Genomic DNA, 110,755 nt, shown 5'->3' on the forward strand with positions numbered 1-110,755 from the left:
ATTAATCTGTTCATGCAGCTTTGGATTTTCAAATGCAAATTTGGTGTGGAATTTTCTTACCGAATACCACGCGAAGTCAAATTAATATCCGGAAATTTTTTTTTGGTCAAAGTAAATCCTCGTCTGCGACTCGGGAAATTTTCAAAATATTCATGATCTCAAAAAAATTTCCGGAAATAATTTGACCTCTAGTGGTATTACTAGTGAAAATTTGCATGAGCATTTATTATAAAAAGAAGTACATGTAAAATAATTTTCATAAAAATTTTTCGAAAATTAAACGATTTATGCGCCATCTACTTGCACCGTGAAAATAAAAACATAGCTCCACTGCTGCAGTAATTGGGACTAATAGAGACCCTGAAACATAAAATTTCAAAGTTATTATTGAAATATAAGTTATTTTCTATACCATTAACTAGGGGTATTTGTGGCCGGCTACAGTTGCTCGTCTGTGATGCAACGTCCACGCCACATAAGAACCCACGGTCAATCATCGGAAACTATTTTTGTGGATCCACAGAGTGCCCGGCCACAGTTGCCCGTCTGTTATGGCGCTAACGGAATAAAATACCACGAATATTTTTTTACATTTTTTATTTTCGGGAAGCTACAGGGAGTTTTGCTTCAACATATTTTTTTTGCTAAAATTTTTCCAGAATATCGCCCCCCTAAGGCCTGCGCCCCAATGCACCGCATTGGTTGCATTGGCGTTAGTTACGCCACTGTTTGAGGGAGCATAGAGAATAATATATTAAAGAACCAGCTTTCTTAAAATTCTTCCTCGAAAAAGTTGCTTGCTCTTGGTGTTATGACCATATTATGTTCAAATAATAAATTGTAAAATTGGTGTATCAAAATAAATTTGCTTTTAATTAATTTTAGCAATTAATTTGATTTGCTTACCTCATTAGTCTTTCTGGTTTGAAATTTATCCAATAAAAACATTAGGCTTTTAAAAGCAAACCACTTCGAACCCTCTTTTTGTCTTTCTCGTCTAAATGATACCAGAAGCTAATTCATTTTTTTAGTTCAGAAACATCACAACCCATTCCTATAGAAATGTTATAACAAGCATCAGTTTTTCTGTTTATTATTTTATATAGCTTCGATTTCGGGTTTCATAGGCATTCTTCATTTCTATATAACTCAATTAATTGAGGTATCTTTTCATTGGTCCATTCCATATTGCAAAATTATATTTTCACGACTACACAATAAACAACCCTCTCAAACTAAGGTTTGTAAATAAATTAAATCAGTACTTCTAAACGAATTCGTTCGCTACCGTCTATCCACTGTCCACATTGAACAACGATTTCCTTTGATGATTCGCTAACTTACCGACATCGGTTGGAACATGTGCGAATGCGAACGAATTCGTTCGGTCGTGCTCGATTCGCTGTACAAATACAAGAAAGTTAACGAACGAATTCGTTCGTTCGTTCGTGTTCGCTTTGATTTAAGTGCGCACATAGAGAAATAAAAAGAAGTTTCATTTAAATAGCAGGTTTAAAAGAAGTTTTTTGCTTGGTTTTATTTCTCTATGAGTGCGCCTTAAGGCGGATCTTCAATGCCAATTTTAGGTGTCTGTTTTATACACACAACTAAACTTATATGGAATCATCTTTTGCGAATTTAAAAAAACGAACTCATAAAGTCAAACAATATTTATATTAAAGCAATTTAATAACAAATACATACAGTCGGAAAAATGAAAGAATACCCATGAACGAACATATAAAACACGCTGTATTTTCCTGTCACCGTGTCGCAAAGAAAATTGTCCAGTGCAAGTACATGTAACAATAATAAATTATTACATGTACTTGCGCTGGCCAATTTTTTGTCTGACACGGTGACAGGAAAATACAGCGTGTTTTATATGTTCGTTCATGGGTATTCTTTCATTTTTTCTACTGTAACAGATAACAATTAAATAAAAAATAAAGTATTTAAAAAACAAATTGAAACTAGTTGTTTTAAAGTCAATAACATAAAAAATTTCAATATAAAACGAATAATGTTTAAATTGTTTTTATTTTTTTTCGTTTTTTTTTGGTAGTCAGTGTTACCACCTCTAGTCCTTATACAAGCTTCAGTTTGCGTGGCCACTCTCCTAATCAAATTATCAATATTTTGTTGTGGTAGGTTGCTCCATTCTTAAAGAGCAACTTGTACTAGCCGTGCGGTGTTTTGTGAATAATCCCGGCGAGCTCTAATTTTTTTAAGCATATCTCACAAATACTCTATACGGTTAAACTCGGGTGAGCAAGCAGGCCACCCGAAACAAGAGATACATTCAGCTTTAATGATGTCTCTAGTCACTCTAATGGTATGTGGAGGTCCATTATCATGCATCAAAATTAAATTTTCTCCTGTTGCACCTTCCCAGAGCCTAACTACAGGTTATCAACATACCGGTGATCAGTTAAAGTTGATTGGATGAAAATTAAAAGGAGTTTTTTACGGATTACAAGTCCTCTCCAGAACATTACACTTCCACTTATATTTGTGAACAGATCTTCCTCGACCTCTAAATACACGATATTTCGTGGGTCATCTGATTTTACACAACTCCTGACTTTTTCTGAAAATAGCATATTTTGTCAATTCCCAATGTTCCAGTTTTGGGAATGTGCTGCCTGGATAACTCGGGAACCCATAACTGCCTTCTGCTGTATACTTATTGTCACCAACTCTTCTTCTTATCATTTCAACTGAAACAGTTACACCTGTAGAATCCAAAACCTTCCTTTGAAGCTGCAGATGAGAAATGGTTGGGTGTCTTCCAGCTAATTGGACAATTAAACAAACGTGGCGAGCCGTTATTACTCTTTGGTGACTTTCTCTTTGCTTTATTTTTGATCTTTCCTAGTTAATGTTACCCGGCATAGGTTTTGGACAGAAACATTACTTGCTCCACAAGACCAATAATATTTCCCCGTTGTAAGTTCTACAACCCCAAATGAGGCATATTTTTGGTTTTGGTCGCAAAAGTTAGTTTATTTATTTTCCTTCAACTTGCAACTCAAGCAAAAAACCTGTACCGCGCCGAGCTGTACTATCTTATTGTCTTATCGATTTGTTAATTTTCAATAAAAAGCTTTATACTTCGCAACAATAACAAGTTTTTTCAAAAGAAATAAATATTGCTTTGAAATACATGGTGATTCCATATAAGTTTGGTTGTGTGTATTATCTTGGATATCATTCTAAAAACGGCAATGGCCTGCTCTATTCTGAATCTAGTTTCACCGTGATTCTCTACGTTACAATTTAAATGATATCCAAGGTAAACAATTTGTTTAACTTGCTCACAGGGCCTATTTTACCACTAGGCCCATGAGGCCCCTGCCTCAGGCCCGCATTTTAATGGGACCCGAAAAGATCACCAAAAGAATATTTTTATTGAAAAAAACAAATTAAATTTATTTTTTTTTTTAATTTTATGAACAGGAAATGATAAAAAATTTGGTTAGTTATATTCATAAAACATAAACCATTCTTATCATAAAACTGCAATAAGAGTAAGTAGATTGTCTTGTCGGCATTTTAAAAATAAGCCAAATTTAAACACCCCTCCGAAGGATTAACAAGAGGTACGATTTACAAGAGGTATACTCACGTATTTGTCATAATATTCAAAATGCACTTTTAAATTTAATATATAGTTTGATATTTGATGCTTGTATTAGTTTTCAGTTCTGTTCTTTTTAAGTTAGCTCAACTAAACCGAAATATATGGAAGAGGGCAAAATAAGTTCTGTTTGCCTGTGTTATTCTCCTCCGTATTTCTCTATCTTCTAATCCATCGGCTCTACTCCCAGGTATGTAAACTTTCCAACCGTTTCAATGTCATCTTCATGTATAATGTTTTGTAGGACTATATTATTTCTTCTCGTCTGTATCATTATTTTTGTTTTTTCTGTGTTAATTTCCAAACCTAGCCTTTTCGTTTGCGTTTTTAACTCTGCCTATGTTTCTTATTCTCCTGTTGATGTTCTACTCATAATATTAATATCATCGGCATAAGCGGCCAGTTGAAAGGTTCTGTTGGTCAGTAGGTTTCCTCGTCCAGTCTGCATTTGCCTAACCGCATACTCCAGTGCCAGATTAAACAATGTTGGGGCTAGCCCATCTCCTTGCTTCAATCGCTGCGAGATTTTGAAAAAGTCTGTCAGGTGGTTTTGTGTTCATACACATGCCTGAGTTTCATCCCTTGTGTCTTTAATGAGCCTAATTTGCTTGTGTGGTATTGCGAATTCACCCAAAGTAGTTATAGTCTCTTCCTTTCGACTAAGTCGTATGCCTGTTTGAGGTCTACAAACACGTTGCGAACATCAATGTCGTAATGTCGTGTCCCGATGATTTGCTAAAGACCTGCTTGACTGTAAATAGTTGGTCCATTGTAGAGTTGTTAAATTTAGCGATAGTAACATATAGATTGACATTATATTGATTGTTTCCCACCTTTAGACTTATCCGAGGAGTATGTCAACTAAAACTGTCACTGTGACAGTTTTAGTTGACAAACTCGTCCGATACGTCCTAAGGTGGGAAACAATCAATATAGTGTCAATCTATATGTTACTATCGCTAAATTTAACAACTCTACTAGTTTTATTTCTTTTTATCTCACAATTCAATTTGTTTTCTATCTTTTGCGTTATTTTGCCGGTTATTAGTGCGCTCATCACTGTATATGAAATATTAAAAATTTTATTAATTAAAAATTGCAATTTTAAAAATTTAAATTTTTGGTAAAACTATATTTCTATTAATAATTAATATATTTAAAAAAGTTATTATTATTATTACTGGTATTTATATAAATTTTTGTTAGGGGCCCGAAAATTAAGTACTGCCTCGGGCCTGATTTAAAGTAAAATAGGCTCTGCTTGCTCAAGTTTGGTATATAGAGGATTTTATATTCTGTTGCTTCCTTTTTACGAGTATTTTGGTTGTCCGTATGTTCAGATCCAGACCTGCTTCTTTAAAGCTTGTAACGTTTCAATCAACCGTTTTAGCGCTATACCAAGATCCGCTTGGTATTCTTCCCTTACTATATTTCTACAAGCGATCATCTATCTAACTAATCAGCCCTAAACATCCATCCTTGGATATAGGCCTCCTCTTCCTTCTTCCATGCCTCTCTATCTTGGGCAATTTGCATCCATTTTGACCCAGTGTGTTTCTTCAGGTCATCTGACCATCGCATCTGTGGCCTTCCCCTTTTTCGTTTGTGGTTCCATGGTCTCCAATGTATTACCATCTTAGTCCATCTTTCATCCTTCTGCCGTAGGGTGTGTCCGGCGAACTTCCATTTAAGCTTTGCTACTTGGGTAGAGACGTCTTTCACTTTTGTTTTGTTACGGATCCATTCGTTTCTTTTCCTGTCTGATAATTTAATGTTCAGCATTTGTCTTTCCATGGCTCTTTCTGTCTTTGCTATTTTTTCCATATTCTCTTTTGTAAACGTCCATGTCTGAGAGCCATATATTAAAACAGGGAGTATACATTGATTGAAGACTTTTGTTTTTAGGTATTGCGGGTATTTTCTGTTCTTTAGAATATAAGACAGTTTTCCGAATGATGCCCAGGCCAACCTTATTCTTCTCTTTATTTCTTCGGTCTGATTTTCTTTATTTAATCTAGTGATTTGTCCTAGATATATATATTCTTTTACTTGTTCTATTCTTGTTTGTGCCACTGTAATTACTAGTTCTTCTTGTTGATTGGTCATGGTTTTTGTTTTACTGTAATTCATCTTCAGTCCTATCTTTGTCGATTCTCTATCTAGTTCTTCCATCATTCTTTGTAATTCTTCACTTCTTTCTGCTATTAATACAATATCATCAGCATATCGTAAGTGATTCAGATATTGCCCCTTTATGTTTATACCCAAACCATCCCAGTGCAGTTGTTTGAACACATCTTCTAGCGCTTGGTTGAATAGCTTGGGCGAGATGGTATCTCCTTGTCTTACTCCTCGGTTTATTTTAATAGGCTCCGTTTGTTTCATTAGCTTGATAGTTGTTGTTGCCTTATCATATATATTTGTAATTAAGTCGGTATATCTGTAGTCTATTCTGCTGTTTTGTAGGGAATTCTTTACTGCCCAGTGTTCCACACTATCAAATGCTTTTTCGAAGTCAATAAATGCCATGTATAACGGGATATGATATTCGTTAGCTTTTTCGATTAATATCTTCATCGTTAAAAGGTGGTCACTTGTACTGAAGCTTTTTCTAAATCCGGCTTGTTCTCTTGCCTGGTATCCATCTAATTTAGTTGTTAATCTGTTTGTTAATATCTTGGTTAATAGTTTGTACATCACATTTAGTAAAGTTATGGGTCTGTAATTCTTTAGATCCTTTTTATCTCCTTTCTTAAATAGTAACAATGTTACTGCTTCGTTCCAAGGGTCCCTTGTCCAGGGTTACGGATGAAGTCCACAACGGCAGCCATGGCGGAGAAGAACACCTTCGGTACGGTATGGATGGCGGACGTGGCAACCCCTTGATTTTAGGGTTTGTATGGAATCAAAACAGGGCCCTGATTCTAATTCATTTCGACAGTCGCAATTTCATTTCGACACCGCCATGACAGCCGCAGAATATAGCGATTCTTATTCATTTCGATATTAGTTACAACTGGGGATATTAATCTTATCATGTTGAGACTGCTCAGAATTTGGGTTGGCGCTCCCGTTTATTGGAACTTGTTGATAGTCTGGGAAAATTATCGAAAAAATGCCATTTTTGGGAAAAATTATTTACCAGCTATTTTATTGCTAAAATCGAATCTTAAGATTGCATATACAGTGCGTCCATAAAGTAACGCATAAATTCATTATTTCGTAAACCAGCGACATTAATGAAAAATCCTGAAACGGGTCGATTTTTATTTTTAGATTCAGATTTTTTGGCATATATATCATACTAGTGACGTCATCCATCTGGGCGCGATGACGTAATCGATGATTTTTTTAAATGAGAATGGTCATGTGATAGCTCATTTGAAAGGGTATTCAATTCTCTATTCACTAATATAAACATTTACCTAATTATTTATACAAGGTGTTCAAAAAACATTTTTTTAATTAAAATAATTGAAACAAAAAGAAGAATGTACGTAATTTATTTAATTCAAAATACGTTTTACTGTTGTCCGAAAACAGGAAAAAAATGTTTATTTGAGAAATAAATATTGTTTTTTGCTTAAATTCAATGTTAAAGCTGCCACCCACCTGTCGCTTGGCAGTTTGAACATTTCGTTTAAGCGAAAATCAATGTTTATTTGTCAAATAAAATTTTTTTCTGTTTACTGACAGTAGTAAAATGTATTTTGAATTAAATAATTACATTATATTCTTCTTTTTGTCTCACTTATTTTAATTAAAAAATGTTTTTTGAACACACTGTATAAATAATTATGTTAATGTTTATATTCTTGGATAGAGAATTGAATACCCTTTTAAATGAGCTATCATATGACCCCTATTCTCATTTAAAAAAATCATCGATTACGTCATCACGCTCAGATGGATGACTTCACTAGTATGATATATATGCCAAAAAACCGTAATTTAAAAATAAAAATCGACGTGTTTCGGGAATTTTCCTTAAAGTAACCAGTTTACGAAATAACGAATTTATGCGTTACTTTATTAGTAATATGGGGTATGACAAGTCCGCAGAAAGTGTGTTATTTTATTTATAAACAAATTAGCACTTCTAAATCTTCTTTATTTTTCAATTAGTGGTCTGTAACTCCTAAAATTTTTCCTTTGAGCCAAAAACACTCAAATAAAAATTCACCGTAATTTAGTTCTGCACAAAGTTATTTTTTTTTCCGATTTCCTTCAACAAAAATTTTACTCAGAAAATCCGAGTTTTCCCAAAAAATCTGCAATTTTCAATTAAAATTTTAGGGAAGTACCTAATTATTTATCAATAATTAAATAATTAATGACATGAAAGATTTATTATAGTAGATTATACAGAGGGGCTAAATTATGGAATAAATTCATTTCTTTAAAACGGACGATTTTGGAGCAAAATCCCGAAAGAGGTCGATTTTTATTTTTAAATTACAATTTTTTGGCATATATTTCTTACTAGTGACGTCATCCATCTGAGCGTGATGACGTAATCGATAATTTTGTTAATGGGAATAGGGGTCGTGTGGTAGGTCATTTGAAAGGGCGTTCAATTCTCTATTCAGTAATATAAACATTATTATCATTAGGTATTTATACAGGGTTGCCAAAAAAAATTTTTGAATTTTAATTTATTTAACTCAAAATACATTGTACTGCGGTCAGAAAATAGAAGAAAAGGTTTATTTCACAAATAAGCATTTCTTTTCGCTTAAATTAAATCACAAACAGCCTCCCTCCTACCTATTGGCAGTTTGAACATTTAATTTAAGCTAAAAGCAATGTTTATTTGCAAAATAAACATTTTTTTCTATTTTCTGACAGCAATAGAATGTATTTTGAGTTAAATAAATTACATGCATTCTTCTTCTTGCGTCAATTAATTTAATTCAAAAATTTTTTTGGCCTCCCTGTATAAATAATGATATTAATGTTTATAATACTGAATAGAGAATTGAACGCCTTTGTAAATGAGCTACAACACGAACCCCTATTCCTATTTAAAAAAATAATCGATTACGTCATCACGCTCGGATGGATGACGTCACTAGTTTGAAATATATGCCAAGAAATTTAATTTAAAAATAAAAATCGACCTGTTTCGGGATTTTTCTCTAAAATCGTAAAAAATTTTAGAGAAAATGAATTTATTCCATAATTTAGCCCCCCTCTGTATATCAGGAGACCGGCGACAATCTAACCAATAGTTTAGCAATAATTAAAATGTTAATTAAAAAATTTCGGTCGAAATAATAACCAGAAAGATTATGATACACCAGAATAACTATGATTTTCGTATAAAAAAGCACTATACCTATTCAACGTTCCTTACAGGATTGAAATTGGACCATTTGAGCGGTCTCAGGAATGTTATAAAGAAACAATTTTTTGGCTTATAAACAAATAGAACCCCTCAGAAAATATTAGATTTAATTAAATTAAGTTAACGCTGTTGAAAAGGGCACGGCTTCTGTGTCCTTTTCGAAGAAAAACAAATTGAATTGCGAGGAGTGATTCCAGGTATAACCGGTCAAATCTGACCGGCATTTGTGACAGAGTTATAAACAACAGGATTTTAATCTTTGAACCATTAGATACCTTTTAATTCCGGTCCTCTGTGTACATACAAATTTTCATATCTTCAAGACACTTATAACAAAAAAGATTTATGTCACTGTCACCAAATTATTTAATTATTGATAAATAATTACTTCCCTCAAATTTTAGTTGAAAATTAAAGATTTTGTTTGGAAAACCCGAATTTTCCGAGGAAAATTTCCGTCGAAGGAAATTGGAATAAATTATCAATGTGCAGAATTACTGTCAATTTTTATGTGAGTGTTTTGGTTTAAAGTTAAAATTTTCGGAGTTATAGAGCAATAATAAAAAAAGATTTCGGAGCGCTAATTTGTTTATAAACAAAATAGCACACTTTCTGTGGACCTTGCACAGCTATATTACTAATATAGGAAGTCTTAAGATTTGATTTCAGCATGTCCAGCAATAAAATAGCTGGTAATTAATTTTTCTTGTTTTTTACTAATTTTCCCAGATTATTACCTTACATCTTTCATTGAGTTGATGATTCATGTTGTGGACATTCTCAATTATTATATTTCTAATTTAATACTATTCTATCTAATTCCTCAAAACAAGCAAATTTCAATTAAACCCAGCTATATTATAATACCTTTTGCTTTAGTTTTCCTTGCAAGAAATAAACAAAACACATCTAAACTAAACCTAACCTCGCTTTTGGCCAATCGTTCATCCCCGTGTCAAATAATTTCGACAGTCGAAATTATAATATCAACACCCTTTTTAAAGTCGCTATTAATTTCGATAGTCGCTATTTCATGACGTCACTTCGTTAGTTCAACTAAAATCCACAAGGCTCGCACAATCGCATTTCAACCGTCGCCATATTGAAAGCGACTTGTTTAGTGTCGAAATTTGATTTAGAATCAGGGCCCAGAGCAGCGTCTGACTCAGAATGAGCGGCTGACAACAACGTCTGACCCAGAATGGGCGGCTGAATGAAAACTCACCAACCCGCCTGACAAGCGTGGCGTTTTAATGTCAAAAAACCCTCTTCAAAGAAAAACATGTCGAATCACAAAACAAACGGAATATTACCCCAGGTGGGTAGAGATAACAACTCACAGTCCCACACCGACAAACCGGTCCGCCTCAAGGATTCTGGGGGAGGCAAACATTCGACTAAACTAAACGTAGGTACATATAACATCAGATCCATGAATGAAGACACTAAACTCCACGAATTAGAAGAAGAACTAACTCATATACAATGGGATGTCATCGGTCTGTCAGAGATAAGAAGAAAAGGAGAACAAAAAATACTATTAAACTCGGGAAACATGCTGTACTACAAAGGTAATGAAGATAACACCAACAACGGAGTTGGTTTTATAATAAACAAGAGAATTGTTAGATACATATAATCCACCAAGGGTATATCAGACAGAGTAGCCTACATTATGCTTAAATTAAAAAGAACGTCGTTGAAAATTATACAGGTATACGCACCAACAAGCACATATAAAGATGAAGATATTGAAAACTTCTACGAAGAAATAACACTCGCTGTGGAAGAAAAGAAAACTAAATTGACGCTAATAATTGGAGACTTCAATGCCAAATTAGGGGTAAGAATAGACGAAGACGAACACAGAATATGACAATATGGATACGGCGAAAGAAATAATAGAGGACATACATTAATGAACTACTTGGAGGAAAGACAACTTTTTGCTATGAACTCGTTTTTTAACAAAAAACCGCAAAGAAAATGGACATGGATAAGTTCCAACGGCAATACTAAAAACGAAATAGATTACATCCTTACAACAGAAAAAGCCATCATCAAAGATGTTACAGTGCTGAATCGTTTCTCAACCGGTAGTGATCATAGACTTGTCAGAGCCAAACTCAGCATTAATAGCCAATTCGAAACAAAAAAAAAAATGGAAAATATATCGAAACTAAATATGGGAAAACTTAAGAAAGCAAAAGAGGAATATAAACAAAAAATAAGGGAAAGTATACCGGCCACTAGAGATTTGGAAAACAAAAATATCGATGAAATAAATCAGCTATTAACCGATACATTAGCAAAGGCGGGAAAAGAGGTAGCACAAACAAGAATAAAAAAGGAAAACTATATATCCCAGGAAACAAAAAACCTCATGAGCAAAAGAAAAACATTAATAGAACAAGATAAGAGAAACACAGTAGATTACAAAGAGGTAAACAAAGCTATCAGAAGGAACATCAAGGAAAGTCAAAGGATAGTACAGGAAGAAAAAATAGAAAAAATCATTGAACAAAATAAAAATATGAAGTGCTTAAAACCACAGCTTGGAAGCATACAGATTAATAGTATAAAGAACAAAGAAGGCATAGAGACAAATAATATAGAAGAAATTATACAAATAACACAAGAATATTATAAAAACCTCTACAACACAAAACAATAACCAACACAAGAAATCCTTAAGCAATTACAAATAAAAATAAAAAATGTCAATTCCGACTTACAACCATAAATCAGTAAGAATGAGATAAAAAGAGCACTCAAGGAGATGAAGAATAATAAATCGCCAGGAAAAGACGGGATAACTGTAGAAATGCTAAAAAATGGTGGGAAAACAACTAGAGAAGTTTTGTACACACTTATGAATAAAATATTAATGACAAAGCGATCATACTATCGTCAAACTAATTTGATCAATTATTTTAAGCCGTTCAAAGGTATTCAAGTCGATACATATTTGTAATCGCTTTTTTTCCATCATTACCACGCAAATGAGCAACAATATCCGCACAAATTGTGTTTGTGTTTAGGCCGTTAAACATACGGGTAAGTTTGATTATCTAGTTTTACTGATTTATTTTACATAGCAAATAATTTCTTCCTTCAATTAAAGCTAAAAACTTTTTGAATTTTATTTCTTTTTATTGGTATTTAATATTTTACTTTATTTCTTGTACATAGTTATAATATTTTTTTCTACGAGCGTGCAAAAATGTCTACTTTCGCGCACGCATTTTAGTTTAGAAAGTTTCACTTTTCCGCACGCGTGTTACTTTTCCGCATGCGGTTTTTACTTTTCCGCACGCGTGTTAATTTAGGTATGTTAATATGGCCTTAAAGTAATTATAATACATGCAATACACTAATATTTAGATATTATTTACTAATTTATTTCAAATATATCTTATTGTGCTCCTGTTTTAATGAAATTAGCGCGACAATTCGATGAAATAAAATTATTTTGACATAATATTCGAAAGTCAAATCGGTATACAATAACAGTCGTTTTGAATCATCGTCATGCAAACCAAGATCGTCGTCATGCTAACTAATTATATTGAGAGTTTGGTTTTGACAACCTTGTCAAAGAATTAATTTGTGTATGTATTTTCATATTAATTAAATTAATGAAAACTGTCAAAGTTGAATGATATACTTATATCAGAGTTCTCTGAAAAAGCCGTTTAGTTGAGACAGAAAAAGTAATACTGCAATAATTTTTGTCACGTAGCTGCAAGAACTATATTCCGAAGTTAATTCTGAGAAAATTTGGATAAAAATAGCTAATAATTTGGAATTTAAAATTTGATTGATTTTTTGACAAGGTAGTGGTGTCAGAATTTAAATTGCTGTCTGCTTTTGAAAGTCAGGTATTTTAATAATATCCTTTATAAATTATAATTTTAATAGCCTAAATTAAAACACTTTAATAGAATAATTAAAAAAAAATTAAATAAATAAAGCAAACTAGTTTTAAAAATGGGGGACATGTCTGGGGGTGATAAGCTCCCAGATTTAAATTTAGTCGAAAAAAATGATAACTTTGATGTTAAAATGACTACAAATACGAGTTATATAGGCAATCTAAGTAATAATAATTTAAGAAATAACAAAAAACAAATAATTGTGACTGATAAAAAAGAAAGTATAAATTTAAATAACATCCCATCTAGATATGATATTTATGATAAAGGTCCGTTTGAAGTCTATATAGAATCCAATAATGAAAATTTGAATATCGGGAAATATAATTATTTGGTCATAGCTAGAGAAATCTATGATCTAAAATTAAATGAAATCTTTAAAACTCATAAAAAGGGGATAAATAGAATTAGTGTGGAATTTAAAAACAGAAAAGCGGCAAATGATTTTTTGGATTCAAATACCTTAAAAGATAAAGAATATGACTTGTTCATCCCTAATAAGAATGTAACCTCTAAAGGTATTGTGAAATTTATCAATAGAGACTTCACAGAGGATACCCTGTTGAAACACTCAGAACCCAATACAAAAAATTGTAAAATTATTCATGTCAAACGTTTTAATAGAAGAATTAAGCAAAAAATGGATGAGATATCTCAACAGGGCAGCCAAAGTGAGGAGGTGGTTACACTTCTCCCAACTGGAACTGTTTGTTATACCTTTACAGGGACTACTTTACCGAGGGGAGTATTGATCTGCGGTATTGAACATAGAGTCTTGCCATATATAATGCCAGTGATACAGTGTTATAACTGCTTAAATTACGGGCACACCAAAAATCTGTGCAAAACAAAAAATAGTAAATGCATCAACTGTACTAAAATACATGGACCAAATGAAACGTGTGTTATGAAATGTGTTCACTGTAATAGTATTGAGCATAATAGCACAAGCCATCAATGTCCCGAATTTACGAGACAAAAAAAATTAGAGAGATGATGTCTTTAGAAAATCTATCTTTTTTTGAGGCTTCTGAAAAAATTCCAAAAACAAAAAACAATAATTTCATTAACCATCCGAGTGATTTCCCTGCCTTTCAAGGCACTAAAAACCTGGAACCACAAAGTATCCCATTAAACTCTAGACGAACGACACACGTCAGTAATCAACAAAAATCCAGCACTTATAGTGTCACACTTAAAGGAAATAAAAGGCGAGCACAAGATAATGGGACATACGATAAAGATCTACACAACGAGAATATATTAAACCCCAATGGTAGGTTGCCATCCACTTCCTCCATGGCATATAGTACCCCAAATTCACCAAATTTTAATAAAACCAATAATCAAACCTCTGAAAACGTTTTCAGAGAAAGCTCTCAGTCCCTTCAAGATATTATGAATATGGCTAGTAAATTAAATAATTCAGACAGAGAACATGTTCTTAATTATATTGCACAAATTTGTAATTTTAAAAGCATAGGCTCACCTACGTTTGACACAGGCTATTTAGATATTAACTCATCACCCCCATCATTTTATGGATCAAAATAAAAATAAAAAATTCCAAATGCAAGGCTGTCTCACTCTCATGCAGTGGAACATTAGAAGTACTAAACCAAATTATGATAATTTAAAAATCTTCATTAAAGAACTTAAACCAGATGTAATCTTATTAATAGAAACATGGACAAATAACACGTATATATTTAATATAAAAAACTATTTCATATACAGGGAAGATAGATATGATGGATATGGTGGCATTATGATCCTAATTAAAGATAGTTTTGAACACACTAGTATACAAGTGAGCAACTCTGACAGAACATCAAATATGCAGGTGATAGGTATAAACTTACCAAAATTTGACCTAAATATAATTAATATCTACAACCCTTCAGGTCAGCAAATAAAACAATCAACATGGAATAATATTAAAAAAGATTTTCACAAACCTTATATAATCATCGGAGACTTAAATGCACATGATCAGGTATGGGGATGTGCTGGTAACAACCATAATGGGAAAATAATAATGGAATTCGTTGATGAAGAACAATTAGTTATAATGAATGATGGTACCTCCACCAGAATGGTACAACCAGGGCAGAATCCATCAGCAGTTGATCTTACCATAGTAACTCAAGATTTAGCATCTAAGTGTCATTGGTGGGTACACCCAGATAGTGGACAAAGTGACCATTTCCCAACTATATGTGAAATTAACCAAACACAATCCTCAAATGGAAGCAGCATATTAGGTACCAGAAGAAATTTCAAAAAAGCAAATTGGCCAAAATACATGGGCAATATAGAAACTAAGCTGTCTGATCGACATGACGTGGATTATAATGAATGGCATAATATTGTCAATTCTAGTGCAGAAGATAATATCCCTTACATAACAGTTAGAGATAAAACTAAGGGGACACCATGGTGGGACAACGAATGCGATGAGTTAATAAAAAATAGACGAAAAGCAATCAGAACCTATGTAGATAACCAAACCGTGGAAAATTACATAAACTGTAATAGAATTAAAGCTTTCGTTAAAAGACAATTACAAATTAAAAAAAAAATCTAGTTTTAGACGATTTTGTGGATCACTTATGAGGGAAACTCCAGTTAAAAAAATTTGGAACACAATTAAAAAATTTAAAACTCATTTTTCTAATAGCCATGTAACTTTTCCCAATAACGAAACGTCGATAAAAATTCTAAATAATTTAACTTCCTGCAATGTAGATCCCTGGTTTAAACTTCTGAGCCCTAGCAATGAAATTGTTGAGCAAATAACCTACACTGAGTACACTAATATAATATACTCAAAAAAAGATAAGGCCACTGGTATGGATAAGGTATCTTATTCGATGTTAAAAAACATACCCACAATAGCAGAATCCCATTTGGTAAAAATTTTCAATAATATATTAAAAACAAGTAAGATACCATGGCAGTGGAAACAAACACTAATATTACCTTTCCTAAAACCTACTAAATGTCCAAACAGTCCAGAAAGTTACCGACTAATCGCCTTAACGTCATGTGTAGGTAAAATTCTAGAAAACATAATTAAAAATAGAATAGAATGGTTCGTAGAGCATAATAGTGTTTTACCCAGCTATCAGCTGGGCTTTCGCAAAGAAAGTGGGTGTAGTAATGCGCATGTAGCGCTTTCCCACATAGTACTTAATGCTTTTACTGAGAGAAAAGCGGTTTTAACGGTCTTCCTTGATCTAAAAGCTGCTTATGATAATATAGATATCTACCTTTTTTTATAGAAAAATGGCGGATTTTAAAATACCATATACATATAATAACCTAATTTTTGAATTCTTAAATAACAGGAATATTTATATCCGAGATAGGGAATACCAAATAATTGGACCCAACATCACTGATAAAGGGCTGGCTCAGGGATCGCCCCTGAGCCCACTACTATTCAACCGGCGGGTGTAATTTCCTCACCAAAATAATTTTTTACCTGCGTTTGGAAGGGTATGTTATAATCCTACAGGTATTTTCCTCACCAAAACTGAAATGGTTGTTCAGGTAGATTTTACTAAAAGGCATTCAGGGAATTATTGATCTACTATAAAATTACGGTAATACCTATAATAATTAATTAATTAATTATTGTATTTTATTTTTAGTCATTATTGGAATTTTGACGAAAATGGCATGTTTAATAGAAAGTAATCGCGGTAAACCTTTACTGGTATTTGAAAATTTTATTTTTTATAAGGTGAAAGTTTTAAAAAGTGAAGTTTTCTGGAGGTAATAAAACAACTTGTAGTATGAAATTGTTTATTATTGGGGCAAATACAATGACTAGAAGTATTATATGACATAATCATGAACCAAATCGTCAGAAGATAGATCGAAAAATTGTTTCTAACTCTTTAAAGGTAAAGCCGAAAAGAATATACCTACTGAAAAACCAGCAAAAATTATTCGTAAAGAGCTTGCAGCTAATTTGCCTTAAACAATTACTACTTACTACGATTGATGTCAGTTACATAAAAAAAAATATATATACATTATCGACGAAAAATGATGCCTGGTTGACTTCCTTCCAATATTGATGAGGTTCAAGAATTTGTGAAGAGCTGTGCTCAAAAAACAACCAAGGGGGAAAATCTTCTGTTTATAAACTGTGTCAAAACTAAGATAACTGTATTTAGTTGTGAAACAAATATAAGACTTTTATAGCCACATTGAATTTTATACAGAGGGGCAAAATTGTGGATTATATTCATTTTCTCTAAAATGGACAATTTTGGACATTAATCCCTAAACTAGTCGATTTTTATTTTTATATTCTTTGGCAGCAATAATATTTTGAGTCAAATAAATTAAATACATTCTTCTTTTTGCGTCAATTAATTTAATCAAATAATTATTTTTTGGCCACCCTGTACAAATAAGTATGTTAATGTTTATATTACTGAATAGAGAATTAAATAACCTTTCAAATGAGCTACCATACGACTGATATTCCTATTTAAAAAAATCATCGACTACGTGATCACGTTCAGATGGATGACGTCACTAGTATGAAATATAGACCAAAAAATTTTAATTTAAAAATAAAAATCGACCTGTTTCGGCATTTTTCTCCAAAATCGTCCATTTTAGAGAAAATGAACTTATTCCATAATTTTGTCCCTCTCGTATGTATGTATGGCACATTTTTTACTGTACCACATATTATTTGCAATTATTCAATAGTCATGGGCTAATTAATGGGCATTATATTTCTTTATTATACTGTTTACTGTCAAACGAAAAAACAAAAACTTACAACAATTTTTTTATTTGTTAAAATCAGAAATTTTTAAAGCTCTCAAATTGAGTTTAATTCTAGTAAAATTTTTATAGATTTTGAAAAGGCTATACATAATGCAATCATTCAAATGTGTCCGAACACTGAAATACATGGTTGTAGATTTCACCTACACCGAGCTTGGTATAGAAAAATTCAGTCTCTTGATTTAACATCAGAATATACAAAAATGATTCTGAAGTAGGTAAGTGGCTCAAACAGACTTTTGGCCTTACATACTGTATATATATATATATATATATATATATATATATATATATATATATATATATATATATATATACAACCAGAAGACGTATCAGATTGTTTTGTGTTTGATTTTATGTCATGCAAACCAGAAAATGAAATTTTAAATAGATATGTTGATTATTTAGTTGAAACTCATATAGACGAAAATACCACATTCTCCCAATATTTGTGGACAGAGGCAAATTCTTCTGTTATTCGTACTACGAATGCTTGCGAATCTTTTCATTCGCATTTTAATTCATCGTTTTATAATACGCATCCATCCATATAATATAATCTTAGAACAAATTAAAGAATTTCAGATATATACGTATGTTAAAATTTAAAGTTTGCATATTGCAAAACCTATCAAAGATAAAGAAGTTAAAGTGAAATTGAAAAATAAATGTATTAAAGATATCAGTCTAATCAAATGAAATGGATTTTGTAAAGTGTGTCTCTTAGTATAATAATAGTAAATATTAAATAATAATTTATACATTTTGAATATTATCTATATTATAAACTATTATTATAATTTAAGGAATTTAATGTCTTTTATTCGGATTTCGGATGCTTACATAATAATCATTCTTAAATTACATCTATATTTTTATTTTATTACCTGAGTGAGTTGGTGAGGAAAATACCTACCGGATTAACAGAAACCCTTAAATTTGGTGAGGAAAATACCTGTCGGATTATATGTTTTTACTGGTTGGTGAGGAATTTACCTCCGCCCTATTCAACATTTACTGCCGTGCTAAGCCCAAAGGCGGTAACTGATTTTTTATCGAAAATGAGATTGTTGTATTTCTACGTAGAACAGGGTATTTAGAATATTTTTTTCAAGTCCTTGGAGTTGTAGAACTATTATAATGGGTATCTAGAATATATTTACAAAGTCTTTGGAGTTGTAGAAGCATTATAATATAATGAAACCTACCTAGAAATACAAAAATGTAATTTTCGATAAAAAAATCAGTTACCGCCTTTGGGCTTAGCACGGCAGTATATACCAAAACGCTACATGACATTATTCCATCTAATTTCAGGCTAATTCAATATGCAGATGATCTAGCCCTCATAACAGTCGGTGAAGATATAAATAATCTTATAAGATTAACTAATATATGTCTTACTCACATAACTCAATGGTTAACAGAAAATAAACTACCCTTGTCCCATGGTAAATCCTCTGCAGTAATCTTTAACAAAAAGAAAAACATCACCAATAATATTCCGTTAAAAATAGAGGCAGAGATAATTCCTATTAGAGAATCAATTAAGTATTTAGGGACAATATTCAATAATCGACTTAACTGGATTGAAAATATTAAACGTATCGAAACAACACCAGCTCAAAAAGGTTTGAATATAATGAGGGCAATATGTGGGACCTGGTGGGGAGCAAACCCCCATACACTCTCATTAATTTATAAAGGAATCGTAAGACCCCATTTTTGGATTATTCATGTGCAATATTAAAACCCAGTAGTAAGTCCCCACTCTTAATATTAGACAAAATTCAGTTTAAAGCTTTACGAATCATCACGGGCTGTATGAGATCTACCCCCACTAATGCTTTGTTAGCAGAAAGTGGAGAAATTTCATTAGATGCAAGAAGAAAAATACTGTGCGCTAAGTTCTATCTGAAAATCCTAGCTGATCTGAAAATTCCACTGAACGAAATCCTGTCAGAGTTGAGAACCAAAGTAAATTATAAAATAGGATTTTGGAAATCACAAGAGCCACCATATTTGATTGAAATCAAAAATAATTTTGACAAATACCTCATTAATCTATATAAAGAGAACATTAAATCCTGCTTTCAGATCGAACTGAATTATCTTACGGGAACATTTCAGACAATTTTCTCAACCCACAAAAAAATGGAAACCTATAGATACTCATCAGGAATTTCTTAATGAATTTTCAGCTTCATATGGAAATTATACATGGGTATTTACAGATGGTTCTTTAGATCCCGAGTCGAGGACAGTAGGTTTTGGGGTACACATACCCTCAATCAATTATAACTACGCATCCAGATTACATGAGCACACTCAAATATGCACTGCAGAAATTATTGCAATTAACAAGGCAGTATCTGTTTGTATTGAAAAAAATATTAAAGAAGCAATAATTTTTTCAGATGCTAAAAGTGCTATCCAAAAATTACATAACACCACCTGGGGGACAAACAACCATATTGTAAACCTAACTAAAAGACTTATTACTGAGTCAATGAAAGCAGGATTTAATATAATCTGAGCTTGGATTCCAGGCCATACTGGAGTAAAGGGGAATACAGAGGCTGATAAATTGGCAAATATAGGCAAGACTTTAAATGTTCCTGCAGACATTAAAATAGATAAATTTGACTTTTTGCCTTTTATTAAACAAAAAATTGTAAATGAGTTTAAAGTTGAATGGACAAAGCAGTTTAAAACTAAAGGGAAATGGTATCAACAATGCCAAAGTGATTTTTCTATAAACCCTTGGTTCCACAAATTCACATTTGTGGATCGAAGGCACTTGACATCAATTATTAGAATGCGAACGGGCCATTGTCACACACCAGACCACTTGTTTAAAATTAATTGTAGTGATACTCCTTTTTGTGAATGTGGACAAATAGGAAGTATAACTCATATGTTACTTGAATGCCCAATTAACAAAACAAATCAATTTGACTTGTATCAGGAACTAGTTAATATTGGAAGTCCAACCCCCATTTCAATACAAAATCTCCTACATAATATTAATGACCAAACCTTAAGAAAGATCAATCAATTTTTAACAATATTTCAAATTAAAATATAAAATAAAAATAGTTATTTGAAAATCATATCACAATGAATTTAAAGAAGGGAATATGGAAAAATCCAGACCCTTTGAAAAGAGGATTCCCTTCCAGTTAGTCTAAATACGAGCACTGGCCAAGTACTTAAGAGGTGGAGGTCATGAAACTACAAGAAGAAGAAGAAGAATTAAATTAATTGATTAAGATTTGATAATTTTTAAAGACTCTTAGAAAAAATATTGTTCCTAACTCTTGCAGAAAGTCTCTTTTCCGCACTCGACTGCTTGCCGAACTCCCGCTTCGCGTCGTTCGGCAAACTGCAGTCGCGTGCGGAAAAGAATGACTTTCTGCACTTGTTAGGAAAATAACTATATTAATTAAATTCTTTCCGTTTCTATTTATTTTTAATAATGCCACGCTGCGATCAGAGATTTTATTGGGATCGTTTTTCTTTGACTCAGCTTTATTTCTGATCAGGCTTTTCTTTTGGAAGAAAACTGATCTTTGTATGAATTTTTCTAGACACTACCTTGAGAAGAAACCTGTAGTCAAACACTACCTTGGAAACAAAGCTGTAGCCAAACACTACCTTGGGGAGTAAAACTGACTTGCAATCGCCCACAGTACCTTGGGTCCAACTACCGATGCATCAGAAGAATGATTTCTACAAGATAGCCCTAGACTTCCCCATAACTATCGGCAGTAACAAGTTCTAAAAAGATTGGAACCCTCCCTTAAGAACTGTGTGACTCCTAAAGGAAGATTTAAAGCTGAGTACTATTATATCTTAATCATTTTCATGCCGGTAACCAGCAAGGTCTCTGTCTCAGTTTTGGAAAATTAATTTTGTTGCCTATACATAATAATAGTATGATTTTTGTTATTTTTTTATTGATTAAATATAGTGTATATAGCATGATTTTGTAAACTTTTTATTTCCTGTACCTTTCTGGGTTGAGTGTGAACGGAGAATGAACAGGGAACGAACCCAGGGCTGAGCAGTCGGGCAGAGCACCATTCTGATGGATGGAACGGTGGGCGTTTTTCTTTTGAATATCCTAAGGGATGTTCGAGGAATTTCTCCCCTCGTTTCTCCCAGCAGTGTGGTGTTGTTTATTGCCCTCGTCTTGCTACGATCGGGGTGTTACAAGCTCTCAACGACACTATCAAGTAATGTTTGCAGTTCTTCTTGAGTAGAAGCTAGGAGTACTCTGTCGTCCGCATATCGTAAATTATTAATGACTTCCCGTTCTTAATTATTGCTTTTTGTTGTTCAAAAAATGCATTTCTGAAAATTCTTTTGGAGTAAAGGTTGAAAAGTATGGGCGGCAAGGATGCACTAAAAGCAGATCTACATACAATGTAAGTATCAATAGGAGATAACTGCATAATAGTGGCAATAGTGGGGAGAAAAATAGTAAACGCGGTGGGGAGAAATAGTTACTCAGAGTTGTAGAGCCGTTGATGATATAGTGATGAAACGTACGATACTCATTGTGAAATATATTATTTTTATATGTATTAAATAGTTTGTATTCATTAAAATATTTGCGTATGCTAGAATCCATGTAAAACATGGTCGAGACCAACTTTATTTACCTAGTATTATCATTTAGAACTTTCAAGAAGAGTGTGTTTTAAAGAGCAGGGGAGACCAAAAACGTTCTGGTCTCGCACCTTTCTTAAAATTATTTCTGATTAAATTACTCTGTCCAAAGACATCCAGTCCCAAACCACTGGACATGGTTACTAGATATAGAATATTCTAACTATCTGTGTGGTATATTTGCCTAAAATTTCTTGACCTCATAAGAGCAATCAAGAAATGAATGATCAAAAGAGCAAATCAAAAAATGAGACAAAAACTATGGTAATTTATAAAGATCCAATAAGCTGCAAGCTGGAAGTGGACAGCAAAATAATCCAGCAAGAAAGAAGTATCAGCTACCTGGGAGTACTAATCCACATTTATGGAGATACAGTAGCGGGAGTGGCCCAACAAATAAATAAAGCCAACAGAATAGCAGGATGTCTTAAACACACTACAGGGTGTAACAAAAATACAGGTCATAAATTTAATCACATATTCTGGGACTAAAAATAGTTCGATTGAACCTAACTTACCTTAGTACAAATATGCACATAAAAAAAGTTACAGCCCTTTGAAGTTACAAAATGAAAATCGATTTTTTCCAATATATCGAAGATTATTAGAGATTTTTTATTAAAAATGGACATGTGGCATTCTTATGGCAGTTGTAACTTAAGAAAAAATTATAGTGAAATTTGGACACTCCATAAATATTTTATGGGGGTTTTGTTCCTTTAAACCCCCCAAACTTTTGTGTACGTTCCAATTTAATTATTATTGTACTACCATTAGTTAAACACAATGTTTTAAAAACTTTTTTGTCTCTTAGTACTTTTTCGAAAAATCAGTTTATATCGAGATATTTTGAATAATTTTGTCAAATCCACCACATATTTGCATATGGTTAAGTACGACTATGGAGACTTGGTAATAATATGAACATTTATTTATGATTTACATTTTTAGGTATATTTTGAACCATATTAAAAAAGAAGCCACATCTCGACAAAAGATGCCTTATCGAAAAAATACAAAGAAAAAAAAAGTTTTAAAAACACTGTGTTTAACTGATGGTATCGCAGTAATAGTTTAATTGGAACTTACACAGACATTTGGGGGGTTTAAAGGAACAAAACTCCCATAAAAATTTTTACTACTACTACTATCGGTTTACAGCGTTCTCCGACGCCTTCCGACTCCTAACCGCCATTCTTCTCTGTTTAACCATAGACCTGGAGGGATTTCTCTTTCCTCTAGTTCTTTTTCAATTCCCTCCCTCCAGCTTCTTCTCGGCCTTCCTCTTTTTCTTCTCCCTTGTGGTGTCCATGCCAAAATCTGTTTAGGGATCCTGTCGTCTGGCATTCTCTGTACATGGCCGTACCACACCAGTTGTTTTGTTTTTATGTCATCAATTATTGTATGTGTTACTCCCATCATTTCTCGTATTCTCTCGTTCGGTATCCGATCTCTTCTTGATTTGCCTGCTGCTCTTCTCCAGAAGTCCATTTCTGTTACTAGTAACATTTTCTGAGCTCTTTGCTTCAGTGGCCAAACTTCACTGCCATATGTGATTATACTTTTAAGTGTGCTATTGTATATGAGCTGTTTGTTCGCTTTAGATATTGTCTGGTCCCACAGAATGTCGTTCATCATGGATATGGCTTTTCTACCCTGTATGTTTCTGTCTTTTATAGCAGCGTCGAGTGTTCCATCTTGAGTTATCTTCATGCCCAGGTACTTGTATTCATCGCAGTGTTTAATTTCTACCCCATCGTCTAATGTAATGGACTGCTTTGTTCCTCCAATACACATGGCTTCAGTTTTCTTAATGTTGACTTCGAGACCCCATTTGTTATATTCTTCTATTAGCTTCCGCGTCATGTAACTTAAGTCGTCATGATCTTGAGCAATCAGAATTTGGTCATCAGCGAAACATAAAGTGTACAGTGTTGTGTCGTCATTGAGAGGGATTCCCATGCCATTACATTTTCTTTTCCACAGCTTGAGTGCTTGTTCCAGATAAATTTTAAAAAGGGTAGGCGAAATACAACAACCCTGCTGTTGTGAAAACAACAGTTATTTACATTAATTTGCTTTTATAAAAATATCTCTCTGTAAATCTGTTGGGACAATCTGTATTGTGTTTAAAATATTTAATTCTCTGAAAAACTTGAGTGTAGCGTTGTGTGTTTCATAAAATAGACATCTGCATTTTTATGGTTTCGGGGTAAAAGCAGGTCATGTTGCCAAAGAAGTGTAACATGTGTTTTGCCCTTTTCAGGGCGAATAGTGTAAACTAAACTATAAAAGATAATAGTGCAGAGATTTGAATAGAATTTCAGTAGTCTCTTTCTGCTCTCCGAGTTGAACACTTTGTTCGCTTGTGCGTCTCTCTTCGCCGTAAAAATACTCTCTCCGCAATAATTAATAGATTAAAAAGACTCTTACTCTCTCTCGTTCGCTATTAAGAATATCATTTATCGTTAAGCCGCTTATTTGTTAAATTCGTTGTTTTTTTTTGTTAATAAATGTTTTGTTCGCCGGATACCCTTATTTATCGCTAATACACAACCCTTTCTATCGTATTAATTAGCACCTTTAAAACCAGACCAAATTAAATCTTAGAACCAGTTCTCCTAAAAGTTCACTATTTTGTTTATATCGAAGGACGGGACATACGGGTGTGGTCCTAAAATATTCACCTATGTCCAATTAGGCAAAAGGTAATAATTAAACCATTTTTGCCACGGTGGGGTGAGATTGAATAAAAACTCACACCATTTGATGGTCTACATCGACCCGGATTTTTGGTTGGTTTTCGCGTTTGTGCCGCTTTTTCGGACATTTTTGTGTGTAATACCTCTACAAGACTTGTTAGTTCGCGTCGCGATAAACTCTAAGTGAAAGGAAGTGAAGTTATTGTGTGTGGTTAGTAGCTGCCGCCTGTTGCTTTATCAATTGGACTAATTTGGTGAGCTTTTTCCATTTTTTAAAACTTTTATTGCTGATCCAAGGTAAACTCTGCTCAAAGACATTTTACGGTCAAAAACACTTTTGTAGACATTTAACGTAGACGCTGTATCTCTCTGTGAAACTTAGACTCTTATTCTCTCGCCGCGCTTGTTAATTGACAAAAAACTCTCCAGTGTAATTTAGATTTTGCCGCGTATCGATAGACTCTCTCTCGCCGTGTGTTCAATCGAATTCGAGATAGAAATGGAAGACCTCAAGAAAAAAAGGACGCCTTTGAAGGCTAAAATTACAAGAATCGAAAACTGGCTCTCACAAAAGGCTAGTACGGAAAAGGATGCGCTACAATTTCAATTTCGACAAACAGAATTAAAAACCTGTTTTTTAAAATATGAAGAAATAATGGATCAGATAGACGAGATTGATGAAGCCGGTACTGAAGCAGAAGACAGGGTAACAACTGAGCAAAAATATTTCTCTATTCTCGCGGGCCTACAGCGTAAGATGGACGAGTTATTGTTGGGCCCCCCTCCTCTCAGATCAAATAGCACTCAGTCAACTGTGGCCACTGCTAAGGTTAGGCTTCCGGAGATCACCATGCAAACGTTCTGCGGGTCATTCTCTGAGTTCAACTCGTTCTACCAGCTCTTCGAGACGCTAATAGTGAACAATGAAGAACTCAATAATGTGCAACGATTTATTTACCTTAAATCGTTCCTGCGAAATGAACCCCTCCAGTTGATCGACAACATCGAAGTTATCGACGAAAATTTCGATATAGCTGTAAAAACTCTCAAAGATCGTTACGAAAACAAATCGCGAGTGATTAGCTTACACATTCAAAAATTGTTAAAGGCTCCATCTCTAGTTAAAAGTAATTCAAAGGCGTTACGCGAATTTTTAACTCTAGCTCAGCAGACGCTGCTCGCTTTGAAAAATATGTCCGTACCAATTGAGCATTGGGATTTACTATTAATTGAAATATTTTTACAAAAATTAGATTTTTCTACACATAGGGCCTTTGAATATGATATTGGGACAAAGACCTTACCTACCCTTTCACAGTTTTTTAAATTTCTCGAGAAAAAGTGTGATATTCAGGAAAAATTAAATGTTTCAGATCATGATAAAAAGGTTAATAACAGGTCTCAATCAAAAACATCTTTCTTCTCATCAGTTGACCAACCATCACACTCTTTCTCTGATAATAATTGTACTTTTTGCAGAAGTAATGCTCATAAGGTTTATCAGTGTAATGATTTTAAATGCCTCTCTTTACAGAAAAAATTTAATTTTGTAAAAGGTAAGAAACTGTGTTTTAATTGTTTGGGTAGTAAACATTTCTCTCAAGATTGCGGCTCTACTCGATCATGTACTTTGTGTGGGGGTCATCATCACTCATCCCTCCATGGAACCTCTGAAAATGTCTCTTCCTCTAGGAACATCAATAGGCAAGCTCTCTCTCGTGAGCGCAATGCTCAAACTCCTCAAAATTCTCAAGGTGCTTCTCGTGTTGTCGCTCCCATATCTACTCAGCATTCTTTTAATAATCGCAGCCAAAATGAAGCTTCTACTAGCTCATTCAGACCTCCTCTAGATATGCAAAACTCTCCAGATTCTCAGGCAGCCACGTCTCTCTCCGCTTTATCAGTGAAAACTGATGTATTGTTGGCTACCGCTTTAGTAACCGTTTATTCGAAAGACGGCAGACCCATGCATGCCAGAGCGCTCCTAGATAATGGGAGCCAACATTCGTTTATCTCTCGTGATTTGGTTGAGAAGTTAAAACTCATCCCTTATTTTAAACAGCTACAGATATCAACCATATCCGAAAACACCTCACTCTCAAACGAAATGTTAAACTTAGAATTTTTCCCCTATAATGTAAAGGACAGAAGTTTTAAAACTTCTTTCGCTGTACTCGATAGTATAACTTGTAGGCTTCCTAGAGCTACTATAGATAGAAGTAAAATAAAAGTCCCACAGGATCTCACTCTCGCAGATCCCTCGTATTCTGTTCCGGGTAAAATTGATTTGCTTCTGGCTGGTGATATCTATAGTGAATTATTGACGGATGGATTTATACGGTTAGGAAAAAATCTTCCCATTCTTCAGAATACTCACTTAGGCTATGTTATTTTTGGTACAATTAATCCTCAGGTTTTTCACCGTAATTCACATTTGGCTATCTCTCAATCAAATGTTTCTCTCTTTGTTCAATCCGAACCCGAAGAAAATCAGTTGGATAAGTTGCTTCAACAATTTTTCGAAATTGAAGAAGTTCCCCTCGTTAGTAAATTAACTCCCGATGAAGAATTAGCGGAACAAATATTTAGCAAAACTACTCTTGTATTACCTTCAGGCCGCTTTCAAGTAAATCTTCCATTTGTCTCTGAAAACGCTAATAAAATGTTAGGTGAATCCTTTAAAATGGCCTTTAAAAGATTTATGAATTTAGAACATAGGCTCTTAAAAAACGAAAGTACATACGCTCAATATAAATCTTTCATTAATGAATATCTTCTTCTCGAACATGCGAAAATAGTGCCTCTCTCTCTAACCAACGAAAAGTTAGAAAGTAAATATTTTCTACCGCATCACTGTGTGTTTAAGGAAGAATCTTTAACAACAAAGCTTAGGGTTGTTTTTGATGGTTCGATGAAAAGCTCTAGTGGTTATTCGCTCAATGATATTTTACTCAAAGGTCCTACTCTTCAACCGGAACTTTTTGACATTTTGCTACGGTTTAGATTGTATTCCTTCGTTTTTACAACGGATATACAAAAAATGTATAGACAAGTTAGAATAAATCCTGCTCAAACCTCTCTTTTAAATATTCTCTGGCGTGACTCCCCTGAAAAAGACATTGAGTGTCTTGAATTGCAAACCGTAACGTATGGAACTAAAAGCGCTAGCTTTCAGAGTACTCGCTGTTTAATGGAACTGGCACAAACTTATCAGACTGAGTATCCTCTGGCCAGTGATGCTCTTCAAAATAGTTGTTACATTGATGACATTCTCTATGGCGCTAATGATGTACAGACTCTCCTTAAAGCTCATAAGGAAATAACTAGTTTGCTTGGAACCGCTTGTATCTCTCTCCATAAATGGTGTTCTAACTCAGACTTGTTTTTAAAAAATATCTCTTCTCTCTCTTCGAACACTACTTATGTAATAGCTCCAGATAATGGCTCCAATAAGGTTTTAGGTTTATGTTGGAATCCTATTCTTGACACCTTCTCAATCTCTCTCCCAAATTTTACCTTAAAGGACTCGTACACCAAGAGAGAAGTACTGTCAATGATTGCCCAAATATTTGATCCTCAAGGCCTAATTAACCCAGTTAGAGTTGTCGCTAAATTAATTATGCAAAAAATTTGGATTTCCAAAATTAATTGGAACGATATCATAGATGCAGATACGTTGCATGAGTGGCTAAATTTTGTTCGCAGTCTCTCGCATTTTAAGGATTTAAATATACCTCGGTGTCTCTTCTTAAGTCAAGAAATCACCAGTGTTGAGATTCACTCATTCTCGGATGCAAGTTTAAAGGCCTATGGAGCTTGCATCTACCTACGTGTGATTTATAGATCTGAACAAGTATCTTGTTCACTTTTAGCATCTAAGAGTCGTGTCGCTCCGCTAAAACCCTTGACTCTCCCAAGATTGGAACTCATGGGTGCGCTATTGTGTAGTAAGCTCACAGCAAGGATTGCTAATATTATTGAAGAAAAACTCTCTCGCTTAGACTCTATAAATATGTGGTCGGATTCAGAAATTGTTCTCGCTTGGCTTCGTTCGCATCCCTCTCGTTGGACTCAATTTGTAGCAAATAGGGTTGCACAAATTTTAGATAATTCTCCTAACGCTCATTGGAGGCACGTACGATCCAAAGAGAATCCTGCCGACATACTCTCCCGAGGAATGCTACCCGCTGAAATACTTAAATCTTCTTTGTGGTTTCATGGTCCTCAATTTTTGAATCAATCTCGGTTGGATTTGTTGAAATACAATCCAAAAGTTTATACCTCCAAGTTACCCGAAGAAAGGAAAGTAACTCTTCACATTCGAAATGATCAAATAGATTTTTTCACCTCTCTTTCTGATAGGTTCTCTAATTTTTCAAGGTTTGTAAGAACTTTAGCATTTATATTCAGGTTTGCCAATAATGCCAAATCGCCTTCTCGTAAGTTATCAAATTCTCTTGAAGTAAGCGAACTTCAAAACGCTGAACTGAAGATTGTTAAGATGCTTCAGTATTCTTCTTTCTCGCTTGAGATTTCTGAGATTAAAAAAGGTAAAACTCTATCCAATAAGTCTATTTTACGCTTAAACCCCTTTTTGGATGAAAATGAAATGCTGCGTGTAGGAGGTCGCCTTGGTAACTCAGACGTTACATTTGATCAAAAATATCCTCTTCTCCTTCCCTCAAAAAATCGTGTAGTACGTCTCTTTCTTCAGAGAGAACATATCAGACTTTGTCACTCTGGTCCTCAAAATACTTTATCTCAAATTCGACTTAAATATTGGCCTTTAAATGGACTACGTGAAGTTAAAAAGGTCGTACACCAATGTATGGTTTGTTTTAGGTTTAATGCCAAACCCGCTATTCAGATTATGGCAGATTTACCAAAGGAACGTTTGCAATCCTCTCGAGTATTCGCTCATGTAGGATTAGATTTTGGTGGCCCCTTTCAGATTAAAGCTTCCAAACTCCGCAAAGCTCCCTTGATAAAATCTTATATTGCTCTTTTCGTTTGTCTATCGACTCGAGCTGTTCACATTGAAGTCGTGTCCGGCCTTTCTACAGAGACGTTTCTTCTCGCTCTAAAACGTTTTATTAGCCGTAGAGGCCTCCCTCAGACTATATTCAGTGACAACGCCACGAACTTTTTGGGAGCTCGTAATCAGTTGTTTGAACTTTATAAGTTTTTAAAAGAAAAAGAAAACTCTCGCTCTATTAATGATTTTTTGGCATCATCGCATATTCGCTGGAAAACCATAGTTCCTCGAGCCCCTCATCATGGTGGCATCTGGGAAAGCGCTATAAAGAGCGCAAAGCATCATATCCGTAGACTCATGGGTGATATTAAGCTCACTTTTGAAGAATTTACCACTGTTCTCACTCAAATTGAAGCTGTGCTCAACTCTCGACCGCTTTGCTCCCTCTCAAATGATCCCTCTGATCTAACCTATCTGACCCCTGGACATTTCTTGATTGGACAATCTCTTACGTCATTTCCTGAAAGGGATGTAATCCACATTCCCGAAAATAGATTAAGTTTATGGCAACATCTCTCTAAACTCCAGCAAATGTTTTGGAAAAAATGGTCAATTGACTACTTGAACAGACTCCAAAATCGCCCTAAATGGTTTCTTCCTCATAAGAACCTAGAGCCCAACGATCTCGTCTTGTTGATTGAAGATAACACTCCTCCTCTTTACTGGGCTCTAGCAAGAGTGATTGATGTCTTTCCCGGAAAGGATGGCCGAGTAAGAGTTGCATCGGTCAAAACTAAAGATGGAGTCTTCAAGCGCTCTATTAATAAATTGTGTCCTCTACCAAATGACTGTTAAAATTAAGTTAAGTTTAGTGTTTTCGCTTAAGAACGTTGTAAGTTGATTTATGTTAGGTTAGGTTTATGTTAAAGCCAGTGCTTCAACGCGGGGGAGTATGTTGTGAAAACAACAGTTATTTACATTAATTTGCTTTTATAAAAATATCTCTCTGTAAATCTGTTGGGACAATCTGTATTGTGTTTAAAATATTTAATTCTCTGAAAAACTTGAGTGTAGCGTTGTGTGTTTCATAAAATAGACATCTGCATTTTTATGGTTTCGGGGTAAAAGCAGGTCATGTTGCCAAAGAAGTGTAACATGTGTTTTGCCCTTTTCAGGGCGAATAGTGTAAACTAAACTATAAAAGATAATAGTGCAGAGATTTGAATAGAATTTCAGTAGTCTCTTTCTGCTCTCCGAGTTGAACACTTTGTTCGCTTGTGCGTCTCTCTTCGCCGTAAAAATACTCTCTCCGCAATAATTAATAGATTAAAAAGACTCTTACTCTCTCTCGTTCGCTATTAAGAATATCATTTATCGTTAAGCCGCTTATTTGTTAAATTCGTTGTTTTTTTTTTGTTAATAAATGTTTTGTTCGCCGGATACCCTTATTTATCGCTAATACACAACCCTTTCTATCGTATTAATTAGCACCTTTAAAACCAGACCAAATTAAATCTTAGAACCAGTTCTCCTAAAAGTTCACTATTTTGTTTATATCGAAGGACGGGACATACGGGTGTGGTCCTAAAATATTCACCTATGTCCAATTAGGCAAAAGGTAATAATTAAACCATTTTTGCCACGGTGGGGTGAGATTGAATAAAAACTCACACCACCTGCTTCAATCCTTTCGTGACCTTAAATCCCTCAGACATCCTTAATCCAGTTTTAATTTTTGCAGTCGTTCCATTATACAGACTTTGGATTGCTTTGATAAGACCATGTTTAATGTTGGTTTGATGTAGGGTCGACCATAGTTTCCTGAGGGGCACACTGTCATATGCTTTTTGTAAGTCTACGTATACCAGGTGAACTTCTTTATTGACGGCTGTTTTTTTCTCAATAACTTGCGTAATAGAGTACAGGTGGTCTACTGTGGACCGCCCAGCTCTAAAGCCAGCTTGCTCCTCTGCTTCGTAATCTCTATAGTCATTTTCTATCTTGTTCTTAATAAGTTTCCCATACATCCTACTTATTGTGCTGTTTACCGCAATTCCTCTGTAATTTTCACATTGATCCTTGCTGCCCTTTTTGTGGATTGTTGACATGATAGATAATTTCCATTCTTTTGGTAATTCGGCACCATTTAAGCAATCTTGGAAGAGTTTTCTTAGCTGTTCTTGGAGTTTGTCTGTGCCGGCTTTCACTAATTCTGCAGGGATGTCACCAGGACCAGGGGATTTTCCATTTTTCAGGGATTTGGTTATTTCTTCCATCTCTGATTTACTTATTTGTAATGGTGATGAATTTATATGTATACCTATCGTGTTCTCTTCTATGTTAACAAATTCTGGTCTTTGTTCTGTTAGTAATTTTTTGAAATATTCTTCCCATTTTTCAGTTTGTTATGGTGATATAACGTCTTTTTTCTTATTAGTTCTCATATTTTTAATTAATCTCCAACTCTCTGTACTTCTTCTACCTCCTATGTAAGTGTTGATTTTTTGGCAGTTCTTTTCCCATGATTCGTTCTTTTTTTGAGTTATCTTCTTTCTTACTTTGGCTTGGGCTTCTTTGTAAATCATTTTATCGTTGTCTGTTTTTGTTGATAGGAACGTTTGGTATTTCCGACGTTTATCTGTAATTTCCTTTTCTACTTCTTCATCCCACCAGTACGGTTTTATTCCTTTATGGTTTTCGTCAAATTTCCCCAGTGCTTCTTCTGCTGCCAAATGAATGGACTTTTTGATGTGTTCGTAGTGTTCTTCGGTATTTTCAAAACTACCACTTTCTAATTTTTCGTCTAAACGTTTTTTATACAATAGCTTTACACTCTCATGGTTTAGACTGTATAGATTGTACCGTACTTGTTTTATTAACTGATTTGCCTCGATGTGCTCTTTTTCTTTTTCATATCTGTTTGGGAGTACCGCCTTAACTTTTAGCAGGTGATGATCGGTGCCACATGATGGCCCTCTGGCTGCTCGCACATCTTGTATTTTAATTGTACTTCTCTGTCTTACAACGCTATAATCTATTATAGATTTCAGGTTTCTGGTCTGTTGCATCCAGGTGTACTTATGTATATCACGGTGTGAATAAAATCCATTTAATATTTTTAAGTTATTTTGTGTGCATGTTGATATTAATCTGGTTCCATTATCGTTTCTGGTATTTTCACCGTGTGCTCCTACCACTTTGTTGTTCAATTCCCGTCCAACTCTGCTATTGAAGTCTCCTAGATTTGAAGTCTCCCAGATAAAAATTTTTATGTAAACATATTAAAAAGAAGCTGCAACTCGATAAAAACTGCCTTATAGAAGAAATACTGGGAGTCAAAAAAGTTTTAAAAATATTTAATTCAACTAATCGTACCACAAAAATAATTTAATTGGAACGTACACAAAAGATTGGGGGGGGGGGTTTAAGGGAACAAAACACCCATAAAATTTTTATGGGGTGCACAAAATTTCAATATAATTTTTCTTTAAGATGCTCCTGCCATAAGAATGCCACATGTCCATTTTTAATAATACATCACTAATAGTTTTCGATATATTCGAAAAAATCGATTTTCATTTTGTAACTTCAAAGGGCTGTAACTTTTTTTATGTGCATATTTGTACTAAGGTAAGTTAGGTTCATTCGAACTATTTTTGGTCCCAGAATATGTGATTTAATTTAAGACTTGTATTTATGTTACACCCTGTATATGGCGCAACACACATCTACGGAGAGAAAGACCAAAATTTATAGGACAGCAGTTAGGTCATTTAGGACTTACACTGCGGAAACAAGACCTGACATCACAAGGCCAAAAAGACTGATGGAAATGTGTGAAATGAAAATAGTCTGAGATATCACAGCAAAATCATTATGGGACAGACAACGTAGCACAGACCTCTGGCAAAGCTGTAATATAGAGAACATAAATGACTAGAAACTGAAAATAAAAAAAAATTAAATATATGGTTTTGCTTGTTTCTCGATTCAGAGGGTTGCATAATCGCTGGACAGCTATTTCCACCATTTCAGGCTTCCTCAACAGCGCTAGCATGCACTTCTCTGAATCGAAAAACAGCTCAACCATCAATTTGCGGGGAACTTAAAAATCGTTGAATTTCCCATTGGGACGCAATACAGCGATATCTCTTAACAAATTCTTCTTCTTCTTCTTGTGCCACTCCTATCGGAGATTGGAAATCATCAAGGCTACCCTGACTTTGTTTACAGCTGACCTAAAAAGTTCATTAGTGGTGCAGCCAAACCACTCTCTCAAATTCCGCATCCACGACATTCTTCTACGGCCTGGATTCCCTTTTCCTTCTATTTTTCCTTGCATTATATTTTGAAGTAATGCGTATTTATGACCTCTCATCAGGTGACCCAAATACTCGAGTTTTCTTCGTTTTATCGTTAATAAAATTTCTGGGTCTCTTCCTATCCTTCGTATTACTTCAAGATTTGTGATTCTTTCAACCCAACTTATCTTCAGCATTCGACGGTAGCACCACATCTCGAAACTTTCAATATTTTTTATGTTGTTCTGTTTGAGAGTCCAGGCCTCTACACCGTATAATAGCGTGTTAAATACGTAGCCACTTAGCATTCTTAATCGTAGAGGGATGCTTATATCTCTGTTGCAGAAGAATTTTCTCATATTTATGAAGGTGGCCCTGGCAATTTCGATACGTCTTTTTATTTCATTGTTTTGGTCTCCAGTTTCGTTTACTAAAGTTCCCAAGTATTTATAACTTGATACTTTTTCAATTTGAATGCCGTTTATACTAATATGTGCTGGTTGTGTCATGATTTTACTGAAGACCATATACTTGGTTTTTTTGATATTAATGTTTATGCCATAATTGTTGCAAGCAATATTTATGTTTGTAAGTAATCGTTGTAATTCTTCTACTGTTCTTGCAACTAGTACAGTGTCGTCTGCGTATCGAATATTATTTACAACCTCTCCATTGATTACGATTCCTTAATTTGCTTGCAAAAGGGCTTCCTGACAGATGCTTCCACTATATACATTAAATAGCAGTGGTGACAAAATGCATCCCTGTCTTACTTCTCTACGTATTTCTATTGCTTTTGATATCTCGTTTTCTATTTTGATGTTAGCTTTCTGATTCCAATATAAGTTGAGAATTATTCGCAGATCTTTATTATCTATGTCTTTTCTTTCAAGAATGTCTCTTAGCCTATCGTGGCGTACTCTATCAAACGCTTTTTCAAAATCGATAAAACATACATGTACTTCTTGATTAACGTCTAGGCATCTTTGTGTAAGAACATTCAAACCGAAGAGAGCTTCTCGAGTACCTAGTCCTTTTCTGAACCCCATCTGTGTATTACTAATATCTGACTCCAACTTTTGATAAACTCGGTTGTGGATAATTTTTAGAAATATCTTTAGTAGATGGCTCATTAAAGATATTGTTCGATGTTCTGAACATTCTTTTGCATTGGATTTCTTTGGCAGTGTAACGAATGTAGACAGCAGCCACTCTTGAGGTATAATACCAGTATTGTATACTGTGTTAAATAAGTGCAATATTATACCTATTGATTCATCATTCAAGAGCTTTAGTAATTCAGTAGGAACCTCATCGGGTCCATTTGCCTTTCCAATTTTGGAATTTCTAAGTGCCATTTCTACTTCACATTTTAGGATTTCAGGTCCCGTTTCACCATTTACCTTGTCAATGTTATTTCTGTTGTCCTCAAACAATTCTCTTATGTATTCACTCCATCTATTAATTTTTTCTGTTAAGTCTACAATAATATTTCCGTCTTTGTCCTTAAGCAAACTTATTTGATATCTTCTTTGGGTTCCTGTAAGTTCTTTTACTTTTTTATGTATATTGAATGTGTCATACTTTCTTTCATAGTCTTCCATTTCTACACATTGTTCTGTAATCCATGATTCTTTGGCCTTCTTTATTATTTGCTTTATGTTCTTATCAACCTCTCTGTATTTTTCTGAATTATTCTTCAATTTGCGTCTTTCATCCATTAGTTCTAGTATGTCTGGTGTCATCCACACCTTATGTTTCTTTGGAGATTTGGTTAGGTGTTTCTTTCCCGTAGTTCTTATTATAGTGTTTATATACTTCAGTTTTTCATCTATGTTGTCTGTTCTGCGGATTTGGTTTTCTGCTACACTGAGGTCGGTGTTGATTTCTTCGCGCACTGTTTGTCGTCGGTGTTCACTTTTAAGCTGACTCAAGTCCAACGTTGGGATGATGGTTTTTCTCATTTTCTTTGGTCTAGCTTCTAACACAGATACTACTGGATTATGATCCGAACCGATATCAGTTCCAGGGTAAGTTTTAGTAGATTTCACGGCATTACGGTATCTTTTTGTCACCATTATGTAATCTAATCATTATGTAATCTTAACAAATTGAAAAGTCTCAAATGCAGAATTCACCACTCAATAAAGTTAAAATGGTAAATAGTTATTTAAATCTGAGACTCTTCGTGTTGAAAGTTCTCTCTGGTACATCCATAATCTGCCACTTTTACAATTTATAAGACCGCAGACGACGAATATAGAAAACAAAAAGGACTCCTTGCAATCACATTCTGTTTTCGTTCGTCTAGGAAAAGGACAGAAGAGGAACTTTCTACTACTCTTCTTCTTCTTAGCCTTCTATCGTCCACGTTTGGACATAGGCCTCTCCCAACTCCTTCCATCGGTCTCTATCCTGAGCAACATATTTCCAATTCGTTCCGGCTACTCTTTTAATATCATCAACCCATCTCATCTGTGGTCTTCCTCTCGGTCGTTTACTTTGGTAAGGTCTCCAATGTTGTATCGTGGCATTCCAACGTTGGTCTTTTTGTCTAACAGTGTGGCCTGCAAAGCTCCATTTAAGTTTGGCAACTTTTGTTGTTATGTCCTCGACTTTTGTTTTTGATCTTACCCAGTCGCTCCTCTTTTTATCTGACAGTCGTATACCTAACATTGCTCTTTCCATAGCTCTTTCTGTTGTAGCTAGTTTATTCATATTTGCCTTGGTTAGGGTCCAGGTTTGACACCCATATGTCATGATAGGAAGGATGCACTGGTTGAACACTTTGGTCCTCAAATATTGATGTATTTTGCGGTTCTTAAGTATCCAACCAAGTTTTCCAAATCCTGCCCATGCTAGTCTTGCTCTCCTATTAATTTCCGCACTTTGGTTTTCTTTGTCAAGTTTCAGGATTTGGCCTAGGTAGATATATTCCTGGACTTTTTCTATCTCACTGCCATTTATAGTTATGCGTCTGGGGTCATCTGTGTTTGTCATTATTTTTGTTTTCTTCATGTTCATTTTTAGACCGACGTATTGGGAGCTGCCTGCGAGTTCCTCTATCATAATTTGCAGTTCCTCGAATGAGCTCGCTATAATCACAATGTCGTCAGCGAATCTGAGGTGATTTAGCTTCTTGCCATTAACGTTAATGCCATAGGTTGACCAATTTGTCGTTTTGAAGACGTCTTCTAGTGCTAGGTTGAAAAGCTTTGGCGATATTACGTCTCCTTGTCTCACGCCTCTCTTAATAGGGATGGGATTTGTATTTTCGTCTAGTTGTACTATCATAGTTGCATTTTCATATATATTATGTATTTGTTGTCTATATCTCGAATCTATTCTACAATTATTAATAGCTTGTTCTATGGCCCACATCTCGATACTATCAAACGCCTTTTCATAGTCTACGAAGGCAAGAAATACGGGTAGTTGGTATTCATTTGCCTTCTCTATCAATGTTCTCATTGTCAGCAGATGGTCTGATGTACTATATCCTTTGCGGAAGCCAGCCTGTTCCACTGGTTGGTAATTGTCCATTTTGTAGGTCAACCGGTTGTTAATAATTCTCATGAATAGTTTGTATACTTGACTGAGCAACGATATCGGTCTGTAATTCTGTAGGTCACATTTGTCCCCTTTTTTGTGTAAAAGTATTACTAGACTTTCGTTCCAGTCTTTAGGGATCTTGCTATTATGGAGACATTTATTAAATAGCTCTGTTAGTATAGGGATTGTTACTGTCTTGCTTGTTTTCAAGAGCTCGGCAATTATACCGTCCTGTCCTGGAGCTTTAATATTTTTTAGTTCTTTTAAAGCTCTTTCTATTTCGAATCCCTTTATATTTGGTAGTACTTCTGATCCCACGTTTTTTATTTTTCTTTTGACGTTCTCCTTTGTTGATTCATTAGGCTGGCTTTGCGAGCTGTACAAGCTTTTGTAGAAGTCTTAGACTATTTTTGTTATTTTATATTTGTCCTTCTCTTCCTTACTATTGGCGTCTTTAATTTTAATGATTTTTTGAACACCCAATGCGGGTCTTAGACATTTTAAGCCTCTGTTGTTTTCAATGACTCGCTCTATTAAGTTCTCGTTCCATTTTTGTAAGTCGCGTTTTAGTTCTTTTCTAATTGTTTTATTAAGTTCTATGTATTCTTGAGTATGGCGTTTGTTTTGCGTTAGTAGTTGTCGTCTTTCCGTCATCAGTTGTTTAGTTTCGTTGCTTATTTTGTCTTCTTTAGTACTTGTTTTCTTTGCGACCTGTAGTCCGGCTTCGAGAAGGTTCTTATTGATGTTTTTGTTAATTTCGTCAATTTCATCTTGATTATGTGAAGGATCATATTTGAACTTATCCGCTAAGACCTCTCGGAATTGCTCTTCATTTGTTTTTACTTTAAAGGCATCTATTCGCGTTGTTTTTTTAAATATTCTTTTCCTCTCTTCTTTCATGTTAATATTTATTTTTGCTCTAACTATACGATGGTCACTACCCGTTGTTACGTTGTTTATTGTTGTTACGTCTTCGAATATTCTTTTGTTGTTTGAGAGAAAATAGTCTATTTCATTTTTGGTGGTTCCGTTAGGTGCAACCCATGTCCACTTTCTGTTAGGTTTCTTTTTGTAGAAGGTATTCATAATATACATGTTTTCTTGTTCCAGAAATTCCATAAGTTTTTCTCCCCTTGTGTTTCTTGTGCCGAATCCAAAATTTCCAATCTTGCTTTCAGAGTCTTCAATCTTACTTCCAATTTTGGCGTTAAAATCTCCCATTATTATTATTTTGGATTCTCTGTTGGTGTCTATAGCTTTTTTAAGATCTTCGTAAAAAGTATTTATTTCTTCATCAGTTGCCTTTTCAGTTGGAGCATAAACTTGCACAATCTTTAATTTGGTTTTTGGATTTAGTTTTAAAATCATGTATGTAACCCTGTCTGAGATGCTGTCAATTATTTGAATTTGTGATTTTCTCTTCTTTTTGATTAAGAAACCTACTCCACCGTATGTATAGTCTTCATTGCCTTTATAATAGAGCCTGTTGCCTGAATGTAAGTCCACATACCCTTCACCTCTTCTTTTAACTTCTGATAGTCCCATTATATCCCAATTCATATTCCCTAATTCCTCTTCTAGTTCGTAGGGTTTTTCGTCTTTTGCCATGGAACGGATGTTGTAAGTTGCTATATGGAGTTGTTTGTTGTTCTTCTTTTTCAATGTCGACTTCTACTACTCAAATCTGAGTAAAGATAGAAAAGTAAATAGATGGTTTTGCTTGTTTTTCGATTCAGAGGGTTGCATAATCGCTGGACAGCTGTTTCCACCATTTCAGGCTTCCTCAACAGCGCTAGCATGCACTCCTCTGAATCGAAAAACAGCTCAACCATCAATTTAAGGGGAACTTCAAAAGTCATTGAATTTCCCATTGGGAGTGAAAATAGAATGTGATTGCAAGGAGTCCTTTTTGTTTTCTATATTCGTCGTCTGCGGTCTTATAAATTGTAAAATTCGCAGATTAAGGATGTACTAGAAAGAACTTTTAACACGAAGAGTCTCAGATTTAAATAACTATTTACCATTTTAATTATAAATAATATATTATAATATAATAATATAATATAATAATATTATAAATAATAATTAATTAATAATAAAACAATAATAGAAAGTATTGGGTTGTACGGCGCTGAACTCTGGGAAATCAACCAAAGAAACAAGTCAAAAATCAAGGCGATGGAAATGAACTATTGGAGACGATGTTGCCGACTCACTAGACTTGATAGGGTGAGAAACGAAGATATTAGGAGACAAATGGAAATCGATCTAGATATAATAGACATAACCGAAGCCAAAAGACTTAACTGGTATGGACACCTTCAGAGAATGCCTGAAAATAGATGGCCGAAAAAAATAGAAAAATGGACTCCACCCACAAGAAGAAAACGAGGTAGACCAAGACGATCCTGGAGAGAAGATATCGAAGATGCAATGACCGCCAGAGACTTAAAAACTGAAGATTGCCTCGACAGAAATCGCTGGAAATTAGGATGCGAGAAGCGGCGACAGTTGTAGAAGACTCGCTTAGTATATATATTATATACCATTTTAATTTTATTGAGTTGTGAATTCTGCATTTGAGACTGTTAAATTTGTTTTCAATTTGAAAAAAAAAGAATGATATAGCCAGATAAGCAGAATGGGAGAAGGAAGACTGATAAAGATAGCACGAGACAGATCACCAAACGGCAGAAGGAGTATGGGAAGGCCAAGGAAGAGATGTAGTGACAACCTGGATATCCGATGAGGAGGCAGCCGAAGATGAAACAGGCGCGAGCATATTAAGAAAGCAGGAAGAAGTAGAAGAAGAAATAAAAGAAAAAGTATTTAAATGAATAAATTTTTACTTATCACTAACTTTTAACTTATCACTACAGCAGAGCACATAAATATTTTAAGCAGCACAAAATGTTTTCTAACTCTTCTACTTTGGTCTGGATGTTGGGTGCGCATTTTGGTATTCATTAGGCCACACAATGCTTTCAATCCAGTCTAGGTAATATGAAACTCTTGTGTATACTGCTGGACTCTTATTATCACCACATGATTTATCAAATGATGTGATTCCAATTATCGTGAAACCTGTATCCAAAACATCTTTATACCTATTTTTTACTTGAAGTGGACCACCTGAATTCCCCTAAAAGTACAAACAACTTTTATAAAATAATTTGACAGATTGGATATTTATCTAGTATACAGGGTGGGGCATTAGTGTGACAAAGTCCAATTACTCGTTTGTCGTAAGAGATACGAAAAAAAGTTATTAACATAAAAGTTGAGGTACAGATAGGACCATAATATAAAAATATTTTCAGATATATACAGGTTCACCCGTATTGACAGGGTGACACAAACTTATGTTTTTTTAAATGGAACACCCTGTATGTTTTTACATTTTTCGATTGTCCTCGATGTCTTCTTTCTCAAAATATAGGGTTTTGTAATATTATACAATTATATAAAAATCGAGGAACAATCAAGAGAACTTAGCGAGATGCGTAGAGAGCAGAAAGAATATAGAGAAGAAATAAGAGAGCTACGACAGGAGAATATAACATTAAGGGAAGAAAACACGAAACTAAAACAGGCAGTTTATCAAATAGAAGAACGGCTTGAAAGTTTAGAAAATCAAAAAAGGCGGAAAAATATAATTATACATGGTTTGAACATAGACACAAATGGCCCAGATATCCTAAAACATGCAATGAAAAATTTTCTGCAGATAGAATTAGAAGTAGATGTACAAATAGAGAAGGCTTTGAAGTTAGGAGAAAAAGTTTGTTTGGTTGAGCTTGAAAAGGAAGTAGATAAAAGAAAAATCATGCGAAACAAAACCAAATTGAGAAATCGCGAAGAAGGTCTAGTTTATATCAACGATGACCTATCAAAGAAGGACAGAAGTGTACAGAAACGTGTCAGACAAAAAGCGCAAGAACTAAGAAAGGAAGGGAGAAAAGTGAAAGTAGGGTATAAGAAAATATATGCCGATCATGAAATATGGCGCTGGGATGGAATGAACCAAACGTTGGTGGTAGAAACCAAAGCAAAAAACTAAGCAATAGCAATGAAAGGAAACAAATGACGACTAAAAATGCAAAGAAAAGGATTACGAACTATGGAAATAAGACAAATCAAGACAGCAATAAAAAAGAAAAGCCGAAAAATGACAAGATACAGTTTGCAACAGAGATAAAGAAGACGGAAACGACGCAGGCAATGGACAAGGCAATAAGCAAAAATAACAAAAAGAAAACTAAAGTTAACTTGGGTACATGGAATGTAAGAGGCACATACGAAACAGGAAAACTCAAAGAATTAATTAGATAAATTAAAAGATATAATGTAGAAATAATAGCTTTACAAGAGACAAAACAATTGGAGACAGAAATAGTAGAAATAGAAGACGTGGTATTTTTTAAAAGCCGGGGAGAAACCAGAAAGTTAGGAACAGGTTTTATAATACAGCGAAAATGGAAGGAAAGAGTAATGGCATTCCAACCAATATCAGATAGATTATGCACAATAAGATTAAAAGGGGACAAACGAAACATAAGTATAATAAATGTACACGCACCGATTGAAGATGCCACAGAAGAAGAAAAAGATGAATTCTACGAGCAATTGGAAAAAGACTGTGATAAATTACCAGGGTTTGACATCAAAATAATAATGGGAGACTGCAACGCCAAAGTCGGAAGAGAGAATATATACGAACACATAATAGGGAAATATAGTAAGCATGAGGTGTCGAATGATAATGGCCAAAGAATAATAGGCTTTGCAACAGAAAGGCAAATGGTGATAAGAAGCACACAATTACGCCGAAAAGATATATATAAAGGAACGTGGATTTCCCCTGATAAAAAGACAGTAAATCAGATAGACCATATTTTAATAGAGAAGAAACATGCAAACAATGTAATAAATATAAAGAGCATGAGAGGGGCGGACTGTAACTCTGACCACTACTTGGTGAGAGCAGAATACAAAATCGAGCATAACATAAAGAAAAACAATAAAACGAAAGAAAAAATTGGAAAACAATTCAACATAGGACTACTAAAAGATAACAACACACAGAAGAAGTATGAACAGGGAATAACCAACAGACTAATCAGGGAACAAGAAACGTCAAACCCAGACAAGCAATGGGAAAATATCAAAGAAGCAATCTTGAACACAAGTAAAGCAATCCTAGCGAAAACCAAAAGAAGACACAAAACAAAAGATTGGTATAATGAAGAATGTCAAGAAGTAGCAGAAGCAATAAGAAATTTAAGACTCAAAAATCTCACAAATGACGAAGAAAGCACTAGAGAAGAATACAGAGAATTGAGAAAAATCATGAAGAGAAAATGTAGAAGCAAAAAGAGAAAATACAACGAGAACAAACTGAAAGAAATAGAAGAAAAATTTCAAAAAAAAAAGAAATAAGATCATTGTACCAGGAAGCAAAAAAAATGGAAAGAGGATATCAAAAAAACAACCCATATATGAGAGATGATAAAGGGCTGTTGCTAAATGAGCCGGAAAAAATAATGGAAAACTGGCAAAACTATTTCACAGAACTGCTAAATAAGAGCAAAATACAAAAGGAAACAAACCATGAAATTGAAGATGATCAGATAGCAATAGAAATACCCACAGAACAAGAAATAAAGAACGAAATAAAGAGCTTGAAAAATAACAAAAGCCCAGGAATAACAGAAATATCGGCCGAAATGATAAAATCAGGAGGGAAAAGATTACAGAGAGAGATATATGACCTGATAAAAAGAATATGGGAAGTAGAAAAAATGCCAGAAGAGTGGACCATAGCAAGGATATGCCCTATACATAAAAAGGTGATAGAATGCTATGCGAAAACTACAGAGGCATCGCACTATTAGAAATAGTTTACAAAATCTTGGCACTAAGTATAAGAAAAAGGCTAAGTCAATATTCGGAAAAAATACTGGGAGAATACCAGGCAGGTGTTAGAAACAACAGATTAACGACTGACCAAATATTTGCCTTAAAAGAAATACAGACTACTTGTTACGAACATACAACAGTACTATAATATGCTTTGTTCATAGACTTTAAGCAGGCTTACGACAGAGTAAATAGACAGCAGATGTACGAACTGATGAAAGAATTGGGGATACCAAGTAAAATTGTCAAGATGATACAGATGACGATGGAAAACACAACAAACGAAATAGCTTGGAAAGGGTATACATCCAAAAAGTTTGAAACCAATGAAGGATTACGACAAGGAGACCCACTATCAACAACGGCATTCAATCTAACATTGGAAGGAATAATCAGGAAAAGCAGAATAAACATGGAAGAAACGATATTTATAAGGTATATGGAATAAGGGTGATATGGAATAAACGCATTTGCAGATGATCTGGCGCTATTAGCAACAAGCAAAAAAGAACTACAAAAGTTAATGAAAAACATAATAACAGAAGCCAAAAAATTCGGACTTAAAATAAATGAAGAAAAGACAAAGTATATGATAATGGGAGAGATCCAAAAAGAAAAAGAGAATAACATCATAGTACAAATAGATGGAGAAAAAACATACTCGTTCAAAAGAGCCAAAGAAATTATTTACCTGGGAGCCAAAATAGATGAAAATGGTCATGAAGAAGGGGAGATAAAGGCAAGAATAGCTAAAGGAAATAAAAAATATGGAGCATTACGCACATTATTGAAATCCAAATACGTATCAAGAAAAACAAAAATAAGAATTTATAAGACTGTTATCAGACCTACAGTATCATACACATGCGAAATATGGGTGCTCAAAAAGTCAGAAACAGACCTTTTAGAAAGATGGGAGAGAAAAATGCAAAGAGCAATATATGGAGGTGTGAAAATATAAGGTCAGTGGAGAAGAAGAACCAATAAAGAATTGGAAGAACTATATCAAGAGCCAACGATCACGACGACGATCAAAGCACAGATAATACGATACTTGGGGCACATCGAGAGAATGGGAAGTAAACGAATGCCAAAAATGGCACTCTCACGAAGAGTAATATGTACCATCTCAAGGAAGAGTCGTTTTTTATAGTTGTCAACTTGTTCCAAAATTTTTACATTATTAAAATCAAATTTATGTCCTTTATTTAAGTGGTGATCTACTAAGGCACAACAGTTTTTTCTGATGTTGCAGTCACTTTTATGTTGAGTGACGCGTTGTTAATAAACTCCAGAATCAATTAATTATAAGATTGACACTAACCATTTGAGTAATATCTACTGTAATATTCTAAGTAATTCATAACATTCTTTCCCAAAATTTAAAAAATACAAACAAATTACTCAATTAATCTACTAACAATGAATCTACCTTATTTTTATTCAAGTTCTGAATACCAGTCTTACACTAACTCATTACGTACCATCGATTACAATTTATAGTCAATTTAAAATACTTCAAGTCCTTTTTCATTTGTCTACTATTACCTTTCCACCTTAAAATTTCGCAAATACTTTCTCTTGTTTACTTTGACGTATTCACTAAAAATTTTTTTTTTCAATATTAGACAACATTCTATTAACATAAAATATATTGCAGTTACCATAACTCCCAAATATATGTCAAAATAACATCAGTCATTTCTCAAGTCAATGTTCAATATAATATGTTAAACGAATTTAAATTATCACTCTTATAGTTGTAAGTAATGAAATGTTTTGTCTTTTGTCCATATCTAATCTTAATAAATTTACAGTTTTCTCCTGAAGAAGTCACCAAATAGTGACGAAATATTGAGACCTAGAACAAATAGAGTTTTATTTCATCTGACCGAATTGTCGTTATTCAAAAAATCACTATTTAACACAGTACGGTCGAAAATATTTGTACAAATATATATATATATATATATATATATATATATATATATATATATTCTATTGCCCGTTTTGATAGCTACTGTGTTATTCTTATAGAGTGCATTTACTGCTTTTAATAATCTTCGTGGAACTTCGATGTCTTCCATTGCTTCCCATAGCTTGGTTCTAGGCATCGACTCATATGACTTCTTAAGATCTACGAAAGTCAGATGGACGGATCCATTTTTGGCCGTTCTTTTTTCTATTAGTTGTTCGGCCGTGTAAATGTAATATAAGCATGCTTCCCCCGCTGTGAATCCTACCTAGTCTTCTCCGATTTTTAGACCAGAACAAAAAAACGTGTATTTTTGGATGTGAGAGGTGGCATTCGGATGTTTGCAGATAACGTTAGGTGACACCTTCAGTAATAATAATTGACTTATGCTCTTCCTCAAATATGCCCGGAGCATTAATAAAAAAATTAAAATATTTAAGAATTTCGAAAAACATCGATTTTTTTCTGCTTTCTTTGCTTATAACTTTAAAACGGTTCGTTTTGGTACAAAGTCGTGAAGAAATAACATAAAGATAATTGAATTTTGTATGATATACGACTGGTCAAAAATAACTTAAGGTATTACCTTTTCTGCAATATAGCAATAAATACAAAATAAGGGGGCAAAATACGCCTGTTGTTATTCAATGTTTCTTAACCACTTTGGTAGCACTTAGAACGTTAGTAATTCGCTTAGAAAATTCTTATAACTTACTTAAATGTTCTACCAAATTTCATTAAAATCGACCTAATAGATTTTGCATAATAAATATGCAATATAAATGTTTTTAAAAAAGTTCAAATTTTTTAAAGCTTTCTGAACAAAAAGCAGACCATTTAGAAGTTGGCTAATTTTTGTACATATCAAGAGGTGCTCTACCTATCTAATACTCTTTACAGAATTAAAATTGGATTATTTAAAGGGCCTCAGCAATGTTTTAAAATTATAAACAATTTTTTGGCTTATAAACAAATAGCTTTGTTTAACAATAAAAAAATTAATTTTTAGCAATGCAAATAATTAAAACCCGTTTAATTTGACTAAAACTTTCAACTGCTGTCAGCAGATTTGCTATTTTATTTTTTAATCAAAATTTACTCTCGTTCAAAAATTGCAATTTTTCGATTTTTTTAATGTTCCACCGCGTTTATCTCGAAAACTATGCATCCTACGAAAAAACTTGTAGGAACATTTTTTGCTTAGAATTACCCAAGAAATACAAAAAAAAATGTTTTATTTTGCGAAAAATCGATGTTATGTAATTCCTCAAGTTCTTTGTTTATAACAATCTTATCGACATCCGGATCAACTGTTACCCAAAAAATTCGTGTTCTACGGGTCAAAATACATCAAAAACTTGTGTAAGTCCATCTAAATAAAAGAGCCCGTAGCACCCACTCCTGGACACAGCACTAATTTGTTTATAAGCCAAAAAATTGTTTATAACTTTAAAACATTGCTGAGGCTGCTTAAATAATCCGATTTTTAAAAAAGGTTTGGATTGCAAAATTATTATGCAAAATCTAGTAAGTCAATTTTAATGAAATTTGGTGGACGGTTTTAGCACATTACAAAAATTTTCTAAGAGAATTAGGAAGGTTCCAAGTGTAACCTTAAGTGATGGAAAAATATTGAATAAGGACAGGCTTGTTTTGCCCCCTTATTTTATATTTATTGCTATTTTGCAGCAAGGGTGTTAAATTAAGACATTTTTAACCAATCGTATCTGATAGAAAATTTAATTATCTTTGTTTTATTCCTACACGACTTTGTTCCAAAATGAACTGTTTTAAAGTTATAAGCAAAAAAAAATGAAAAAAAAACGAAATTTTTTGAAATTTTTAGATATTCTATTTTTTTTATTAATGTTCCTGGCATATTTGAGAAGGAGCATAAGTTATTAACGAAGTTATCACCTAACTTTATCCGCAAAAATCCGAATGCCACCTCTCACATTCACCTAAAAACAGATCCTTCCTGGTCTATTTATCTTTTATCAAGATATCCAAATTTTTTAATAACAATTTTAAAGATTGATGCCTACATAAACGAAGAAGCAAAAAATTTATACCAAGAAGTTAAGAAGTCCAGGAAAACTAAAAAGAATAATACAAAGTATTGCAGAAACAAAGAAGGTTTACTCCTAGGTTAAAAACAGACCAACAAGAGAAACTAGAGGGAAATGAGATTTGTCATGAAGATTATTGAAGAAATAATAAGAGATATAAAAAATAACAAAAGGGCAAAATAAAGTGGTATACTATCTGACATGTTTAAGGGAAGTGGTGAAAGACTAAAAGAAAGAATATGCCGCTTGACATTAGCAGTTTGGTAAAAGGAAGAAATGTCGAAAAAAATAGTAACCTATGATTGTGGAACCTGGGTAATAACGAAAAGGGATGAAGCTTAACTCAGGACATTCACATGGAGAATCAGGAGAAACAACGAAGTTAATGAATTGAATGAACGTTACGATATTATACAATTTGTGAAAAGTCAAAGACTGTCATGGCTGCACTCAAAAAAATTTAGTTCGTAATATTGATTAACAGTGATTATTGAATAGTATTTCGTCGTAACAACAACTTAATTTTCTGTTTCAACGAACTTTTAGACATTGACTAATGTATTTGGTTACTGTCACAATGATTGAATAATAATTGTGAAAATAACTAGGGTACATTAATCAATAACATTCAATTTATTCAGCCAATAACTTAGTTTCGTATATTTAATAAATAATGTTATTTCTGGCAGCAACTCACTTTCATGATTTCGTAGATGACATGCAATTACCTTGGTTTATCGTGACAACGTACAGATTTCATTGAAACAATGTACAAATGTTGTTAATATAGAGTAATATGTGATTATTGTATAGATGTAAACTGATTGTTGTGACAACGAATGCATGAATCAATCTACTACTGCGTTTAGTAACCACAATCAATGCGTTCATGGTGACAATAAACGTAGTTGTTGAGAAAATAAATGTTTTGCTTGACCAGTTGAAATGTAACTCCTTTTCCTTATCGTGATACCCCTAACTTCTCTGTGTTACCATTGTTTAAAAAATAATTCTTTGTTAAACAATGCTGTTACCTCTGCCGAAGTGCCGAATAATAATTTCATTTTGTTTCCAAGTGTAGTCCGTAGTATAAGGAAGTTTTCGTGTGTCTATTATCGTGAAATTTCGGTCGAATTCTTTTTAATTTTTTTTCGAATCCTGAGAAAACTAATTAGTATTTTTGAAAATTTAAACGCAGTATAAAATATTACAGTATTATAGAGGATCTGAAGTCCCTGAGAACTTCTATAATGATGATTATTTTAATATGTCACAGGGGTGAAAAAGAGAAAATTTATTATGATTTTTAATTTCAAATATACCATTCAAAAAAAAAAAAAAATTGTTTATTCTAAGGGACTTTCAGCCCTCGGTAATAATGTAATATTTTATTCTGCGTTTAAATTTTTCAAAAATACTTATTAGTTTTCTCAGGATTCTAAAAAAATGAATGCGTTTAAAAAGAATTCGATGGAAATTTTGCACCTGCGCTCTCAAATAGGATTAAAGTGTTATACATTTTTGAAATCACTATTTCAAACGTTTTTAAATGAGCTGTCACATGATGTACTTTCCCATTTAAAAAAATCAAAGTTATGCCTGTCACCTGAAGAGGGATCGTGTAAAATTCGAAACATTGATGTTATAATATACTTTGATTATTTTAAAAATCGACCTGTCCCAGCGTTTTGCTTATGTGCTAAAAATAAATAAGTTAATAAGGTGGCAAGTGTAACACTTATTCCAGCGCACTGTATAAGTAAGTGAAATCATGATATGATTTCTCATATTATGAAAAATCACACAGTGTAAAGTCCATTAGGTTTAGGACAAAAAAGGGGGATTTAAAAAATTATTATTAATCAATATCATACATTGGGCTAATGCATTCAGTAATTATTAATATAAAATACGTTCATAGTAGGAATGAACGAAACTGATTGTAAGAATTAATAGATTTGCTTGTAAGAATAACCGTATTTATTGTGGGAATGAACGGAATTGATTGTAAGGATAAACGGAAATAATTGTAGAAATAAACGAAATACGTTAGGAGAAATAACACTGTTATTGACACAACGAATAGTCTTCGTCGGTCAATTAACGACGTTGTTGTTTCAATGAATAATGTTCGTTGACTCAATGAACAGAGTTCGTAATATCAATAAAGTGATATTATGGTATACATAATGAATGTTCATCCATTCAATAAACGTAATACATTGGCTCAACTAACTAAAATATTGAATTGATGAACATCGCTTTGCTGTTCCAATAAAACCAAGAATTGGACAAATTTTAAATACCTATTGCGTTTGTTGTCTGAACTAACGTTTTTATTGATATTACGTACCTTTTTCTTTGAGTGTGGGACATGTTCAGAGGCAAGACGACGCAAAAACAACAAAAAAAATATAACAATGGAAGCCGATAGGAAGGCGAAAAAAAGGAAGGTCCAGGACGAGATGGTTGGATGACGTATGGAGAAGAAAGGCACAAGAGAGATCCGAATGGAAAGACAGACAGGCAAAGACCCATCTAGGGTTATGATGCCAAAAGAAGAAGAAGAAGAAAAAGGAACTTACAAAAAAAATTAATAATTGAACTACTTACTTGACATGTATCTTCTCCTACTTCTCCTTTAACACATATCATCATATTACCGTTAATACCCTTTGGAAGATAGGAACCCTTGGCATCGTTGTAAGAATTGTTGCATTCTTTTGTTCTGATTTCTTTTAAATTATCTTGTAGGAAAAAGTTACTACTTTCTCCAGAATATTCTATTTTGCCCCAACCAGAAGCTATCATATTTCGTTCTACAAGAGATAGAGGGTAATATTATATAGTACGCATTGTTTATAGTTGATAAGAGCAAAGAGATAATATATAAGGACAGCTCAATGTAGACAAGACGAAAACGGCGGGTTGGTTGGGAAAAATATTTCCATAAGATTTTTTTGCATAATCACATTCGTGAGACATCCCAGAATAAGGTTCAAGAAGTCGCCCACGTGAAAAGTGGTCCAAATTTTTTTTAACAATTTTTTTTAATCAAATTGCAAAAATCAATGTTTTTGGCCAGACAATTTTTTTAGGTTTTTTGGGCCATTCTAGATAAAAAAGGTCTCTTAAAATTTTTCTTTAAAGTTGGTCATATTCGAGTTATAAACAATTTAAAATTGAAGAAAAAACGAAAAATGGCGATTTTCAAGGCTTAATAACTCAGTTAAGAGTTGTTATTATGAAAGTCAGAAAGTGACTAAATCAAAGTTTAATGCCCCCCCTACAAGATGCTGAAGAAATTTTTGTCATTATTTTATTACTAAGCTGTTATTTATAAGTAATAATAATGAGCACCATGCACGTGTTAGGCGACCGTAAATGCTGAGTGCGAGAGAGATGCCATTCCGGCAGTCAAATTGTGCATCTTACTTGCACTCACATTTACAGCCGCGTCAATACGATCTAACCGCCCATTGACCCCATTGTTATTAATTAAAAATAACAGCTTAGTAATAAATTTATAACACAGATTTCTTCAGGATCATGTAGCGGAGGCTTTAAATTTTGATTTAGTCGCTTTCTAACATTCATAATAATAATTTTTAACCGAGTTATTAAGTCTTAAAAAGGGTTATCTTCGCGTTTTTCAAATTTTAAATTGCTTATAACTCGAAAAAGATCAACTTTAGAGAAAAATTATAAGAAACCTTTTTTGTCTAGAATGGTCCAAAAAACCTAAAAAAAATTTGCCCGAGCCAAAAATAACGATTTTGGCAATTTGATAAAAAAATTGTTAAGAAAAATTGAACCACTTTTCACGTTGGCGACTTCTTAAACCTTATTCTGGGATGTCTCACGAATGTGATTATACAAAAAATCTCATGGGAATATTTTTCTCAACGGACCCGCCGTTTTCGCCTTGTCTATAAGAATAACGGTATAAAAGCTCTTTCAAATAATTAGGAGCTCATTTTGACAGGAAATTAAAATGACAGAATCATAATCCACAGAGACAGTTTCTTGGAACATTTTGGATGTGTAAAAGTATCTTTGGCATTACCCAGGTTCAGATCATAGGTAAAAGGAGAGAAAATAGAAAAATATATCAACTGAGGCACGAGTCGAAAGCTCGAAACAATTGGAAGAGATAAAATAGGATGGTACAATGGTTTCGAGAAAGAAGACTGTTGCAATATTATATTTCTTTCTTATTTCTCAAAATCAAGTTCCTGAAATGTTATGTGTATCCTGTATTACTATATGGATGTGAAACCTGGATTATGAATGCTCAGAATATCTTGGGTTCAACGCATTTCAAACAGAGAAGTCTTGAACAGAGTAGTCAAGGCGAAGGTTACTTAATCAAGATGATAAAAGCAAAGAAAACTTGAATATCTCTGGCATATAATGAGAGGTAGCAGATACTGGATGCTGCAGTAAATACTCAACGGAAAGATCGACGGAAAAGAGGAATTGGTAGGAAGATATATTCATGGCTCCGAAACCTTCGTCAATGGACTGGCTTATCAGTAGATCAACTATTACATGCCGCGCGAGGTCGAGAGGGATATCGGCAAATTATCATGGAAGCTACCCACGCCTAAAATTTGGACACGGTACTTAAAAAAGAAGAAGAAAATAATGAACCAGTACCGGTATTATAAGAACACTTTATATAATTATTAAATGTACTTGCCAATTTTTTTTTGTGTCACGGTGACAGGAAAATACAGCGTGTTTTTTTATGTTCGTTCATGGGTAATCTTTCATTTTTTCTATTATAATTTTGATTATTTTGACGAGATTTTCCGTAGGACTATATGTTTTATAGCATTAACATTTAGCAAAATCTATAAAAGTCACTATCAAGGCTGCATTCTTCTTTTTAATTTGCTCTTATAATAATTCTTGCCGTTGAAAATTGGTCGGATACAGGATATTCCAATCCTGAAACCTGCTTGTTTATTACATAACATCGTTATTTCTCTCCAGTTTTCGCATACTTATCATCATCATCATGGCTTATTCACTCCTGGCGGAGTGTTTGTCGCCTTTTGGGCTCTCTGATTCATTTGTTGCAGAGAATCAGTCCGCTGTTGTTTTTTATTATTATAGCAGCGTGTGTGACTTGGCCCTATCTACAATTTTCCTCCATTCTTTCCGGTCCTTACAGAGCTCCTTCCGATTGTAGATTCTCAGCTTCTTTATCTCTCCTAAGACTTGATCTCTCCATCTTGTTTTGGGTCTTCCCTTTGGTCTCTTTGTTGTTGGTCTCCAGCCAGTTATTCGCTTTAGCGTAGAGTCTGGGTTAGCTCTTTCTGCGTCTCCCAGCCACCTGAGCCTTTGCGCCTTCACGAACTTGATTGTGTCTTCACCCTGGATGACTTCTTTAATTTCTTCATTAGATAGTCTTCTAAATTCGCCTAAACTTATCCTCACCGGTCCCATTATTCGTCGAACTATCTTTCTCTCTAAGATTTCTAACCTCATTTCATCTTTTTGTGTTAGGCACATCGTCTCTGCACTATAGGTGATCACTGGCCTGATTGCAGTCTTGTAAATTTTTAATTTAGTTGTCTTACTAATGTGCTTTTCTTTCAAGAATTGTTGGTAGTTCCAGTAGGTTTTATTACCCAGTAGGATGCGTTCATTTATTTCATCCGTTCAATCATTTCTGCCATTCACCATAACTCCCAAGTATTTGAAACGGTGTACTCTTGTATTGATGTTCGTATTCTCTCTTGAACACTTGAGGTATTTCGTTTTGCTTTGGTTTATTACTAGCCCTCTCTTCTTTGCTTCTTTATCTAGTATTAATATTATATTCTGCATGGTTTTTAAATCTCTAGTAACCAGTGCAATATCGTCTGCATACGCTATCAGTTGGGCTGAAGATTCGACAATCGTTCCCATAATTTTGGCTACTCTTACTGCCCCCTCTATGGCAATGTTAAATAATGTTGTTGGCAGGGAGTCTCCCTGGCTGACACCTACCTCCATTTGTACTTCATTTGACGGGCCTTCCCTTGTTAAGATTCGTGCCTTGGATTCCTTCATCGTCATTTTCGTGAGACTTACTAGTTTTTCTTGAATGCCTAGTTGATTCATATCCGTAATTAGCTCCTCTCTTATTACACTGTCAAAGGCTTGCTTGTAGTCAATAAACAGTATATGTAGATCCATTCCGTGCTCGTAACTTTTTTCGACGATTTGCGTTACAATGTGTATTGCATCTATTGTTGACTTACCTTCTCTGAATCCATGTTGGTATTCACCTATTTTTGTTCTCGTTTCTTTTTCTATTCTTTGTCTGATCAAATTAGTTAATATTTTGTACATTGTATTTAATGTCGTGATTCCCCTGTATTTAGTTCATTTCGTCTTGTCGCCTTTTTTAGGGATTGGTGTTATCAGACCGCAATTCCAATCGTTCGGCATGCGTTCTTCTTCCCATATTCGTTCTATCAGCTTGTGGATTCTGTGGGCTAGTTCCTCTCCCCCTTTCTTGAAGAAGTCATTTATAATGTCATCTGGTCCTGCTGCTTTCCTTGTCTTTAATCTGTTTATAGTCGTCACTACTTCGCTGTATGAGGGAGGCTCTGATTGTTCTCCCTTGCTATTTTCTGTTTGTTCTTCATTTTGTGCATTTTCAGCATCGCCTTTACTTTTGAACAATTCTCTATAGTGTGTTTCCCATTCCTTTTTTCCAATATTTGCCGGTATCTTTTTCTTATTCTGTGATTTTATGTGTTTATATAATCTTGCATTATCATTACTATTAGCTTCGAGTTCCAGCAGTAAGTCTTCAATCCGTTTCTTCTTTTTAGTTCTGCAACATTTGTCTGACTCTTTCTTCTTCTCTTTATAGTGTAGGAGATCTTGTTTCCCTGTGGCCACCCACCTGTGTCTTGCTTTGTCCTTGTCTTTACTAGCTTGCTCGTATTCTTCATCGTACCAATCCTTTCTTTTATTGTCTTCCATTAGTACTATCGTCTCCTCTGCTGTTGTTAAGATACTATCTTTTATGTTTTTCCATGTTTCATCTATGTTCGATGGTTTTAGGACTAGTAGTTTTTCTTCCAACTTAGTGCATACTTTCGCATACTTATACACCACATTTTTTGGATCGCTTGATTAGTTGATTAGAATCCCATTATTTAATTTTCTGGTCTGGCGGAGGTTCTTCAACCCAAATATCTCCTAATAGTGGTGCTATTAGCTCCCTCTGTCCAGCTTTTCACAATTCTGTTGGGATATCATTATTTCCCGCTACTCTCTTGTTCCTCAGGTGTTGGATTGCTTCAGTGATTTCTGTCTTTGAAGGTGTCTCCACATTTACCTTTAGGTAGTTTTCATCCGGCTCTACGCCATTATCCTGTTGCAAACACAGCTCATTTTTTTCTTCTGTTATAAGTTCTCTGTAGTACTCTTGCCCCTTTCGGGGTTGATCTTCTGTTGTTGTAAGCATCGATCCTTGTTTACCTTTTAGTGGTTTGTCACTGTTATTGTAATTCTTTTTTGCAAAACGTTTAGTGGTTGTATATAGCTCTCTTAGATTGTTCGTTTTAGCTACCTATACAAAAAAAGATACTCGACAAAAATACTTACCATGACTAAATCTTTTAGATTGTAAACAAGCTGGATAGACAAATGGAGAACGAAGAACGTAATTCTCTAGTTGTATAAGTGCAATATCATTATATTTTATTGACTGCGTATAGTTGGGATGAGGTATACTCTTCAGTATTTTAAAATCTTGTGGATCAGCCTCGTCTTTATCTGAAGAAATACCAAAGTCGCCTAAATGTACCCATTTGGCTTCTCCACTAAAAAACAGTAAATTAACAGAATTAAGCTTAAAAACATGAAAGGCTGATATATATTAGGACGAGGACGTCGACGACATGGTAACGGTAACCGGTGAATTGCTCGAACGCAATTGCTCGAAATCAATTGCTCGAAATCAACTGATCGGAAACGAAAACGCCGTAAAAATGAGTGGCGCATACAATATTCTAGCTACAAAAGATCTGATAAGAATATTACGTAGCGCGAAAATGTATTTTCATTTTGATGCAAAGTAAAATGTTATTCTAGTTTTATTTTAAAGGAGTTTTTCATAATATTTGCTAAATTTGAAGTAAAACGCGCCACAAAAGAGTAACTTTGATACAGTTAATTTTAAAGCCCTTTTGTGGCGTGTTTACTTCAAATTTAGCAAATATTATGAAAAAATATTTTGAAATAAAACTATCTTTTGTAGCTGGAATATTGCATGCGCCACTCATTTTTACGGCGTTTCGCGGTTTTTTATTCTTGAATCAGGAGTTTTTCAAAGTTATTTATAAATTAAATGTATGAAGTTGAATGCAATGTGTCTCGATTACACGTTACGCTTTCTAATGGTCGATTTTGTCGCATTACCTCCCAAAAATGATCTAGTGTACATCGAATGTATATACACTAGATTTCTTTCTATTCGAAATAGATTGAAAAAAAAATATTGAGGTGGCCGGTAAATGAACTCTGATTTCCCGTTGCCCGATCAAATTTAACGTGGTAACCACTACAACTACATAAACCATTTCGGTGATAATGGTTAGTTGGATTCTACTTTTGTAGCTTAATAACTTCTAAACGGCTTAACCGATTTTGATCACTAAACATGAGTTTGAAACGTATTGACAATTAGTATCTGATGCATCTAAGGTAAAGTATGATAACTGAAGGTATTACAGGCATTATTGAGCTTAAAAACTGTTTTCCCATAGGAAATAGACTTTATCATATTTATGAAGCCTTTAACTTAAAAATTCGAATTTTACCGGATATGGGGTATACACCGTTAGATGTGCATACAGCCTGTCTACAAATGCTCAGTTATTGGCGCAATTCGTAGGTTAAAATTTTGAGTAATTGTCGAAAAACCAAAATTTTCAAAGTTTAGTTTTTCGGCTATACTGAGCGGTGTGTATGTCTGATCCTGACGGCTTAGACTCCATTTGAAAGCTTAACTTAACACTATTGATTTGTTATATTTGCGGTTCTCCTGTATTTTCTTGAACCGAAGATAATATATACCCCCAAAAAAGATGCCGTTTTGTACCTACCAAGTCCTATAGCTGGCTTATGGGTGGTCAAAAGTCACAAACTACACCGGTTCTGAATCGGCCCTGACCCCCTCTTTAAACACAGAAAAAAAAATTCAGATCGTTTTAACTTTTCCACATACATACATACATATTCACAAACATTTTCCCTTTTTTTTTAAAATAAAAATTGAGTCATATTTATGAGCTCAGTAACTTTTGAACAGTATAACCGATTTTCAAAATTAGACATGTGTTGGAAAGATAATGATCAGTACTGTGACAAGACGCAAAGGACGGACTTAAATTTTCGAAATTTTTGGAAGTTTTGGGGACGAGAACGAAAAACAGACCCTAAATAGGAAGGGCCGTAAAATCCACACCCTTGGACCAAAATGGATGGTTGACTTATGGATGGGTGAGTCTTTTGCTGAACTTTAAGGTAGGATTTGGCCCAATTTTCAATTCACTCAGATTTAGAAAATCGAAAATTTCGTGTATATATAGTGTCTTGTGTAGGGGGGTTGTGCGCCACTGGCGAGAACTGCCGTTCTCTTGGGATAAATAGTATAAAAAATTATGCTAAAAAAATATTTATTACAAATCTGAAATATCTTTGAACTTTGGAACTAAAAAGGAAAATCACGATTTTGATTTAGTCTCATTATGATAATTAGGGATTATGATAATTTCCAGGTATTAGGGAAGGTTTAAAATCATTACCTTAATTTTATCGAAGATTGGCTTCGCGGATTCCAAAATGAGGGAAATAAACACTAAAAAAATAATATTTATATGATTATCTACATTAGTGCAGTTACTGAAGGTGGATATGAGCTATTACCTCCGATTTCGTTGAACCTCCATCGATTTGCAAAAAATTTGGTGAGTGGTTAGAAGGTACCTCAAAGAACAAAGGTGACATGGTGCCAACTTGTGCTTTTACCCTGGGGGTGGACGCCACCCCTTCTAGAGGGTGAAAATTATTTTATTAAGAATAACCCGATAATTCGATATACCGACAAATTCTAAGCAAAATTTGTTATATAAAGTTATTAAAATAAATCAAAACTTTTTGAGTTATTAAAGATCAAAGACTTTAATTTTTCTTTAGAAAAATGCATGTTTTTAATTGATTTTTCACAAATAACTCAAAAACTATAAGTTTTTATAAAAAAGTTCTAATTGCCAAAATTGAAGCTAATAAAAAATGAAATAAACTACTTTCTAAAAAAACCTTTTAATGTTAACTACACAGAAGTTAGATAGGTAATTGAATGTATATTTTTTTCGGCGAGCACCCAAGTCTAAATATTCAAGCCTAAATAACGGGAAAATGATGCATTTTATGACATAAACTTATTAAACATTGGTCAAAGTACTTAGAAATATCTATCAAATGAGCTCCCGAACGAGTCGATAGCATTAAAATTTATGCTCCAAGAATTGTTCAAAATTTATCTTTTAAAAATTTTTCCAAAAATGTTGGTGTGTTTTTTAAATAACTCCGTTAGTTTTTGCGATATCAGATTCACCTAAACACCATTTGAAAGTTAGTTCCAATGGCTATTAAGCGATGTTAAATTTAATCTCTTAAACCCCTTACTTTTTTTTTAAATAAAAGGTAAAATGGACCCGGTTACATGGTTCTTGCAGCAAAATTTGAGCTTTAAACGTTTCTATCTCAGTTATCCAGGATCCAGCATCCAGGAAACATTAGATGCAAAACTAATCCCACAACAAGCAGGCTTCAGACCAGGTAAATCATGCACAGGCCAAGTGCTGAACCTAACAGAGCATATAGAGGAGGGATTTGAGCAGAGGGAGATAGTGGGAGTAACCTTGATAGACCTCACAGCGGCCTACGATACGATAAACCACAGAACCTTGCTAACTAAGATCTATAACACTGTGCTGGACTATGACCTGGTAAATATCATTAGATCATTGTTGTGTAATAGACGCTTCTACGTTGTGATAAATGGAAAGAAGAGCAGATGGAGAACCCAAAAAAATGGCCTACCTCAAGGAAGCGTTCTGGCGCCGTCCCTATTTAACATATACACCAATGACCAACCAATGCACCCTCGGACTGAGAGTTTTGTGTACGCTGACGACCTTCGTATCGCCGTAAAGGGGAAAACACTCACACAAGTAGAGTCGGCAATGGAAGAGGCTTTAACATGATGTCAGCTTACTACGAACAAAACTCATTAAAGCCAAACCCTACTAAAACCCAAGTATGTGCATTCTACCTCAACAACCATCTGGCGCATGTAAAACTAAATGTTTCTTGGGAGGGACAACGCATGGCACATACTGATAGGCCCAAATATCTTGGAGTGATACTAGACCGGTCACTAACGTATAAATTCCACTGTCAGAGCACAAGAGAAAAGGTTTCTACGAGAAACAACCTTCTCCGGAAACTTGTAGGGAGCAAGTGGGGTGCAAACCCCCAGGTTTTAAAGTCAACAGCTGAGGCCTTATGTTTCTCAACAGGGGAATATGCTTGTCCCGTCTGGGGTAGATCTAGACACGCCCAACAAGTCACCACGGCGTTAAATAAAACATGTAGAATATTTACCGGTTGTATGAAGCCTATCCCTCTACCATTACTGTACTGGGCAGCTGGATTCGCATCACCAGACGACCGTAGATGCGTCTCACAATATGTGGAGAAGTTCAGGCAAACTTTCGATGAAAGGCACCAATTATACGGGTTTGACGAACCGCCAGGAATCAGCCGACTTAAATCAAGGAAAAGGTTTATGAGAAATGTCAGCGTCGAACCACCCGAACTGTTCCCCCTACATCCAGAACGACCTAATGGAATGAACCTGGACTGGAGAACCTGGCGGACACTCAACCGAATACGCACAGGTGTTGTCCCTGTAAAACAGAACCTTATTAAATGGGACATCAAGACAGATAACGACGCACTTTGTGAATGTGGGGAAATACAGAGCGTGGAGCATCTGAGAGTATGCAGACTTTGCCCATCACAGTGTACCCTCGATGATTTATGGCTCCCAAATACAAAGGGTGTAGAAGTAGCCCGATATTGGGCAGAAAAACTGTAGTCGGATCCAGACGCGAAAAAGTAAAGTAAGTATCTCAGTTAATTTTTATCCTACTTACAGAAATAGTATAGAAGGTAAAATATTTGTTACAGAAAAATTACAGAAAAATTTGGTTACATATTATTATTTACGTATATTGAGTATTTTTGGAGTTATTATAAAAAAAATGAAAATTACGATAATTTTAAAAATTCTGATTTTTTTTTTGTTATATCTTTTTGTCAAAAATATGCATTCTAAACCGGTCAAAATTGTTGAAATGATTACTTATGCTAATAAAAAGAAATTCTTGTAAGGAGTACAATAAATTATAATTTTTGTGGAAATGACATATGTTTTATTTTTCATTTCTTACTAAAAAATTCAAAAGGGTTCTGTTATTGTCATCATAAGTTGCTTAATTTTGAAGCTATTAAATTCTTCTGGTGCTCATTTGATAGGTACTCTGCAGTGCTTTGACAAGTGTTTGGCAGATATATTTTATAAAATGCATCGTTTTCCCGCTATTTAAGCTTGAATACTTAGATTTGAGTACTCGTCGAAAAAAATATACATTCAATTACCCATAACTCACTTTGAATTAATATTATTTTAGTTCTTTTTGTGAGTAGTGTATTCAATTTCTTATTATCTTCAATTTTGGTAATAATATATTTTTTTAAAAAGCTTATAGTTATTCAGTTATACGTGAAAAATAGCTTTAAAACATGCATTTTTTTGCGAAAAAATTAAATTTTTGATTTTAAATAACCCAAAAAGTATTGATTTATGTTAATAACTGTATACTATAACAAATTTTGCTTAGAAATTGTTCCTCTATCGACTTATGGTACCTATTATTTTTAATAAAATAATTTTCACCACGAGATGGGGTGGCATCCACCCCCAGGGTAAAAGCGCAAGTTAGCGTCATGTCACCTTTGTTCCTTGAGGTATGATCTAAGTACTCACCAGTTGTCATGAAAATTGATGAAGGTTCAACGAAATCGGAGGTGAAAACCTTCAGTGACTGCACTACATGGAATATTACATAAATTGTCATATTAAACGTATCTTTCTTATGTATATTTAGGTATATATTTTGCATTATTGTGAATAAATATTTGGATAAATATGTAATTTTCTTTTTTATTCGAGCAATTTGTATTTCGAGCAATTTTCATGTCGAGCAATTCGTTATCGAGCAAATGATTTCGAGCAATTGATTTCGAGCAATTGCATTCGAGCAATTAACCTAGAATCAGACGACATGACTGTCTTACGGGGCACGTTGAAGAATCGTCTGATATAAAAAGCATTGTCTAGTTTATCATACAACGGAACGGGGCGACTCCGGGGACATGCTGCAACGTGCGCTTTCCATTGTTCTACAGCACGTATCGTGCACGACCCGTCCTAACATAAGTCAGCCTTAATTAAGTTAAAAAGGATTAATATAAGACCAAATAAAATATAAGAAAAACAAGCAGACCTACGAAGAAAAATTTCTAAGAAGCAAAACGAGTCTTGGGAAAGACACTGCCAAGAATAAATACTTATCTAGGAAGAACTAGAAGTAGAGAAAGCTGGAAACTAATACAAAATTTGAGAACAGAAAATTTTAAAGACTTAATATAAAGCATAAAAGACGAGGAAGTGTATTTCAAAAAAGTCACTCACACTCACAGAACCTGTTCCACAATTAAAACTTCCCCTGTTCCAGTGTTGCTGTGCATCAAAGTTTGTCCGACTAGACACCGTTAAGCTACTTTTTTTGGTACGCGTGATCCAGGTCTAGTAGTAAAATGTGAATGAACAAATCACTAAAGGTATTATTAAAATCTATAACATTCAAATTTACTTTTATGCAGGTTTCACTAAAATATAAAATTATATCAAAATAAACCTTAATTGGGACCATTTTCCTGGTAACACCTTCGTGGCTTCTAAAATTTGCCAAATGAATGCCGGAGCAAAGAAGGCTGACGGAAATCTAATAACAATTGCATTTCACCTCTCGCCTGTCCAACGCGCAATATTCATTTCGTTGCAAAAGGGCACCAAAAGCCGTCTTATATTTCAGTTCGTTCAAAGAGCGTCATAAACACCCCAACCGGTTTCAAACTTTCTTAGGTTCTTCTTCTTAACGTCCCATCTCCGCGACGGAGGTTGGCAATCATCATGGCTATTCTGATCTTAGATGCTGCTGCTCTGAATAGTTCGGTTGATGTGCATCCGTACCATTCCCCCAAGTTACGCAACCACGAGATTCGTCTCCTTCCTACACTTCTCTTGCCCTGGATTTTCCCCTGTATAATCACCTGAAGTATGTTGTATCTCTCATTACGCATAACATGCCTCAGGTACTACAGCTTTCGTGTCTTGCTGGTTTCCAATATTTCCAGTCTTTTGTTGACTCTTCTCATGACTTCGTTGTTTGTTATATGCTCGGTCCATGATATCTTCAGGATTCTTCTATACACACCCACAGTTCAAATGCTTCCAACTTTTTAGTAGTCGATGCGTTAAGTGTCCTTGCTTCTATCCCGTAAAGAAGAGTCGAGAAAATATAACACCTTGCCAGCCTAACTCTCAAGTCTAATTTCAGTTCTCTTGCACAAAATACCTTTCTCATTTCATTGAAGTTTGTTCTTGCTTTCTCTATTCGAACTTTGATTTCTTTGGAGTAATCGTTTTTGTGATTAATTATTGTGCCAAGATAGTTGTAGTTCTCTACTTGTTCTAAAGTTTTACCTTTAATTGTCAGGCTTTCATCATTATTTTGGGTTTTTGATATCCTCATAAATGTAGTTTTCTTGATGTTTATTGATAATCCATATTCTTCTCCATACTCAACTATCTTATTAGCTTTTGAAGGTCTTTAAGGTTGTCCACTATTATGATAGTATTGTCCGCATATCTAGTGTAGTTAATTGGCGTTCCATTTACCTTTATTCCTGCTGTTTCTCCCTCAAGAGCTCTTTTCATAATTTCTTCAGATTATACATTGAATAGTAGTGGTGATAGTACACACTTCTGTCGCACTCCTCTTTTAATTTCGAACTCTTCTGATGTGTGTTCGTTAATGCGTATGTGTGCTTGCTGTTTATAATATAGATTTGTTATAATTCGAAGGTCATTGTATTGTAATTGTTTTGCTTTGAGGACGTCCATTAGCTGTTTGTGGCGGACTTTATCGAAAGCCTTGTTGTAATCTATAAAACAGACGTACATATCCTGGTTCACGTCCAAGCATCTCTGCATTAGTACGTTGAATGTAAAGAGAGCTTCACGGGTACCTACGCCTCTACGGAATCCAAATTGGGTTTCTTCAATATCCATATCAAGTGTTTGGTAAATGCGTTTATGAATGATCTTTAAAAGATTTTAAGTGTGTGAGACATCAGGCTTATGGTGCGGTGGTCGGTGCATTCTCTAGCATTTTTCTTTTTTAGGAGACAAATAAATGTTAAGGTCAACCATTCATTGGGTATGTCACCCGACTGATAAATTTCATTAAAGAGCTTTAAGTGGACATCTATGTACTCATTTTCTATTATTTTAAGGTTATCAATAGGCAGTTGATCTGGCCCCGGGCTTTTTCCGTTACTGGTGTTATTTAGTGCATACAATAGTTCTTCCTTTGTAATTTCTACACTTGTGTCTCTGTTTTCGAAAGATATGTCTTGTAGGTTTCCTCTTTCGTCGTCGAAAAGCTCTTCCATATATTCTTTCCATCGTTTTAGCTTTTCGTCAGTCGTTATAATAGTGTTTCCTATTTTATCTAAAAGAGTTGTGTTGTGGTTTCTTTTTTGCAGCAGGGCCATTTCTTTAACCTTTTTATGCAGGTTGAATATATCGTATTTGTTCTGAAGATCTTCTATCTCTTTACATTTTTCCTCACAATAAGTTTGTTTTGTCTCTCTTATCTTTTTTCTGATTTCATTGTTAATTATTTTGTAATTGTGATTGTCTTTGTTCTTGGCTTGTCTTCGTTGGTCCATCATGCCGAGTATCTGGTCGGTCATCCAGTTGTCTCTCTTTCTTATCGGTTCTTTTAATATCTCTTCGCATGGAACAAGTAGGCAATTTTTTAGTGTTTCCCATTGATGGTTTATCTGGTAGGTGTTAGTATCTAATTTATCAAGGTTTTCGTATATTTTCTGTTGAAATTTGTTTTTTATATCAACTTATTTCAGTTTTCTAACATCTATATTTGGAGTTCTTTGGGGTTTTCTAATACGTTTAAGCTTAAGCGTGACATTAGCGATTAGTGGGTTATGGTCTGATGTAACATCTGCTCCTGGATATGTTTTAACGGATTTGATGGTGTTACGATATCTCTCTTTAATCAGTATATAATCGATTTGGTTTCTTACCACTTTTTCCGGTTTATCTGCTGGTGAGCGCTATGTATATAACCGTCTCAAAGGTAATTTAAAGAACGTGTTTGTGATTATTAGATTTTGTTCTTGGCAGAATTTTATTAGACGATCACCTCTATCGTTACGTTCCCCTAGTCCTTGATCTCCCATTATGGTTCCAGCAATTCCCTTGCCGACTTTTGCATTAAAATCGCCCATAACTACCGTGATTTCCCTGCTCTTTGTCATTTTCAGTGCATCTTCTTAGGTTATCATCAGATAATGTATATTGTACAGTAAGGGAAAAACCTTTACTGTATCCAAAAAATGTATATAATTTAGACATAGTTACGTCGTTACAGAAGGTGTTGTTTCTATAATCACAAACAAAGCGAAGGTTGATTGATAGAGTTTGTTTGGGTAACCTTGCAAGTAAGTAACGATACTCACGTACCGTTTACTTTCAAAGTCCAAAATAAAGAATGATATAAAAAGCCCGAAGAGGGGCAAAATAGATTATTAAGATTACTATTATAGTAGCAGTCGTGCGAGATGGGTGTCTGAACGACTACCCCGCGAAACAATATCTTCTTAACCTTACGTTTATGGATGTTGTAAACTTTATAAAAGTATAGTTTAGAGTCAGTGTTTTCCTAAGTTCCGATAGTTGGCTCTCTTTCCGTTCCTTAAGAACCCAACACGACAATGTATGACTTTCTCTGAACGTTTTATTTGATAATTTTAACGGAAAATTATGAGATAATTGCGCTGACTGACGTGGTTGAATGAGGGTATTTACGACACTGAATTGTTCGACACAAGGTACACAGTGTTTAGGAAGGATAGGTCAGACCATAGACTGCGAGGTGGTGGTGTACTCTTAGCAATCAAAAATGAACTACCTTGTGAACCTGTTGATGTTACCTGTGATAGTGATTTTGTAATGCTTAAGGTGAATTTAAAAAACTTTTCCCTCTATGTTTCTGTTGTGTCTTTTACACCTAATGCTGATGTTATGATGTATGAAAATTATTTTAAATTGTTTGAGAATATTTTATTATCAAAAAACTCAAATGTGATGTTATTAGGAGATTTCAATTTACCCCATTTTGATAATAATAGCTTTATAGATTGTGGTAAAAATGCGCTGATGCAGCAATTTCTTAATATTAATATCTTGCAACAAATAAATAAGGTTCCTAATTTTATGAATACATTTTTAAGTCTTGCTCTGACTAATATAGATGTATGTACTGTGGCAAGGTCTGACTGTCCATTAGTGGCTGAAGATGTGTATCACCCTGCTCTCATCTATAGTGTTGTAAGTGAAATAGCTGAGTTACCAGACAACAAAAAGGTATATGCATACAACTATGCTCAAGGTAACTACTGGCATCTTTATCATTTAATTTTTCAATACAACTGGTCCTCATTATTCTTATGTCTGGACATTAGTAATGCTTTTAATGTTTTTTATAGTGAAATGTACACATTTTTGAATTGTTCTATACCTAAAACCAAAATAAGGGCCAGCAATTATACTTCTAAGTTTCCGTACTGGTTCTCTCATGATTTGATCCATAAAATTAAAAAGAAAAATAGTCTTCGTCGTTTGTGCTCGTCAACTAAGAATGCTGAATTTCAGCTGTTAAGAAGTGATATTAAAAATCAAACCAAATATGAGTATAATTTATATAAACGTTCACTTGAAAACTATCTAGTTGCTGAACCAAACAAATTCTGGACCTTCTTTAAGTCAAAATATAATAATAGTAGAATTCCTATAGAAATGACATTAAATAACTCCAAGTTTAATACACCTTTTGATATTGCAAGTGCATTCGCCAAATATTTTGCATCAGTATATGACACATCCGACTGTACACATTGTCACTCTCACAGTACTGAGTGGGGTTCATTTACCTTTAAACATATCACAGAATTGGATGTTATAAATAGTATCAAAAAACTTAAACCCAAAAAATCTACAGGCCCTGATGAAATACCACCCTATATCTATAAGGAATTGGCAGAACCCTTAGCTAAACCTCTGGCGTTCTTGTTTAATATGTCGATTGAACAGGAATATTTCCCAGATATCTTAAAAATGGCAACAATTTCTCAATACATAAAAAAGATAAAAAAATGACATCCAAAACTATAGACCTATCAGCCTGTTAAATAGTATTGCTAAGATTTTTGAAGGAATTCTTTATGAGGATATATACACTCATGTTAAGAGTAAAATTAGCAAATCCCAGCATGGTTTTGTAAGTGACAAATCAACAGTGACAAATCTCTGTGTTTTTTTCTGAACATATTACTAAGGCTATTGAGGCAAGGGAGCAGTTGGAAGTTCTCTATACTGATTGTGAAAAAGTATTTGATAAGGTCAATCACTGTATTCTTTTAAATAAACTGGTAGAGTTTGGATTCTCAAGAAAAGCTTTTAATTTATTAAAATCTTATTTGTCAGATAGGAAGAACACAGTTAAAGTAGGTAATTGCTTTTCCCACCAATTTGTGTCATCCTCGGGAGTTCCACAGGGGAGCAAACTTGGACCATTGCTCTTCATTTTATTTATTAATGACTTGCCAGACTGTATTAAATCTTGTAACAGCTTAATGTATGCCGATGATTTTAAACTTTTTAAAACCATCTCTAAAGAAAGATGTAGATAAATTGCAGGATGATTTAAGGTCAGTTACTCAATGGTTCAACAATTCGAAAATGACTCTTAACGTTAAAAAGTGCGCAGTAGTCTCATATACTCGGAAACTTAATAGTATTATTGAAGATTATTGTATTAATGTAGCAAAGATTTAACATTAGCTCTTAAAGTACGCCTAACAAAATGTTACGTATATAGTGTAGTATACTATGGACTGGAATCATGGACGTTAAATGTAGAGACAATGAGACGACTTAACGCCTTTGAAATGTGGACGTATAGAAGAATTATGAGGGTTTCCTGGGTAGATAGAGTTACGAACAATGAAGTACTGAGAAGAATAGGTAAAGAGAAGGAAGTTGAACTTACAATTAAAGAAAGAAAACTACAGTACCTCGGACATGTGATGCGGGGCGAGAAGTATGGCATCCTGCGACTCATAATGCAGGGAAAGATAGATGGCAGAAGAAGCATCGGCAGAAGACGAATTTCATGGCTGAAGAACCTGAGAGAATTGTTTGGATGCAGCTCAAAACAACTATTTAGAGCTACTGCCTCAAAAATTAAAATAGCTATGATGATTGCCAACCTCCGTAGCGGAGATGGCACCTGAAGAAGAAGAAGAAGTGGAGAGAATGAGTGTTATGAAGGATCTTGGAGTTACATTTCAAACAAACATGAAGTTCAATACACACTTTTGTGAAATAACTAACAGAGCCTATCGTGCCTTGGGTTTTGTTATTAGAAATAGCAATAACTTCAGAATAAACACAATTATAAAACTCTATAATGCCCTGGTGAGACCACATATGGAATATGCTTCAAACATCTGGTCTCCAATTGCATTTTCAAACTCAGAAAGGATCGAAAAAGTTCAAAAACGATTTCTAAGATTTTTATACCTAAGGAAAAACAAGGAATATCCATATATGTTCTCTTACAGGGTAATGTTGGAATCGTTTCAGTTGCAGTCACTTGCCACTAGGAGAAACAGTCAGGCCATTATGTTTATATACCTAATTGTTAATAGTATTAAGTACACAGACTGTGATCTAATTGAGTTTGTTTACCTAAGAGTAGGTTAAGGATAACCAACCCAGATCTATTTTATACAAGTTCTTATAGAAATATGTCACCAGTGAATAATATGTTAAAAATATGTAATGAAGTATTTAATGGACTAACTGATATAGACATATTTAATGTAAAAATCAGGGACCTTAGGACATTGCTTGCACATCAGCGCTAGGTTTAAGGGATTTCATAAAACACAAATATTTCCTTCCTTTTTCATTTACTTAGCTTATTAGTTTTAGGTTTATATTCTTAGTTAGTACTTCACTTTACATGTAACTACTATTAGTTTATAGTGTTTGTAAAGTTTTAAATAAATAAATAGATAAATAAATAATATTTTATATTTTTTTAAAATAAAACTTTCTCTTGCTTTTAGCAGATGTCGCTCCGACACCCATGCCACGTTATTTAGTTGCGATTCGATACTGTCATCCCGATATTATGCTTTAGTTGGTTCGGAGAAAGTTATATAAACATACATTCTCGGACTCTGATGATAACCTAAGAAGGTTTGAAACCGGTTAGTGTTTATGACGCCCACTAAACGAACTGCAATATAAGATGGCTTTTGATGTAGTTTTGCAACGAAATGATTATTTATTACTCTTATGAATTTTTAAGTGAACAATAAACTAACATCTAATAACTTACTATTCACGGGATTCAAGACAATGGGCTGCAGTTAAGACAAAATTATCGCTGATCAGTGCACCAGCACATAACCATTCCTTACTATCTTCAGGTCCATAACCTATAAGGGCCTAAAAATAATTTTAAAGCTAAATATTGGTCTAAATACACTAAGCGGCAAAATTAAAGGAACACTTTAAAAATGGGACATGTTAGATGTCTCGAATTTCCTAAACCTGTTGTTAGATTTGAGTGATTTTTTTAGTATGTTATAGCCTTATTATTTCAGAAAATCGATATTGTTGCCAGAGAGGCAAGTGTCATTTTATACCGAGTGTAACAATCATACTATGTTTTTTTCTTAAGGCTATCGGTACATAATTCGCAAATATTTTACGGCTATCCCTACTTTTTCTGTCTTTACATGGCAAATTACGTGTAGTAAAACTCACACTGGTATGGATATGTAAACATTACTAGAATGTCATCCTACTTGAAAATGTCATCATTAACATAAAGAGATGGCTTTTGAATGTTCTTGGATATCTGTTATATTTGTATAATTGCAAATTATTAATTCAGTTAATAAATGTGATTATTTCATTCATAGGAGATTCTGACCAATAGAAAGCTACAGAAATCTAAATTAAATCGATTATTTTTTAAAGATTTTAACTTTCAATCGTATAGTAAGATATTTGATCACGTGTTTAATTCTGTCCAATCAGATTAAAATTATACTGAGAATTATCTACTGTAGAAAATTACCGATAGAATTTTTTTAAGTAGATTGTTTCTGTTTAATGGCAACCAGTTTCCTAGTTTTGGCAACAGTCCCATTTAAGAAAATATCCATAATATACGTATTAAAAAATAATCTTACGAATATCACACGATAGTAAGAATAAATAAGAAAATAAATGCTTCATTTTTACTCAAATTGGTTGGCATTGGGCAATAGCCACTCGAGCCCTGCGGGCTCTCGTGTCTATTGCCAGACAACAAATTTTCGAAAAACTGTCGTATTATATTCAATTTATTCTCACTCTCTTGTGATATTATACCCGATTATTTCATTCATAGGAGATTCTGACCAATAGAAAGCTACAGAAATCTAAATTAAGCTGATAATTTTTGATTATTTCATTCATAGGAGATTCTGACCAATAGAACATGACCTACAGAAATCTAAATTAAATTGATAATTTTGGATAATTTCCCGTCGTAAAGTATATTACGTTAGATCCCCTTCGTTGCTACGAAAAAATACATTCAGTGATATTAATAACAATTAATGTTTTAAACATTATAAATGTGATGACTTTCAACCGTAAAATATTTATAACATCTGTATGTGTAATTGTACTAATTTGTACTTACATAAATAAATTACAATAAAATTTTGGTTTTGAACAGTTTTATTCATGAAATAATCGCAACAAATTGCACTTGATCTCTAAAATTTATATAGAATTTTAGAGATCTTGTGCAATTACTACTGATAATTTCCCGTCGTCAAGTATATTACGTCAGATGCCCATCGTTGCTACGAAAAAATACATTCAGTGACATTAATGAAAATTAATGTTTTAAAAATTATAAAAGTGATGACTTTCAACCGTCAAATTAATATTTATAACAACTGTTTGTTTAATTGTACTAATTTGTACTTACATAAATAAATTGAAATAAAATTTTGGTTTGAACAGTTTTATTCATGAAATAATCGCAACAAATTTTACTCGATCTCTAAAATGAATATAGAATTTTTGCCCTCGTGACACTTTAGACATAATTTCACTCGCCTTCGGCTCGTGAAATTAAAACTGTCAAAGTGTCACTCGGGAAAAATTCAATAATTGTAGAGCTCTTGTGCAATTACTACTGATTATTTCATTCATAGGAGATTCTGACCAATAGAAAGCTACAGAAATCTAAATTAAACTGATAACTTTTTTGATAATTGCCCGTCGTCAAGCATATTACGTCAGATGCCCTTCGTTGCTACGAAAAAATACCATTCAGTGACGTTAATGACAAATGTTTTAAAAATTATTAAAGTGATGACTTTCAACCGTCAAATAGATATTTATAACAACTGTGTGTTTAATTGTACTAATTTGTACTTACATAAATAAATTACAATAAAATTTTGGTTTTGAACAGTTTTATTCATGAAATAATCGCAACAAATTGCACTCGATCTCTAAAATTAATATAGAATTTTAGAGCGCTTGTGCAGTTACTACTGATTATTTTTTTCACCTGTCAAATTCTGACGTTTTTGCTTTTTCAGCCAATCACCACGCGTCGTTCTAGCCAATCATTGAGTGTAATACTGATAAAACAGCCTCTTCCTTGATAAAACAGTCTCTTCCCTGATAAAACTTAAGGTACCCTAAATTTTACATAATACGTACATACCTGTGTTTACTAACTTAAAAAATTTATTATTTTTTTTTCTTTTTTGGCTTGGACTATGGTCATTCAGCCAGTCTCAATCAAAAGTAAATGTATTAAAGATATTGCCAATTAGTGAAACTTGGTTGTTATAATATTATTACAATTTTTTACTTCTTATTTACCTACTCATTACAGCTAATGTACATACTATGTTAATAAATATAAATATATTATACTACTTAATGTTTATCAAGAACACATAGTGTATACATTTTACAAATAAAAATATTAATCTTAATATTAAAATAAATGCATTCTTTTTTGTATTTTATTTTAGTTTTTTTTGTTTTGTTTTTTGTTTTGTTTTTTGTTTTGTTTTGTTTTTTTTTTTGTCACTACGATAGGATGTCAACCCGGTTCATCCCCGCGGAGGTTTAAATCCTCTTAGTGACTTTTTCTTTAATTTTTTTATTTTATTTTTTTTTTACTAACTTAATTTATGAACAGCCCTGGTACATAGATATTTTAAAAACACTAACCACGATATACTCAGATTTTCTACAGTTTTTATTTTCAAAATAAATATTTCTAAACTTTTCATAAACGTCAAACAGAGCCGATGTAAACCGTACACAGAACACAGAACTAATTCTTCTATTTTGTTGCCGATTTCAACAAACCAGTGTTATCACATAAAAGGATTCGAATATTTACAGCGTAATATTTTGGAACAATAGTTACTTTTAAAATACACATTATATTAGTAGAATTAGTAAAATAGTTCTAAAATTACGTGTGTTTTTAATAATTGTTCATTTTCGATTTAAACAGTATTTTATGTATGAACAATATAATAAATAAATTGGTTCATTTTTAAATCATAAAATAATTTATCTATAACGTACTTAAGACATTGATCCTAGTTGTCTTAAAAATATTTCACAGATGCCCGTATTTACTAATAATACATATTGGTTCACAAATTAATCTTTTCAAATACCACTCGTCCTCTAAATTTTGCTTGATAAATTTTTTCGTTTTCATACTTAAACTTCTTTATTTTGGGTAAAATCACTCAAACAAACCGAAATGGATAAAATCACTCGTCCTTCAGACTCGTGATTTTATCATTCGGTTTGTTTTCCTAATTTTACCAAATAAAGAAGTTTTCGTGAAAACAAAAAAAATTATCGATAAAATTTAGAGGACTCGTGGTATTACCTTTGATAATTTTTTCACTAACTATGTATTCAGTGATTGTAATAATTTATATGTACAAAAAAACCAATACTCAATAGAGAAAAAAAGAGGAAAAGTGTTAAAGTGATTTTTTAATAATATATTGTTACTTTGGAACACTTACAATTTTGAACATCTTTAACAACAAAATACTTGGATTTGGATTACAGAATATATTATTCTGATGTATTCTCTGCTTGGATCTTCCACAAATAATACACAATAAATAACATTTTATTAAGTTCACGTCTTAAATCAATTATTTATCAAATACACAAATATTAATATTATTTAATCAATAACTCAAAATATTCCCGATGCCATGTCAAATATTTAAAATTGTCACTGCATGATTGTCACTGTCTGACTGACATTATATTCGACTGAGTGCGTTGTAAGACAAATACAGATTTGGAAAATATTACCACGGAAATTGTGTTCATTTTTTTCGAATCCTGAAAAAACCAATAAATATTTTTGAAAAATTTAAGCGCAGAATGAAAGACTAAATTATTACCGAGGCCAGAAAGTCCCTTAGAATAAATAAAAAGTTTATTTTGAATGAGATATTTGAAATTAAAAATCACACTAAATTTTCTCTTAGTTTTTCACCCCTGTAACTTATTAAAATAAACATTATAGAAGTTCTCAGGGACTTTCGGCCCTCGCTAATAACGTAATCTTTCAGTCTGCGTTTAAATTTTTCAAAAATATTATTAGTTTTCTCAGGATTCGAAAAAAAATGAATCCCCATTTGAATAGGATTGCAGCCGAAAATACGTACCCATCCTCTTAAAGTTCGGAACATCCAATTGTACAGTTAGGCTTTCTTAACATTTTGTTTTTTAATTCATTCATTTATATTCGATAATAAAAGAGATATGTTCTTTTATATTACAATATCAATGTAATATTTTTTATTAATATAATATTCTATATTACAATATCATTCCAAATCTCTAGAGCTACTGTTTCTACCTCTTGTAAGGTTCTAGGAGGTAACAAACGCTGTCGTAATCTTCTGACAATTATGTCACATAAATGCTCGGTCGGGTTAAGATCTGGACTATGCGATAGCCAATTCAAATACCGAAGATTTTCCTGTTGTAAATATTCGATAACAGTTTGTGAACGTGAGGTTCTGCATTATCGTGCATTCGCAAAAAATTGTTACCAATATAAGGAGCCGATAGCATGGTAGCTAAGTCCTTCGCTATGTAAGATCACTGCTTGAACACACTCTCATCGCAGGTCAAATTACTTGTAGGGCGTTCCATTTCCACCAAACAACAAAAAAAATACGGCCTTAATTGAAACTTTTACAAAAAATCAAACACTTTTTGACTGTTAACAATTTGACATCTATTAAATTGGTAATTTCTCAGAGCCTGCTTTAGGCTTGTCAATTAAACTAAGCAGAAAATAAGGATTTATTCTAACATACGCAAATGAATAAAAAAAATAATAATAAAGCCTAGGGCTACAATTAAATCTTAATTTCAATATTTTATATGTGCTAGAATATTCCACAGGTTGATACGAACTTTAAGGAAAAAACACAATATGATTATTACACCCGGTATAAAATGACATTTATCTGTCTAGTAACAATATTATTACATCGAGTTTCCTAAATAATAAGGCTATAACATAATAAAAAAATCACTCAAATCGGACAACAGGTTTAGGAAATTCGAAACATCTAACATGTCCGATTTTTAAGGTGGTCCGTTAATTTTTCCGCTTAGTGTATAATTAGATCTACAGAGATGTTATCAATAACGGAGTTTTTCCATAATAAAGGCAATAGTTCTTTGATATAATTGTAAAATTTTCAAGAAAATAATTTTTTTTGACCAGTTTTTGTAGATTTGTAACAAATGGCTCCATTTACAGCTTAAAGAATAGTTTATTTTTATTTATATAACATGATAATAGTTTATAATGGTAGGGGAGCAAAGTATGCCAAATGTGCAGTCACTCGAGCGCTTTGGAGACCTATTGGGTTGCGATTATTAGGTCCTAAAACCAAGAAAGCTAAGTAAAATTTTTCATTTTGGTGAGGACTTCACATTTTTTAATTTAATTTTCAATTTCCAACAATGGTTTTTTCCGATTATAGCGCCATCTATCCATAATTCGAAAGAATGTTTCGAATAAAAGTTGCTTATTTTTATGCAAAGAATCCAAATCTGCAACAAAATATTGGGGCTCCCATTTAAGATTTTAAAGTTACCCCCCACCCAACTCTGTGGTGGATCGTGTTTGGTACCATTCGATAGATTTTTCAAAAATGTTGAATAAGTGTATTTTGCAGTTTTTCGATCTGATGTTTATTTTGCGAAATATCGCGGAATTTGTATTTAAAATTTTAAATTTACCCCCACCCCTCTCCGTGGGAGTCATGTTTGGTATCTTTTGATAGATTTTTGAAAAATATTGATCACGTATTTAGTTTTTTGATCTGACATTCATTTCGCGAAATATTCGCTTATTTTTGTGAAATTTTTGACTCGGCCGTTACCGTACGCCCCGCTCAAATCGTCAGATTTTTGAAATATACACTCTTTTGCATGTACTTAGCTTATATTATCTTAATCTGACAATTTCGAGTATTTTTAAGGGTAGATTTTTTTTTCGGGCCTCCCTTAACGGACTCATCTTTGTTAAGAGCCAATATATAGTAGATGTACTTCTGCAGGGTACCACGTTTCTACCCATATGATAATCTGACGCGTTCGGGTAACTGCAAAAATCCCCGCTTGGGCTCCCCTACCATTACATGAATCTCTAAATCTCTAAAAATCATACGAACTAGCTAAATTTTGCTGAGAATATCAGTTTGGAGACCCCAAAAATGATGCATAAAGTTTTCCACTCCAACGGGATTTCATCTAGTTAGCAATCTCTTTACATCTATTTATCAATAATCTGTACGCTGCAGAAAGAAATGTTTCAAACAAAAAATGCAGCTAAGATAATTTTGAACAAAATTATTTATTATAAGTCGGTTCGCTAAACTCAGACACAACTGGCTAGTGATTTTAGTAAGTAATTTTGCCAATTTGGTAAAATTGTCAAAAAAATTTACTAAATACTTAATAATTACTAAATAGATAGTAATTTTACCAATTGTGACAAAATTGGCCAAAAACAAAAAAATACCTACTAAAATCACTAGCCCGTTATGTCTGAGTTTAGCGAACCGACATAGCACTTTTTGTGTAGAGCCAACATTTAAAATTCGATATCTTTTGATCAGAGTGTCCCGTCGACAAAAATCAACAAGCTTTTTAAAGGTGAAAAGTGAACAGTGCAGCTTTCGTATACAATTTTTTCATTTTGCCGCAAATGAAGTAAATTTTTATAAAGCTGTTAAATAAATAAACGTTACGCGATTACTTCCATCGACTGATCACTATGGAATCTCCATTGATAGGGCCTAATCTTCAAAACTCATATAATGAAATTTTGATTTTGAGTTTTGGTAACAAATTAATAAATATTAGGGCAGTCAATGAGGGTATGTGGCTCCGAATTCTATCCTACTATATCGATTTACGTGATATTTTCACAGTAAGTAGGGAATAGCCCAAGAAACAAAATTTACTTTATGCCGATGTGTGCTTTTGTCTTGGGGGCGGTTCCCACCCCTTCTCGGGGGTGGAAACTTTTTTGATTAAATAACTACGGAAGTTGCTAGAGAACCTAATACTAAGCAAAAACTGTTCTATAATTTTTTTTCGAAAACTTAATACTTTTTGAGTTATTACTGGTTGAATATTGGCCATTTTCATTGAAACATAACACCTTTTCCAACGGTTTTTTGCGAATACCTTAAAAACTATGATCTAACTAAAAAAACTATATAAAACATTTTTATAGCTTATAAAATAACGAGATTCTTTCCTTTATGAATCTTCTAGTTATAACACAAAAATAGATATGGTAAGTGAAAAAACTTGTTTTCTTGGTGCATGCTCAAATCAGTGTATTTAACTTGAAATAACAGAGAAACGGTCGATTTTAGGTGTATAATGAATATCTTTTGTTGTGCTTGAAAAGACCTTTAAAATAAGCAATATTAAATGTCGATTACATTCAAACTATGCGAGATAAACTGTAAAAAATTTGATGACTAACGTATTTAAAAAAAAAAATGAGAAGTATATTTAACCCCTCATCCACAAGAATTTTAATGCATCGTTTTCCCTCTACAATAAATTTTACTATAGTGTTCTTTTTATGTTCAAACAGTTGGGTGGATTTAAAATGAATGGTTTTTGAAAAAAATAAAATCAAATTATTGAGCGCATTTTTAAATTTTCTTAAAAATCTTCCTTTTTCTCAATGTAACTCGAAAATGATAAGAGATGCCAAAAAAGATGCCATAAAAAATGAAGGTTTCTTCTAGATAAATATTTTGATTTTATTTTTTATAACAGTATCTCTTATCATTTTCAAGTTACATGGAGAAAAAAAGATTTTTAAGAAAATTTAAATATGCGCTCTATAATTTGATCTTATTTTTTTCAAAAACCATTTATTTTAAACCCGCTCAACTTTTTGAACGTAAAAACGACACTGTAGTAAAATTATGATAGTCCAGGATTACTAGGGCTCTCTTCTCCCGGTAAGGGTGGTTAACCCTTATCCGAGGGGTGGAATGATTAATAGTCGTTTCACTGTTGAAGTTGTTTTATTATATTCGCATGAGTACAAGCTGGTAGCAACCTACGTAACGTCGTCTCGCGGAGTGTAGATGACACTATCTTTTAATGTGAATAATCTTACGTCTAATAAAATAGAATGACGAATGTGGAATGTGTAATGAGGATTCCCTTATTATGTTTTGGTTGTATAAATATATTTAAAAGTGCAAAGTCAGCGTCGACCCTGAAAAGTGTTTATAGTGGCTGTATGTATAAGTACACCTCACGATCTAGGTCAACAATGTTTATGTAACGAAAGAAGGTTGGAATTGTTTATGATGACATTTAAATAACCAAAAGAAATTAGCGTAGATAATTAAAGGGTGTTTTTAAAAGATATCTAATGAGTACAGATGAATTCTTGTACACCTTTCCCTCCTAAGAATTTTCTGACTACGGGCAGAAAATTTTGCAAGTAGTGCTACCAACCCATACTGTGTTGTAATCAATACAAAAAATTTATTTTATATACAAACTTCCTAAAACTACGTAAATACATAAATAAAAATAAAAATGTTCGTTTAACAACATTGTTTCATCACACTTGTCACTCACTGTGTTTTCGGATTGTAAGCATATAATCTATTCTTATGTATTTCCTTGATTTTATTGTTTTCTATTCTGATTTTACAATTAACGTTATTTACTTCTGTTATTGTGAAAGGACCTACATAAAGACTATCAAACTTACCATTCTCTTCCCTTTTTACCAGGACTAGGTCTCCTATTTTAAAGTTTTGAGGTGTTGCTTTGAGCTTATTCTTTTCTTGCCGCTCTTTTTTGTGTTTTAATAAGAAGGTTCTGGCTCTCTCGTGTGCGCTTTGTAGTTTGTATCGTAACTCATTGTAGTAGGCATCTATATTGTAACATGGTTGAATCTCCTGTGTAAGGTCTTCCGGTAGGTTAAACTTCCTGCCATATAGCAGTTCGAACGGTGTGTATCCATGATACGCGTTAGGGGTTGTATTGTAGCAGTATGTGAACATTCTGCAACACACATCCCAATTTTCTCTGTCTTCGTCTATGAATGCTCTTACGTACTCGTTCAACGTTCTGTGTAGTTTTTCGCAACTTCCAATGGACTGTGGGTGGTATGCCGTTGAAAAGTTGTGCTCTATTTTTAATAGCTTTGTTAATTCCTGCATTACTTCGTTCTTATACTCTGTGCCTTGGTCTGTTCTTATTTGCTTCATGAGTCCGTATGTTGGTATGAAATGATCAAAGATTCCTCTTGCTATTGTCTCTGCTTCTTTATTGCACACTGGTATGCTGACCGCGTATTTTGTCAGTTCACACAACATTGTGATACAGTATCTATTACCTTCATTACTTCTAGTGAATGGACCTATTGTATCTATGTATACTATGTCTCATGGTTTGGAAGATGTGTCCGATATCACGAACTCTTCGATATGTGCTCTTTTCGGTTTGTTAATTTGACATTTGTGGCATTGTTTAACGTATTTTCTTACGTCTTTTTCCAAATTTTTCCATCGGAATCTTACCTTTAGCTTCTTTATTAGTCTATTATTCCCTACGTGTCCTCCGAACATCGGGTGATTATGGTATTCTTCTATTAATCTGTGTTTTTCTTTGTCATCTTTTATTGTTTCTGGTACTTCACATATGTATATTTCTATATTCTTCAATTTTTTATTTCCTTCTTTAATAAATTCATCAATTGTGCACAATTTAAAAATAATATCATTTACGTATATCTTTACTTTACGTACTGCATTCTCTACCGCCAGCTTATCAAGCTGTGCCAACGCTTGGTTTAAATCGAAATGATCCAATCCTGTGGCTATGCTTTTGCTGCATTTTATTTTGTTTTTGGCCCTAATGCTCAGTCTTGGTGAGATTAGTTCTGCTCCAAAGGACAAAATTGGTAGTCTATGCGCCTCTAAATTATTTAGTACCTTCCTTACTATCTGTTTGGTGGCTTCTGGCTGTAGTGCGAGTTCACTTTCAGCCTTTGTTTGTCTTGCTTCCTTCTCCTTTTCTCTTGCTTGAGCTCTTGTTATAGCTAGTATATGGGTGTTGTCTATGTATAGGTTCTTTAGTTGATGCAATGTTATTCTTGAAAGGCTGTCTGCGTAGTTACTTTTCCCTGTTATATACTCTATTTCGAAGTCATATTCTTCTAGGTCTAATCTGATCCTCGTGAGTTTTGAGGTTGGTTCTTTCATTGCAAATAGGTGTGTCAAAGGTTTATTGTCTGTTTTTACTTTGAATGTTGGTGCTCCATATAGATAACATTTAAAATAATTAATTCCCCAATGAATCGCTAGTAATTCCTTAACGATTATAGGTTTATTACATTCTCCTTTACTAAAACTTCTTGATGCATATGCTATAGGTAGGTCTATTCCGTTGTAATCTTGACTTAGGATTGCTGAACAACTCTCATTGGATGCGTCTGTTGTTAGGATAAACTGTTTGTTGAAATCAGGATATTTTAAAATTGGTGGTTTCGTCAGAGATGCTTTAAGCTTTTTGAATGCTTTTTCACACTCCTCAGACCAAAAAAATTCTACTCCTTTCCTCGATAATCTGTTGAGTGGTCTGCATATTTCCGCAAAATTTTTAATAAAACGTCTATAATAGTTGCAAAATGCTACAAATCTCTTTGTTTCTTCCGCTGTCTTAGGTGTCGGATATTGTTCAATTGCTGCATACTTCGCTTTGTCGGGTGATACTCCCTCTTGAGAAAGATCATGTCCTAAATATGTTACTTCCCTTCTAAAAAATTGACATTTTCCTGGGTTAAGTTTCAAATTGAATTTTCGACATGTCTCAAATGTTTTTTCAGGTTGTCTAGGTGATGTTTTTCGGATATTCCAATTACTACGATATCGTCCATGTAAAGAAATGCTTTGTCTGGTGTTAATCCTGAAAATGCTATTGACATCATTCTTGAAAAGCTATTCGGGCTTACATTTAATCCAAAAGGTAATCTGGTAAATTGAAATGCTCCGTTTTCCGTGCTAAACGATGTGTATTTTCTCGATGACTTTTCTAATGGTATTTGATGAAAACCTGACATTAAGTCTATAACTGAAAACCATTTTGCTCTTCCTAGTTGATCTAATATCGAATCTATTCTTGGTAATGGGAATTTGTCTGTAACTATCTTCTTGTTCAATTGTCTAAAATCTATGCATAATCTCCATGCTTTTCCTCCATCTATAGCTTTTTTCGGTACCAGTACTACTGGGCTGTTGTACTCGGATGTAGATGGTTCTATGATTCCTTGGTCTCTTAGTTTTTGTACTTGTCGATTTAATTCCTCTGTTTGCGCATGAGGTGTCCTATAATTCTTGATATATACCGGAGTTTGGTCTTTAATTCTTAGTTTCTGTTCGTAGAAATTGTTACAGGTTAACATATCATGCCTTAGGGCGAATATGTCTGCATATTCTTCGCATAACGATACTAAGTTTTCTCGTGTATATTCTGGTATGTCTAATTTCAGTGATTCTCGTAATTCTTTTTTCCTATCCTTGCTGTCGTTGACTAGTCTATATATATTGAATAGTTTAATGTCCAACGTCCTGATTGTGCTTGCCTCTACATTTACTGTTTCGTATGTTGTGTTCAAAATTTTGATGTATGGATTATTACTTGAAATAATTGCTTTTGCTATGAATATTCCTGGTTGTATTTCTTGTTGCTCCACTATCCTGTCGTTCCTTAGCGTTTGAAAAATTTTGACTATTCTGTAAATTTCACATCGGGGTGGTATTATTATGGTAAAAAGTAATCCTGGCAGGATCGCCATATGATAGTCCAGGATTACTAGTGCTATCTTCTCCCGGTAAGGGTGGTTAACCCTTATCCGAGGGGTGGAATGATTAATAGTCGTTTCACTGTTGAAGTTGTTTTATTATACTCGCATGAGTACAAGCTGGTAGCAACCTACGTAACGTCGTCTCGCGGAGTGTAGATGACACTATCTTTTAATGTGAATAATCTTACATCTAATAAAATAGAATGACGAATGTGGAATGTGTAATGAGGATTCCCTTATTATGTTTTGGTTGTATAAATATATTTAAAAGTGCAAAGTCAGCGTCGACCCTGAAAAGTGTTTATAGTGGCTGTATGTATAATTACACCTCACGATCTAGGTCAACAATATTTATGTAACGAAAGAAGGTTGGAATTGTTTATGATGACATTTAAATAACCGAAAGAAATTAGCGTAGATAATTAAAGGGTTTTTTTAAAAGATATCTAATGAGTACAGATGAATTCTTGTACAAAATGTATTGTAGAAGGAAAACGATGCATTTAAATTCTTGTGGGTGAGGGGTTAAATATACTTCTCAATTTTTTTCTTAAAATTGGATAGTCATCAATTTTTTGCAGCATATCTCGCTTAGTTTGAATGTAATCGACATTTAATATTGCTTATTTGAAAGAACTTTTCAAGCACAATAAAAGGTATTGGTAGCATTATATACATAAAATCGACCGTTTCTCTGTTATTTCAAGTTGAATGCACTGCTTTGAGCATGCACCAAAAAAACAAACTCTTTTACCTACCATATCTCTTTTTATGTTATAACTAGAAGATTGAAGAAGGAACGAATCCCTTTGTTTTTTATGAGCTACAAAAATGTTTTATATAATTTTTTTAGTTAGATGCATTGTTTTTAAGTATTCGACAAAAAACCGTTTTGGTATTCGCAAAAAACCGTTTGAAAAGGTGTTATATTTCAATAAAAATAGCCAATTTTCAACCACGAATAACTCAAAAAGTATCGAGTTTTCGAAAAAAAAAAACTATAGACCAGTTTCTGCTTAGAATTGGGTTCTCTAGGAACTTCCGTAGTTGTTTAACCAAAAAATTTTCCACCCCCGAGAAGGGGTGGGAACCGCCCCCAAGACAAAAGCACACATCGGCATAGGGTAGACTTTAAATAGGGAGATATTTTCAGGTTATTCCTAAAATTTCATTAAAATCCATACAGTAGGATAGAATTCGGAGGTAATAACCTGTTCTTGCTCTCATTGACTGCCCTACATAATAAATAGGTAAATATAACACTACAATAGTTTTTTACTTACCATATGTGGGTATTGCTTTGGAAGGGACTTACTTCCACCTGTTTCAAATGTCCCAATATCCCTTTTTCGATAGTATACCATACATTCTAAAACACATTTCGTCTCAATAATTTAGTTATATAAATCCAAATCATACTAAACATTAAAATAATATGTTATCTATGTTATCCAAAATTAAGTTTTGGTTTCATCAAAATGGAAAGTAGTTGAAAATGCCCAAAACGGGAAAATCACATAATAAATTACCGAAATAAAATTAATACTGATTTGGAAAAAACCTTTTACAAGATCAAAAGTTAGTCTGGAGAATTAGAATCTGAATGATCATATTCTACGTTGCATCTGCCTTGTTCCATAGCTATGTGAGTTTAACAATTGACTCTGAATCACAAAAAAGATGAGATGTATATATGTATATTGTTATGCTCTGTATTTCTCTCTGTTATGAGATTGATCAGCAAATTTTTATGTTGATTAATTACTTAATTATTTTAATTATTACTTATGTAAAACAAAACCAAAATTAAATTAAATTTTCTAATAAATTTTATTTTCAGGGCTATTTTAATCTTAATGCATTACCTTCGGTGTGTGGCTTCTAGTATCTCGAGTTGCCTACTTCATCCAGGGACAAAACAGGGAAATTAAATACACTCGATGTCATATAAATGTTATACATATTTTTTATTTGTCCAATATACCGTAAATATAAGATGTAAAAATTATACTAAAATTCAATTCTGTTGCAACTATTTCTCATCTAATAAATTACGCTTTAATTCTGATATCTCCTTTGTTTTAACAACATTTTTATTTAAATAATTCGTTAGACTGTTCTTACAACACGTACTAAAATTTACTTTTCTCCTTTTAAATTGATTACTTATTTCTTCTTTAAATTTTGGAATGACTAAATTATGCTATAGAACTGTTCAATACAAAAATAAAAAAATATGGTGTGGATATAAAACAAACTCCCTCCGTTTCCCAAAAATTCTGACTAAACTTTTTGTTTCTTCTTTACTTCTTCTCCTGGATTGCGTAGTCCTCGATTCTCCCACACGTGCTCCTAGGATGTAGCGAAAGGTTCTTCTCGTCCAAACTGCTTCACAAACAAACAAACAACGGGACTTGCTCGAAATCTCTATTCAGTTTTCTCTCTGCTCGATATCTTGTGCAAATTGATACCTATCGGCTACTCGTTCTAGACAGAAACAGGAATCTCCAGACACAAAAAAAATTAACTTCTCAACTCGGTCAACGATTTCGTTTCACCACGATTCTGCTCGGAAAGGCCAATTTCACCCCTTTACACCGACTTCTCACTTTTTAAAAAACTGGACTGTACTCTCCAGATATTCATTACACAGTGATCATTTTTTCTCTCGTCAAACTCGGACTCAACATTCTCATCCCCACCATCTATCTTTCTCCGCCAATCACAAACATCCTCTCTACCCACTACATCCATATTTTCATTTCTTAACAACCAATTTATTTTGTATACAACTTTTCCGTTTTGTTAAATTCTAGGAGATACCAAATTACTTTCGCTGTTTCAAAATGCTAAACAAAAAGCCTTATATTCTAAACTCAATAAATTTGTTTACTGTCTCTCCTTCTACGAATAATTTACAAATGTCCTATTGTCGATTCCAAAGCGAAATAAAATGTACTTTCTAATCTTATCGCACAATTGTATAAGTCCGTTCAGAGAACCATTAACAAACCATCTTAACGATTTCACTTTCCGCGAAAACACTGTTTATTAACTAAATTATAATATTAACAATTTTTGGTCATATACAGGGCGATGAAAATCTATGATTTCGTAGTCTCTGATATAAATTTATTTTCTAAATTTTTCCCATAAAATTTATACAACAATATATAGACTGATGCTGAGACTTCCATGAGAACAAAGAGTTACCAACAGTGAGGTACTTTAGTGCGTTAGTAAACAAAAATAATTAATAAACATGATCAACGACAGAAAATACAGTACTTGGGTCATATATTGAGAGGTGAATGATAAGAATTAATCCGAATCATATTGAAAGATAAAGCAGAATGCAAAGAGTTAATATAAATACGTCAGAACTCGTGACTGAAAGACCTGGACAGTTAGACTGCTCATCCGCAGAAATCTGTCGTGCAGCGATTTCCAAAGCTACAATTGCCATTTGGATTACCAACCAACCTTCGAAAGGAGATGACACAATTATTAGAAGACGAAAAAGGAACTAGACGAAATAATACACTAATATTGCGATAGAGGGATCGCATTGATGAAGATGCCAGCAAGATCAGTGTTGTCAACTCGCCTCAAGCTGCAAGTAGTATAACCAAATAAAAAAGTAGGCTTAGGAAGGTCAAAGCCCAATTAAAGAAGTAATACCAACAAAAATGATCAAAAAAGTTGAGTTTTTGACTTCAAACTGAACACGTCGTTATTGTTCGTTTCTCTGAAAAGTGACATTTTATGTGGTTTTTAAGCATAATTTATTGTGTTATTTAGTATCCTCATGAAGCTCAAAAAGCAGCCTATTCAATGATGTATTGTAGTAATTAAAATTTCTTAGCATATTCTCAAAAATTTGAATAATTCATCCAGTTTTCAATATAAATAATTTAAAAGTCATTAAGGAGTATTACAAAAATCCAACAAGATAATCAAGAATCAGTCTGATATTTATTTCCAAACATGAATAATTGTTATAAATGTGATTTAATGGATTGTGATGAAAAAAATTCAATAAGTTGTGATAGCTGTATAGACCGGTCAGTATCGTCGCCCCCGCTAGCGAAATTATTCCGATTCGATTTTTTTGCACAAACTTACTCATAAAGAGGTCCTTATAACATATCCACAGGGTGCCGGGCGGTGCCGTGGTCGAAAAATTATTTAAACAATTTTTTTAAACAAATTCACAAAAATAATTTTTTCATTTCGTATAAATTTTTTTAGATAAATTGGCTTATTCTGAGCAAAAAAGGTCTCTTGTCATTTTTTTCTAAAATTGATTGTTGTCGAGTTATATGCGATTAAAAATTTGAAAAATGCGAAAATAGCCATTTTCAAGGCTTAATAACTCGATTAAACATTATTATTATGAAATTCAAAAAGTCACAAAATCAAGTTTCAAATCCTTTCTTCAATTTCCTGAAGAGATTTTTGTCATTATTTTATCAGAAAGCTGTTATTTTTAATTATTAACAATTACGCTATAGTCCAGGATTCATCGTCGCCCCCGTTAGTGAAATTATTCCGATTCCATTTTTTTGCAGAAACTTACTCAAAACGAGGTCCTTATAACATAACATATCCACAGGGTGCCGGGCGGTGACATGGTTGAAAAATTGTTTAAACAATTTTTTTAAACAAATTCACAAAAATAATTTTTTCACTTCGAACAAATTTTTTTTAGATAATTTGGGACATTCTGAACAAAAAATGTCTCTTGTGATTTTTTTCTAAAATTGATTGTTGTCGAATTATACGCGATTTATAATTTAAAAAATGCGAAAATGGCCATATAACTCGACAACAATCAATTTTAGAGAAAAAGCACAAGAGACCTTTTTTGCTCAGAATAACCCAAATTATCTAAAAACAAAATCGTTCGCAATAAAAAAAATATTTTTGTGAATTTGTTTAAAAAAAATTGTTTAAACAATTTTTCGACCACGGCACCGCCCGGTACCCTGTGGATATGTTATAAGGACCTCGTTTTGAGTAAGTTTCTGCAAAAAATGGAATCGGAATAATTTCACTAACGGGGGTGACGATGAATCCTGGACTATAGCGCTAATTGTTAATAATTAAAAATAACAGCTTTCTAATAAAATAATGACAAAAATATGTTCAGGACATTGAAGAAGGGATTTGAAACTTGATTTGGTGACTTTTTGAATTCCATAATAATAATGTTTAATCGAGTTATTAAGCCTTGAAAATGGCCATTTTCGCATTTTTCAAATTTTTAATCGCATATAACTCGACAACAATCAATTTTAGAAAAAAATGACACGAGACATTTTTGCTCAGAATAAGCCAATTTATCTAAAAAAAAATTATACGAAATGAAGAAATTATTTTTGTGAATTTGTTAAAAAAAAATTGTTTAAATAATTTTTCGACCACGGCACCGCCCGGCACCCTGTGGATGTGTTATAAGGACCTCTTTATGAGTAAGTTTGTGCAAAAAAATCGAATCGGAATAATTTCGCTAGCGGGGGCGACGATACTGCCCGGTCTAGTAGCAGGTTTATTCATCGTAAGTGTAGTGACCTTTCTCCAACAGAGTTCAAAGTAATGGAGCTAAAAAAGCAGCGTTCTTTGAAATTTTTCTGCAACGATTGTCAGGAAGGGTTGTTATTTGTTCCAAAACTTATTAAAAAAGTGAATGATCTACAATTACAATTTAATGAGCTTCGTAATGAGTTTATGCAGGCTCAAAACTTAAATACTGACGAAATAAAAATATGATTTTTAATTTACCTGAGAACAGCAATGCGGTTGATGATATTCACTCTGTCCAAGAAATTTTCAAGCAAGTTTCAGATGAAGAAATTCCGATTATAAAGGCAATCAGAATGGGAAAGAAAAATAATAGAAATGAAAAGCGGTTATTGAAAGTTATCTTATCGAATACCCATGATGTACTAGCTGTTATTAAGAATAGAAAGAATATAAATAATGACAAGAAGATTTTCGGTAATGTGGACCAAACTCCTATGCAAGTAAAACAATATAAAAATCTCAAAGCAAAACTTAAACTACGCCAAGATCAAGGTGAGGATAACTTAAGCATAAGATATGTAAACAATATTCCAAAAATTTTTCCAAAAAACTTTTAGTCAGTGTCAATTCAAACAAACGCAATATTTATTACCAAAATTTTCCAAAAAGACTAAGCAGCCCAAATTCCACAAAAAGCTTTTTAGTGTATTACCAGAACACCCAAAGCTTACGAACTAAAGTGAATGTACTTCAAAATAACTCGCCAGCTTGTCAATATGACATAATTGTATTGACAGAAACGTGGTTGCACAGTGGCATATTTGACGCAGAACTTGGCTTCGCGGATTTTAACATACATCGCCAGGATCGTTCTACTAACACCAGTGCCTTTAAGCGAGGAGGGGGTGTCTTAATTGCTGTACGCAAATCAATACCTAGTAAACATCTCCTAGTTCCTGATAGTATTGAACATGTCTTTGTCACAGTTGGATCTGTTAAATCGAATATTATCTTGTGAGCAGTGTATATTCCTCCAAATTCATGAGCACATTCATACATCACTTTTTCTGAAACATTAGATTCACTCGCTCTTCAAATGCCTAATTCTACCCTGCATATTATGGGTGATTTCAACTTGCCAAATGGTATATGGCAAACTGGCAGCCTTAGTTCGACAGTGACTACAATTGGTGCACGTTCTCAAGAAGTGTCATGTGTACAAGTTATGTCAAACACATGTAATTTCCACAACTTATTCCAACTTAACTCACACTTAACCTCACACAACAGCCTTCTGGATCTGGTATTAACACAGGATTCCTCTACCGAGTTCAAACAAGCAGACTATTTTTTGGTTCCTCCAGTTGTTCACCCACTACTATGTATTAAGTTAAATATTGGTGTTGTAGAGGGTAAAGATGGTCTTGAGTTTGATGGATTCTATAGAGATTTTAACTCTGCAAATTTTCAAGATATTATAATGTTTCTGAATCAATTTAACTGGGAATGTTTATTTTAAGGTAAGCCTCTTGAAACAATGTTAAACATTTTTTATGAAATCATCTTTATTGCAGTGGATATATTTGTTCCTTGGAAATTTTCGGCCAGAAAATTCCCGGTATGGTTCCCAGTTGAACTAAAAAATTGTATTATTCAAAAGAAAAAATTGCACAAAAGGTATAAACGAACACAGTCAGCGGATGACTATCGGGAGTTTTCTAGGTCGAGACAAATATGCAAAAATCTGACTCAGGAATGCTATGCTCAATATGCGCACTGTACTGAAAAAGCTATTAGCTTTAACATAAAAAAAATTGGTCATTTGTTAACAATAAAAGGAAAAGCAGTTCTTTTCCAAATACACTTAAATATTTGGATAAGACTGGTTGTTCTGGGGAGGAAATATCGAACATGTTTGCTGATTATTTTTCGACAGTATACTCACATGATAATATTAATATTCCCACTCATGAAATATCCACATCCAATAACCATATTCCACACCTTGATATTAAAATATCAGATATATTTAGTAAACTCTCTTCTTTGGATGTTAACAAAGGGCCTGGACCAGATGGGCTACCTACCTTATTCTTAAAAAAATGCTCCTTTATTCTTTCAAGATCTCTGTACCACATTTTCAAGCTCTCCCTCCAAACTGGAATCTTCCCTGACTACTGGAAAGAGAGCTTTCTAAAGCCCATCTTTAAATCCGGTGACAAAACCTTTGTAACAAACTATCGTCCCATCAGTATAATCAGTGCAATCCTCAAGGTATTTGAAAGTCTATTATGTGACATTCTATCCCCTCTATTTGAACCTCTACTAGTCCAAAAACAGTTTGGGTTTAGACCACGAAAATCTACAGAATTAAATCATCTTAGTCAGGTGGACTTCTTGCTGGACGCCTTGGAGAAGGTGTATCAAGTGGATACGATATACACTGACTTCTCCGAGGCATTCGACAGGGTGCCACACAATATTTTGTTGCATAAGTTAAAACTGATTGGGATTGATGAGCCTTTATTGTCATGGTTCCAAAGCTACTTATCTGATCGTAGACTGATTGTTAAAATTGGCACTTTTCTTTCTAAAATTATCCAAGTTCCAACAGGAGTGCTTCAAGGCTCTCACCTTGGGTCACTCTTGTTTTTAATATTTTCATAAACGACATAAATGAATGCTTCGCAATCAGTTTATTTTTGCTCTTTGCTCATGATCTAAAATTAAGCTGTGTGATTAAATCCCCACAGGATTGTGAAAAACAACAGTACGATTTAAATAACTTGCTAGAGTGGTGTAAAAGAAATGGCATGGAACTTAATCCAACTAAATGTAAATTGTCTTTGACTACAATATCGGTCACTATAGTATCCAAAGAACTTCCCTTTTTAAGGACTTGGGGGTCACCCTTGATACAAACTTACAGCTTTCTCATCATCTGGAGAATGTTATTAATAAGGCTTTTTAGATGCTTGGTTTTATTAAAAGGTGCACCCAGGACTTCACAAATATTACATCTTTAAAACCCTCTACTGTGCCTTGGTCCGTCCCCATCTTGAGTATGCCTCCTGTGTATGGTCTCCTTTTTATGGAGTGCATACTAATGCTCTTCAGTTAGTTGAACATAAATTTTTAAAGCAAATTGCATATAGACTTGGTATCTTGGGCAATTACAATGATGCACATATTCTTAATATCCTAAATATGGCACCTATCACTGCTCGTCATAAGAGAAGGGATCTCATCACTTTCTACAACATCCTACAGGGAAAAACTGGAACTCCAGAGCTTCTTCAAAAAATTAATATTCATATCCCACTAAGAACAACCAGGGCTACAGTTAGTTTCCATTATCCAATCCACCGTACTAACTATGCTCTTAACAATTTCCTCTCTAGAACTGCCAGACTAGCAAACCAGCACCTTAACATTGACCTTTTCCAAACTTATAGCAAGTTCCTGAGTCAGGTTTTAATAAACATTGACTAAGACTTATTGTTCTGTAAAAATAATAATAATAATAAACTCAAAAGTGACTTTTCTGCTTTTGTCCGCCGACAACAGTAATTAATGTCCTTAGGTATGATTGTTTGTGTAATTTGTATTAGTAACTTATTTATATTGATAATTTGTATTTTTTGTTCTCTTTATTGTATGTAATTTATATTTTAACCTATTGTTTTTTTTTTATATGTATGACAACATCTAAATACCCACTACGATGTAAAATCGAAATTGATGGGAAAATAATAAAGCAGGAAGCAAGGTTTAGATATCTGGGAATAGATATAACCAGTTACGGAGATGTTGAAGAGGAAGTACGACAACAAAGCTTAAAAGCAAGTAAAGCGGCGGGATCTCTTAATGACACAATCTGGAAGAACAAACACTTAAGACAAGACACAAAAGCAAGAATCTATAAAGCAGCAATTAGACCTATATTAACATACACGGCGGAGACAAGGCCTGACACATCTAAAACGAGACGACTAGAAACAACAGAGATGAAAATACTCCGACGAATATCAGGGAAAAGTCTGTTGGATAGGGAGAGGAGCGAAAACATAAGAAGATCATGCAATATAGAAGACATAAATGGATGGGTGACAAAACGGAAACAGGAGTGGAACGAACACATTAGTAGAATGGCAGAGGATAGGATAGTACGAATAGCACGAGATAAGTCACCAAATGGACGAAGAAGTATTGGCAGACCAAGAAAAAGGTGGTGCGATAACCTAAACAATTTAGGAGGATAATATTGAAGAAGAAACAGGCTTTAAAGCCTACATACAAGAAGGAAGAAGAAGAAGTTTTTTTTATAAATGGTTGTAACCGTATATAAATAAATAAATAAGTAAATAAATAAACAAATAAATAAATAAATAAATAAATAAATAAATAAATAAATAAATAAATAAATAAATAAATAAATAAATAAATAAATAAATAAATAAATAAGTAAATAAATAAATAAATAAATAAATAAATAAATAAATAAATAAGAACAATCTTAACGTTAAAAATAATTATCAAATAATAATCGATTGAAACCCTTCGAAAAATAGATGGTAAGACACTATGGGACAGAGCCAGAAGTACAGATATACGAAGGAGATGCAAGGTGTAGAACATGAATAACAGAAATAAACAGAAGAGTAGAATGGAATGACCACATAAGTCGAATGACAAAAAATAGAGTGGTAAGGAAAGCGAGAGACGGTTCCCCAATAGGAAGACGATCAGTGGGAAGCCCACGAAAACGATGGAATGACAATAATGGAACTTACTGGAGGCACATTGAAAAAACGGATAGTCACGTCTATACAAAAAGAAGAAGAATAAAAAGCATTTGAATACTGCTAGGCTAATATTAGAATGTCAGTTGTCACCTCCGTAAACAGTCTATTCTTAAATCGGCGATGAAAAGATAAAGCCCAACTCAAGAAATTCGAGAGAAAGGATACTAAGAAAAGGATAGATCCCGGTGCAAGAGGAAGACAGCACATAAAGAATCAGAAGAAACGACCAGGTTAATGAATTGAATGAAAGGTAGGGTATTTTAAGATTTGTGAAAAGTCAAAGAATGTCATAGCTGGAACTTGTCCAGAGACAATAAGTTGCAAAAACCGCAAAAAAATATTAGAGTGGAAGCCGATAGGACGACGAAAAAAAGGAAGGCCCAGAACTAGATGGTTGGACGATGGTTGAACTAGATGGTAAAAGAAGATCTGAGAACCATCAATATAAGACATAAATGGTGGAGAAGAGCACAATAGTGGCTAGGATGGAATGAAATAGTAGATAGGCAAAGACCCATCCAGGGTTATGTTGCCAAAAGAAGAAGAAGAGATTGGCGACAAGTGTTTAATTCTGTTGCCTTTACCAAATCCGATAAATCGAAAACAAAGGTTTACTTACTTTTTACACTTATTGGTATATGATTGCTTGGTAAAATAGAAATCCAAAATCCTTTTTCCGTAGAATAACTAGGTTCTTCTGGGTCTTGTTCTGGTACTCTAAAAAGAGGCGGTTCTTGATTCTGTGGTCGTTTGTGTCGTCGGTCCAGATCCTGAGGCTTAGAAGGTGTCGCAGGTTTTCGTTTTGGTTTTCTAAATTCATCAGGACAACAGATGTGATCTTCTGACCCATCAAATTCACAAAAGTTTACGTCATCTTCTGAAAGAAAATCTAATGCCTCATAGCAGACATTTAGCGGTTGACAAACGCCTCGTAGGCCTTTGAGGAAGCACACTAAAATTAATTAGAAAAACTGATTAATAAAGAAGAACACCTGATGATACTGTGAATAACCTTTCAAACGAGCTAGCACACGACCCCTATTCTCATTTAAAAAAAAATCATCGATTACGTTATCACGCCCAGATGGATTTACGTCACTAGTATGATAAATATGGCAAAAAATCATAATTTAAAAATAATAATCGACCTGTTTCTGGATTTTTCTTTAAAGTTGCTCAGAATCAGAATCAGAAATATTCTTTTTCTACAACCGTGTTAAAAATGCAATTTTTAGCACTCCATACGAGCATTAAAAATGCTACTTTAAGGCACTAGTGCTTTAAAATATTTTTAAGGCACGGCAGTTCGTATTGACCGTATAGGTAATTTTGATGCAATGTCAAAAAAATATAAAATGGAATGTCAGTCAAGTTCAAGTAAAAGCTTTTGTAGACATTGTCCTGTAATTACGTTTGTAGAAAAAATATTGTATGATATGCGTGTTAAAAAGTACATTTTTAAGGCACTCATGTGAATTGTAGAACTCGCTATCGCTCATTCTGCGAACTTTCACATGCGTGCCTTAAACGTGTACTTTTAACACTTATATCATAAATAACTATTATTGTCATGGAAAATTTTACAATTTTATAGACAAAGCTTACAAAGAATCATCAAGAAAACAATAACAAACACAATTTAATAAAATTATTAAATTGGACAATATAAATAAAAAAATAATGAAGTAAAACAAAAAACAATAACAATAATGTATTGCAAAATTAAAAAAAAAATGCAAATTGCATAATCTGCCTTAATAAGTGTAATAGTCTAGTAAAATAAAATTACACTACATGTAAATCAAAATGTAAATTCGTACAGATTGAAACAAATTTTATATCAAAGTTTAGGTGGGTACAAAAGATATTTTCAAGAAAGTATCCAAATCATACAAGGTGATCATTGTTTAAATAATTAAAAAGGGGTCATTTTTGCATAAAAATTACTTTTTTAACTGCTGAGGTCATCCAATTACTAATGAAGGTCTATGGGATTGTTTCCTTTAAAGTTGAAGGGTGAATCTTTCATATAAGACTTACTAGATTAAATTTGGCCCCCTATTTATTTAAATAATTATACATAAAACTTTAAAAACAAATTTACAAAAAAATATTTTTAGTGTTTTAAATAAGCACTATAAAATATCTTATTTTACAGGATAAGTTGCGCTATGTTATCAGTATTAAAAAAAATTGGTGCAAAAATATTTAATATTTTTTGAGATATTGAATTTGTTTATTAAATATTACTCTATTTTCAATTGCAAAAACGCGGTTGTTGCCAAAGAAATATTAACCTGTATTAAATCGTATTATTTTTATTTTTATGTATATTTTCGATACATGTATTGATAAATTCAAATTTCAATTAAACTTCCCCCTAAAATGGCATTTGAAAATTAGTCAAATTTGTTTATAATTTGTTTTTTTTTAATAGCGTAGCGGGGATTAAATAATTTGAAATGCCGTTTCGATAATTGGATTCCTGGGAATTTTTTACTAATTAAAAAATTTTTTGTCTTTTTTTCCTCTTCTTTTTTTTCTTGGAATTATATTAATATGGGCCCTTTTTAGGTTAAGTTTCATTAAGAATATCGAATCTCTAAGTTGTAGATTCTAGACCTAAAAATATTAAGATTGGTCTAAAATCACTTAAATAAAATGTGACTACTTACTGAGTTACAGGTTGTTTTATTTAAAAATTTAAAAATTATTTTTCCAAGTACTTTCAAACTATTTGACGTATCCTTATCATACTTGACAGAAAGTGTGAGTACTATACAGTCTACTAAATTGTGATAAATAAAAGTTTCTAGCTACCACCAGAGGCGTACGACAGGAGACAGTTAATGGTTGACCCTTCCCAAATTCTACGCCACTGAGGAAATTACTATTTTAGCGAAATTTTTCGATTCTCCAATACTTTCTATGTAAATAGTATACTCCTTACTGGTAACGATTAAGTCATTAGTTTTCGAGATATTGGACGTTAAAAATGAAACGGCATAGTTATTTTGATTCATTCATTCATTCATTTTAAACTTCCAATATCTCTCAAACTGATGACTTTATCGATACCAATAAAGTTATTTACATACAAAGTATTGGAGAATCGAAAAATTTCGCTACAATAGTAATTCACTCAGTGGCGTAGAATTTGGAAAGGGTCAATCATTCACTATTCCCTGTCGCACGCCTCTGGCACTATCTAGAAACGTTTATTAATCACAATTTGGTAGGGTGTAAAATAGCCAAACTTTCTGCCAAGTATGATAAGGATACGTCAAATTGTTTTAAAGTACTTGGTAACAATAATTTTTAAATTTTTAAATAAAACACCCTGTAACTCAGTAAGTAGCCACATTTTATTTAAGAGATTTTAGTTAAATCTTAATGCTTTTAGGTCTAGAATCTACAACTTAGAGATTCTACATTCTTAATAAAATTTAACCCTACAAGGGCCCGTAGTAATATAACTCCAAGATAAAAAGAAGAAGAAAAAACGACAAAAAAATTTTGTTAATTAGTAAAAAATTCCCAGGAACCCAATTATTGAAACGGCATTTAAAAATACTTAATTCTTGCGACGTTATTAAAAAAGCAATTTATAAGCAAATTTGAATAATTTTCAAATGCCATTTTAGGGGGGAGTTTAATTGAAATTTGAATTTATCAATACATTTATCGAAAACTTACATAAAAATAAAAATAATGAGATCTTAAGCAGGTGAATATTTCTTTGGCAACAACCGCGTTTTTGCAATTGAAAATATAGTAACATTTAATAAACAAATTCAATATCTCAAAAAATATTAAATATTTTTTGACCAATTTTTTTTGCTTATTACTGGTAACATATCACAACTTAGTCTGTAAAATAAGATATTCTATAGTGCTTATTTAAAACGCTAAAAATAATTTTTTGCAAATTTGTTTTTAAAATTTTATATACAATTATTTAAATAAATAAGGGGTCAAATTTAATTTAGTAAGTCTTATGTGAAAGACTTACCCTCCAACTTTGCAGAAAAAAATCCCATAGACCTTCATTAATCAGTAAATTACCTCAGCAGTTAAAAAAGTATTTTTTTTGCAAAAATGACCCCTTTTTAATTATTTAAACAATGATCCCCTTGTATGATTTGGATACTTTCTTGAAAATATCTTTTGTACCCACCTAAACTTTGATATAAAATTTGTTTTAACCTGTACGAATTTACATTTTGACTTTTTTTTATTTTATTAGGCTATAATAAGTTATGCTGCTGCATATATGACACTCAAATATAGATTAAAATTCTACTTATACACAAGAATACTGTAATTTATTAGTTATCGGTTAAGAAGCTCTGCTACTGAATAATATCGTTTTTTCAGATAGATAGACTTTTGTCATTGTACCGAACTTGGGGAAAGATGTTGCAGATTTAAGTTGTAGGGGGAGATGGTTGTATAGTATTTTTGCAGAATATAATATAGATTTCTTTACTAACTCAGTGGACGGGATCGGTAAATAGATGTCAAAGGAAGAACTTCTGGTGAAATAGTCATGACTAGGTCTTGCTGGAAAGACATGTAGATGTTTACGAATCAAGTAAACAGTTTATAAAATATATAAAGAAGGTAGTGTTACAATTCTGTGACCTTTGAAGAAGCTTCTGCTATGGGTTGCTCTTCTGAGGCCAAACAGATATCTTCCTGCTCTTTTTTGTAATTTAAAAATTACATAGGATTGGGCAGCTGTACCAGAATTTCAAAAAGGAAGACCATATCGAAGATCCGACTCGAACAGGGATGTTATTTTGGAAGAGGCTAAATTGATTTTCTTCGAAACAGATCTTATTGCAAAGCAAGCTGAGGATAGTTTCTAACTTAACACATCGATATTAAGGGATCATTTAAGGTTTCTATCCAAAAAATACCAAGAAATTTTACAGGATTAACGATACTGATCTGGCTGTTATTAAGGGGTAAGGGTTGAAGCTCCTTTATAGGATAATGCTACTGTTTTGTCTAAATTAAAAGAAAGTAAATTAGAATCGGACCAGGTTTTTATTGTGAGTAGATCAGAAGTAATAGTAGCATGAAGAGTTGCAATATTTGAGTTGCTCCAAGTGATACTGGTATCATCTGCAAAAAGAAAAATTTTTCCATCTGGCTTATAAAATAACGAATTTATTCCAAACATTTGCACCATACTGTAGGTACCTACTGTGTAGTAATGAGAAATAACGCTGAAGTCTTAAAATATAATATCTTACCTTCGTTGATGCCCTTGGCGCAAGTAATACCAGCTAGAAAAATGAAAAGCACAAACATATTGAAAACTACTTTTAAGAACTGAAAAAATATTCACTGGTTTAAAGAATATTAATAAGTGTTTATTGACGACTTATATTATAAGTGCCCAGGAGGATATGTCTTGGATTTTCCAACGCCAGTTTTATGCGAACATTCTTTATTTGCTCTAAAAACCAGTAGCGGTCCTCAAAAAAATTCCAATATTCAAAGACAAACCTCGTCTGACACATACAGTGGCTCACAGCTTAAATGATGCAGTCGCTGCTCAATAAAACTAGCTGGTGTCAGTGGCTTAATATTTATCAGAAACAAATTACATACTGAAATTAAATTACTATAAAGGTAAGCGTCCACAAACCCGCATCGTACGCATTTTTAGTAACGGCTTTTAGTTTGCCTTGTACAAAAACTTATACAGAGTGGTCCAAAGAAGACAGTCCATCTCGATATTTGGTAGTATTTATTAGATTTTAAGGAAATGACGAAACAGGTCGATTTTTGATCTAAGGGGGACACATTTTTACAGTACATACATTTGCCATTTGTCAACCCCCTCCTTTCCACATCCCCCACCCCTTATTTTTAAATAGGGAATAGGAATCGTGTGCTAGCTCATTTAAAAGGTTATTTAATTCCCTATTCAGTAATATAAACATTAGCATAATTATTTATACAGGGTCTCCAAGAAAAAATATTTTAATTTAATTAATCGACACAAAAAGAAGAATGTATGTAATTTATTTAATTCAAAATATATTCTACTGCTCTCACAAAACAGAAAAAAATGGTTTTTGATAAATAAACATTGCTTTTAGCTTAATTTCAATATTCAAGCTGCCACCCATCTGCCTCTTGGTATGTTGAATATTGAATTTAAGCGAAAAACAATATTTATTTGTCAAATAAACATTTTTCTCTATTTTCTGTCAGTAGTAGAATGTATTTTGAGTTAAATAAATTGCATACATTCTTTTTTGTGTCAATTAATTTAATTCAAAATAATTTTTCTTGCACATCCTGTATAAATATTTATGGCAATGTTAATATTACTAAATAGAGAATTGAATAACCTTTCAAATGAGGTAGAACACGACCCCTATTCCCTATTTAAAAATAACGGGTAGGGGAAATGGAAGGGTTGACAAATAACAGATATATGTATCGTAAAATGTGTACCTCTTAGATCAAAAATCGACCTGTTTCTTCATTTCCTTAAAATCTAATAAATACTGCCAAATATCGAGGTGGACTGTTTTCTTTGGCCCACTCTTTTTTTCTTCATCTTAGGACAATACAACTTCTCCGCTTCTTTAAGCGCTTTTACGATACTTTCGTTTAAATTTCGACCTGTACATCGTCGTTGATTTGTTGAAGATTCTGGTCAATGATGTTATGAAAGTGGTCTGTATTTTCTGGGGGTCTGTTACGCTTGTCTGATTTTATCATTTTTGTTTGTTCATTCTTTAAATTAAACAGAATTTTTGCTCGGATCAATCTGTGATCGCTTCCAATTCTAATTTTTTTTAAAACTTATACATCTTGTACGATGTATTTCTTTCTTATTAGGTAACGATGATAAAATCTATTTCGTTCTTTGTGAAACCGTCTGGACTTTTCCACGTCCACTTTGGATTGTGGCTTTTTTTGAAAGAATGAGTTCATAGAAACAGATGGTGCAAAAAATCTACAAGCATGGTCCCTCTTTCATCTCTTTCTCTTTCATTTCCTAGTGCGGTTTCACTTTGGTCTTCCTTATTTTCCAGCTTAGAATTAAAATCACCTGTCACCAGAGTGTAAATGGTATTAGTACTTTTCATGGCTGTTCCAATACCTTCCAAAAAAATGTCAATCTCTTCATCTGAGTGGCTTGTTGGTCCGCACACTTGTATCAATTTTAATTTATAAATCGAATTCAACTCTAAGATTAGAGTGATAACTCTCGAGCTAACACTTTCTATTATTGATATGTTTGGTACATGTTGTTTATGTACGATGAATCCAACTCCATCATTCGATGAATCGTCTTCTCCTTTGAAATAGAATAAGTGGTCAAATTTAAGAGTACATTGTTAGCTCTTCCTCCATTTCCAACAATTTTGACTCTGATAACATTGTTTTCACATTATATGAAGCAAGATGCATGGGTTGTCGTCTATGGTAGCCTAGTTTAACCCGGGGATTCTTAGTACCCTCTACTCTGTCTTTCTTCCGACCGCTACATTGGTCGAAGGTAGTGGAGCCGCAGGACACTGAAGGACGTTTATTTCCTGAATTTTCCATACATGAATAGATGAGGGGGTTTAGGCGTTTCTCTACCGCGCGGGCCAGTGCGTATGAGTAGTGGATTAGGATGTGAAATGGATATGTACGAATTTGATGGAAAAGTTTGGTTAGGACATGACTTATCCTTGGTAGGGGACTGTGGAGAAAATCAAAGCTTGCTTAAGGCAAGGTTGCGTCCCTTTAGTAGATCTGTTTTCTACCGGGATCGTAGAAGAGTATCTACTTACCACCGTAGGCTGACTGCAAAGGTTAAACACGTTTGGGCGGTGGGGTCGCCATATCCCTACGCCATTAGTCACGCCTTAACATTAAATAATTAGTAACCAACCACCAAGTTTAAAGGCGATTCTTAGGCGTTTAAAGGCGTTTAAAGACAATTTCTAGATGCGACATAGTATGCAAATTAGTGCCGTCCCAATTGACGGCACCTCTAACTGCGTCCACTGATCCGCATCGTATAGACCGCACCATCGGCAATGCCGAACCGATGCTTTCAGAGGCAACTTTTGCGATGTGTGCCGATGACGTCATACGGAATTCCGATCAGAGGACGCACCCTGTGCGCCCTGTTCGCAATTTCGCATTGTCCAGTGTGAGCTAATCTACGGCTATTTGCATTTGACGATCGTCCTGTCAACACCTGCTTTTGCATCATAGACGCATCACGACTGATCACAGTATTTGTGCAAGAATATGAAGACCTATATAACTTAGCACAATCTAGTTATTCGAACCAACAAAGAAGGGATAATATCTGCGAGAGACTTGAAAGAACATTAACCCTCAACTGGTATGGTGATTTAGTTAACCTTCTAAGATGTTGGATCACTGGTGACCCGCGAGTACCTATAAATCCTGCACAATTTTGCATATATGCGAAATATTATGATATGTTGTAATGAGTTTATTTTATTTATTAAACGTTTAGGAAACGAATAGGTATAGAACAAGAAAATAAATGGATACAGATTATACACATCATTATGAGGGGAGTGCATATAGATTTTCACTTCGGAAAAAAACAAACAAGATAGAACTTTTTATACTTTCAAACCCTTTGACTGCGGGAACCGCATATTTGCGTAATATCAGTAGTGCACGAGATGTGCGGGAAACGCATTTATGCGACAGGGCTAACCGCTTCGCTGCGGTTAGCGATTATTTGCGAATAGACGAAAAATAACGTAAACAAAATATAAAATATAATGTCATCAGATGTTTTCTTATGAATGGGCGTGAACCGCCCACCTAAAGTGCCTCGAGCGGAATGAGTAGGAGGGGTAACTGAGAAGGTGTTTAGTATTGCGAATGCGTTAGTACCGTAAAGTGAAATTGTCGCTAATTATTACGTTTTGTTTGAGATAAAAAATACTGGTAATAACTATTACATCATGCCGCTGCCACCAAAAAGGGGTAAACATTATTCGATGGCGGAATTGGAAGAACCATAAGAACAAATGAACCATATCATTTGTTTTACTACATTATTTATTATACATATATATTATAATAGTTCTAGAATTGGCAATAAATAGTTGAAATAAAATAATAAAGTAAAACAAATGATAGAATTCCAACAATTAAGTCAACTGTAACCTAAAAGCCAAAAATATTTGCTTCACTGCGGGAGACGTCTATTAGCGCCGCAGTGACGAGATGCAAATACTCTCAGTAGCTCCGCAGCGAAAGGGTTAAGAAATGTTTAATAAACATCATATCAAAAAGTTCTACTCGAGAAGTGGGTGCTCCATTTTTTTATTAAACAAATGAACTACGAAATTAGATGTTTTTTAAATAACTCCGAAAATATAAATTTTAGAAAAAAACTGACTTGACCATTGAAAAATTCAGAAAAGTTTACAAAAAAACATATATAAAGAATTTTCTAAAATTAAATCTGTATCTTCTATAATTTTTTATTTATAACGCTAAAGTCACCCTTATCACAAATATTGGCGCACTGTAAACTAGCGTACGGCGAAGTACACGGTTGAGTTATTTTAATGTAATTCTTTAACCAATGGATCAAATGAGATTTTACAAATTGATCATGAAAGAAGAATAATTAAGCTATCTTATGGTTATAATAGAAAGAAATAAAATGTATGGGCATAAGTACGGTGTGGGCGGAAATTGAGCCTTACATGAATTTTGTTTAAAAATGATTTAAAAATGTGTAACTAATACAATTTTTCTTATAAAACTCTCAATTTTGCACAACTTATCTTTCAAGCATCTTACTAAATGATGTCTCATTAAAAAAAAAACTCAAAAATTTAATTCACATGATATGACGTCTCAAAAAATGTAATTTTTGAAATCTTCGTAGTTTTATAGAATTACCACCAATTTAAAACGGTGTTACTCAAGTTTGAAGAGATCAATTACAGTTTAATAAGGGCTTTTTTAAAGCTTAGGATGTAGTCTTTAAAATACACTAAATTATTTTACTTTAGAGATGAAATAAACTATTTCTTTTTGAGAAAATTAGGAAAGATAAAAATGTAATAAAGAAAACCGAAAATTACCAGCCAAAAAATGTTTATACAAAGTGATCAAAACTTTTTTCTGTAAAACTTACCTAAAATACATTTAATAATAAGCTTCAAAAATAATAAATGTTCAGCAAAATAAAAATTTTTAAGCTCTTATACAGTATGTCTGCCTAACTGGGAACCTATTGATAACTTTTTTATTATCAGTTTTACGAAAAAAAGTTATTCTTTAGAAGATACTATGCATCGTATATAATCTAAGATGCAATCATCAAATATCAAATTTAATTAATTTTATACGAGGTATGTCAACAAATATGAATTTCACTCAAGAGTAAAGTAACTTTACATTTCACAATATCGAAAATTGTTATTAAGAATAGTTGTTTGGAATTAAAAATTTGTTTTAGTGTTCAATTATATTTTTCCAATTAAAATATTGTATAATAAGGGCACTTAACTCTTAAAGTATTGAATAATAAAGTTACTTAACTCTTAAGAAAGTTTGATATCTGATGGTTGTATCTTAGACTTTAAACCAGGGAGAGCATTTTATGAAGAATAACTTTTTTTCGTAAAGGTGATAATAAAATAGTTATCATAATTGTAATAAAATGATGATGAATATCCGTAATTTGAGAAAAAATTGAAAATTTTTTTTTCGATTAGAATGATGTAATTGTATATTTAAACATAATTTTTGATTCCAAACAACTTTTCATAATAGCATTTTTTTGATATTCTGAAATATAAAGGTATTTTATTCTTTAACGAAATTCATATTTTTGACATAACTCGTATAAAATTAATAAAATTTTATATCTGATGGTTGAGTTTTAGATTTTTTAATATTCAGAGCATTTTATGAAGAATAACTTTACTTTCTTTTTCGTAAAATTGATAATAAAACAGTTTTCCATGTGGTTTTTAGCTACGCAGACATACTGTATAAGAACTTCTGTATAAGAATTTTTAAATTGCAATGTCATATTCGGATTCAGCATAATCAGAAACAAAATAGAAACATATTTGATCAAAGTAAAATGATGAATTTAACGATATTTTTAAAATTATTTATACAAAATAATTGTTATTGTTTAAACCATTAATAAACAATTAGCGGCCAAATCTGCGAATAGAACTTTTTACTTTAACATGTATATTATAAACTAACAAAAAAAGTTTTGGAAAAAATATAAGCTTGTTTGAATTTTTCCGAAACAATGCATATTTTTGTTCTAATTGTATTCCCCTATATTATATTATTATGAATTATACATAAACATTAAACTTTCTTGCACATTGATACAAAAACTAACAAAATAATAATAGAAATATTATTATTGATTGAATGAAGTAGCATTGCCAATCCGATTGCTGATACTCGCGTCGGCACATCCGATCGCTTCCGATACAGTGGACGCAGTATGAAAAATCCGTTTTTGCACGATTGATCATTTTTGACTGTTTACCGTGACAGATTTTACGTCAGTAGGTGACATTTACTAGCAACTCGACGGTAAGTAATCCAACTCGACGGTAAGTACTCCAACTCGACGGTAAGTAATTCACTTACCGTCGAGTTAAAAAATTTCTTAATTTTAATTTATTTTTTGAAAGAATAAAGAAAACTAACGAATTATTTATTAATATTGAAACTTCTAAAATCTCTAGGGGCGGAACGCTGCATGGTCGAAAAAGGGGTGGGGGTAGGGGTGAATATAAAAAATATAAAGGGTTTTTTGCGACGTTCGTGATTGAGATAGTGCACCAACATTTGGGAATAAGTAGACCATGACATAACTATTAATATTGAAACTTCTTAGGCCTATAGCCAACATTTTTTCTCTTCAAATACGCGATCAAAGTTGAAAACCGCATCCGTGCGATACGGGCCTGTGGTCGCTTGCCTTAATGCTTATAAAATAGCATAATAATTAATAAGCTATTTTTTGGGTTTCAAATACACCAGACTTAATGAACAATAAATTTTAAAATAATTTATGTATGATTTTGATGTGACACCTAAAATGGTGCAGATAACATGAAGCATTACACAACTTATTAATTTAAAATTTGCAAAGTAGGCGTTGCAGTAAATTTATATTGCAGTTATTATTTTTATGTCTAATTTCGCATTTCAAAATATTTAATCGGCAAATAACAATATTATTTAACCCTAGAAAGATAATCATATTTTAATGTACATAAAAGATAATGATTAACTATTTAGATGGGAAATAAGCCACAATTAAAGTGAAAAAATAATTTTATTATCGTTTTTAAATAAATTTTAAATATTGGCGACATCATTTTAAAGTCTTCTACTTTAAAATGTATAATAATATACGTCTGAATTGCCAATATAAATGAGTCAGATTAAATAAATATTAGAATAATTTTTTTAATTAGCAACAACATTTTTGTTTAATTTAGTAGTATTTTGTTTTGTAAAATTGTTTTTTCTACGAGCGTGCAAAAATGTCTAGTTTCGCTCACGCATTTTAGTTTAAAAAGTTTTACTTTTCCGCACGCGAGTTACTTTTCCGCACGCTTTTTACTTTTCCGCACGCGTTTTACTTTTCCGCACGCGTGTTAATTTAGATATGTTAATATGGCCTTAAAGTAATTATAATACATGCAATAAACTAATATTTAGATATTATTTACTAATTTTGGAAATAAATCCCGAAACAGGTCAATTTTTATTTTTAAATTACGACTTTTTGGCATATATATCATACTAGTGACGTCACCCACCTTAACTTAAAGATGGCTTTTAAATGTCGTTATCGATGATTTTTTTAAATGAGAATAGGGGTCGTGTGATAGATCGGTTGAAAGGTAATTCAATTCTCTATTCTGTAATATAAACATTAATAAAATTATTTATACAGGGTGTCCAAAAAAAATTTTTTTTATTAAATTTATTGACATAAAAAAAGAATGTGTGTAATTTATTTAATTCAAAATACATTTTGCTCCTAGTAGTCGGAGAGATAGAAGCGGATTTTGTGCGTGATAAGTAATATGGAAAAATTATACGGGGCTATGTTGAATTAGTTGTGTACGTGACTTTCCCCAACGCCTGGAAACCAGAGAGGGGGACGAGGGTAGTTATAAGGGGCCAAAGTCGCGGTTTTTATTATTTTTTTTGTGACGCCCATGATCGAGATAGTGCACCAAAATTTGGAAATAAGTAGGTCATGACGTAACTAAGTAAAATCTCTAGGGGCGGAACGCTGCATGGTCGACAAAGGGGTGGGGGTAGGGGTGAATATAAAAAATATAAAGGGTTTTTTGCGACGTTCGTGATTGAGATAGTGCACCAACATTTGGGAATAAGTAGACCATGACATAACTAAGTAAAATCACTAGAGCCGGAAACCAGAGTGGGGGACGCGGGTAGTTATAAGGGGTCAAATTCGCAGTTTTTATTATTTTTTGTGACGAATCACAACATTTCTCCCCCACGCAGCGTTCTGCCCCTGGAGATTTTACTTAGTATTGTCATGATCTACTTATTCCCAAATTTTGGTGCACTATCTCGATCACGAACGGGAAAAAACCCCTTATATTTTTATACTCACCCCTGCCTACCAACCCTTTGTACCCCAAGCAGAAGATCCTTTGTACCCCCCGGAGATTTCACTTAATTACATCATGACCTACTTATTCCAAAATTTTGGTGCACTATCTCCAAAATGAGCATCACAAAAAAAATAATAAATACCGCGAATTTTACCCCTTATAACTACCCTCGTCACCCACTCTGGTTTCCGCCTCTGGGGATTTTACTCTTTTTTAGTTATGTCATGGTCTACTTATTTGCAAATTTTGGTCCACTATCTCAATCACGCACGTCGCAAAAACCCCTTATATTTTTTATTATCACCCTTGCCCACCCCTTTGTCGGCCACGCAGCGTACCACCCCTGGAGATTTTACTTAGTTACGTCATGACCTACTTATTCCCAAATTTTGGTGCACTATCTCAATCATGAGCGTCACAAAAAAATTAATAAAAACCGCGACTTTGATCCCATATAACTACCCTCGCCCCCACTCTGGTTTCCGGCTCTAGGGATTTTACTTAGTTATGTCATGGTTTACTTATTCCCAAATTTTGTTGCACTATCTCAATCACAAACATCGCAAAGAACCCTTTATATTTTTTATATTCACCCCTACCCTCACCCCTTTGTCGGCCACGCAGCGTTCCGCCCTTAGAGATTTTACTTAGTTACATCATGACCTACTTATTCCCAAATTTTGGTGCACTATCTCAATCACGAACGTCGTAAAAAACCCCTTATATTTTTTATATTCACCCCTGCCCACCCCTTTGTCGGCCACGCAGCGTGCCATCCGTGGAGATTTTAGTTAGTTACGTCATGACCTACTTATTCCCAAATTTTGGTGCACCATCTCGATCATGAGCGTCACAAAAAAATTAATAAAAACCGCGACTTTGACCCCCTTATAACTACCCTCGTTCCCCACTATGGTTTCCGGCCGTTGGGGAAAGTCATGTACACAACTAATTCAACATATCCCCGTATAGTTTTTCCATATTACTTATCACGCACAAAATCCGCTCCCAGCTCGTAGACTATAGCGACGACTTAGATGTCCTAAACGCTCAGCGACGGATTCACGCTATTTAGAAAGAGCGTCAATACTTTGAAAATGCATGCGTCAATTTTACGCAGATTATCTTTCTAGGGTTAAAAGTGTAGGCGCAAATAGTTGAAGGCTATCTCTACTATTTCTTTCTTTACACGGCAAATTACGTGTAGTAAAATTCTCACTGGTGTGGAGATTAGTTAACTATGACAGTGTCATTAACTTAAAGATGGCTTTTAAATGTTCTTGGATAACCGTTACTTGTTTAATCCCTTAAATTATTAATTCAATTAATTAATATTTAGATTATTTCATTCATAGGAGATTCTGACCAATAGAAAGCTGCAGAAATAAAAATTAAAGTGATAATTTTTGATAATATCCCGTCGTCAAGTATATTACGTCAGATGCCCTTGGTTGCTACGAAAAAATACATTCAGTGACAATAATGACAATTAATGTTTTAAAAGTTATAAAAGTGACGACTTTCAACCGTCAAATATTTATAACAACTGTGTGTTTAATTGTACTAATTTGTACTTACATAAATAAATTACAATAAAATTTTGGTTATTTTATTCATGAAATAATCGCAACAAATTGCACTCGATCTCTAAAATTATTATCGAATTGTTGCCCTCGTGACACTTTGACATAATTTCACTCCCCTTCGGGTAGTGAAATTAAAACTGTCATGAAATATTAAACTGTCATAAAATATTAAACTGTCAAAATCAAAATTTTGGCAAAAATTCGATAATTTTAGAGCTCTTGTGCAATTACTACTGAATATTTTTAATAATTTTAACTTCTAATCGTGTAGTAAGATTTTTCATCAACTGTTTAATTCTGTCCAATCAGATTATTATTACATCGGTCATTTTCTACTGTACAAAATTAGAGTTGGATTTTTTTTAAGTAGATTGTTTCTGTTTAATTGCAACCAGTTTACTAGTTTTGACAACTGTCGCAATTAAGAAAATATCCATAAAAACATTTAGTTCTGCATTTAATGTCAAATTTTCACGAGGAGAACACAAATGGGCAATTTTAAGCGCTCGAGTTTACTTCGGTAAGATTATTTCATGAATAAAACTGTACAGCTGGTTCCTAATTGAATGTGGTAAAATTATTTAATTAATTAGAAATTACCACTTGACATTTAGTGTCGCTATTTTAGCGAAAACTTACAAAGAACAATAAGAAGCTCCTTGACAACTAGAGTTAGTTTTTAGCATTTGTAGATTAAAATTGCAGGTTAATCAAATATAGCTACTAACAATTTCCTGTAAACAGAAATAAAAAATATGAATTGTATTTAATAGCTATATTTAGTACTACTAGCCTGTATGTGTATAACCAAAGTTCAAAATCTTTTATGAAGTTTAACAGTGCTGTGATTAGGGTCCATATCTGCACCCTATATAAAACACTTACCTAACCAGATACAAGATTTTAAATATTTTGTATATAATCAGGTCTACGTTGGTACTTTCAATGACCTTTATTTCCCTATATCTATCAGTTAGGAAGAAGCTTCCTTAAGAGTAAACCTTAAATAGGAGGGGAGACAACATACATTCCTGTCTCACACGTTTTCTTAAATTATTTTCCGATTACATTTAATATGTCCAAAGAGAGTCAGTCACAAACCACTGGGCATTTTTATTGGATATACAATACTCTAATTATTTTGTCTGATTATGTTGTATAATTGCCACCAAAAAACTTTTTTTTACCTTATAAGGACTGTCTAGTGATGTGAGTCGAGAATATTTCCAAGCGAATATTCGCGAACATTGGAAAGTTTCCGAGAATATTCGCCTATAAAAAATGGAAATATTCTCCCGACCGCGAATATTTCCGGAAACTTTCAATGGAAAAATCTCGAGAATATTTCCGACAAATTTCAAAATGTTTCCGAGAACTTTCCATAATATTTCCGAGAACTTTTGAGAATATTTCCAAGAATTTTTGAGAATATTTCCAAGAGCCTTTTGGACATAAGAATCGGTGACGTAATTTGAATTTACATAGAAGTAGCACTATTTAATTCACACAACCGGCGAACCTATACCACTGCCAATTAAAAAAGAAACATTGTTTTGAACATTACCTTCATTAATTGTATACTAAAAATACCTAAAGCTATACTAAAATCACAATAAAGATGCACTAGAAATGAACAAACCAAGACACGTTGAATGTTACAAGGAGTACTCCCAAATCATGATTTACAATGTATAAACTTTGCAAATCATGATTTGGGATTTACAATGTATATACATTGTAAATCATGATTTGGGAGTGATTTGGTAGTATAGAAATATGGGAATATTTCAAAAGTGAAATAATAAATAAAGACAAAAAATTAAAACTACAATAAAGTTATGTATATCATTGAAACTTCCTGTAAAAACTATATGGGGTTCAATCCTTAATTGTATAAATAACATTAAGTATTGCGTCTAAAAGTGATTTACCGATGCTTATGGTCATAGAGGGAGAACATTTTAAATGTTCACGGAATGTTAAACAGAACTGCCTGGATGATGAAATATTTTGGATAACGTTGCAAACAGTACCAGTTGTGCTAACACCAATTGTGAAATGAATTAGGTACTTTATTGGAAGGCAATACGTTTAAAATATCCCAGGTTGTCGTGGCATTTAAGGCTACAGAAAATATTTTTACCGAGTATATTCCGTTACTTCCAATCAGTAAGTCTGCAGAAAATAAGTGCTTATCTAAATTAGAAAATAGAAAAAAATGGAAGTGAAACCTTTGCACTATGCTGCAAACTTACCTGATTCTTCTTTAACAGGAAAAAGCCTCACTGGTGAAGAGCATAATATATTAGCTATGCAGTGTATAGGCAAGATATTAACCAATCATCCCGTTTATTGACAAAAAAGAAAATATTTTTACAGAACTAACAAAGTTCTGTGAAAAAGCAGACCTTTGGTCAATGGATTTTATTTGGCTATCAGCACGATCAGTAGATTGTATAAGCTGGTGACAAGGAATGTGCACCAAAACTTAAAAGATTAGGCAATTAAAATACTGGGGTTACCAGCTTCCTACGCTGAAACAGAGCGTAGTTATAGCACATACTCTGTCATACCTAATAAAAGGAGAAATAGACTGACTATAGATAGAGCAGGGAAGTTAACGTATCATAGATCATAGCTCATAATGAAAAACTCTTAAAAAACCATAAACATGGAAAATGGTATGTGATGAGATTCTTTCTCATCTGTTGGAACCAGGGCAAGACTCTAGATCCATATCAGAAAATGAAAGATTAAGCGAGACGGAGAGACTCTTCATTATATTCTCTTTATAATACAGAGTCCAGCTAATTCTTGGCCATTTCTATAAATTTTGTAGTTTCTTCTGTTATTATTCGTTAAGAAAATAGTTCCTGCTTTAATTTTTTTTTATAGCCTTTTTTCTATTCGAAATGTCGAATAAAGGCCTCTCCCGTTTCTCGCCATTCATCTCTGTTGTGTGTGAGGCGTTTCCACATTGGTCCTGCGACTCTTCTGATGTCATCGCTCCAGCGCATTTGAGGTCTTCCTCTTGGTCCCTTCGCTTCGTACGGTCGCCAGTTTCCAACTTCCTTGCTCCATCTACCATTTTCGAGACGTTCGTTGTGTCCAGCCCATTTCCATTTTAATTTAGCCGCTTGTTCCACGGCATCCCTTACTTGTGTTTTGTTTCGGGTTGCTTCGTTTGTTTGCCGATCTATTAGTGAGATACCAAGCATCTGTCGTTCCATGGCTCTTTGAGTTTTTCTAATCTTGTCCATGTTCATTTTTGTGAATGTCCAGGTTTGAGCTCCGTAAGTGAGAACGGGAAGGATACAAGAATCGAACACTTTGGTTCGAAGGTATTGTGGTATCTTTTTGTCTTTTAGTATATATGAGAGTTTTCCGAATGCAGCCCATCCCATTCTTACTCGTCTGCTTATTTCGGTAGTTTGATTTTCTTTGTTTACCTTGATATTCTGACCTAGATATATATATTCTTTTACATGTTCCACTTTTGTTCCTTGGATGGTTATCGTTGGTTGATCATCTTTGTTCGACATTAGCTTAGTTTTGCTCAAGTTCATTTTTAGTCCTTTTTTTAAGGATTCTCTATGAAGCTCATCGATCATCACCTTCAGTTCTTTCCAGCCGTCGGCTATTAGTACCACGTCATCTGCATATCTTAGGTGGTTTAAATACTTTCCATTTATCGAGAGTCCCTTTGTTTCCCAATTTAATGATTTAAAGATGTCTTCAAGTGCGGCAGTAAATAGTTTTGGAGATATGGTGTCTCCCTGTCTTACTCCTCGGTTGATTTTGATTGGCCTAGTTTTCATGTCGTTATCAATCGTGACTACCATTTCAGCATGTTTGTATATATTATGTATTAATATCCTATATCTAGAATCGATTCTGCTATTGACCAGTGCTTCCTCAATAGCCCATAATTCTATGCTGTCAAAAGCTTTTTCGTAATCTATAAATGCTAAGCAGATTGGTAAGTTGTACTCGTTAACTTTTTCCATTAGGATCTTTAGTGTGTGAAGATGGTCGCATGTACTGAAGCCTTTTCTAAAACCGGCTTGTTCTGCTGGTTGATATACATCGAACTTTGTTGTCAATCTATTTGTAATTATTTTTGTGAATGTTTTATAAAGTTGTGATAGTAGTGATATTGGACGATAATTTTTCAGATCTGTATTGTCACCTTTTTTGTGTATTAAGATTGTGTTAACAGT

General features: G+C 33.5%; 2 protein-coding genes across 2 annotated transcripts; one reads left to right on the top strand and one right to left on the bottom strand.

Annotated features, from left to right (window-relative positions):
- The first annotated feature begins 25,612 nt into the window (after positions 1 to 25,612).
- On the top strand, positions 25,613 to 31,272 carry LOC126883622 (uncharacterized). Its single transcript, XM_050649274.1, has 3 exons — positions 25,613 to 27,049; positions 27,176 to 27,739; positions 31,264 to 31,272. The coding sequence occupies exons 1-3, from the start codon at positions 25,613 to 25,615 to the stop codon at positions 31,270 to 31,272; spliced, it is 2,010 nt and encodes a 669-aa protein (XP_050505231.1).
- Positions 31,273 to 40,769: 9,497 nt separating this feature from the next.
- LOC114330250 (venom protease-like) lies at positions 40,770 to 96,857 on the bottom strand. Its single transcript, XM_028279574.2, has 7 exons — positions 96,541 to 96,857; positions 91,899 to 92,231; positions 82,232 to 82,317; positions 68,826 to 68,935; positions 55,519 to 55,736; positions 50,518 to 50,723; positions 40,770 to 41,083 (listed from the first exon to the last, which is right to left on the bottom strand). The coding sequence occupies exons 1-7, from the start codon at positions 96,596 to 96,598 to the stop codon at positions 40,868 to 40,870; spliced, it is 1,227 nt and encodes a 408-aa protein (XP_028135375.1). The 5' UTR covers positions 96,599 to 96,857; the 3' UTR covers positions 40,770 to 40,867.
- Between the last annotated feature and the right edge of the window lie 13,898 nt (positions 96,858 to 110,755).

Source organism: Diabrotica virgifera, chromosome 4 (assembly GCF_917563875.1).
Source record: "Diabrotica virgifera virgifera chromosome 4, PGI_DIABVI_V3a".
In the NCBI taxonomy this organism is placed as follows: Eukaryota; Metazoa; Arthropoda; class Insecta; order Coleoptera; family Chrysomelidae; genus Diabrotica; species Diabrotica virgifera.

What these genes read in the sequence shown, in the direction of transcription:
- LOC126883622 (XM_050649274.1), top strand. Translation starts at nt 25,613, where the DNA reads ATGGAAGACCTCAAGAAAAAAAGGACGCCTTTGAAGGCTAAAATTACA. An exon ending in TATTGTTGGCTACCGCTTTA is followed by an intron (nt 27,050 to 27,175) that starts GTAACCGTTTAT and finishes TATTTTAAACAG; the next exon opens with CTACAGATATCAACCATATC.
- LOC114330250 (XM_028279574.2), bottom strand. Translation starts at nt 96,598, where the DNA reads ATGTTTGTGCTTTTCATTTTTCTAGCTGGTATTACTTGCGCCAAGGGC. An exon ending in CGCCAAGGGCATCAACGAAG is followed by an intron (nt 92,232 to 96,540) that starts GTAAGATATTAT and finishes AATTAATTTTAG; the next exon opens with TGTGCTTCCTCAAAGGCCTA. An exon ending in ATCTAAAAGATTTAGTCATG is followed by an intron (nt 50,724 to 55,518) that starts GTAAGTATTTTT and finishes TATCTCTTGTAG; the next exon opens with AACGAAATATGATAGCTTCT.